Source organism: Hyperoodon ampullatus (genome assembly GCF_949752795.1).
Source record: "Hyperoodon ampullatus genome assembly, chromosome: 7".
NCBI classification, from domain to species: Eukaryota; Metazoa; Chordata; class Mammalia; order Artiodactyla; family Ziphiidae; genus Hyperoodon; species Hyperoodon ampullatus.
This window is the reverse complement of record NC_136920.1, coordinates 8,353,050-8,497,228: the sequence shown is the minus strand read 5'-3', so window position 1 is coordinate 8,497,228 and position 144,179 is coordinate 8,353,050. Positions and strand designations below refer to the sequence as shown.

The following is a 144,179-nucleotide window of genomic DNA, read 5'->3' as shown; positions in this document are numbered from 1 at the left end:
GAACTCAAAGCTAAACTCCGGGAATCCCAGCAGCCCCCTTACCTTGGTTGGGCTGTGATATCTTTGCCCAGGTCCCGCCTGCCTCTTTCTCCTCATTCTCCATCCCCACCCCAAGTCCAGGGCAAAGCAGGCTTCTGAGTGATGGCCTCAGACATCCCCCACTCCTTCCAGAACAGGGCTCTCTCAGCCGTGGTCTCGCCCAGGCAAGGGCTGGCACGTCCCACAGGCCAGCCAGGGGAACACAGCCCCGAGGGGAACATTCACGTGTTGGATCCTGAGGCACAGCTCTAGGCCCTGATCCAGATCATCCCCGCCCACACCGGCCCCTGGTCTTGGTTGGGGTGGCCTCCCTGATGCTGGGGAGGTGCTGACAATGGGCAGGAAACCTGGAGGGAGTGACCACCCCTCTTCCACCCAGGGCAAGTCGACTACGACCGCCTGCGGCCCCTGTTCTACCCTGACGCCAGCGTCCTGCTCCTCTGCTTTGACGTCACCAGCCCACACAGCTTTGACAACATCTCTAACCGGGTGGGTACAGCGGGTGGGGGGCAGAGAGGCACAGCCCCACAGCCGGGCCCCTCTGCTGCACCCCTCCCCTTGACCCAGCAGACTGTCACAGCTCGGCAGGCCCTGCATGGCATCGGGTCCAGTGCCTTTGGCATAAATAGGGGGAAACTGAGGCCTAGAGAGACTTAGCCAGGGTCCCACAGGGATTTGGTGGCAGGGTCTGGACTGGCCCTCTGACTCCCGGTCCAGTGCTCCTTGTCTGCCCCATACTGCAGACTCAGAACGCTGTGGCTCTTTCTACCGTGACCCTGCCTGAAGATGCTGGGTGACCCAGAGGCCTCTGCATCTCCCCAGCCTGGGCCTGCCCAAGGTCACACGAGCCATCAGTTTCCAGCAGCTCTCGGCCTCCATCAGTGTGACTGCTGGCTCCCAGCGGCCTCCCAGGATGTCCCCCAGTTATCTCAGAGGTTCCCGAGGCTGCACACAGGTGTCAGGGAAACAATCCCTTGAGTTTCTCTGCTCCTACCCAGCAGCCGCAGCCCCGCCCCCACTGCTGCCAGGGCCTCCATGCGCGTGTGAATGGCATGCTCCAGGGTTCCTCAGAGCACAGCCAGTGACATCATTAGTAACCAAAACCACAACGATGATGGCAGCATTTATCGCGGACTTACTGTGTGCCAGGTACTGTTCTAGGCACCAAGGACCAGGCAAGTGGTGGCTGGGACCAGGGTGCCAGCAGAGGCAGTGGTGAGAGGCCAGCAGATATTGAATCTGTTTGGAAGGCAGAACTGAACTGTCAGCGTTCGCAGATGGACTGGACACGGGTGGGAGAGAGACATTTGATCAGAGCACCTGGAAGGTGGACTTGCCATTTCCCAAGATGAGAAGGAGCAAGCTGGGGGCAGGGAGGTGGGCGATGGAGGCCCGTTGGGCATCCCAGTGGAGCGTCAGGCAGGCAGGCAGAAGTCTGAGGCTGCAGTTCCTGGGAGGGGGCAGGGCTGGGCAGATCCATTTAGGAGTTGCTGGTTGGGAAGAGCTGTGGACCGGGCGTGGCGGAGAGGGGGCCTGTCACCTGGAGACCTGGGGTCAACCAGGAGAGCGCGGCCCTGGGGTGAAGCACAGACCAGGTTTCAGAGGAGGGAGTGATCGCTGACGTCAGGGCTCAGGTAGGATGAGGTCTGAGGATTCCCTGTTGCGTTCAGCAAAGTGGAGTCAGGGAGAAGACCCTTTTCAAGGGCAGTTTTGTGGAGGGGAGGATTTGCTGGGACCGCACACTGGCCCCATCTGGCTCCAGAAGCCAGACGGTTTGATGTCAATTTTTCCTGAAACTGAGCAGGTGTGCGCAGCTGGAGATCTAAAGCCTGGATTCCAGGCTCCCAGGTTATAGTCCAGACTGAAATAACCAGGCCCTGCAGCCTCACATTCCAAAGAGCAGCTGACACGGGACAGGAGTGCCCCCTCCAACAGGCAAACAGCTGCTGCAACCATTTTGTGAGCTGCTTTAGTTTTAAAGCCTCACTGATTTCTTTATATATTTTACCCTGTTGGGGAGATGGTCATGGGACCCCTTACCTTGCAGAGGTAGGATTCTAGAGCAGGTGGGAAGCGGGCTCTGGGTTCAACTTCTGCCACTTCCAGTTGTGTGACCAAGGCCAAGTTATATAACGTCTCTGAGCCTCAGTTACTGCATCGGTACAATGGGATTGATGATAGAACTTGCTTCATAGGGACTTGGGGGGTTAATGTGTTCATTACATGTAAAGTCTTAGCCTGGCACAGAGCAGTTCTCCCTAAACTGGCTTTGCTGATTATTGTTGTGGGAGTCTACCTGGAGGGCAGGAGAGCGGCCCACTCCCCTGATGGCTCACACACACCCCCTCCCCACCTCCCTCCCCACAGTGGTACCCGGAGGTGAATCACTTCTGCAAGGAGGTGCCCATCATCGTCGTGGGCTGCAAGACTGACCTGCGCAAGGACAAGTTGCTGGTGAAGAAGCTGCGGAAAAATAGGTTGGAACCTGTGACCTACCACAGGGTAGGAAACCCAGCCCAGGGCACGGGGGTAGGGGTCAGGAGAGGAAACCCCTGGGGTAACGCTGCTCTGGCCCAGCCTCTCAGCAGCGCCAGACATCTGGCACCCGCAGGGTGTGGGTCAGGGTAGGGGTTGTTTTGGAGGCAGTCATGGTCAAGAACTGCCGGGCTTGGAAGTTTCCAGCTGTGGGATGGAGAGTGAGTGAGTGCGGTGCACATCAGATGGTCCTGCCTACCCGCTTCAACAGCCGGGGGGGGACCCCCAGGTCTTCAGTCCACAGGCCCCTCTCTGCAGCATGCCTGGGTCAGGCCGGGAAGTTAATGAGTTGATGCCTCGAGAGGCAGACACCCAGCCGGGAACTGAGGCAGGAAACCCGATGAAGCCATCGATGGGCTTGGTCAGGCCAGGGGACAGGAGCTATGGGTGTCCTAGGAAGAGGCACCTAGGATGGCCAAGGGGGCTGGGGGTTGGCTGGACATGAGGCCCCAGCGGCACCCACCTGACGGCGGCCCCGTCCGCTCTCCCTGTCAGGGCCAGGAGATGGCACGGGCCGTGGGCGCCGTGGCCTACCTCGAGTGCTCAGCTCTGCTCCAGGAGAACGTCCACACCATCTTCCAGGAGGCGGCCAGTGTGGCCCTCAGCAGCCGCCGTCGCAACTTCTGGAGGCGGATTACCCAGAGCTGTTGTTTGGTGACCTGATGGCCTGGGGCGCTCCTTTCCTGACCACACCAGCAGCACAGGGGGGAGCTGGGCGCTGACCTTCTGGCCAGTTGGCTGGGCTGGACCCAGTCCCCAGGCTGTGCCCACCGAACTGTACCTCAAACAGATGGGCACCACTGTGGCTGGGCCCCTGACCCTGGCGCTGGTATCCCTGGACTGGAGAGAAACCCCTCTGAGGCCTGAGGAAAGGGGTTCCCAGGCTCACCAGCCCTGTGGAGGGCTAGGCCTAGAGACCCCTGGAATCACTCCCAGCTCCCAGCCCTGGACTACACATCCTGGAGCGGCCTGTGCAGCCTGGCGCCACCTCGTGGCTCTTCCCGGGGCTGCACCTTCAGGACCCGGTGGTGCTAGGACCCTCCAGCCAGAACTCACACCCTGCCCCGTCCCCCTTCGCCCTGCCCATCCCAGTGGTAACTGTAACACTAAAATGACATCACTTGTCAGTTGCGTCATGCCTCTTGTTTCAAAATGCCTTTACACACACGTTCCGTGGTGGATAAGAGCACACCCCACGTAGGCACTGGATCCAGTGTAACTACCTGGATCCAAACCCGGCTTTATCACTTTAGAACCCTGGGCAGGTTACTGGAACTCTCTGGGCCTCTCGTCTGTGAAATGGGAGCAATCACAGATGACCTCATGGAGCTTTGGGATGAGTAAGAGCATCATGAGACACCTGCGAAGAGCTTAGCAAGTGCCTGGCACACAGTAGGTGCTCACAAAAGGTTCACAAGCGTCACTTTTATTTATGATAAATACAATACACAATATTCTATAGATGTATGTAATATGATTGATAAAATGGATAGTCAGGGTTCTCCAGAATAATAGAGCCAATAGGCTCTATATATACAGAGAGAGATTTTAAGGAATTGGTTCCCGCGATTGTGGAGGCTGGCAAGTCCGAAACCTGTAGGGCAGGCTGGAGGTCGATGTTGCAGTCTTTTTTTAAAAAATATTTATTTATATAGGCTGTGCCGGGTCTTAGTTGCGGCATGCGTGCGGGATCCAGTTTCCCGACCAGGGATCGAACCCGGGCCCCCTACATTGGGAGCACAGAGTCTTACCCACTGGACCACCAGGGAAGTCCCAATGTTGCAGTCTTGAGTCCGAATTCTGCAGGGCAGCAGGCTGGAAATTCAGACAGGGTTTCCGTGTTACTGACTTGAGGCAGAATTCCTTCTTCCTTGGGAAACCTCAGTCTTTTCCTTTAAGGCCTTCAACTGATTGGATGAGGTCCACCCACACAGAACCAGCCACTAACACCCACCCCCTCAGTTTCATTAGGAAACAGCTCCAGGGCTGGGACCACTTCCTCCAGGCGAGGGCTCATGGCTCAGGTTACAGAGCTGAGCTGAGGCAGAGGAAGTGGTGTTAGGGACCTGCTCAGAAAACCCCACCTGGATTACAGGCTCCACTCCAGGGTTTTAATATAAGCTGCTCAGGGGTGGGAAACAACTTCTCCTGGCCTAGATTTCTAGCCTGATTGCTCCTTCCCCAAGCACACCCCATGCCCAGAATGTTCTTCCCTCTTCTCCCCCTTCCTGCCCTCCCCAGCCCAGTGAGCTAAGCCCAGTTCACATATCTCCTCGAATTTCCCAAAATGTGAGTCCCTGGAACCCTTGATAGTTATTTGGCTAGGAAGCTTTTCACACTGACTTCTTGCACCAGACCTGCGCTTCCCTTGAAGTCAGGCTCTTCCTCTCCCTCATCTCTTTGCTCCCAGACCCTAGTTGGGGATGTGGCTTGGCCTCTTGGCATTGCAGAGAGGCAGAGTGTTCCATCTCTCGAGTCAGTAGCAGATCTGGGTTCGAATCCTAGTCCTGCCATTTTCCAGAGCCATGTGACTTTATGAGAGTTACACTCTTTGAGCCTCAACATGCCATCTGGCAAATGTAGGTAATCATGCCCGTCCTAGAGCGTTGCTGTGAGGGTAAAGTGACAAACTGCTTGTCAGGTGCCTAGCACAGTGCCAGGAATGAAGGAGGTGTGCAGGAAACACGGGCTGGATTGCATGGAGTAGAGTTGTACTGGACGGGGTATCCTATACGGGAGGGCAAGGTACTGAACCAGATGTCAGGAGACCCGGGCGCTGGCTCAGACTCCTTCCCTGAGACAACCAGGGACTCCGCCATCCGTGCCTTCAACAGCCTGGTGTCCAAGGAGCTCCCTGGTGTGCCCCAAACACCATGACAAGAACTAGGGGTATTATACAGGGAACCCCCAGTGTGTGCCCTCAAAGCCAGGTCTGTTTGCAATGCCACAGAGGAGGGGTCCTAACACCAGCATGCAGGGGTGGTTGGGGAGCTACCAGGAGAGAAAAGGCACTTCTCTGAAAAGAGAGACAGCCCAGTGAGCCTGGGGGGTAATGAGTGCCCCTGAGAGTCTGTCCAATGTTGTGTGAGGTTTTGCCAGGCAGGCAAGACAAGAGGCTCAGGCCAAGGAGGGCTGAGAGTATTAACTAGAAGGTGATGGAGTGATGGGCTTGGTCCTGGAGAGTGTCAGTCTACTCACCTGATAAACAGGAGGAACAAATTCTGCCTTGTTGCCTCTTATCTCTCAGCAGTGTTAAGAATATCAAGAATGAGATGATTAGATAGAGAAATAAATAGGTGTGATGGCCAGATTTAAATGTTGGGACTTCCCAGGAATTCCCTGGTGGTCCAGTGGTTAGGACCCAGTGCTTTCACTGCCTTGGCCCCAGGTTTACTGGTCAGGGAACTAAGATCCCACAAGCCGCGCAGCACAGCCAAAAAGAAAAAAAATTTAAATGTCAACTTGATGAGGCTACAGTGCCCAGTTGTTTGGTCAAATGCCAGTTGAGATGTTGTGAAGGTATTTTTTTGATATGATTACCTTTTTAAAAAGATATTTATTTATTTGGCTGCACCGGGTCTTAGTTGCAGCTTGCCAGCTCCTTAGTTGCAGCACGTGGCCTCCTTAGTTGTGGCATGTGAACTCTTAGTTGCAGCATGCACGTGGGATCTAGTTCCCTGACCACGGATTGAACCTGGGCCCCCTGCATTGGGAACGCAGAGTCTTATCCACTGTGCCACCCGGGAAGTCCCGATTACTTTTATTTTTATTTAGTTAAAATAAAATAAATATGGCTGCGTTGGGTCTTTGTTGCTGCACGTGGGCTTTCTCTAGTTGCTGGGAGTGGGGGCTACTCTTCTTTGCAGTACGTCGGCTTCTCCTTGCGGTGGCTCTCCCGCTGCGGAGCAGGGGCTCCAGGTGTGCAGGCCTCAGCAGTTGTGGCACACGGGATCCAGAGCGCAGGCTCAGCAGTTGTGGAGCACGGGCCCAGTTGCTCCGCAGCATGTGGGATCCTCCTGGACCAGGGCTCAAACCTGTGTCCCCTGCATTGGCAGGCGGACTCCTAACCACTGTGCCACCAGGGAAGCCCCCAATTACTTTTAAATTTGTAGCCTTTGAGTAAAGCAGATTACTTTGTATAATGTGTGTGGGCCTCATCCAATGAGGTGAATGCCTTCAAACACTGCACTGAGGTTTCCGGAAGAAGAGGGTCACGTGGCCAGAGGTAGGACTGAAGTTCAACTCTGGCCATCGCTGCACTTCACCCAGGACACAGTTTGGGAGGTCAAGGTCTGGGAACAACTGCTCTCTGTGAGCAGCGGGGAAGCAGGATGGGGGTCAAGGAGGTGGAAGGATCCACAGGTGTGAGAGGTGGAGAAGGGGGGTTTCTGGGGCCACTGCACAGAGGGGGAAGTGGGCAGGGGCCTGCTCTGATGGGGGCCACTGGAGGGGAGAGTGCCTGCAGGGGAGCAGTTGAGGCAGGAACTCACACCTTTACTTTCTCTCCAGCCACACCTCCCCCCACCCCCCACCCTTGGCTGCTCTCTTTTACATTCTTGGAGAGCTCATCAACTTTTTTTTTTTTGGTGGGGTGTGGGTACACGGGCCTCTCACTGCTGTGGCTTCTCCCGTTGCGGAGCACAGGCTCCGGACGCGCAGGCTCAGCAGCCATGGCTCACGGGCCCAGCCGCTCTGCGGCATGTGGGATCCTCCCGGACCGGGGCACGAAACCGCGTCCCCTGCACCGGCAGGTGGACTCTCAACCACTGCGCCACCAGGGAAGCCCGCTCATCAACTTTTGATGTGATCCTGTCTCCCACTGAATCGCCAGCTCCTTGAGAGCACGGACTGGGTTTGTTGGAATCCCCTGTGCCTCAAACAGTGCCTCGCATGGAAGAAGCACTAAAGAAATACGTGATGAACAAATGGACGAGTGCCGCGAGGCAATGCCCCACTTCAGGCTGTCAGCCGCTCCTGCCTGGACCACCTCAAAAGTCTCCCAGCCTCCAGGCTCTTGGCCTCCTTCATCCTCCTCACCATCAGCAGTCTTCCAAAGCACAGATCCGGTCACATCACCTTGAGCCTTCTGCAGCCCCCCTGTCCAGAGGAGGTCTAACTTCGCCAGGTGGAGACCTGGGAGGTCTCTCACATCTGGCTGAAGCCCACCTTATGCCTAAGACACCTGACACTCCAGCCACACCCAGGGTAGCTGGACCAGCCTCGAGGTCTCTGCTCTGCCTCTTTCCCCACCTCGGCCTGCCCTTCCACCCAGTCACCGCTTGTTCAAACCCCTCTCCACCCCCAGATCCTTCGGGGCCCAGCTCAGACACCACCTTGTCCAGGAAGCCTGTGGCTCTGCTGGCTTCCTCACTCCTACGTCACCACACACACACACGAACTCGCCTGCACACCAGAGCATTTACTGTCTTTGCGTGGGCCCCTTGGCTAAGGAACTGGACCTTTGTTCCCGTGCTGTGGGAAAGGCCAGTTTGGATTCCTTAAGATGACACGTCTGGTGACGAGACCAGGCAGGCTGGCTAGGAGGGCAGAGGAGGGAGCAGGAGACCAGTTGGGCAGCTGCAGACACCCAGACATGAGAAACAGGCCACCACAAGTCAAGGCCGGGTGACTTCTGGGCTGGGAAGCGGTGGCTGCAGAGAGGGTGGACTGCGTGTGGGAAGGGTGGGGACGCTGAGAGTGAGGGAAGAATGCAGGCCTCACCCCTGCGTGCGTGAGAAGGCGAACCCCTTCCCGAGACACCTGCTCTGGGTGGCTGGTTTCCAGCTTCAGGCCCCCAGCCATCCCGGTCACCACACAGCTGTCCCAGGTGTCACGGGAGGGTAGGGTGAGTGCCAGCACTTGGAGATGCCCAGCTGAGGAGCCAGGGCGGTTATTATGGGTTGTTGTTCTCCTCCTCACCCGCCAAGCCCCGCTTTCAGTTCCTCCCAACCGGCCTGGCAGGGCGGCATGGCCAGACGAGTGGGAGCCTGGGGAAGGTGCAGCCCGGAGGCCAGCTGGAGCCAAGAGCCACAAACCAGTGTCTTCATTTCTTCACACCGCCTCCGCGCAGCCTTGGGGGTGTCTGCCAGGAAGGCAAGGGGTAGGGGAGGGGACCCCAAGTCATCTTCCCCAGGACAGGCCACTCCCTGGCATCCTTGGGCAGGGAGGGTGGGGCACACTATCTGTGAGTCACGAAGCTTTCCTCTCCCCTCTGCACCCTGGGCAGACAGCACCCTGGGCCCCGCATCTGGGTGTGGGAAGGGGTGGGTGGCTGACGGATCACCCACTTCAGGCCACCCTGTTTGCTCTCTCCCGCCTTTTGCTCTTGGGGACCCTTCCTTTGGAGGATGAGAACTCACAGCTTCCAGGAAGTCATCCCGAAGCCACTAGCTAGGGATCCAACAGAGCCTGAGACCAGAGGGGCAGAGAGATCCAAAACAGAGTGGAATACCTGACCACCCACCCTACCCAGAGCTTGATCTCCAAGCTAAATGCTTCTGATACGTAGGCCAGATTATGGAAAGCAGGGGATTTTCCTAGTTTCAAATCCTGGTTCTGCAATTTACCAGCTCTGTGACTTTGGAGGAGTCACTAGGGTCCTCTTTGTGTCAGTTTCCTTATCTGTAAAATGAGGGAAAGAGTAGGACCTACCTCCCAGTGTTGGATTCAATGAGTTAATGCAAATAGGGCTTATTCAGTCCGTAGTCAGTGTTAACTAGAGTTATTAACTATGAAGTGAGGGTTATTTGCTATGCAACATTCTTGCAGGGGCTGCAAAGCAGAGGCAAGCGTGAAAGTGTTTCCCAGGTGTTGTTCCCCTCTTCCCAATCTGGATCCCAGGCCTGAGAGGGAGCATAGACCCTCCTGATGACAAGGATGGGCAGCCTCAGAGGGGCGTGGACATGGAGTACGAGGCGGATGGCTTTCTGCAAGGCTGGCTGAACCCTCTGAGGGGAGCTGGGAGGATAGGTTGGAATTTCCTCCAGGGCTCATGTTTGCTGAGGGGACACCAAGCCTGGTCCAGGGCGGAGCGCAGGGGTGGAGGAGTGAGCAAGGATGTGGTCCTTGCCTTCCCAGCCCCCACCCTGTGTGGGAGCTCCAATGTGGACACAACCAGTGGGGGAGGGCAGTGTCTGATGTTCACTAAGCAGCTCGCTACTGCCACTGAGATAAACGGGAAGGAACCTGGAGATTCCAGGGGGGTGGGGGAGTCAATGAACGAAAGACGCATCGAGCTCACCCCTCACACCCAGGCATCTGAGACAGAGTTGTTCTAGGACTCCCGCTCCTGTCTGCCCACCAGAGCAGCATCACAAAGTCCTGTCTGGCCACGCGCTGTACGTGACATTCTGCACATCCTACCCCATTCAGCCCTCACCATCCCCACACTTTACAGCTGAGGAAGCAGTTTCAGAAAGCCGAAGAGTGGGACCAAAAGCAGTGAGTGGCAGAGCCGGGCACTTGGACACGGGACAGGACAGGACGGGACTCCCAGCCCCAGCTCCTGACCGCCCCTGGGCACTGGCCAGGCGGCTGGACCTCGACCAGCAGAGGGCAGCAGGGCCCAAGGAGAGGAGACTTTCCCCAGCACGGGGAGGCTGGCCAGCTGTGGAGAGCGACCTCATCGCTCCTGCCTGGGGACACACTGCTCCCACCAGCCACCACCCACTGAGCCCGACCCATCCCAACATTTTACTGAAGAAAAGATAAGCTCAGAGTGGTCAAAGTGAGTCGACCATTTGGCCAGTCTGAGCAGACCTAGAATGAAAATTATGCTGTCCCGAGTCTGTCATGGTTCTAGGGTCAGAATCTAGGGTTCGAATCTCGATCCCGCACTCACCACCTCACAGGATCATAGTCGAGTGCGTGGTCCAGAGTGAGACCAAAGGAGACAGCTCGGCAAAGAGTTTTCCACGGGGCCATGTAACCAAGCCTCATCTAAGTTCCTCTGTGCTACACCTGGGGAGGCAGCTTGGGACTGAGGGGTCTCGGTCCCTGCCCTCCTCTCCCCTGATCCCAGCCCAGAATTTGTAACATAGTTCAGGAGATGATCAAAATACTTCAGAATGTCAAGGAACCCCAAGGTGGGGGGACTTCCCTGGTGGTCCAGGTGTTAAGACTCCACGCTCCCAACACAGGGGGCCCGTATTCGATCCCTGGTCAGGGAACTAGATCCCACATGCTGCAACTGAAAAAGATCCCACATGCTGCAACGAAGATCCAGCATGCGGCAATGAAGATCCCATACAGCCAAATAAATACATTAAAAAAATTAAAAAAAAAAAGGAACCCCAAGGGAGTGCTGCCAGAAAGTAAGGTGCTATGAGCCAGCACCTGGGGGCACACCCTGCAGGCTGTGGCCAGAACCTGGAGGGCTGGCAGGAGGAGGAGGGAAGGGAAGAAGTGGGGGCATCTGGAGAACCCTGGGGTCCTTCTTGCTGGAGAACCAGCCCACAAGGAGATCCAGACCCTGTGATGGGGGCGGGAGGGTGCTGGGAAAAGTTAGCGGAGTTGTGGACCCCCTTTTCCCTGTCCTGCCACAAGCTGAAGGCGCTGAGTCATGTGACAAAGGGCTGCTGCCACTGCACCAGGAGGTGACAGCCTTCAGGGCTTCTCTCTGGCCCAACCCTGCCACTTTAGACACCCAGGGCTCTCCAACTCTTTTCCTGCTTCCTGGCATCTCTTCCCAAATGAGCTCTACTGTTTGTTGCAGCTGTTGCATTTGTTCGGTTGCCCGTTCATACATTCAATAATTATTTATTGAGCAGTTACTATAAAATCCCCACTTTGCAGCTTAGTACCTGGACCCTCTCTGGTTTCTTGGTCTTCTGTGGAGCCTTGTGGGGAAGCAGCACCCCTTCCTCTATGGAAGCCGAACCGCCCACTGGACGCTCACTCTCTCCTGACTCTGGCAGGTAGGACATCATCAGTATCAAGTCACCTGCTAGCCCCCTCACTTAGGACTTTGAATCTGGGCAAGAGACAAAAAGCGATGTTTAAATTTGTTCCACTGACACTGGTGATATTTCTTTTTCTTTAACAAGTATATGGAGCTTACTACATGCCAGACCCATTCAATCCTTATAACCACCCTACAACGTAGGCATAGTTAGCAGAAGCCTCATTTTACAGATCAGGAAACTGAGGGGCAGAGAGATTAAGAAATTTGTCCAAGGTCTCAAGCTAGCAAATGACAAGTTTAATTTGAACCCAGGCTGGATGCCTGCATTTTGCAGGCAATGGGTAGGGGTGGTGGGCCCAGAGGCAGCAGCCAGTGGCTGTAATCTGAGTGGTGGAGACCTGCTCCCTGGCCCTCTTACTGACTCAGAGAGTGATCAGACAGCCTTTCCATAAGGCTCTTTCCTGCTGAAATTAACCAGTCCCTTCTGATGTTCCCAGCTTCTGAAAAGCTCTAAGTGGTTGAGATCCCATATTAAGGAAAAATTGGAAAACAAAAAAAAACTAGGATTTGAATAACTCTCAATTTCATAGTCACCCAACTATTTATTTATTTATTTATTTATTTTTGGCTGCGTTGGGTCTTCATTGCTGCACTCGGGTTTTCTCTAGTTGCGGCGAGCAGGGGCTACTCTTCGTTGCGGTACGCAGGCTTCTCATTGCAGTGGCTTCTCTTGTTGTAGAGCACGGGCTCTAGGCATGCTGGCTTCAGTAGTTGTGGGACGTGGGCTCAGCAGTCGTGTTCGCAGGCTCTAGAGCGCAGTCTCAGTAGGTGTGGCGCATGGGCTTAGTTGCTCCATGGCATGTGGGATCTTCCTGGACCAGGGCTTGAACCCGTGTCCACTGCATTGACAGGTGGATTCTTAACCACTGCACCCCAAGGAAGTCCCAATAATTGCGTATTTTCTTTTCCTCTTTTTTTCTATGAAAAATAATTTTGCGTAGCTGTAATCACACTGTCACACAATTTTGAATGCTGTCTTTTTCACTGAATGTTTTAGCCTAAACTATTCCTATATTCCAAACAACTTGTGAATGTCATTCAATTTTTTTGAATAATTTTAGATTTAAAGAAGAATTACAAAAATAGTACATAGAGTCCCCATATACCTTTCACCTGGCTTCCCCTAATGTTAACATTCATTTATCAAAACTAAGAAATTAACTTTAACACTATTAATTAAACTCCAGACTTTATTCAGGTTTTACCAGTTTTTTCACTAATGTCCTCTTTCCGTTCCAAGATCCAATCCAGGATACCACGGTGCATTTAAGTGACTATCATTCTGAGTGGCCACATATTATTTCATCTAGTGAATATTCTAAAGTTTTAAATCTTTATTTATTATGCCTGTTGTAAATTTATTTGCATTGTTTCTAGTTTTTCTGCAACTAAGAAAGCTTTCTTGACAACAAATGCTATTTAAGTAGTAGCCCTGCGGATCAGCAGTATCTATTAATCAATCAAAGGCACTGGATCACTCCCCACACACCCATGCACACATCCCAGTGCACTAATAAGGAAGCAGAGGTTAGCAGCCCCGCCCAAGGTCACAGGGTGCTGGCAGGACACAGGTCTTCCTGCAGGACTGGAGTGACTGTCCTCAAATTGAAATTCTGTTCCATCAAAGTGCTAGCGAGGCTTTTATTCAGAACTGTTAAAGGGCACCCAGGAATCAGTAAACTAGAGGAGAAAGGTTTTTGAGAAGGAAAAACTCGTTCTGGATTCTTCCATGACACTCTTGGCTTCAGATACATTGATTTATTGTCAGATCAAGATCAGTATACAGTGGCTAACTCAGTGAGTGGTGCCTGGGCTTCCTCTTCTGTAAGGGGGTAATGAGAATACCACTTCCCCGTGATGTACCATGCTCACAGGTTGGAAGGTCCAACCTGTGTATGGGACGACTTAACATAACTCCCGGCCTAGTGAGAGCCCAGCAGATGAGAGCCCAGTGGGTGTTCTAGGGAGGCCATTCTGTCATTAGTGACAGCCTGCAGCCCAAGGGTCAGCCCGGAGGACAGTTTTGCTGTACAGCTTATAGCAGCTACTGAAGGGTCTTTGAGGGCAAGGGGTTGCTGCCCCTCATCTCCCATCACTCCAGTCATGCAGGACTGTTTGGGCTCATCTCAAGCACCCCCTCTGATGGGGCCATAATCTACCAGCTCCCTAGTGCTCCACAACCCTAGCAAGTACCTAAGGGTGCTCTTAACAGAGAAGCAGGAAGTGCAAGGCTTCCTGGGATTCAAACCCCCAGGAAGTCCATGATCTCAAGCAGCAGATCTGCACCACGCAGACCACCTTCCCGCCCCCAGCAGCCTCCCTGAGGCTCTCCGAGCCCACTGAGCGCCCCGCCCCTCGACTTCTTAGCTCTGATGCCAGGCCCAGTGCTCACTACCCAACAGAGAGACAAAGGAAGCTCTCGGGGCCAGCAAAGCAGGTGCACCACAGAAGAAAAAGACAGACGGAAGGAAGGAAACAGGGAAGGAAGGGATGGAGGGAGAGAAAAGTAACAATTTTGGAAATAACTGTATTTTTATACCAAACATTAATCAAAGCACTTTACCTCTGTGATCTTCCTACCCAAAACCCGTTACCCCTACTTAATCATGAGAAAACCCACCATTGACAGATATTCTATAAGCTACCTGACAGGTCCTCCTCAAAACTGTCAAGGTCATCAAAAACGAGGAAAGTTTGAGAAACGGTAGCACAGAGGAGCCTAAGAAGATATGAAAACTGGGAATTCCCTGGCAGTCCAGTGGTTAGGAGTCGGCACTTTCACTGCTGAGAGCCCAGGTTCAATCCCTGGTCAGGGAACTAAGATCCCACAACAGGCCACATGGCGTGGAAAGAAAGAAAGAAAGGGAGGGAGGAAGGGAGGAAGGGAGGGAGGAAGGGAGGAAGGAAGGAAGGGAGGGAGGGAGGGAGGGAGGAAGGGAGGGAGGGAGGAAGGAAGGGAGGGAGGGAGGGAGGAAGGGCGGGAGGGAGGGAGGGAGGAAGGAAGGAAGGGGAGGGAGGGAGGGAGGAAGAAAGGGAGGGAGGGAGGGAGGAAGGGCGGGAGGGAGGGAGGGAGGAAGGAAGGAAGGGGAGGGAGGGAGGGAGGAAGAAAGGGAGGGAGGGAGGGAGGAAGGGAGGAAGGAAGGAAGGGAGGGAGGGAGGAAGGGAGGGAGGGAGGGAGGGAGGGAGGAAGGACGGAAGGGAGGGAGGAAGGGAGGAAGGGAGGAAGGGAGGGAGGAAGGAAGGAAGGAAGGGAGGGAGGAAGGGAGGAAGGGAGGGAGGAAGGGAGGAAGGAAGGAAGGGAGGGAGGGAGGAAGGAAGGGAGGGAGGGAGGAAGGGAGGAAGGGAGGGAGGGAGGGAGGGAGGGAGGGAGGAAGGAAGGGCGGGAGGGAGGGAGGGAGGAAGGAAGGAAGGGGAGGGAGGGAGGGAGGGAGGAAGGGAGGGAGGGAGGGAGGGAGGGAGGGAGGAAGGAAGGGAGGGAGGGAGGAAGGGAGGAAGGGAGGGAGGGAGGGAGGGAGGGAGGGAGGAAGGAAGGGCGGGAGGGAGGGAGGAAGGAAGGAAGGAAGGGGAGGGAGGGAGGAAGGGAGGGAGGGAGGGAGGGAGGGAGGGAGGGAGGGAGGAAGGGAGGGAGGGAGGGAGGAAGAAAGGAAGGAAGGAAGGAAGGGAGGGAGGGAGGGAGGAAGGAAGGGAAGAAAACCAAATGGGTGGTGTCCTGGATGGGACCCTGGGACAGAAAAGACATTAGGTAAAAACTAAGGAAATCTGCTGATACTAATATATCAATGTTGCTTCCTTACTTGTAAAAAATGTACCTTATTGTCCAGGCAAATATAAGGTGCTAATTGGGGAAAACTGGGTGCAGGGGTATATGAATTTCTCTGTACTATTTTCTCACTTTTTCTGTGTATCTAAAACTTCTAGGGAGGTTTTTTTGTTTTGGCCGCTCCGAGCGGCTTGCGGGATCTTAGTTCCCCGAGCCGGGATTGAACCCGGGCCCCAGCACTGGAAGCACCAAGTCCTTACAGCTGGACCACCAGGGAATTCCACGTAAATCTAAAACTTTTAAACTAAAAAGGTTATTTAACAATTAGTCAAAATAGTCACCCGGAGAAATCTTCTTTGGAGTTGGATGGCTGTCCTGCTAACTATGCCAGGGTGGGGCCCCAGGTTCTTTCAGCTGAGCGCCTCTAAAGACCCTAATTATCAGGGCCTGAGCAACAGCCTCACCAACCTCGACGGCAAAATGGCTGAGGGCAGGTCCCAGAGACTTAGTGACACCCCCTCGTGGGCTCCCTCGGTGCAGACAGTGTTCATTAAATGAATGTGGACTGCCTAAGGCCTGAACTGCTCTACTTCCAGGCAAGACAAATAAGATGGGTGCAATTCACACCTACTTGTGAAATTCAAGTTCTCACCTGGAGCAGAGACCCAAATGAAGCGGCAAGACCTCCTGAAGCTTAAACAAACAGAAGCTGGCGGCTGACAGTAGAGATGTTAACAGCCCCTGATGGGTTTGCTCACACGTTTTCACTCTCACTGTGTCCGTCCTGTCTGCCCTGCCAAGGCCAAGTTCCCTTAGCCCTGGAGCCGGGGGAAGTCACTTACCAACAGTCAATTATCCAAACACAGTTTCAAATCACATCTAAATACTTTGTCCTCACAAGGGGGGCACAGCCCCGCCCCTGGGCTGACAACCTGCCTGAGTGACCCTGGTTTTGAGGGTCCATAACACCCACCCACCACTCCCAGGGTCTCTGGGCTTCAGGCAGAGCTGCTCCCAGGGCCTCTCTCAGCTCACTGACCCCTCTTCCCACCCCACAACCAGCCTCATCAACAGAAAGGATTAGGCAGGTATTAAAAACCTGCCAGGGCAGTGCAGAAGTGGCAGGGCTCCTGTCAGGGAGGCCAGGGCACCTGCTGGGGCACAAGGCACAGCTGTCCACTGGCCAGAAGACGCCCTGGTCCCCTGAACCCACCTGGCCAGAGCCTCCCTATACCTCTGGCCAAAATTCTATCCAGTCCAGCCTTACAGGGCAGGGGTCTGCGGCCACCTGTGCATGAGGCCGGGCCCTGGAATGGAGGTCATGGTGGAGGTGAGAGTAGAATGTCAGGCTAAGCCAGGCAGAGTGGGGGGAACCCTGGAGAATTTCTGCAGCTGAGCTGAGGGTGGAGCAGGGCAAAGTGAGAACCAAAGGCGGGATGGGCCTGCAGACCCACCTAGACAGAGGATGCTCAAGCACGCGTTCAGGTTGACAGCTAGTCAGGCCAGGACAGAGAGCCTTCACCTAAGGGCAAAGGCCCAGTTTGTTCCCCCACCCCAGCTCCCTTCCCCCAAAGCTGCTCTGTCCAGTTCCCACCAAGTGCACACCTGACACCTAGGACATCAAGGTCACCCAGAGCTGTGGACAAGACCCAGGCCAAATCTCCCCTTTGGAGGGACCCTGTCCACACAGCCGTGTACCCCACTTTTTAGAAGAGTCTCCTGCTCCAGTCACAGAAGCTGCCGGAGGCTTGCAGACAAGCCTGCCTTCCTTGCCCCACCTCCTTCCTCTCCTCCCCGAGAAGACAGCTTCCGCCCCAGTCCCCCAACTGCAGGGGGAGGCTGCTGGAATCCAAGGGGGACTGGAGGCAGTGTGTCCGTGGGTTGGGTGTGGAGCAGCCTTCTCACGGCCGGGCCACCCTCTGCTACCTGCCCCTCAGCTGCAGCCCCTGCAAACCCAGGGCCCATCCGTGGCACAATCGCTGAAGAAGTTAAAGGCACCTAGGCCCCTGGCTGGGCTCTCACTCTCTCGCTCTCTCTCTCAGAAGGAAGCAGAACTTCAATCTAACAACCTTGCCTCATGCCTACCCTGGAGAACCTTGAGATGAAAGCAAGCTTGAGCTGGGTGGTCCAAAGTATCTCCAGAAGAGCATCCCGTGAGGTTCAGCTCTTTTTATCCGGTGCATCACCCCAGCACCCAAAGAGCCACAGCATCGCCCCAGGCACAGCTAAGCAGCCAAGGCCCAGGGCTTTGTCCCAGGGATTGATGTCCTCAGACTTGTCACAAGCCCATGAGCTCCCAGGCCCCGGCTGGGCCCCGGAGAGCACATTGCTGCCGGCCCGTTGCCCGAAACTCGACGTCCTCATGCCCAACATTGATCAAAGAGGACAGTAGACCTCTGGGTGGTGGGGCATGGGGCATTTTCCAACTGAAAACTGCAGCACACATGTGTTAACTGCAATCTGCTGAACCTTGCGCGGAGAGAGGAGTGGGCAGAGAGGTGTGCAGCTGTGACGGCTGGGCCTGGAGCAGGCAGGAGCCTTTAGCCTGGGCGCTGGGTGGACGGGAGCCGGCAGGCAGGAGGGAGGGGTGTGTGGAGGGGGAGGATGGGGGAGCAGGGCCTGCTCCCACAAAGGAGGATCCGGATCACACTGCCCTCCTACTTCCTAGGTCCTCCTCCACTCCCAGGCTGCTGTCACACCCTGCATGGTAGCTGTCACCTCCCTCTGCCACTTGTTGTGGCCTTTTTGATCTCCTCCACTGGACTGTGGTTCTGTTTGAGAAAAAGGGCAGGCAGGGTCTTCCACGGCCTTTGCAAACCTAGTGCCTGCTGGTGCCTGACAGTGACCCCAGGTTGGGTTTCTCAGCCATGTCATGTGACATGTCTCATCCCCCAGCCTGCAGCCATGCCCGGCACCCAGGGGAAACCCCTCACCCTACCTCTACACTCCACTCATGCCTGGCCATCCTTCTGCAGGCATCCAAGCAGCCACCTGCCCTCTGAGAACTGCATTTTATGTCACTTGTCATTCAACACACACAGCCCAACTGTGTGTTAACAGAGCAGGAACATGCTCAGTTGTATGTTTAAATAATCCTGCTGGGAACACAGGCCTTGGAACCAGGCTACCTGGGTTCAAACCCTAGCCACATGACCTTGGGTAAGACCCTTATCCTCCCAGTGCTTTTCCCTCAGTCTCTGAAGTGGGGTAATCATTACACCTCCTTATGGGGAGTTAAAGATCAGTGTGAAGAGCTGGGACAGGGTTGGGCCCTCAATAATAGTGAATGGGTTAGGGGCTTCCCTGGTGGTGCAGTGGTTAAGAATCCGCCTGCCAATGCAGGGGACGCAGGTTCAATCCCTGATCCGGGAAGATCCCACATGCCATGGAGCAGCTAAGCCCGTGAAGCACAACTACTGAGCCTGCACTCTAGAGCCTGCGAGCCACAACTATTGAGCCCGCGTGCCACAACTACCGAAGCCTGTGGGCCTAGAGCCCGTGCTCTGCAACAAGAGAAGCCACCGCAATGAGAAGCCCGTGCACCGCAACAAAGAGCAGCCCCCGCTCACAACTAGAGAAAGCCCACGCGCAGCAACGAAGACCCAACGCAGCCAAAAATAAATAAATTTAAAAAAGAAAAAGTGAATGGTTTAGAGGGTATCTCTGGCAGCTGGTGGCAGCGGGTGGCCCCTGGGAGCAGGGGGTCTGGGGAGATGCTGCCAGGCTCAGGCCTCCATTCACCCATCTCCTTCCTCTTGCCCAGCAGTCTGCCTCCAGCTAGGCTGGCTCCTCTTGGTGTGGGACCTTGGCACAGAAGGTTTTCTCCCCATATGACCTTCCTTTACCACGTCTGCAGATTCGAATTCAAAATCCATCATACCTAGAAAGCCTTAGAGAAGGACTTCGCTAAAGTCTGATGACACTTTCTTTCAGGAGTTGACAGCTCTCTTCTGGGGCCCACTGTCCCTGTCCTAGTTCTCTCAAAGAACCATAGAACTTTCTCTCCACTGCATTCTGCAGCCCTGGATGTGGTGGCCCACACATGGCCCCTCAGCAGTCCCCATTCTGTGCCTCTGCCCGAGGGCTTCTCACATGGCCCAGGCAGTGAAAGTGCCAGGGGGCCCAGGGCCTCTGGAGGCAGCCCTCAACCAATGGCAGATGGCAGCTGGTGGATAAATGACACTTTGAGGCCTGTGCTACATAGAGTCCCACAGGCCCCAGCCTGGCTGAGCTCAGTGGCCCTCTGCGGTAGTTCTGATGATGTGCCCTCTGTTGGCCTCCTTCCCTTCCTTGTCTTATTTCCCTGCTCCCCTATCTGTGCTTCCCAGACCACTTCCCAAATAAACTACTTACACTTGAATCTTTGTCTCGGGGTTTGCTTCCGGGTGAACTCAAACTAAGACACACTCACTTGCTTACATGAAGAGCAGGGCCTGCTGTGTTTGTCTTTCTATCCTCAGTATTCAGCACACAGCATCTGGCACTTAGGAGACTAAAGAGATGAACCAAACTGCAGTCCTTCCAAAATTTTCCACATCTGCGTAGGAACCGGACGGCATTCTCAACCTTTTATTAACAGGATTGAACTCTCCGCATTGTCAGAGTTCTTGGTTGCAAACAACAGAAACTGACTCCAGCTAACCAAAGCAGAGAGGAATTGAAGGAGAGCATGTACGTGCATGTGTGGAGGTGGAGGTGGTGGTAGAGACCGCGCCCAGAATTGACTGGGGACTGGGGGACCAGCTTTGGGTTGGTGGGAGGCCGGGGAGCTCTGTGGTCCCACTGCTAGTGACTTAGTAGGAACAGGCTGCCAGGTAGGAGTGATCTCCACTTTCCACCACATCCTAAGGTCTCCTGCTCGGCTGTCAACATTCTGCCAGGGAGGGTCTGCTGGGTCAAACCTATGTCACAAGCCAGCCCCAGCTGCACCCGGTGAGGGGAGGAGGGGCTGGCCCCTTCAGCTTCCACAGAAGGAAGATGCCAGCATTCTCTCTCAAGACCACCGAGGGGGGTTCTCCGAGAGAGAGACTGGTGTACGCGCAGGAACACCACCTTTGAATAGGGTTGGATGGAGATACCAGAAAATGCAGTGTTCATTACCTTTTCTTTATGCCTTCTCTCCCACTCACGGGGCGAAGCTTGGGCTATGGGAGTTCCGTCACCCTTCTCACACCATGCCCTCTGCCAAGCACTGGTCTTTCTCTGCCACGTTTTGAGTCCTCTTCCAATCTGTTGGTTACCTTCTCACTCTCGTCTCTGACCATCAGCCCTGCTCATTATCATCTCCTCCACTGCCCGGTGTCCGGCCTCCAGCAATGGATGGCCTGCCGGTCACCTAGTGCTGCTTCTTCCAGCTCTTGCCTGGAGCATATGATACACGTCTCTCTAGAGCCTTCTGTGGCTGTCAGTGACCAACCCATTCCCACCCAGGCTTAACTCGCCACCAGCTCCTTCTCCCCAGGCCCTCTTGCTTCCTCTTCCTCTTTCAACTACACCCACTGGCTGGGTCTTCCTGGCAAAGCGACTCAACATCCCCTGCCTCCCACCATTTCATCCCATTTGAATTACTTCTGATAGTTGATAGTTACTTTTACAAATTCCACCTCTTTCCTGGCAATCCCTCTCGTCGACCTGTGTCCTCAGCCACTACACGGTGGCCTGCTCTCCCACTATCTTCACAAGCATTTACTGAGTGAGAAAATGGCTATTCTCTTTTTTTTTTTTGCGGTACGTGGGCCTCTCACTGTTGTGGCCTCTCCCGTTGCGGAGCACAGGCTCCGGAAGCGCAGGCTCAGCGGCCATGGCTCACGGGCCTAGCCACTCCGCGGCATGTGGGATCCTCCCGGACCGGGGCACGAACCCGTGTCCCCTGCATTGGCAGGCGGACTCTCAACCACTGCGCCACCAGGGAAGCCCCGAAAATGGCTATTTTCAAGGCCTGATTCCAGACACAGTGGAGGAAACAAGCACACGTTAAGCCTTCAGGGGGCTTCCTCCACTGGAGGGAGAATAAGGCATACTAGAGGTTTTTAACTGCAAGAGGGCATGCAGTGAATGCCAAACTACAGGGCTTCCCTGGTGGCGCAGTGGTTAAGAATCCGCCTGCCAATGCAGGGGACATGGGTTCGAGCCCTGGTCCGGGAAGATCCCACATGCCGCGAAGCAGCTAAGCCCGTGTGCAACAACTACCGAGGCTGTGCTCTAGAGCCCGCGAGCCACAAGTACTGAAGCCCGTGTGCCTAGAGCCCGTGCTCTGCAACAAGAGAAGCCCCCGCTCGCCACAACTAGAGAAAGCCCGCGTGCAGCAACGAAGACCCAACGCCGCCAAAAATAAATAAATAAAATAAATAAATTTACTTTTAAAAATGCCAAACTAAGTGGGCGGGCACTGCGGGAATTCACAGGGGGCAGCAGGGAAGGCCTGGTGCACGGGCTTGGGGGCGGAGGAAGGCACAGGGAGGAGGGAGCACGGCCAAACCCTGTTTGGAGGGGAGGATCGGGTAGGAAACAGCGTTCCTCACAGGAGAGTCCCGGGGAAGCTCTAACGGTGAAGTTGCCGGCCAGGTGGTGCGGAAAGGTCAGGACAGAAACTCCTGTTTATCTGTCAGCTGGGGCCATCGTGTCCTTTGGACTCTCAGCTCTCCTTTCTGTGTAGCCCACCTGCCTGGGTCCTCAGCGACCTCTCGCATGACTAGTGGTCACAGGAAGTGGGCTTCCTGCTCTCACTGGCACAGCTTCTCCCTCCAAGGAAGTTAAGGGCAGTATGACATGGCTTCTGTCAGAGAGAAAGTGGTTGGAATTCAAAGCCCACATCAACTACACTGTCTGCTCCGCCCGAGACTACTCTTCCAAGGGTTTTCAAGTGTAAACTCCCTCGACCTCTCGCACCGCACCCTCCAAATGCTCTGCCTCACGACCTCTCTCCGGGGCCAGAGGAAGGCATGTCTTCTCTCAGCTGGAGCTAATCTCGGGACCAGTCTGCCACCCTGACTGTCGCACACTGAGCACCTTCTACTCTATCCCTTATCCCTTATTTCCAGGTTCCATTTTCAAGCCCTCTATCTCTCCTGACACCTTCTTGTAGGCCACACACAAACTTGTTTCTTTCCTTCTGCTCTTCGCTTCACAGCTGTGTTCCTTGAAAGAAGGGTGTAGGCACCCCATCTTTTCTTACTTCCCGATCATTTTATTCCAACCCCGCCACCCCCAACTCCACTGACACTGCTGGCAAAAGTTGCCAGTGATGTCATCGTGGCTCCCCATCCAGGGGTGGTCTTCCAGTTTCATCTCACCCCTCAACCCCTCCCTCCTGCTTGACACTGTCCTCCACTCTCCTCTACTCTGCTTTCATCCTCTGTGTCCTACCTCTCTGGTCTTTCCTTCTCAGTTATTTTCACAGGCTCCTCTTCCTCTGTGGGCCACTTCCTACATCCATTCATTCTTCAAGCAGTAAATGAGCGCCAAAAATGGGCCAGGCATGGTCCTACCCGATGGAGCCCTGTCCCTGGGATTCTGGACTCCTTCTACACTTTCCATGGGACATCTTGTTCCCCCCACCCCCATGGTTTTAAGCTGTCACTGCTGATTCTTGAATCTCCAAATTGGGTGCAGACTGCTCTCCACTGAAGTCCTTACAGAGCCTCTCAGCCTCAAGTGCCAATGTGAACCCATCTTTTGGCCCTGCCTCCCCTGCTTCTCCTGGATTTCCCACTTCAGAGTTCTTTCTGAAATATAAGTTTGACCTTGTCATTCCCCTGCTTCCACGACCACCATGGGTTACCCCCACCTTGGGAGTACATTCTCAGCTCACGGCAAGCTTTGTATGCCCGGCCTCGCCACCTTGGCCTCTCTGGTCTGCTGCTTTTTGAACACACCAATGCCCGTCCCACAGAGGGCTTTGGTCAAGTTGTTGCCTCTCCCTAGAATGTTCCTTTTTGTCATACAGTTGCAACTGTATGACAGCTTCAACTGTAAGAGAAGCTTTCCTATTTTCTTTCTTTTTTTCTTTCATAGTCTTTTTTTTTCCCCCCCAGTCACACCACACAGCATGTGGGATCTTAGTTCCCCAACCAGGGATCGAACCCATGCCCCCTGCAGTGGAAGTCTTAACCACTGGACCACCAGGGAAGTCCCGCTTTCCTATTTTCTTTATAGACTTTATGTAATAAATTTGCTGTGGTTCTTCCAACTAACTATAAGCTCAGTTTATTTCACAAACTTGTTTATGAGCATCTACTATGTTCCAGGCGCTGTTCTAACATTGTGAATGTTAAACTCATTCAGATCCTGCAACAGGGACCTATGAGGACGGATTCTTAACCCTTTTTTATAAATGAGGAAACCGAACCCCTGGAGCTGTGCAGCTTGAGCAAGGTGATGTGTTCACTGCAGCAGTCCCTGCTGGACAACTACGCTGTGTTCCCGCTCAGAGCAGGTATGTCTTGCCCACGGTATTCCCAGTGCCTACAGCAGCGCCTGCTACCTAGTAGATACTCAATAAATATTTGCTGCCTGGATAACCAAATAACCATCCCCTACAAAGGACAAAGCCCCTTCCACTTGCTGAATATGGTGGGAGAAGTCCTCTAGGCTAGGATTCTCTCTGTAGGCTCGGTCCTTGTCAGCTGTGCTGCTGTGTCTAGAGCACACCACGGATGGGAAGCACCCTTCCTCCACCAGCTTCTTGGTGAACACCAAAACCTCAGTAACTTTGGGCTTCCCTGGTGGCGCAGTGGTTAAGAATCTGCCTGCCAATGCAGGGGACACGGGTTCGAGCCCTGGTCTGGGAAGATCCCACATGCCGCGGAGCAACTAAGCCCGTGAGCCACAACTACTGAGCCTGCGCGTCTGGAGCCTGGGCTCCGCAACGGGAGAGGCTGTGACAGTGAGAGGCCGGCGCACCGCGATGAAGAGTGGCCCCCGCTCGCCGCAACTGGAGAAAGCCCTCGCACAGAAACGAAGACCCAACACAGCCAAAAATAAATTAAAACAAACAAACAGACAAAAAACCTCAGCAACTTCAAGCATCGCCTCCTCCATGAAACCTTCCCTGCCTGGACACCCCTCCCCCCCAGCAGACTTGGCCCCTCCCACCTTTGTGCCCCTCAGTATCCTGTACAAACCGTGTATATATCCTGCATAGACCTGGCATCCATCAGGGCACTTGTCTTGGATTACACCTGATGTGCATATAGTTATTATTAGACCCTTTCACTGTTTCAAGGGGTCTCAGCTTGGTGGTTAATTTATATGGTCACCTGACCCGCCCCGACGTGGTCTCATTCACACTCACCTTGCAACCCCAGTGCCAAACACACTGTCTCAAACAGGCAGGTGCTCTTTCTTAGGAAGGAACGAATAAACAGATATTTGATCTGATGGTGAAAACTGCCATCAATTTGAGGAGTAGCAGGAAAAGCAACTATCAGAAGACATGGTTTATGGTTCCAATGTCATTACTAAACTAGCTGCATGACCTTGGCCAAGCTACTTAACATCTTTGGTCCTCAGACTGCCAGTTTTTTAAAATGAGCAGGTTGGATTAAATGACCTATGAGCTCCATGCCAACTCTAAGATTCTGTAATGCAGTGTTAATATCCCCTTTAAATAGAGGAGGACCTAGTAGGCACCATAGGGAAAAAGTTAATGCAGCCCCTGAGTAAACACACCATGAAGTACTGGAGGAGAGAGAAGTACTGCTGCAGCTCCTGGGGCTGTGCAGGAACTCTCTTCACTCCTCCCTTTCTGAACTCTGCCATGCTGTTGCTTGTTGATGCAGGTTGGCATTTTCGAACTGGTCATTTTTTTTCTTCTCTAAACTGTAAGCTCCTTGAGGGCAGGGTCCAAGTCTTATATTTTAAATCTTGAAGACCCAGCAGGTAGTTAGAAACTGGCATGTATTTTGTGGTTGCTGATGATAATGGTCATATAGAGATCCAGTCAAGTGTGAGACACAGGGTGGCAGATTTAGTGAGTAATAAACCAGAGAATGAAGAGAAAGCCCTGGAAATTAGCGGCATTGTTCTACTATCAATAGCATTCAAATTGCATGCCTGTGTATTAAGGAGCAACTTAAATGCATATAGAAAGAAATATGGTCCCTTCAAGAGGAATAACGTGGATTCAGAACAAGGAAACCTCTGCCAATTCTATATTTATCTTCCAGCAAGCCAGAATTGAGAATTCAATTTGCCAACTTTTCTGAATTTGTTGACTATAAAAATGCATAAAATATAGGAAGTAGTAAATAAGTACTTAATAGTGAAATGAAATAGAAAATGCTAAAATATACTATAAAAATATTAACTTTTATACAAAACATAAACCTTCACCAGTATAAACATATGCATTAAAAACATTGATATGTAAATCTTGTAAACAGTTTCAATAATAAAGGACTAAGGTATAGATCTAGTATCTCCCACATTCCTTATACCAATAAAATTATACAGGAATAGAAATTTAACTAAGGATATACAGCTTACCAATAAGAAGAGAATTAGATCAACAGTAGCAGCAGATCTAGTAATTATGACCAAATCAAAACATGAACTCTAAGCTGTGGCAAATCAAGTATAGCCGCAAAAAATATAACATGGAAATCTCACCTTAAACGCGGTCAATAATTTCTTGCAGTCCCCCAGAGAGGGTAAAAATAGATTTAGCCAGAAAGAAAAAGAAGACTGAATACATTTCATAGTTTAAATATTTAGCGAGCATTTTGGGAAAAAAGGAGATTGTCATTTTAAACTTACATTCAAAGACAATGAACTGTAGTATAATTAAGAGACGTTTTGAAAAAAAGTTGGCTGGAGATATTAAGTTTATAATATTACATCAAAAGCTGTGGTCTGATATGGACTCTATAGAGGACACCCAGAAACTGGAGACGGAAGAGATAAGCAGAACAGAAAGACTAGATTACAAGAGAAGCTGGAATAAAGAGGGTGAAGTACTTGGCCTAAGATTTGCAAACTTACAATTCTGGCTCGGTTTGCAGTAGTAGGGGTTTTAGTTTCTATCATCTCTATTCCAGCTGAAGTGACAGCTGCAGGAACAGTTTACCTGGAACAATTGCTATTACACCAACTCTCTGCTCCAGAACATATGTGCCTCTCTTACTCTGTCAAAACCAAACTTTTCTGCAAGCGTTCAAAGCCCTGCAGCCTTCACACTCTTCTGTCCCTCAGAAGCATCACTGCTTTCTGCATTGATTCAATAATCACCAAAGAGTGAGTAAGTGCCGACTCTGCCTGGCACTGTTCTAGGCACTGGGCATGCATCAGTGAACATGAACAAAATGAACAAAACTTCCTGCCCCATGGGGCCTACAGCCAAGTGGAATTCTATACCGAGTTCTTATTGTCTACATTATCTTCCAGTGATTCACTGTAATGACCAACGTTCTCTTAGTATGTCATATCTTCATGGCATCTCCTCTATGATACAAAGCCTTCAAGGGTAAAAGCCAAGCTTTCTAAATTTTCAAATCTCCTTTTTCCATCTAAGCCCTTAATTTAGTGTTAAGCACAAGGTACTCAGTAACAAAACAAATCCTTCTTGTAGGAAAATAAATAAATAAAAAGAAATAGTAGAACCAGCAACCTTTTTTTTTTTTTTTTTTTTTGCGGTACGCAGGCCTCTCACTGTTGTGGCCTCTCCCATTGCGGAGAACAGGCTCCAGACGCGCAGGCCCAGCAGCCATGGCTCACGGGCCCAGCCGCTCCGCGGCATGTGGGATCTTCCCAGACCAGGGCACGAACCCGTGTCCCCTGCATTGGCAGGCGGACTCTCAACCACTGACCACTGTGCCACCAGGGAAGCCCCTTTTCTTTTACATATATATAATATATATATATATATATATATATATTATATATATATATATATATATAGTTTGTTTGTCTGCATTGTGTCTTCGTTGTTGCGCGTGGGCTTTCTCTAGTTGTGGCGAGTGGGGGCTACTCTTCGTTGCAGTACCCGGGCTTCTCGCTGCGGTGGCTTCTCTTGCTGCGGAGCACGGGCTCTAGATGTGCGGGCTTCAGCAGTTGTGGCATGCAGGCTCAATAGTTGTGGCTCGTGGGCTCTAGAGTACAGGCTCAGTAGTTGTGGCACATGGGCTTAGTTGCTCCACGGCATGTGGGATCTTCCCGGACCAGGGCTCAAACCCATATCCTCTGCACTGGCAGGCGGATTCTTAACCACTGCACCACTAGGGAAGTCCCAATCCTTTCTAAATATATTGTCTTCCAGCTTCCATAGGAAGCTGCTCATTAGTCCCTTTGACTCCACAATAATCCTAAGAGGAAACAGGGCAGGAGTCATGATCTCTGTTTTATTAAAGAAAGAAGTTCCTTATAGGTTAAGGGACTGGACTAATAACACACAGCTGGTAAGGCCCCTCACAAAGCAGCTGAAACAGTACCAGACTTAACCGAAGCTGACAAAAGGCAGTGAATGCCTTTGAAGAAGATGGGCAAAGATCAGACCCTCTGGGAGGATCTAGGAGCAGGCCTAAGTGTTTAGGCAACTAGCCCTTCGCGGATGTGGCTGGGGCACCCCACAGCTAACAGCCGTCACGAGATGCCAGCAAACAAGCACAGGGTTGCAAACACACCCTGGAACTCTAGGGTGACAGAAACGTCCCCCTACCAAATACAGGTGTCGTGAGGCACAGGGCTCAGCATCTTTCAGGCCCACTCTCGGAAAGGGCAGGAAGTCTCTCCCTTTTAGAAGTGGAAGTGAGGGTGGCTTGGCCCCAAGGCAAAGCTAAGGCTGCTAGAAGAGCGGGTGGATCCCAGATGCTGCTGCAGCTGCCCCACAGCCGGTCAACCCCATGACTCAGGAGAGGTGGGTCTGCACAAAAGCAGGCCAAATGCCTGGTGAAAATGGCAGCAAGGAGAGACTGGGCCAGGGAGGGCTTTTGTCCCATAGTCCCAAGGAAAGGGTCAACCGTGTTCCATGAAATTTAAGAGAATCTCACGTGCCATTGATGTTCAATGATACAAGAATCTGCCGGGCATTTCTGGCTTCCTTTCTTTTCTTGATCAATTCAGATTTTACTTTCAGACTCAAAATTTTCTATCCCTTAAAACTCACAATTACCCAACACCTAATTTTTATCCCTCCTAGGGTTGACACAGTAAGTATCTGATATTGATTTTGGAAGGTCTTTTGAGGGACTCAGATGTGGCCTGGCCCCTGCCTTCAAGGAACTTACAGTCCAGTGAAGGGGGGTGGAGGAAGATGTTCAGGAAATGATTAAGTTACAAAACTAGAGAGCACGTGATTAGGGTGCACCAAACATGGGTAAAGGGAAGTGGGCAAGCAAGGTCTACTCCGCTGATGACGTGGGCATGGCTGGAGAGAGCAATGAACACAGCAGGTGGGGAGCAGCAGAGTGATGGAGAGAATGATTTAAAGAAAGAGACCTCAGGATGATCAGGTGATGACCAGGGAGAGGCAGACAGAATCAGGGACGAGAGAAAACTGGAGATCAGAGACACCAGGGGTTGGAGAGGAGAGACTAGGATCCAGGAAAGGAAAGAGGAAAAGCTATGAATAAGTCACTCCTTACACTCTAAATTTGCTTAAACAGTGAAGCATCTGTACTTAAAACTTTCCTCAAAACTGGAGGTCACAAACACAGTAAATGCTCATAATCCATGGCTACTATGTGTCAGACACTGGGCTTTAAGACATTATTTACCTCATCCTGATAGTTAGGTATTTTTCCCACTGTATAGATGAAAAACCCAGGCTTTGAGGAGTTCATTAGGACTGACTAGCTGGTAGCCAGCAGAGTAGACCTTCTGTCTTTGATGCCAATACTTTTTTTTTTTTTTTTTTTTTTTGCGGTACACGGGCCTCTCACTGTTGTGGCCTCTCCCGTTGCGGAGCACAGGCTCCGGACGCGCAGCCTCCGCGGCCATGGCTCACGGGCCCAGCCGCTCCGCGGCATGTGGGATCTTCCCGGACCAGGGTATGAACCCGTGTCCCCTGCATCGGCAGGCGGACTCTCAACCACTGCGCCACCAGGGAAGCCTGCCAGTACTTTATAAATACTGGCTATGCTACCTCCCAGGGGCTCTTCAAGACCAACTCTTCTATTTCGGTTTAGACCTACACTGTTTGGGACATCCCTACTTCCTCCTGAACATTTAGGGAGTGCAGAGAAATCAGAAATAGCTTAACTTAATTGACCAGACTACAGGGTTCTCTTCTCTCACTAAAGTCTCTCCAAGGAAGTGGGTGGTCTGAATTTTGACTCTCAGCATTTGATGGGTCTTAGCTTTGCTCAAGAAAACAGAGGTTTGTTAATATCTTATTAAGGCACCAGCTTATTCCAGTCAGGGATTCTCTTCTCAATGCTTCTAGAAGGAATTTTTCTTTCCTTCTTTCCATCTACTACTCTCCCCCTCTCCCTGAAGCTGAAGGTGAAGTCATATAGCTGTTCACAGTTCTAGTGGGCTTCTTGGGGAATCCCCAATCTCTGTTCTCTTTGACAATGGCTCTTTTAGGGCAAAGCAGTGAGCCTCATGATATGCCCTTGCCAATCAGAGCCATTGTGATTTGGGGGCGGCGGGGGGCATCACTGGCCATCTGCCTATCTCTTATCTCACCCTGCACATCTGCTTTGGAATATTAACAAAGCCTGCCTGTGGAGAAACCACTGTGTATATGTTTAAACATCATGTCGCCCAGTGCAGACTAGTTAACAAATAGTTTTCAACTGGAAAAGAGCTGGCTGCAATCTGACAAACCTTTACTCGCAGTCCTGTTCAAAGTAAGTATTACTATTATTGTTCTTGGAGCCTTCTTAGGTTTCGTCCCAGCATACCCACCTGAGTTAAACCTGTAGGAGGCATCTGTTATCTGAAGGTGAGCAACTCAGTTCACTGAGTGTTAATTACTTTAAGGGGTCCTGGATCTTAAGACCAAGTTGAGTTTCTGCTAGAGACCTCCTTCTCTCTCTCTTTGCCCCCAAGTATCTCATGGGTTTACAGGGATGAGTGGGAAGGAAATAAAGCCGTTTATTTTGCAAATAGCAATGAGGCCTGACACTCAATCTGACAATGGCAGAAGTCTTTCTCTCCTTCTTAAACACAAAACAAACAAGCTGCTGCCTTTTTCTATACCTACAGAGAGGCAGATGCCTATGGGATCGCATCTGGTACTGCCAATGTTAAAGACTGCTGCCTTTTAAATATATTTTACTATAGTCTGAAAGGCTTAGGCTTTAGGCCTGATAATTTTGGGTGAAGCTCTTCATTTGCTCTGAAAATCTAAGAAGTCTGAACAAAACTAGTATTAGAATAAAGAATATTTCCCAGTGACTGGAATGCAAGAGGGTGATACCATGTTAACAAACCTTCTGTGTTGTTTGTGAGAAGTTGCAGTCTGGTGTGGCAAGGCACTAAACTCTTCTCTGTTAGAGTAGTCATGCAAGCTGTTTAGCTTTTCTGTACTTCAAGTGTCTGTCTTTTCTGTACTTCTGTACTTCAAGTGTCTATCTTTGAAATGAGTGTAATGCTACCTGCACTTTACCTTGTCCCCTAAGGATGTTGTGAGACAAAGCAGAGAATGTCTGTAAAGCTCCCCAAGTTTGCATGCAGAAAAACCTCATGTGCTAATAAATAATACCTTGGGTTTACATACTGCCTTTGCCCTATAGTCCAAACCTTGACAGAAATAGAAGATATCATTATTTCAATTATTGTCTTTCTCTAACGTCTTCCTAAAAGAGTTCCATGTTGTTCATGGAAGTTATATGATTCACTCCATGCCATTCCTCTCTCCTCCATCCCCGGATCCCAGGAATCAAGAGTTTAAAAGGTAGGAAACCAAGGCAGGGAGAAAAAAGATCTATGTGACACCTCTCAGCAAGAGTGTAGTGAAGCCAACAGAGCTGACCCCGGGGCATAACGCCCAAGCCACGGTCCTTTACGGGATTTATAATTTAAACGGGCCCCAAAGCACGAGATTGGCTGGGGAAATGCCCTGATCGCGGTTGGGCTGCTCGCATGGCGTTGCTCAGATACCTCTGGCCGGGCTCCGTCGACGACACCAGCCTGTTAGCCCGTCGGGCAGCTGTCGAGCCGCGGGAGCCCGTTCGTGGGCAGGGCTGGCGCGGCTCGGCGGCCGCTGCCCCGTCGCTGACCCTCGCGCGAAGCTGCGCGCACCGAGAGAAGACATCTTCCCGGCCGGGCCTCCAGCGCCCGCCGCGGCCCGGGGCGGCGGGGTCGGCCCGCGGGCTGGGGACAGCTCGCGCACCCCTCCGTGGGGGGCGCCCCGGCTCGCCGGGGGCGGGGTCACGTCCCACCCGGGCCGCCGGGGGCACGGGCGCTGCGGAAACCTGAGCGTGGCCGAGGAGCGGGGGCTTGCAGGGCTACCTCCCCGGGCGCCTCGGGCCCGCGGTGGGCGCGCCGGCCGCCACCGCCCCCGGGCCGTCGCGGCGACCACTCCCGCGCCTGGTACCTGTGGACGCCCTTGTCAAGCGCCCGGAGCTCCCCCGGGGGAGCCGAGCCCAGGACAGACATGCTACTCCCGTTTCCTGCCCCTTCGGAGCGGCGAGGAGTGGGTGAGGCGGGACCGGGCTGCTGCACCGAGGAGCCCCCCGAGCCGAGGGCGGACTGGCCCCGCGGCGAGGGCGCCAGGGCCTGCCCGGTGATGGCGGGCAGGCCGGCCTCGGCCCAACGGCGGGCGCGTGAGGGGAGGGAAACCGGCGGGAAGGCGCCTCTTCCCTGCGCCCCCTCGCCCTGGGCAGTCTGGCCGGCCGGGCCCAGCAGCCTGACCCCGGGAGACCCCGCTTTGAGGCGGGCAACGGCTGCCCTCGCCCAGGCCGCCCGGCCCTCAGGTTGTGCGACTGTGACGGGCTGACTCGCGCAGAGGGCGGTTGAAGGGGAAGGGGGCGCTTCTCCCCTCTGCTTGGGGGGGGGGTGTTGTGCTTTGTGGGGGGTCGGGGGTCACCACCCTCCCAGAAGAGGTGGGGGAGGGCCGCCGGCGCAGCTGGCCGGCGAGGGGCGGGGTCACAGAGGCGAAGTGTGTGTTCGAGCGAGGGCGTGTGGGGGGCAGGGCGCGCGCGGAGGAGGATCTGTGGCCTGCGCGCAGGCGCGAGCAGCGGGCCGGGCCCGAGCCCTGGAAGAAGGCCGACGGGGAGCGGGGGCGGTGGGCCGGCGGGAGGGCGGGCAGGCTGACGCGAGGGGGGGGCGGGGAGCCGCGTCGGCGTCGCGGGGGCGCGGGCGATTCGAGGCCGACGCATCCGCGCGTGCGCGCGCCGGCAGAGTGTCGGCGTTAGAGGGGAATGACGCGTGCGCGTTCACGTGCACCCCGGAGAGCGGTAAGCAGCGAGGAGAGGCTTGAAGGGGGGTGGGGGGTGGAGCGGCTAGCCGAAGGAGGGGAGGGGAGGCGGCGCCTGCGCAGTGCGCCGCGGAGGAGCTGTGTGTATGTGAGAGTCTGACGGGTTCAAAATGGCGGCGGCTGCTTCAGCGGCTCCTCCTGTGTGAGGGAAACAACACCCCTCCCCGGCAGCGGCGGCGGCGGCGGCGGCGGCTGCGGCTCGCAGAGCACCTTCGCAGCGGCTCGGCCTGTCGCCGCTCTGTCTATCCTGGGCAGGGGGCGCTCCGGGAGGAGGGGCAACGCCAGGGGGCCCATCCCCCGGAATCCCTCCTCTGCGACTGGGGAGTAGCCGGGGGCTCGTCCCGCAGCTCGGAGCCCGGGCTGAGGGGGAGACGCGAGGGGAGCCGGGGCCCCCAGCCCGGCGCGCCGCGCCGCTCCCGCCCTCTCCGCCCCCCGGGGCCGGGGCCCGCGTTCCGGGGGGCCGGGGCGGCGCGGGCAGCCTCGGGTCGGCCGGTCTCAGCTGATCGGCCGCCGCTCCCGGGCTCCGGAGGTGGCCGAGCGGCTGCTTGTCTAGGGCACGGCGGCCCCGCAGCCGGGGCTGGCCCGGGGCTCGGGCTCGGGCTGCTGACCGCTGGCCCGGGGGAGGCGGGGGCGCCCCGGGCTCGGCGCCGAGGGGTCGCGCTCCCCTCTCCTGACGCCTCAGACTCCCGGTCTCCAAAGCCAGAAGAGGAGGTTTGATTCAGCAACTGTTTCCTCTCTTTTCCGGGTCGCTGTGACCCTCTGGATACTGGGTTGATCCACGGAAAAAACCCGAAGACGACGCTTGGGATTTAATTTTTCCTCTCAGTTTTTGGAATCTTTTACTTCTCACTTGGACAAGAACTCACGAGCAAAATCCCCGGTGAGATTCCCCCTCTTGTCGCCCCCCCCCCCTGGAAGTTTTGGTTCGCTGTGTTATCTAAAGACTTAATGTAAAGTTTCTATTTCTTTTTCCGATGGGTGAACGAACCATTGAAACGCCTTTTCCTGGGGGAACCCGGCGAGATTTTCCATTTTTCTCTCCGGCCCTGGCTGCTCTGAAGCCCGGGCGGTCTTCGCCCAGGGGGTGCAAACACGGTTTCCCTCCCGACTTGGGGCGAGGGCTTCCTCCAGGAGGGCTCTGCCACGAACTGCTCTTGCAAACTGTGTCATCAGGTCCAGTGGTCTCGTAGCAGTTTTGAAAGGATGCTGTTAACGTGGCCTTAATGTAGTTACAAAAAAGAAAAAAAAAAATCTGCATTCTCTATGGAAGCCATTATCCCTGAGAATATTTAGGAAAAAGAAAAACCTTTCTTGGTATTAGGGATCGGCCGTCGCGCAAACCCGTCTTTAATGTTTGGAAAAGATAAATTTTACTTACGTCTCTAGGTAAAATCGTTCATTACTTTACACAGAAAGATCTGATAAATTTTTGTGTCTGATTTGCAACTCCCTTGAATTTGTTTCAGAGTTGTACACATCTTGTGTTGGGGTGGAGGGTTGGTTTGGGAATGAAAAGATCCGGGGAGTCTAGGAAGGAAGGCGACGATTGCATACGGATTTACTAGAGGTGTATGGGAAATTGTTTTAGAGTCTTTATTTAAATCCTAATTTCTTGTTCTCCTTATATAGTTTAGTCTGTCCTTTTCTTTAGTTTCTTATTACGGGTGAGAGAGAACTAATTTGGTTAGGATCTGGATTAGTTCAGTGGCTGCTTCACCTGGCCAGCTCTCTAAGAGAGAAAAGTCCTGTGTCCCCCCCACCCCCTTTCTTTTTTTTTTTCTTTTCTTTTCTTTTTTTTTTTTTTTTGCTAATGCTGCCATTGAAGGGGAGCCTTGCGTATTGTAATCCTGTGGGGAGAAACAAGTGGTATAGCCCGTCTGTAAGGAACTGAAACCAACATCTTCTTGCCTATAGGCCTCAGACAGTTGTAATGTGATTAATGTTGATCTTGACATGGAATCACTTGCCCCAGAGCCGAGAGGTCCCAAACTGATGAAGAGGAACCAGATTTCTCAGGAAGCCTTTAACTTACACATATCCTAAACACTTCATTCCGAGGAAAGAAAGGTTGAGTTCGAGGATGAGTTCTCATCTCTGCTCATATCATTATTCTTTAGTGTTGCAATCTGGTTCCTAAGGAGGAAGAGGAAGGCAGCCCTGGAGTGGTTTCTTTCTGTAATTTCAACAGAAGAGTGAGAGATGGAACCCGAAGAAGAAAGGATTCGTTACAGCCAGAGATTGGTTAGTATTTTCTTGTCTTTTTTTTTTTCTTTTCTTTTGTTTTTTTCCAATTTTGAAGCAGAATAACTATTTTGTTTCCATTTGTGAACGTACTGTGATTAAAACTTTTCAGGTGGCTTTTCTCTGCACCAGAGGAGGGAAGGTGTACTAGTATCTCATGTGAATTTTAGGCCAAGTAGTTAGAGTCTTAGTAGTCATCCTATTTGGAAATGGATTTATAGGTAGCTTTTAACTTCTGCTGAAACCGTTGTAAATCAAAGGATTTTGTGGATTACAGTGTGACAAGGATTCCTAATTTTGCAATACTGACATTGTAATACATCTAATTGATTAAGTTAGATTTGAATGTAAATTTGAGGGGCAAAACTGTTTGAGGAAGGATCGTTTTGTATAATTTTTTTAGATTATTGTGTACCAAGATTTTTGGCTTTGAGCTGGGGAGTGGAAATGTGGATTTTTTTTTTTTAACATAAATTAACACTGATAGGGTTGAAGGGGATTGATTGAGAGAAGGTAGAATACTGGATGCTGATAAAGTTCTGTATTTTGTATTTTGGGAGGGATGTATGTGATATATTTTATAGAAATAAATTTTTACTTAGTAATGATTTGGAAGGAATTAGCTTGTATGTGCATATGAATACTTTGTCCTTTAGGCTCCCGCTTTCCTCTCAAGGTTTCCCTACTGGAGTTTAAGAATTTGATTTTTGTTTTCCCTAGTCAAAGAGAGCTTTATTAATGTTCTCACCATATACTCGTTTCAGAAATTTGAATTTATTTGTAGAGTGGGGAATGAGGAAAGCCACAGAACTATATGCATTATGTAAAATTTGGTGAACTGAAAGACCTAGAAAATTACTAAAGGAATTTATGCTGGTTTTATTTGGCTCTGCATTTTAGACTGAATTTGGAGGAAAAAAGAGTGATTCTTTAATTCATTTTCTGATAATCTTCAGACTCTTTGAGAAAAGGCCGGTCTCCCCCGCGGCCCCCCCACGCCCCAGTGTGACTGTTGAAAAGGTGTGGTGTGTATTGGCAAGTGTATCCAGTAGGCAGTATGTTCTGGCAAAGTTTTATTTCAGAGGTTTGCTTCTTGTCTCCTAATCTGTGTGTTGAGATTATAATTCTTTATCTTTAACTTTTAGAAATAAAGTATATCATCAGTGGAATTTTGTACGTTTAGGATTCATTTTTGTTTTGACATTTCTTGAATTCAGGTTTTTGGGGGCAAAAGAAAGAAGATGCTGCAAAACTCTCTTCTCGGTTAGTTACTTCTATATGGATTTTCGTTTTTATCATGTCAGGCTGGTAGAATTGCTGAGCTGTTTCATAAATATCTGAGAGATCTGGGGATCCAGTCTTTCAAAGCAAGTTTTCATATTTGTTAACAAGATAGGGAGGTAGTGGTAAGGAGATCCAAGGAATCTGTGATTTTTGCCCTGGTGAGATTTTTTTTTTTTTAATTGTAAAATGATTGCTACCTGTTGCACACATTAACCTTTTCCTTATCTAGAATATTTTTTTTTCTTCTGGTTTATGTGCTTTTGTAGCAGTGTTGTGTAAGAGGGTACAGCAAATATTTTGGGAGAATCTTGCTCACTTAGAATTTTGGGTAATAATCTTGGAGTTTAGGGTGACTGATGTCTGTTTTCCTTTTTTAAATTACATGACAAAATTATATCCAAAGTGTAAATCCCTTCCATAACATAACTTTTGATATGAGAGCATATTGGTGGCTAATTTGAATGGCAGTCTGCCTACCAAACTTTTAAATTTATTTATTTATAAAATTTATTTATTTTATTTTTGGCTGCGTTGGGTCTTCATTGCTGAGTGTGGGCTTTCTCTAGTGGTGGCGAAAGGGGGCTACTCTTCATTGCGGAGCACAGACTTGAGACGCGCGGGCTTCAGTAGTTGAGGCGTGCAGGCTTCAGTAGCTGTGGCGTGCAGGCTTCAGTAGCTGTGGCACACGGGCTTAGTTCCTCCGCGGCATGTGGGATCTTCCCGGACCAGGGATCGAACCCATGTGCCCTGCATTGGCAGGAGGATTCTTAACCACTGTGCCACCAGGGAAGCCCTAAATTTATGTATTTTATTTAATTTATTTTTGGCTGTGTCGGGCCTTTGTTGCTGTGCGCGGGCTTTCTCCAGTTGTGGTGAGCATGGGCTACTCTTCGGTGCGGTGCGTGGGCTTCTCATTGCGGTGGCTTCTCTTGTTGCAGAGCACGGGCTCTAGGTGCGCGGGCTTCAGTAGTTGTGGTGTACGGCCTTAGTTGCTCTGCAGCATGTGGGATCTTCCTGGACCAGGGCTCAAACCCGTGTCCCCCGCATTGGCAGGCAGATTCCTAACCACTGCGCCACCAGGGAAGCCCTGCCTACCAAACTTTTAATGTCTCTGTGGCAAGTGCTTATATTACAGAATTCTCTATTGATGAAGTTAGATATTTGAGGAATTTTAAGACTGACATGAAGGCATTAAAGGCTAATTTTTACAGTAGCTATAACACTGTATCTCTTTAAAGTAAGTCAAAGTATAGAATTTAGTTTTGTTTTGCAGTTACTGGCCATGGAACATAAAGTTTGAAAGAGAGACAAAATGACAGGTGTTCTGGGCTTCACTGGTGGCGCAGTGGTTGAGAGTCCGCCTGCCGGTGCGGGGGATGCGGGTTAGTGCCCCGGTCCGGGGGGATCCCACATGCCGCGGAGCGGCTGGGCCCGTGAGCCATGGCCGCTGGGTCTGCGCGTCCGGGGCCTGTGCTCCGCAACGGGAGAGGCCACGGTGGTGAGAGCCCTGCGTACCACAAAAAAAAAAAAACGACAGGTGTGCTAATTTGGTTTGGTGATTAAACTTTGTGTGGTCTCATACCATGTTTGTCAAATTGAATTGAATTACCTAGTGCATTGATTATAGTGTTATTGGCTATCACTTCCATATTGTTTTAGAGGACAAAACCTAAATGGTTATCCCTCTGTGACATCCTTTCAAAATAGCCTCTTGGGTGAGAAAATGTAGTATACCAGTATTAACAGTCTGAGGCCAAACTCATTTCAGAATAAGAGTGACTTTAATATTGAGGACCTTTTACCTATCTTTAAAAAAAAAAAAAGTTGTATCCTTACTTATAAGAATATGTATTATTCATGATTGAATAGATCCTTTTTAATGCTTTTAACTGACGTAGCTATTTCAAGTTCACAGACTGGATTTGGTGAGATAAATTTTGATATGTTTGTATCATCTTTGTGACAAGCCATTTTTAAAAAAAATCAGACATAGCTAGTTTTTAAAAATTGGCTTGTCTTTTGTCAAACTAGTATTTATCTGTTACATGTAGAAGAGAATTACACCTTTGAATATGATATGTACGTGTAGATTTGGGGCATAAGCTCTTCTTTCTGGAACTAGAACATTTACTTATTTTGCAGTGTAGGGAATACAAGGGAGGGTAAATGCTGTTTTGACTTTTTTAAACAAGCCACTGTTTTGTTTTGTTTTTAAAGAAAAGATTAGTAGTTTTGCGTATAGATTCCTAGAAGAAAGCCAGATAGATCTCCATGGGAAGTTGACATAGTTGAGGAGGTATTCAAGTGAGAGGGATAGAAGCTTCAGTTTGGTGATGGGTGGATATTTGGTTATCCTGAGGTAATGATGATTTATTTCTGTATTTCTAGTAAATTAAGATGTAGGACCTTACTGAGAAGCATGGACAGGTGCTAATTTTAGAACTTTTTTTTCTTCATTTGGTTTCAGGAGCCAAAGTGTTGGAGTATTTTTGAATGTTTGTCACAGCCATGTATATTTAAGTGTTCGTTTATAGGGAATGTTCAACATAGTATCTTACAGTTTATCTTAATCTAAAATGTTAGTTAAATCCTCAGCAGTTGTAGTCAATATCTTTTAGGTTTTTGAAATCACACCAATTCTGAGTATTCCCTATTATTGCATAGAAAATCAAGGGCAAAATAATGTGCATCTGAAGTAAATGCTTAAGGTATAGTTACATTTAGTATGGAAAAAATTCACTAACCCCTGCCAAAGGCAATTGTAGAAACAAATGAACGCCTAAATCAATGTAAAAGAAGGTGAAGACAATATACTTCAGGGTAAAAGAAGTTATATGACCTGAATATTTTTTTCCCTTGACTTCACCTAAGCCTAGTGCTGTTATCTGAAGGGAGAGATGCTGATTTACTTGAGAACTCAGCTTGCTTGTCAATCTTGATGCTAAGATTAAGAGATTTTCTAAAGGATGTTATTATACTACTGGATGCTCAATCCTGTTAATGTGCCTTACATATGATTCTCTCTGAAATAGCTAAATCATTTATCTGTTGCAAGAAACTGAGGGCACTGAGTCCTTATGATATTCTCACCTTTCTTTGGGTCATCCTTAAAATTGTCTCCCCAGATTCAGGAGCAACGAACAAATTATCCCTTTTACAAACAGTCGCACTTTGGATGTCCCCGCTCTAAGGTCTTTCTGCCCAGGAATAGACCAGGCAAAATAAAAACCTAATTTTAAGCAATTTTTTCCATAGTTTATTAATAATTAAAAATAATTATAGATGGTCTAAATTGTTGAATTTGCTTATTTATCATTATTCCATTAGACTTAACTGTCAGTCTCTATTGGTGGAGGAGTACATTGTTCGGAGTGTTGCAGTCTCCTTCCTGGTGATGTAGGAAAAACTTGTTGCCCATTTTTGGCATTCAAAAGGCAGATGATGAGGGAGCTAATTCTTTATACTTATGCATCAGTCTTCCACAGTTACCCGTATTTTGGGGACCCAGAATACAGGGCTGTATTTAAGCCCCATTACTTTCTCTTGTTTATTTTGCTGAGCACTAATCGCTACCATACTTAAGTTTGTGCATATCTCTCCATTAGAGTACAAGCTCCTTGAGAGTTGGGCCTTTGTTTTTGTTCATGGTGTCTACTGGATGCTTCAAATAGTGCCTGACACATAGAAAGTGCTCAATAATTAGCCTCAAAAAGAGAGAAGAAAGTACTCTCAGTCTGCAATGTAGAAAATGCTCAATAAGTATTTGTTGATATTGTTGAAAGCCCTCATAAGTATTTACTTTTCTTTGCTATGAGTTTTCTTGACTGCTAGGAATAGATCACTAGAATGGAGGAGAGTTTGGTATACAGGGATGAACAAAATATCGGGTTATTGGGTTCTGTAGTATACGTAAGAACCAGAAGGCCTAAGCTCTAACAAATAAAAACTTATGCTTAGCACACATGCCACATGAACACATTTATAGTATTTAAGCCATTAGAACAAATAAGAAAATATTTAGTTAACTGTAAAAGTGCAATCTGAATTTTAAGTTTCCTATCTCAAATCCTGTCCTAAACCCTCCATGTTAAGGTTTTTGCTGACTTTAAGACAACCTTAAAGTTGTGAAGTTGCAAGCGATGGTGTTTGTGTTATTCTCAAGTCTTGGTTTTTGTAAACTGATACAGCCACTATGGAGAACAGTATGGAGGTTCCTTAAAAACTAAAAATAGAACTACCATACGACCCAGCAGTCCCACTACTGGGCATATACCCTGAGAAAACCATAATTCAAAAAGAGTCATGTACCACAATGTTCATTGCAGCTCTATTTACAGTAGCCAGGACACGGAAGCAACCTAAGTGTTCATCGACAGATGAATGGATAAAGAAGATGTGGCACATATATACAATGGAATATTACTCAGCCATAAAAAGAAACGAAATTGAGTTATTTGTAGTGAGGTGGGTGGACCTAGAGTCTGTCACACAGAGTGAAGTAAGTCAAAGAGAAAAACAAATACCATACGCTAACACATACGTATGGAATCTAAAAAAAAAAAAAGGGTTCTGAAGAACCTAGGGGCAGGACAGGAATAAAGACGCAGACGTAGAGAATCGACTTGAGGACCTGGGGAAGGGGAAGGGTAAGCTGGGACGAAGTGAGAGAGTGGCATGGACATATATACACTACCAAATGTAAAATAGGTAGCTAGTGGGAAGCAGCCACATAGCACAGGGAGATCAGCTCTGTGCTTTGTTACCACATAGAGGGGTGGGATAGGGAGTAGATACAGGGATATATGTATAGCTGGTTCACTTTGTTATAAAGCAGAAACTAACACACCATTATAAAGCAATTATACTCCAATAAAGATGTTAAAAAAAAAGAGTCTTGGTTTTGACCATTAAGTCAGGGAATGGATACATTTGCTATATACCATGTAGAGGGACATAACATTCTTATTTTCTGTTCCTTTTTATTTTTCTTCCTGGGGAATGGACATCCTTAGTCAGGTTTTATTAGTGTGCTCTCTTTATCTCATTTTTGGGATAATACGGTGTTTTTTCCTTGTGCTTTCACATCAACAGAGATTAAAATTCAATAAACATTTATCATGTGTCAAGTACTAGGCTAGGTTCTTTCAGATACGTTACCTTATTTAATCTTCAAAACAGCCCTGTAAGGTAGATGGTATAGTTTCCAACCTTAATTTTTTTTTATCATGGTAATGGAGGCTTAGGGAGCTGCCTTGACTTGACCAGGATCACAAAGTTGGTAAGAAGTGGAACCAGACTTTGAACCCTGTGTTTCTTCTTTCACACCTTATCATCTCTCTTGCAGTGTATTTCATACAGAAAACAAATGATAGGTACTCCTGCTGTAGGAAGTTGTAAACTGAGTACTTCATCTTTTTTTGAGGCTACTGTTACAGTTTCTTCCCTAACAGATATCTGCTTAATAGCCTAAATGAGATAGCTACAAATATTGGACAGCTAACATTTGATTATGTTTTTTAAAAATTGGCAGGTTGGGTTTCCCTGGTGGCGCAGTGGTTGAGAGTCCGCCTGCCGATGCAGGGGACGCCAGTTCGTGCCCTGGCCCGGGAAGATCCCACATGCTGCAGAGCGGCTGGGCCCGTGAGCCATGGCCGCTGAGCCTGCGCGTCCGGAGCCTGTGCTCCGCGACGGGAGAGGCCACAACAGTGAGAGGCCCGCGTACTGCAAAAACAAACAAGCAAACAAACAAAATTGGCAGGTTCTTTCTTTTTTGTGAACTTTGAACTTACTGCACTTGATCTATTAAAATAGCAATATTCATGCAGTTTGTGTATATGTCAAGCCTTTTATTTATGCATGTCACTCATATCATTGTTTTCTGTTTTAAATTTTAGGTTCTTGGGGGTTTTCTCTATCTGTGAGTACTTGGTAAAAACTTAAAGCATAAAGATAAAAGGCAGCAGATAGTGACCAAATGAGTGGTTTTGGCAAATACAGTGGTGAAGGCCTCCTTCAGGTAGGTAGAGAGGAGGAGGGAAGAGGGTGGTCTTGTAAGAGCTAAAGAGAGCATAAGCTTTACTATGGAGTGGGAAGCCTATAGGCTGTTAGATTAGTAGGACTAAAGTAGAAGATTTGTTTGGGAGGTAGTGTTGATAACGTAGGGAACACATTTTAAACAATTACGAAAGCCAGGTATGGAAAATAGAGAGCTGTTAGAAGCTGTGGTTTGTTTTTAATTGAACACTAATTTGATCAAAGTGTTTTTTTACGAGTAATGTTTTTGTAGTTTTAAGTCAGGGAGGTGTCTAGAAGAATACTGAAATAGATTACCTCTTGAGGTGATAGGTTACCTGAACTCTAGGGCAGTGGTTCTTGAAGTGTGGTCCACTTACCAGCAAGGTAAACATTACCTGGGTGTCTGGGAACTAGTTAGAAATGCATATTTTTGGGGCCCTGCCCCATACTTGCTGGATCAGAAACTCTGGGGTTGGGACCCAGTGATCTGTGTTTTAACAAGCCAGGTGATTCTGATGTGTGCAGAAGTTTGAGAACTACTGCTCTGGGGTATAGATAGTAGAAATGGAAAGGAAGAGATCGAAGCAAGACACTTTGGCAGTGAAGGACTGACAAAACTTGGTGAATGGTAGATACCAGCATGTTAGGATGGAAAAGAGTGCTTGATTGGGGATCATGAGCCCAGAGTCCTAGTACCAGTCCTATTACCAACTATAGTTTTGAGCAAGAGAACTGACCTCTTATTGAGGGAGTTGTACTAAGTGATTTCTGAGGATTTTGGAAGCAAAGACAAATAAGTTAAGGTGGACTCTGGGATTAAGTCTCGATTATCAGGAAGATCAGAGGGAGGGATTTTTGAAAGAGGGAGGAGTGAATGTGGGCGGATGTTTTAGACATTTGGAACAGATTTGTTTAAAGCAGAGGTTCTCAGCTGGGTGTAATTTTTGCCCCCCCTCAGGAGACATTTGGCAATATCTGGAGACATTTTTGATTGTCCGACTAGGAGAGCACTACTGGTATGTTAGTGAGTAGAGGCTAGGGGTGCTGTGAGAACATCCCATTAAGCATTCCCTACAACAGAACCTGCCGCATAGCGCAGGGAGCTCAGCTCGGTGCTCTGTGGTGACCTAGATGGGTGGGATGGGGTGGTGGTGGGAGGGAGGTCCAAGAGGGAGGGGATATATGTATACATATAGATGATTCACTTCGTTGTACAGCAGGAACTAACACAACATTGTAAAGCAACTATATCCCGAAAACAAAAACAAAAAACAAATTGCCCATAACAAAGAATTATCCCATGTTAATTGGGTGAGATTGAAAACTCTGATTTAAAGAGAGCTATCCAGTAGTTGGGTTCTAGGTTTCCATCCTGATTATCTGCTGTTAATCTTAGAGTTTTAAGTCCAACACAAAACATCTTGAAAGCATCTCAGATTGTGTTTCTCAGGGCTTTGCCCAAATAAGCATGAAGTGGTTTTTTTGTTGTTGAATTTTTGCAAAAGTAACTTCATGGTTATGGCAAATCCTCAACCTAGTTGCAGATTTCTTTATTATTCCTTTTAACTTATTCTAAGATCACTTGATTTGGGTAACCAAAGTAAGTACTCACTGCCTTGAGATGAATTGTTAAGCTATAACAATAAATCATCGTTTGGTATTCTCTTTGAAGGATAGCAAAAAATGAGCTGAAAGCTGTGGGTGTTGATATGAACAAATATTGAAATACTTTTGATTACCCTGTGGCTAAATAAACCCATGGCCATTCCTGAGAAACAACCTCATAAGCTGGTTGTGGCCCTCAGTGTGAATTTAAGGTAGCCCCAACCTTAATTTATCTCTTTATATCCCTGGATCACAGAAGTTACGAAGTCTTTTGTGTCAGGGCAGTAATCTAGCCAACCCTTTCTTGTTTCTGACAGTAACTTCAAGAGAATGTATATTCATAAATATGGTGATTGTATTATAGTACTTTAGTCATTTCCAAAGTACCTCTGTGTCTATTGTCTTTTGATCATCTTATTCTTTTGATCTTCACAATTGCAGGGGTTGCTAGGACATGGGGATGGTGCTACCATGTTGCACAATTCCTGAGGGACCCATTCACATTTCTTAATCTATGTGAAAGATGCTCTTGGAGTTGGGCAGTGTGCAAACAAACAAAAAAAAGGGACCCTTTCTGGGTGGATAAGATAAAGGAAGGGCTTCCCTCAAGGCGCAGTGGTTAAGAATCCGCCTGCCAATGCAGGGGACACAGGTTTGAACCCCGGTCCAGGAAGATCCCACATGCTGCAGAGCAACTAAGCCTGTGCGCCACAATTACTGAGCCTGCGCTCTAGAGCCCGCAAGCCACAACTACTGAGCCCGTGCGCCTAGAGCCCGTGCTCCGCAACAAGAGAAGCCACGGCAATGAGAAGCCTGAGTACTGCGATGAAGAGTAGCCCCTGCTCTCCTCAACTAGAAAAAAGCCCGTGCAGCAACGAAGACCTAATGCAGCCAAAAATAAATATAAATAAAATAAATTTCTTTCAAAAAAAAGGTAAAGGAAAAGCCACCTTGTATATTTGAAACAAAGGGAGAAAAGAGTCCAGTCTGATGAATAATAGCACACATTAATTGAGTGTGTACTATGTGCTTGGTACTGACCTTTTACATATATTAACTAATTTAATTTTCAGCAGCCCTTTGAGGTAGGTTCTGTGATTCCCACTTTCTGGTTTGGAAACTGAGGCATAGCACAGTTAAGTAACTTGTCCCAGGTTATTCAGCTAAGTCTGGAAAGAGCCAGGATTTATAGTAGGCAGTCTAAGATATACTGCCTCTTTTTCAACTTTGTTGGAACGCAGTTTGTAAATGTTCTGCTGTTGAATTTAGGGTGTTCCCCAAGTCATCTTTTCTCACTCAAGAGATTCACTCACTTAAATGTTTGCTGAGTGCTTACACCGTGTGAGGCACTTAACATATGCCTTGCTTTTTTAGAACTTCCAAATAACTGTGGTTTCAGGTAGTGCTGAATACTTTGAAGAAATTAAGAGGGGGATGAAATACTTGTAGGGTGGGGATCACTCCTTGAGTTGGGTCATCGGTAAAGGCTCCCTGAGAAGATGGTGTTTGTAACTGAGACCTGAGCGATGAGGAGCCAGTCTTGTGAAGGTCAAGGCCTTGGGGGACCAGATCTGGGTCAGCAGAGCTCTAGGTTGAGGGACCAGCTAATGCAAAGCCCTATGGTAGGAATGAAAAAATATTACAAGCACTTAACCACGTGTCAGACACCATGCAGGGCACTTGGGATACAGATACAGTGATGAGCAAGATAGGCATGGTCCCGCTATCATCAAGATCACGGTCTGTTAGGGAAGTCAGACATTAAATACTTATAATGTTAATTATAGTTATGCAAAGGACTACAAAGATAATGTAGGAGGCAATGAAAGTGTGTAATAGAGTGACCTGATCTAAACTTCAGGAGTGGGAAGAGGCATCAGGGAACGCTTCCAGAGAAAACCTTTAAAGCTGAGACCTGAAGGGTGAGTAAGAGGTAACCAGGCAAAAAGGAGAAGTGATTATCATATGCAAAACCTCCGAGGTTGGAAGGAATCTGACATGTTTGAGGAGCCTACCAGCCAAACAAAACCAAAAAGGGCAGTGTAACTGGAGAGAGGAAGTAAGTGGTGGAGACAGTTAAAATCCTGACAAGGTAATCAGGGTCAGGTCAAGTAGGGCTTTATTCTTTTCTTTTTAAATTAATTAATTAATTTATTTATTTTTGATTGTGTTGGGTCCTCGTTGCTGGACGCGGGCTTTCTCTAGTTGCAGCTAATGGGGGCTACTCTTTGTTGCGATGCGCGGGCTTCTCACCGCGGTGGCTTCTCTTGTTGCGGAGCACGGGCTCTAGGTGCACGGGCTTCAGTAGTTGCAGCACACGGGCTCAGTAGTTGTGGCTCGCGGGCTCTAGAGCACAGGCTCAGTAGTTGTGGCACACAGGGTTAGTTGCTCCATGGCATGTGGGATCTTCCTGGACCGAGGCTCAAAGGGTAGAGCTTTATTCTGAAGGCAGTGGGAATGCAAAGTTCAGCAGAGGAGTATAACATGCTTGGAGTAATATCAGTAGCTGCAGTGTAGAGAAGGGATCAGGGAGAGCTAAGAATGAATTTGGTGAGAACAATTAGGAGGCTACTGCGGTTCAGGTAAGATAAGACAGTAGTATGGTTGAGAGTGCTGGCAGTAGAATTATAGAGGTCTTCAGGAATATTTAGGAAATGGAATCAAAGGACTTTGGTTCATTGGTTGTGTGGAGGGTGAGGTTAAGGGGAACATATAAGCATGACTCCCACGTTTTTCTCATGTGAGTGGTTTGTGGTGCAGTCCTTTTATTGAGACACAGGGCACACTGAAGGAAGAGCAGGTTTGGAGATTGAGGGGAAGAGCTTACGTTCAGTTTTTTTTTTTTTTTTTTTTTTTTTTTTGCGGTACACAGGCCTCTCACTGTTGTGGCCTCTCCCGTTGCGGAGCACAGGCTCTGGACACGCAGGCTCAGGGGCCATGGCTCATGGGCCCAGCCACTCCGCGGCATGTGGGATCTTCCCGGACCAGGGCACGAACCCATGTCCCCTGCATCGGCAGGCGGACTCTCAACCACTGCGCCACCAGGGAAGCCCTTACGTTCAGTTTTGAGTTAAGTTTGGACAGGTTGAGTGTGAAGTGCCTGTGAGACATCCTGGTAGAACTGTTGAGTAGGTAACTGGCTGCAGTTCTGGGCTTCAGGAAGGGCTTATTGGCATATAGCTGGATCTTACTGGCATACGTGTGGTAGTTGAAGTTGGGTAGACAGGGAGTGACTTACAAAGTGGGTGAGAAGGAGGGACCAGAAGGATATGAGGAAAATCAGGAGTAGTGGTGCTGGGACTTCCCTGGTGGTCCAGTGGGTAAGACTCCTCACTCCCAATGCAGGGGTCCCGGGTTTAATCCCTGTTCGGGGCACTAGATCCCACATGCAGGCTGCAACTAAGAGTTTGCATGCCGCAACGAAGATCCTGCATGCCACAACTAAGGCCCGGTGTGGCCAAAATAAATAAATAAATAAATTCTTTAAAAAAAAAAAAAAAAAAAGAGTAGTGGTGCCTTGGGGACTTCTCTGGTGGTCCAGTGGTTAAGACTCCACGCTTCCAAGCAGGCGCATGGGTTCAGTCCCTGGTCGGGGAACTAAAATCCCACATGCCATGCAGTGGGGCCAAAAGATTTTTTTTTTTAAAAAAAGGATAAACAGTTTATCAGGCACTGTTCTAACCATCAGTGTATTTTTACTCATTTAGTGCTTGTAACTCTATGAAGTAGGTGCTGTTATTATCTCTATTTTATAGATCAGGAAAATGATACAAGAAGGGACCGTATAACTTGCTCAAGACCACTGGGTAGTAACTGGAGAAGTTGGTTTTCAAACCCAGGTTTGTCTGGCTCCAGTTTGCATTCTTTTTTTTTCTTTATAAATTTGTTTATTTAGGTTTTTTATTTTTTGGCTGCGTTGGGTCTTCATTGCTATGCGTGGGCTTTCTCTAGTTGCAGCGAGCGGGGGATACTTTTCGTTGCAGTGTGCGGGCTTCTCATTGCGGTGGCTTCTCTTGTTGTGGAGCACGGGCTCTAGGCACGCGGGCTTCAGTAGTTGTGGCACGTGGGCTCAGTAGTTGTGACTCGTGGGCTCTAGAGCTCAGGCTCATAGTTGTGGCTTAGTTCCTCTGTGGCATGTGGGATCTTCCCGGACCAGGGCTTGAACCCGTGTCCCCTGCATTGGCAGGCGGATTCTTAACCACTGCGCCACCAGGGAAGTCCACTTATTTTTATTAAACACCACTTTACACTAATAGTGTTTCAAAGAGGAGGGAGTGGTCAGCTGAGGTGGATGCTGCTCACGGGCTGAGTATACTGAAGACTGAGATTTCCATTGGATTTGGCAACATAGAGGTTATTGGTGACTTTAAACAGGAGTTTTGGTGGCATTTGGGGGCAAAAGACATTCTTCAAAATAAATGTGAGATTAAACAGAGACAGTGAATGAAGAGAAGTTTGGCTGTGAACAGAGAAGTGGAGCAAGTCGTTAGCTACAAGTGTAGGATCCAGAGAATGTTCTCTTCAATATTTATTTGTTTGCTGTGTTTTGTTTTAAGATAGAAGAGACCACTGCATTTTTTTGTTAATGGCGTTATCAACTATTACTCCTTCTGTTACTCTCCATATTTAATTAGTTGCTAAGGCCTGCTGGATTTCTGATATTCATCTCTTTGTAGTTCCCACTGCCACTTCTAGTTCTTACTCTTAGCCTGGACTATTGTAGTAGCCTCTTTCTTAGATTTTTTTTTTTTAGTATCTTTTTTTTTTTAAGTTTATTTATTTATTTTGGCTGCGTTGGGTCTTCATTGCTGCGTGCGGGTTTTCTCTAGTTGCGGCGAGCAGGGGCTACTCTTCATTATGGTGCATGGGCTTCTCATTGCGGTGGCTTCTCTTGTTGCGGAGCATGGGCTCTAGGCGCACGGGCTTCAGTAGTTGTGGCACGCAGGCTCAGTATTTGCAGCTCGCGGGCTCTAGAGCGCAGACTCAGTAGTTGTGGCGCATGGACTTAGTTACCCCGCAGCATGTGGGATCTTCCCAGACCAGGGCTCGAACATGTGTCCCCTGCATTGGCAGGTGGCTTCTTAACCACTGTGCCACCAGGGAAGTCCCTCCATTATTTCTTTCTTTTTTTTTTTTTTTTTTTTTGCGGTACACAGGCCTCTCACTGTTGTGGCCTCTCCCATTGCGGAGCACAGGCTCTGGACGCGCAGGCTCAGTGGCCATGGCTCACGGGCCCAGCTGCTCCGCGGCATGTGAGATCCTCCCGGACCGGGGCACGAACCCATGTCCCCTGCATTGGCAGGCGGACTCTCAACCACTGCGCCACCAGGGAAGCCCCCTCCATTATTTCTTATATTGTGCTTCTAAGGTTCTGATAATGTTATCCCCATCCTCTGTGACATTTCCATTCTATAAAGTCACTGGTGGCGTGGGACAGACACTGGACCTTGGTTCATGAAACTTGGCTTTGAATTTCAGCTTATAAACTGTGTAATCTTGAGCAAGTTATTTAACCTTGATGAACTTTCATTTTTCATGTGTGGAATAGTAAAAATAAAACTTACATTTTGGAAATAGCTTTTTAGTGCTTGGTTAACTTTAAAGGTTTGTCACTATAGGCGTGAACTCCTTAGCCTGGTATTCAGGCTTTCCTGCACACTTGTGATATCCTGTCCCCTGTCCCTACCCTAGTTCTCATCCTCTAAAACCCATTTGCAGTATTGTTTTCTTAATCCTGTATGTTGAAGGAAACCTCTTTTCTGAACACTCATAGTTTTTTCTCGCTATCTCTTGTGATATCTAACTGGATACAAAATAGAAAGTTTAATTATGTCTAGATTATGTGCTCCTTGAGGACAGAGCATGGCACACAGAAGCAGAGAACTATTTTCATCACTGAGACTCTAACATTATGAGTTGGTTAGCTTCGTCATGAACACAAGGTAGAATGTAATCAAATTAATTTACTGTATTCTCTTGTTAAGTGCTGACAGTACTGCTATAATTATCAGGTGGGTGGTGGTCAGACAAAAGAGAGGGGAGCCAAGGAACAAGAATTTGCCACGTCTGGTTGCCCCACTTGTTCTGGTCAGTAGAGAAAGGTGGAACAGACTGCTCATGTTCTTAAGACCATCCAGTTACCTTATTGCTTATACTGTGCTCACCAGGCTACTTTCATAATTACTTTGTTTCCCCTGTTCCTTGATATTGGGAAATGGGTTCCCTGGATAATGGGCATGATTATTCATAGTGCTAGGCATTGTGAAGAAGTTAACTGACAATCCTTTTATCTTGCAGAGTTGAGTACTAGCCTACCAAGATCTCTCCTCTGAACCTTAAAGGAGACAAAAATGTCCACTTAACAGTAGTAGTGTCTACACTCTTTTTACGTACAAAGGTTTGAACGGTGTGTAGAATGTTAAGGTACCATTGTACCTTAGCTCAGACCCTTTTCTCCGGGGAGCATTTCTTTGACTAGCTCACATCTTCCAGTTATTCTCATAGTATAGAATACCTCTTATGCCTAGCACTTCTCAAAATTGCCACTTTGCTTGGGTTATTATTTGATTATCTGTTTCCCTTTTAGAATATAAGCATCATTAAAGGCTGCTACAGTGCCTTTTCTCACCATTTTATCCCCGTGCTTGGTACAGGTCCTGGTCCACAGTAGGTTCTTGATGGATTTTTTTTCTGTGAATGTGCATATCTAAAATGCTTTCCCTCCCACCCCATTCTGTCTTCTTGGGTAAGCTCTTAGTAAGCTCTTAGTTGTCCTCTTAAGACCCCCAGATGTTGCTCTTCTCTTGAGTTCTCCTCAGTTACATTCCCAAGACACTTCTTATGCATTTTTGCTCTGGGACTAGTCACTTTGTGTTGTAATTTTTTGACCACGAGTCTCTTTTCACCCAGCTAGAGTAGACTCTTTTCCAGTTTTATTGAGAAATAATTGACATACATCACTGTATAAGTTTAAGGCATACAGCATGATGGTGTGATTTACATATATTGTGAAATGATTACCACAGTAGGTTCAGCTAATATCCATCTTACCATACAGATACAATAAAAAGAAGAGAAGGGGACTTCCCTGGCGGTCCAGTGGTTCAGACTCTGCGCTTCCAATGCAGGGGGCGCAGGCTCAGTCCCTGGTTAGGGAACTAAGATCCTATATGCTGTGTGGTGTGGCCAAAAAAAGAGAGAAGAAAGGAAAAGAAATTTTTTCTCCTTGTGATGAGAACTCTTAGGAATTTCTCTTCTAAGAACTTTTCTACATATCATACAGCAGTGTTAGCTGTAGACATCATGTTGCACATTACATCCCTAGTACTATTTTTTTTTTGTAACATCCCTAGCACTTATTAATCTTCTCACTGTAAGTTTGTACCTTTTGACCACCTTCCTCGTTTCCCCTCCCCCCGCACCTCATCTCTGGTAAGCACTAGAGTAAGACTTCTTTAAGGCAAGAACCATGTCTTTTTTAAGTGCTCAAGTGCATTCTATTGTGCTTAGCTTTATTGCGCTTAGCAAATATTGCAGGTTTTACAAATTGAAGGTTTGTGGCAACCCTGCATTGTCAGATGATGGTTAGCATTTTTTAGCAATAAAGTATTTTTTAATTAAGGTATATATATATGTTTGTTGTTTTTTTTTTTTTTTTTTTGCAGTACGCGGGCCTCTCACTGTTGTGGCCTCTCCCGTTGCGGAGCACAGGCTCCGGACGCGCAGGCTCAGCGGCCATGGCTCACGGGCCCAGCCGCTCCGCGGCATGAACCCGTGTCCCTTGCGTCGGCAGGCGGACACTCAACCACTACGCCACCAGGGAAGCCCTATATATATGTTTTTAGACAATACTTTTGCACACTTAATAGATTATAGTGTAGTATAAACATAACTTTCATATATCTCCAAGGTATGCTTGTATGTCTATTGAAATGAATGGAAATGTGTTGTGCACTTCCTTGAAAGTACATAGAGCATCATATATAACATAATAGCCCTAACAGTTAAAAAAACCTGGGCTTCCCTGGTGGCGCAGTGGTTGAGAGTCCGCCTGCCGATGCAGGGGACACAGGTTCGTGCCCCGGGCCGGGAAGATCCCACATGCCACGGAGCGGCTGGGCCCGTGAGCCGTGGCTGCTGAGCTTGCGCGTCCGGAGCCTGTGCTCCGCAATGGGAGAGGCCACAACAGTGAGAGGCCCACATACTGCAAAAACAAACGAACAAACAAAAACAAAAAACAACCAAACAAAAGACCTTAGCTTGGTAATCAGGAAGCCTGTATTAATTATCTCAGCTTCATTTTATTTACCTGCCAGTTTCTTCTCAGTTCTAATACTTTAAACCAGTTGTTTTCAAAGTGTGACCCAGACCACGTCATCTGGGAACTTGTTAGAAATGCAGATTCCCAGGTCCTACCCCAAACTTACTGAATCAGAAACTCTGGGAGCGGGACCTGGACTTGTTTCAGCAAGTCCACTAGGTGATTCTGATAGATGGTAAACAGAACCACTGAAATTATTTTAGCAGTTACTTTTTCTGTGCATTAAAAAAAAAAAATAGAGTTAACAACCTTAATTTAAACTTCATAGCTTAAAGTTATTTTTAAAACTTTTCTTTATATGTGTTTCGTACCAGTTGAATTTGAGGACATTTTTCTAAACTAGTTGTAGCTAAGCATCAAGGTATCTTTGAATCAGAGGCAGTAGATTCAGAAGTATTTGAAGACTGCTGCTTGCACAAAGTATGAGTGTGTGTATGTGCTTATATCTGTATATATGCATGTAGCATACATACATGTTTTTCTCTCTGTCACTGGAAAATTCTCCATGATGAGTGGTTAAAGGAAGGGAAGGATACAGTACAGGCCTCTATTAGGCAGACTTGAATGAGTGGTATGGCAGAATAAGAAGTATTAAAAAGTAGAAGTTGCTTTTTTACAGTAGCAGATCCACATATAGTCGGCCCTCTGTGTTCCTGTATCCTGCATCCATGGATTCAACCAACCATGGATTGAAAATATTCAGGGGAAAAATTCCAGAAAGTTTCAAAGAGCAAAACTTGAATTTGCTGCGGTGGCAACTACTTTCATAGCACTTACATTGTATTTACAGTCATTTATATAGTATTGTATTAGGTATTATAAGTAATCTAGAGATGGTTTAAAGCATACGGGAGGATGTGCATAGGTTATATGCAAATACCATACCATTTTATGTAAGGGGCTTGAGCATTTGTGGATTTTGGGGGGTGGGGGTTAAGGGGAGTTCCTGGAACAAATCCCATGTGGATGCTGAGGGACAACTAGATTTACCTCCTATACCAAGGAGCTCTCTTAGCAACAGATATTTACCTCTGTGCTACCTGCAACGGGTTGTTGTGGACTGAAAGGTACTGATTATTGTTGATGTTCATTTACTTCCTGTAGAGGGAGTTGCACACTTTACTATTGGAAACCATAATAATGGCATATCTGAGATGCATATTTTGTGTTTGGCACTATGCTAAGTGCTTTTATATGTGGCCCACTTCCACCACTGTTGTTTTGGCTTAATACCTTGAGTTTAAATTTACTCTCTGTTAAATAAAAGGGAACCTTTTGGAAATAGAGTTCCTAAAAAGAACTCCTTTTTTTTTTTTAATAGATTTATTTATTTTTATTTATTTATTTTTGGCTGTGTTGGGTTTTCGTTGCTGCGCGGGGGCTTTCTCTAGTTGCAGTGAGTGGGGGCTACTCTTCATTGCGGTGTGTGGGCTTCTCATTGCGGTGGCTTCTCTTCTTGCGGAGCATGGAACCTAGGCGTGCGGGCTTCAGTAGTTGTGGCACACGGGCTCAGTAGTTGTGGCGCACAGGCTTAGTTGCTCTGTGGCATGTGGGATCTTCCCGGACCAGGGCTCAAACCCATGTCCCCTGCGTTGGCAGGCAGATTCTTAACCACTGTGCCACCAGGGAAGCCCAAGAACTCCTTTTATGATACCTAGTTGAACAGTTTCAGGATTTAGTAAACAGTATCATGTTTGCTTCATTTACCTGTTGTACCTTTTGTGTGTGTATGTGATTCATTATTTTTATAGATTATACTCCATATAAAGTTATTACAGAACAGTAGCTATATTTCCCTGTGCTTTACAATATATCCTTGTTGCTTATTTATTTTATACATAGTAGCTTGTACCTTTAGTTAGTACCCATCTCATACTTTCTAAATTGAAGAAGCCTGTTTTCTTTCATCTTTCCTTACATGGAAGTTGCTTCTTCATTTTAATTTTTTTCTTTAATTACTGTAATGGCCTTTCTCCAAGTCTTTTCTACCTATTAACTATTTCTTAGCGTGGTTACCAAAACTATAAGAATTGTCATAGGTTCAGAAGTTTTGTTGTTTTTGGTTTTTTGCTCATTTATTTATTTATTCAGCAAACATTGTTGGATGTACTGTTGATGTTTAATGCATGTGCTGGGTATACAGAAATGAATATCTCTACCCTGTCTTCATAGTCTGATAAGAGCCATATAAACAAATAATTATGCTCTACTGTGATAAATGAAATTTAGGAGGTATAAAGTACAAGAGGCAAGAGGAAGGAGGGTATGACTAAGGAAAGAAAGTCTTCAAAGAGGAGGTAAACTATTTGCTGAGTTCGATATTGTAACATTAAGGGTTGTCCAAGAGGCCAGAGGGTGAGGGGGGAAATTCCAAGCAGAGGAACCAGCATGTCCAGAGGCAAAGAAAAATGAAGCAGCACTACAAGCTCAAAACAGCATTGCCAGTAGTTCGGTGTTACTAGCACATACAAATCGGAGAGGATCTGAGATCTGAAGAATCTGAGTCCTGTTAAGTTGTTTGTACCTTATGCAATAGGTAGTGAGGAGACATTATCGGAACTAGAAACATGGGGATACTTGATGGTATCTGTTTTAGAAAGATCGCCCTGGAAAGGTGTTGTGGTGGATAGACTAGTGAGGGAAGAATTGCAGCGGTAAGGAAATCAGATAAGCATTTATGATAATATTTTAGAAAGAAATGATAACCAAACCTTGGTACCAAGAATGGAGATGGAGAAGAGACTGAGTCGAGGTACTTTAAGACAGAGTTGATGGGACTTGATGATCCTGTTAGGTGCCCTCGGAGAGGAAGATGACTCCTGAGTTCCTGGCTTGTGTTCCCGGTTGATGGATGGTGTCACTTACTGAGAGAGAATACCATGGTTCTATGCAAAGGCAAGAATGTAATTTTGATATATTATATTGATCTTTATGTCTACATTAGCGTATTTATTTATTTCTTTAATTTATTTCTTTAAAAAAATTCTTTTCTGTGTTGGGTCTTCTTTGCTGCCCGTGGGCTTTCTCTAGTTGTGGCGAGCAGGAGGGGCTACGCGGGGGCTACTCTTTGTTGCAGTGTGCAGGCTTTTCCTTGCAGTGGCTTCTTTCTTTGTTGCAGAGCACGGGCTCTAGGCACGTGGGCTTCAGTAGTTGTGGCACGTGGGCTCAGTAATTGTGGCTCGCAGGCTGTAGAGCGCAGGCTCAGTAGTTGTGGCTCACGGGCTTAGTTGCTCCGCGGCATGTGGGATTGTCCCAGACCAGGGCTCAAACCCGTGTTCCCTGCATTGGCAGGCAGATTCTTAACCACTGCGCCACCAGGGAAGCCCTACGTTAGCATATTTAAATCACCAATTATTTATTGGGTCTGCTCTATGAGAAACTTACTAGAGATTCTGGGCTAATGTCATGAGGTATCAACATAGATTTGGATGACTTTTTATTAGGTAAAACTAGTTCAGAAACCATTGTATTTTTTAATTAATTAATTAATTTTTTATTTAGTTATTTATTTTGGCTGCTCTGGGTCTTAGCTGCAACACTTGGGATCTTTAGTTGCGGCATGCCTGCAGGATCTAGTTCCCTGACCAGGGATCAAACCTGGGCCCCCTGCACTGGGAGCGCAGAGTCTTACCCATTGGACCACCAGGGAAGTCCCAGAAACTATTGTATTTTAATTACTACATGGATTAATTATATTTTCTCTAGGCCTTTTACTTTAAACTTGCCCACATCAAAGGCTAATAATATAATACTGATTCATGTGGCTTTTTAAGCCCTTTCTCAGTTCATCTCCCTCTGTTTGGAATATTATTCCATGTTGTCTGCTATATCATTTATGAAAATATTAGGAACTGTCCCAAACATTATATTGTGGGAAACGCAAACATCTGGAAACATCCATTTACTTCTGTTCCTCCTTTTTAAGTTTTTTTTTTACCAGGTCTTCATATATGATACAAAATTCTTCCAGATTCTGTTTTAAAAATTCTATAGGGAAACTTTGTTTGTTAAGAATTTTTATAATTCTAAATAAATTATATTTCTCTTGAGTTTCTCCCTTCATGAAATCCATGTGGCCATTCTCACAGCACATTTGGGAAAGCCCCTGTTGATACTTTGCCATCCTAAGTCAAGTTGGAACTGTGAGGAACTCTCAGTTACCAGCCATGAGCCAACGAACTCTACTTTCACTGGGTAAAAGTAGAATAGGAGTTTATAGTGCTATGGTCAAGTGTCAGATGGGTGGTGGTGGTAGTTTTAGATCTGGGAATGCATCACATCTCTAGGCCTCTCAGCCTTTCCTGTGTGAGAACAGGCTTCTCTCTCATTTTTTATAGATTGAGAGTTTTCTAATCACCTGAGTACAGCTCCTTAATTTGATGACTTTTTTGATGGGTTTTTAAGACCCATTTGAAAACCGAAAACTGTTGGCTAAAATTTCTCAATCTTGTTCTATGGTAATCATCATTTGAATGACTTATGTATGCCCACCCATATTAATCAAATTCACTGGCTTCTGCTAAAGCTCTAATGGGAATAGAATGGCAAGCTGACACATGTCCATTTGAATCAAAACCTGTCTTCATTTCACAGGCGTCAGATAGGTTCATTACCACAGGACTTTAAACTAGGCACACTGGCTTACGTGTGAAATAGGCTCTATTCGGTTTCTGAAAAGGAGAAGTTCCTTTGGGTATAATGCTTCTTTATATGCTATTAAATCCTAAAAATAGTGTATTGGTTAGTTGTACTATGGGATTAATATGACTCCTATTGAAATTGTAATTAAATACAGGAATAATACAAAGGAATGGAGAAAAATTCAAATAGGATTTTCCCATGGGTAAAATTTTGTTTACCTTTTCCCATACTGATCTGTCTTTTGGAATGTAATACTGGTGACTCTTCCACAATTTATTAGTGTTTTTGCTTTCTTCCCTCAACTTTGATAGAATTGATATTTTGGGTGAGTGAATGAGGAAGAAGTTTAAAGGATTTTACCCCGTCTAGTGATAAAAGTTACACATGCTGGTTGTGAAAAATACAAGACAATCACTCATAATCTTAAACTTAACCATCATTAGCACTTTAGCATATCTCCTTCCAGTTTTTTTTCCCATGCATAAAAGTATTTTTATGTAGCTGGGATAATGCTTGATATCATTTTATATCTTGCTTTCTAAATTTATCATAATCATTTTCCAGTCACTAAAAAATCTTACAAGAGTTTTTAGTGACTAAAGATATGCTGTGATTTCCTGTAGTTTATTTGCCCATTTCTGTTATCGAACATTAGGTTGTATCTACTTTTGGGGAGCATTAAAAATAAAAATACAGTGAACTTATGTATTTTTTTATGTTTCTGAGTATATTCTTCTGATTCCTACAAGTACAGTAATTAAGGTTATGAACATTAAAAAAACTTACTGTGGAAAAATTTAAACATACACAAAATAAATAATAGTGTAATGAGCTCCATCACCAGCTGCAACGATTATCAACATATGGAACTCTTTCATCTGTATCCTCCACTCCCTCTCAATTATTTTAAATTAAATCACAGATACTTTTATTTAAGTAATTTATTTCATCTGTAACATCTTCAGTTATGTATATCTGAGTTTTTAGTAAAACTTACTGTTTGTGAAATATAAAGCACATACAGAAAAGAATGTAAAACATAAATTTCTAGTTCAGTGCATGATCACAGAAAATACCCTTGTAACTACCACTCATCAAGATTTGGAATTGCCGCTACCTCAGGAGCTTCTTCATACCTCTCCCAGTCACTAGTTTGTTTTTCTTTCCCAATGGAGACTTCTAGCGTTATAAGTTAGTTTTAGTTGATTTTGACCTTTTAAAATTGGAATAATACAGTGCGTATTTTGTGTCTGGCTTGTTTTACCCAACATTTTGAGATTTACCCATGTTGCTCTGTAATATAGACTTTTAAAAAGCATAGCAGCATTACTGGCATTCCCTGGTGGCATAGTGGTTAAGAATCCACCTGCCAATGCAGGGGACACAGGTTTGACTAAATTTGCCAGTTTTCTTCCCTGGTCCGGGAAGATCCCACATGCCGTGGAGCAACTGAGCCGGTGAGCCACAACCACTGAGCCCACACGCCAGAACTACTGAAGCCCGCATGCCTAGAGCCTGTGCTCTGCAACAAGAGAAGCCACCGCAATGAGAAGCCCGTGCACCGCAATGAAGAGTAGCCCCCACTCGCCGCAACTGGAGAAAGCCCGCGCGCAGTAACGAAGACCCAGCACAGCCAAAAAAAAAAATGGATGAGAAACAACATTACTAGTATCACAGTAAATGAATAACTTCTTAATACCTTCATTGTTCAAATTTCCCTAATGGTTTTTCTTTTTTTTTTCCTCTTGTTTTTGGCCACGCGGCTTGTGGGATCTTAGTTCCCCGACCAGGGATAGAACCCAGGCCCTCAGCAGTGAGAGTGCAGAGTCTTAACCACTGGACCGTCAGGGAATTCCCTTTTTTTTTTTTTTTTTTAATGATTGGTTTGTTTGAATCATGAGTCAGACAAGGTCCATCCACATGTTATGTATGGTTGATATGTGTCTGAAAACTCTCTTAACCTATAAGTCACTATTCCCCCCGTTTCTTTTTTTTGTCTTGTGGAAAGATCTGGTCACTTGTCCTGTAGAATTTCCCACTTTCTGGATTTTGCTGATTGTATATCCATGTTGTTGTTGTTTTTTTTTAATTGAGATATATGTAACATAATGAAATATACAGGTCTTGTGTTCAGTTTGGTGAGTTTTGTTTTTTTTTTTGGCCGCGCCATGTGGCAAGCGGGATCTTAGTTCCCTGACCAGGGATGGAACCCATGCCCCCTGCATTGGGAGCACGGAGTCTTAACCACTGGACTGCCAGGGAAGTCCCCTTACCAACATTTTTGACATTAGCGATTCTAGTGAGTGTGAAATAGTATCTCATGATTATAATTTGTATTTCTCTGAGAACTAATAATGTTGAGCACCTTTTCATGTGCTTACTGAGCATTTGTATATCTTTGATGAAGTATCTGTTCAAGTCTTTTGCCCCCTTTTTTATTGGTTTGTTCATCTTTTAATTGTTGATTTGTAGTTCTTTATATATTTGGATACAAGTCCTTTGTTAGACTTATGTGCTGCAAATATTTTTGTCCAGTCTGTGACTTATTTTATTTTATTGTGTATTTTGGTGAACAGAACTTTTAAAATAATTTTTTTGTTTGTTTTATGGTTTGTTACATGCTTTTTAAAACTTGATCTTTGAGATAACCCTTTGAGGGGAAATATGGTAGTGTCCTCATTTTGCTCATTAGGAAATAGAGGCCCAGAGAGGTAAAAAGACTTGTCCTAAAGTTATACAACTAATAAGTGGTAGAGCAAAGCTTGGAAACCAGGTCTTTTTACTTCGGGTTGAATTTCTTTCCATTACACCTTATTCTCCCTTTCTCTTTTCCCATTACCTGAAAATGATACTGTACTCAGCTACTTTCTTTTTCTTGAAGTTCTCTGTCCTATTTTACTTTGGGGCCTTTGCGTATGCAGTTCTGAGTTGAACACTTTCCTTCCTCTCTCGAATTTGATTTATCCTTCAGATTTCAGCTTAGATGTTACATCCTTTGGGAAAATTTTGACATCTCTTTCTTTTCCTGCTAGATAAGGTACCTCTTCTCCCTGTTTCTTTAACATTAGATTTTTCTGCTGTCATAACAAATAATACCCTGATTGTCTTTCTACTTACTCTCTATAGATTCTGAGGGCAGAAACCATTACCGTCTTATTTACCAGAAAATTGACAATGTCTGGCACATGGGAGATGATTAAAATATAATGAATTCGATTGAATATAATTCTCTTTATCTACTAGTGACAGATTTTTTTTTGTACCGTATACTTAAACCCTACTGTGTATTTAATTTAGCATTTTTGTGTAGTGTCATGATGTTTCACTTGTGATTGCTGAATTCCTGAAAGGATTGTAACATATTTTAAAGTGAAGATTATAAAAATTTATTTTTTATTCCCTATATACCTAAGGAGTATTAAAACTTATTGAATATTTGACTAGCTTTAGGAAGTTTTCTTTATCCATTTACTTTATTTTTATTCATTTACTTTTACTATTGACAATGTCTTAAACTGCAAATTTAAACTACATAATTGCCTGAAAGATATTACATCTGAAAAACTAATTTATACATTTCACAGCTGCTATCTTTGACATTGAACAGCAGGCATAGACTCCATCTTTTATTCCTAAAGAGTAGATAGGTTCTTAAAAAGTAACTTACAGAATTTACTGACACCTGGTCTGTGGTGTGGTTAAAAAAAAAATCCTTATTCTTAGGAAATGCACACTTAAGTATTTAGGAGTAAAGGGCCATCGTATATACAACTTACTCTCAGATGGTTTGGGAGTAAGTGGGGAAAAAAATACACAGCTGTGGAGTGTAAATTGGTGCAGCCACTGTGGAAAACAGTATGGCGGTTCCTTAAAAAACTAAAAATAGAGTTGCCATGTGATCCAGCAGTCTCACTACTGGGCATATATCTGGATAAAACTATAATTAGAAAAGATAAACGCACCCCAGTGTTCATAGCAGCACTATTACAATAGCCAAGACATGGAAGCAACGTAAATGTCCATTGACAGATGAATGGCTAAAGAAGATTTGGTGTATAGGCACAGTGGAATATTACTCAGCCATAATAAAGAATGAACTAATGGGGAGTTCTCTGACGGCCTAGTCTGAGGATTCACCCCTTTCACTGCCATGGCCTGGGTTCAATCCCTGGTCGGGGAACTGAGGTCCTGCAAGCTGCATGGCGTGCCCCCCCAAAAAAGAATGAAATAATGCCATTTGCAGCAACGTGGATGGACCTAGAGATTATCATATTAAGTGAAGTAAGTTAGAAAGAGAAAGACAAATACCATATGATATCACTTATATGTGGAATCTAAAGAATGACACAAATGAACTTATCTATGAAACAGAAACAGACTCATGGACACAGAAAACAAACTTATGGTTACCAAAAGGGAAAGAAGGTGGGGAAGGGATAAATTAGGCAGATACAAACTGTTATATATAAAAGAGATAAACAACAAGGTCCTACTGTATAGCATTGGGAGCTATATTCAATATCCTGTAATAACACCATAATGGAAAAGAATATGAAAAAGAATATGTATATATATGTATAAGTGAATCACCTGGCTATATACCAGAAACTACCACATTGTAAATCAACCATACTTCAATAAAGAAATAAACAAAAATTCCACACCTGTATACACACACACACACTCTTGTATATATCCACAAGCAGCCCCCACTTTGCTTGGTAGTGTAGGACTATAAAAACGACCATGAAGACTAAGGCCATGCACGATGACCAATGGGAAAAGTTATGATGTGCCCTTCAAAATTTTTGTCAGAATATTAAAAATGATTTCATTGTTGGTATGAGGAAGTGAAAAAGTAAAACTAGTATTTATTTGATACACTGTAATCTAAAGCATTAGCAACATTGACTATTAAAGTGTTCTATATCTTTGTTAAAATTTATCGAGTAGTTTGAGCGGTGTTTGCCTGCTTCTTGTCCTATGACTTAAGATATGGAGCAAACGTCTTTTGGATGCCTTGGCTTCCAGCATTTTATCCTTTGTACTTTCTTTTTTTTTTTCCTTTTTAATAAATTTATTTTATTTATTTTTGGCTGTGTTGGGTCTTCGTTGCAGCGTGTGGGCTCTCTCTAGTTGTGGCGAGCGGGGGCTACTCTTCGTTGTGGTGCGCGGGCTTCTCATTGTGGTGGCTTCTCTTGTTGCAGAGCACGGGCTCTAGGCACACGGGCTTCAGTAGTTGTGGCTCACGGGCTCTAGAGCTGCAGGCTCAGTAGTTGTGGCGCACGGGCTTAGTTGCTCCGCGGCATGTGGGATTTCCTGGACCAGGGATTGAACCTGCGTCCCCTGCATTGGCAGGCGGAGTCTCAACCACTGCGCCACCAGGGAAGCCCCTATCCTTTGTTGTTGTTTTTTTAAAATTTAATTTATTTTTTTATACAGCAGGTTCTTATTAATTATCTATTTTATACATATAAGTGTACATATGTCAATCCCAGTCTCCCAATTCATCACACCACCACCACACACACACACCCCGCCACTTTCCCCCGTTGGTGTCCATACATTTGTGCCCCCTGTCCTTTGTACTTTCAATGTCATGAAATATCATTGAGAGTTCCTTTTATTTTTGCTGGTGTCAGTTCCTCTGGGACATCCTCATCCTTTTCATCATCATCATCATCATCATCACTTTCCTTATGTGTATGTTGATAAGTTTGCCTGTACTAAGCTCCTCTGATGCATGTTAACTGTTTATTTTCTATTCAGATTTTACTTTCAGCATTACCACTTTTTACCTCTTTGCTTCATTTTTATCTCTGTAGGCCAGTTCCCTTTTTTGATTATCCATTTTTATAAAATGTCACATGGGTTTATTACTGGAGACTAGGAGTCAACACAGCTACACGCTGTGCTGTTTGTGTGTGAACTGAATAGCATGCCCAGTGACTCATCACTAACAGACTTTGAAAGAAGTGATGTGATTGGTCACTGGTCACAATGCACATCTTCACTTACATAGCCATTTCTGGAGTGAAGAACTAGCAGTAAAATTTATACTTGAACCTAGGGGCAGGACAGGAATAAAGACGCAGATGTAGAGAATGGACTTGAGGACACAGGGAGGGGGAAGGGTAAGCTGGGACGAAGTGAGAGAGTGGCCTGGACATATATACACTACCAAATGTAAAATAGATAGGTAGTGGGAAGCAGCCACATAGCGAAGGGAGATCAGCTCTGTGCTTTGTGACCAACTAAAGGGGTGGGATAGGGAGGGTGGGAGGAAGACGCAAGAGGGAGGAGATATGGGGATATATGTATATGTATAGCTGATTCATTTTGTTATAAAGCAGAAACTAACACACCATTGTAAAGCAATTATACGCCAATAAAGATGTTTAAAAAAATTTGTACTTTATGCAGCTACTTGTGGTTCATATACCATGGTAACTGAAGTTTGAACTATGTTGTTGGGAGACTGATGTTATTTAACTAAAGTGTGGCTACTGAAATTTGGACATATGGGGTTGTGGAAAACAAGTACTGCCAGTAAAAAGAGCATGTGTGGGGGCTTCCCTGTTGGTGCAGTGGTTGAGTGTCCGCCTGCCGACGCAGGGGACACGGGTTCGTGCCCCGGTCCGGGAAGATCCCACATGCCATGGAGCCGCTGGGCCCATGAGCCATGGCCGCTGAGCCTGCGTATCCGGAGCCTGTGCTCCGCAACGGGAGAGGCCACAACAGTGAGAAGCCCGCGTACCGCAAAAAAAAACACATCTTAGAACTTAGTTGTCTTGAAATTTCAGTGAATTTACTGAGACCCAGAGAGAGAGTACCTTGATAATGGGGGTAGGATGAAAGAGGCAAGGGTTGGCCCAACATCGTGGGGAAGAAAAACTATAATTGCTAGGTTTTAAAGTTTTTTTTTTTTTTTTTTTTTTTTTTTTTTTTTTTTTGCGGTACGCGGGCCTCTCACTGTTGTGGCCTCTCCCGTTGCGGAGCACAGGCTCCGGACGCGCAGGCTCAGCGGCCATGGCTCACGGGCCCAGCCGCTCCGCGGCATATGGGATCCTCCCGGATCGGGGCACGAACCCGTATCCCCTGCATCGGCAGGCGGACTCTCAACCACTGCGCCACCAGGGAGGCCCTAGGTTTTAAAGTTTTGATGTTCTTTATAAAGTAAGTCACGAGGTCATCATTTGTAAGGAAAGGTGGTAGAACTGGGAACAGAGTTTAGGAAAGGAACTTGAAACAGCATGTGTAATATAAACCAAAGCCACTGAATACAGAATGAGCAATATTGAAATGGTGGATGGAAAATAACCATTTATTCTCCCTCCCCCCTTTTTTTTTTTTTGCTGTAGAAAACTCTTCAGTTTAATATTGGTTATAAAAATATTGGTTATAAACTATAATGCCATGCTTTCCCCCCTCATTTTAGTGGGTTTTATTTATTGATTTCTTAACTTGAGTATAAAAATGTTTTATAAAAGCTTTTAAAGGTACATAGCTTTTTTATTTCATTTGGAATTAGGTTAATATGTTTGAAACTCCCTCAGAATCTGGCCCAGGACTAAAGTTAATTTGTAGTTTTTACTGGCAGTAAAAATTTCCTGAACCAGATACGGAACTTGAAATAGAACTAAGATTTGTTAAAGTGTCTGACGTATAAGTCCAGAGTATGTAATCACCTTAAAAAACAATGCTGTAAGGAAGACTTGGCATATGAGAGTAGAGATAAATCTTGTTTATATTTCATCCAGGCTTAAGCACAGCTCTTGTTCCATCCTGGGAAAGGTCAGATTAAAAGAGATGCCCTTCACTGGATTTCAGGAGTCAGTGAACCTAGCTAAACTTGATTAAAGTAAGAAGGAAAGAGAATTTCAAGGATCATGAGCTTCGGAGACACTGTATATATTTCCCTTACATTAGAGATTCTTGTAGCAAGACTTCTAGCTGATCTTCTAGTGGTAATGTAAATTGACTGAATACACACATATCAATTGATTAACTTAATTTTTACTAGATCAGTTATAGTTGGTACAAATACTTGTCACTGTTGCTGTCCTTTAAGAAAATTATGGGGTTTTTGGTAGTTAAAACTCAAATCATAGGGTTTTTCCTTTGTCAGAAACAAATAATCCACACCCTAAAGTGCAATCCAGCTGAATTTATCTGCTGTACTTTGCTTAGAATTAACCAAAAGAGCTGAGGTGGGGGCTGGTGGTACATGGCTTGTCACTACAGCTCTACTTAAATCTCTCAAGCTTTCAGTAGGTCCGGGACGCTGCAGCCACGTTCAGTGGAGTTAGTAAGCCGGTCAAGAAATACCACAAAGTGGTCTTATGGCTCCTTTTACTGAGTCTGGCAGATAAATAGCAAATTTTTTTCTTTAACAATAGCAAAAGTTAAAAAGTGTTTTCTCTTTACTCCTGAATTAACTGAATATTCCCTTAGCAAGGCTATAACTAATCTGTCAGATTCCCTGCGGATTTGCTTTAGTGTGGTTTTGGGGTCCCTTCCAGGCCCTGACATTTGTGTGACCTTAAACAGGGTACTTCTTAACCTCTCTGAGTCTCAATTTACTCATTTCTAAATTGGGGGTAATAATGATACTTGCCTTTTTAGAGTTGTTTGAGGATTTAATGGGATAATGAATATAGACTGCAAACAATGAACTTTGAATAAATGGTATCTGTTATAATTTTCAGAACTTAAGTTATATAACCAGCTAGTTCTACATATTTCAAATCTGACTTTTTTTTTTCTTTTTAAAATTTATTTTGTTTTATTTTTGGCTGTGTTGGGTCTTTGTTGCTGCACACGGGCTTTCTCTAGTTGCGGCGAGTGGGAGCTACTCTTGGTTGCAGTGCGCGGGCTTCTCATTGTGGTGGCTTCTCTTGTTGCGGAGCATGGGCTCTAGGCACACGGGCTTCAGTAGTTGTGGTACGTGGGCTCGGTAGTTGTGGCGCATGGGCTTAGTTGCTCCGAGGCATGTGGGATCTTCCCGGACCAGGGCTCAAACCCGTGTCCCTTGCATTGGCAGGCGGATTCTTAACCACTGCGCCATCAGGGAAGCCCCTTGTCCGGTTTTTAATTATACAAATAGAATAGGAACACATTATTATATAAAGTATTATAGATAAGGCTAAAGAGCCCCTTAAACAGCTCTAGTCCCAATCCCTTCCCCAGAAGTAACTATTTTATCAAGTCATGTATCCTTCCATGTCGTCTTCTTTGCCTTTAAACACACATACACATGCACAGGTGCACACATGTACACAAATAATACACAGGTATATATATTTTCTACTTCATAGATCTATAAAAAGATAGTGAGTTAGTAATTTTGTATATATTACAAGTACTGGTTATTAGAATCTGTATTTTATAAGCTCAGTAAACAAAGGAGAGCAGAATTCAACAATTTTTAATGTAGTGTCAGATCTTAGGCTAAATTATAGAATTCTTTATTATTATTATTATTATTTATTAGTTAATCTTTTGTCTGCATTGGGTCTTCGTTGCTGCACACGTGCTTTCTCTAGTTGCAACGAGCGGGGACTACTCTTCGTTGCGGTGCGCGGGCTTCTCATTGTGGTGGCTTCTCTTGTTGCGGAGCACGGGCTCTAGGCTCACAGGCTTCAGTAGTTGTGGCGCATGGGCTTAGTTGCTCCGCGGCATGTGGGATCTTCCTGGACCGGGGCTCAAACCCGTGTCCCCTGTATTGGCAGGCAGATTCTTAACCACTGCGCCACCAGGGAAGTCCTAGAATTCTTATAACCCTGGAAAGGTTTATTCAAAGGGAAGAAGCTGGAAGAAATAAGAAATATAGTTTCAGTCATTTAGCTCAAAAATACACATTTGCTAAAAGACCAATAAAAGATCAGAACTTACGAAATTCACTGTCTGTCCGTTTACCTGAAGTTCTACAGTTGGGGGTCAAAGATACCGTTTGTTAGTCTGACAAGTAAGAAATGATGTTTCCTTTTTTCAAAAATGTGAAAAATTTGCTCTCATCTTTGTGGGGCAAGGGAGACATTTGAGGGAGGATAGTAGGGAAGAGTAATTGAAACTACTATTTGTATATCATTGATCCTAAGTATATTTAAATTATTTTTTTGTTACCTATGGTATTTTTGAAATAGATAGACATTGGGAAGTGGATTCCAGGCCACTTACGGAAGGAGATTGATCGTGAAGTGATGTTAGTCGCTCTCCTAAAGCCACTTTCTGGCAGAATTTTCTTTTTAAGTAAGGGAATGTCAAGAGGAAGAGGCCACAGTTACTTTGGCAGCAGGAATCTAAGAGTTGGAGAATATTGATTTGACGTGATCTCTCTTCTCTGGGGAACTGGAGGTCAGTTGGACAAAACAGTGGGGGAAGGGGTTAGTAGACAAAGACAAATGCCAAGGTGAAATGGTGCTAATTCTAACCATTAGCAACTTTTTCTTTTTTCATCCTAGTCTTCAGACTGAACCTAGTAATGAAAGCCAAAGGACAGAACTCCCAGGCCCACCCGGTATGTGTGTAGAGGATGTGGAGTAAAGCCTCCCCTGCCCACATAGAGATGTGATAACCCCCTTTGCTTAGAGGATATCGTGGAGGGTACCAGAGCAGGGACTGAGTTTAGTTTGTAAATTAAACCTTGGTAAATGGTTGTGTGGCTGATTATCATATGTAAATATAGAACAATTCCAGCATTTGTTGCTTTTGGAGATTCATATACATACATTAAATCCCTTTCTTGGTAGCTCACTTTCTAAGCTTTGCTTCTGTCGCTTCTTCTAAGAGCTAGATTGTTTTGTTCAGCATAGTAAGCCACTGGCCACATGTGGCTATTGAGCACATGAAATGTGGCTAGTGTAATTTGAGATGTGAGTGTAAAATACACAATGAGCCCTGAAGACTTAATATGAAAAAATAAAGATCTCAATAATTTTTATAATGATAACAGTGAAATGATATTATTGATTACATATGAAATGATTTATCGGATTAAATAAAATATATTATTAAAATTAATTTCACCTTAAAAATATGGCTACTAGAAAAAAATTACATATGTGGCTCACATTACTTTCTGTTGGAGCCTGCTGGTCTAGAACAACCTGCACCAGGGATGAGTACTTGCTGTAGAATTTCATGTGGGTCATTCCATAGACATTGAGTGATTTTAGTTCAGTAAGAACATTTAAGCCACCATTTAACTTTTATAGTCAGGTTTTTTTCCCTTGGCTGGGGAAACAGCATTTGAAATTTAATTTTGTAAGTCAATGAGAATATAGGATTGCAGTGCCAAATTTTTTGTGTGTGTGTGTGTTACATGCATGCACGTGTGCATGTGTTATTTTTCAGGAATTCCTCTTGCAGTGCTTATGGTGCATCTTATACCCGTGTCCACAAGGAATGGGTCCTACCAATCTTCCTACCTGATTAAGCCTGTCCTTGGAAAAGCGATGCTTTTCTGTCCCAGAAAAGAATCCTGGAACCAGGTATATTCCTCAGTGCAGTTCTCTTAAGCCCTTACTCCCAAGGAATTTGGGACATTAGGCTTAATATGTTGTCAACCTTTGTATTCAGCTGTCTAGAGCCAGTTTTCTACCTTCACAAAATAAAGTTGCTCCCAAACTTTTTTAGTTTGAAAAAGCTCTAATACAGAAAAGTTGAAAGAGTAGTATAATGAACATCTGTATATTCTTCCCCTAGAGTCCCCAAATGCTTTTTGAAAATTGCCACGTTGTTTCTATATATAGTTTTTTGAGGCTGAATTATTTGAAAGTAATTTGCACATCATGACCCATATTTTTTACCCCTAAATATTTCAGCATGTCTTTCCTAAGAATAAGGGTATGACCTTATCACAAATCTATTGTCATAACCTAAGAAAATAACAGTAGTTCCCTGATATCTAATATTCACATTTTCCTAAATAGCTTTTTTCTGACTTTTTAAAACTCTGGAGTCCAAGTTTATGATTTGCGTTTAATTATGACTCTTTAGTCTCTTTTAATCTAGGATAGAGGTTGACATACTACAACCCTTGTGTCAAGCCTGGGTAGCCACCTGTTTTTGTACAGCCCACTAGGTAAGAATAGATTTTACATTTTTTTCCCATATCATTTTTTTTTAATTGAGGTAAATTCTCATAACATAAAATTAACCATTAACCATTTTAAAGTATGCACTGCATTGACGTTTAGTACATTCAGTACATTCTATCTAGTTCCAAGACATTTTAAACATCCAAAAAGGAAACCCCATACTGTTAAGCAGTGTCCCCATCAACCCCTCCTTTCAGCTCCTGGTAAGTACTAGTTCACTGTCTGTTCCTGTAGATTAACCTATTCTGGATGTTTCATATGGACGGAATAATATAATACGTGACCTATAGTGTCAGGCTTCTACTCAGCATGTTTTTTGTTTTTTGTTTTTTTTTTTGGCTGCGTTGAGTCTTCGTTGCTGGGGCTTTCTCTAGTTGCGGCGAGCAGGGGCTATTCTTCGTTGAGGTGCGTAGGCTTCTCATTGCTGTGACTTCTCTTGTTGCAGAGTATGAGCTCTAGGCTCTCAGGCTTCAGTAGTTGCAGCATGCAAGCGCTGTAGCTGTGGCACGTGGGCCCTAGAGCACGTGGGCTTCAGTAGTTGTGGCGTGTGAGCTCAGTAGCTGCGGTGAGTGGGCTTCTCAGTGCAGTGGCTTCTCTTGTTGCAGAGCATGGGCTCTAGGCGTGTGGGCTCAGTAGTTGTGGCATGCGGGCTCTAGGGCATGCGGGGTCAGTAGTTGCAGTGCTCAGGCTTAGTTGCTCCGCGGCATGTGGGATCTTCCCAGACCAGGGCTCGAACCTGTGTCCCCTGCATTGGCAGGCAGATTCTTAACCACTGCGCCACCAGGGAAGTCCCCATCATTGTGTTACATTTGTTACAGTTGATGAATCTACACTGACGCATTATCACCCAAAGTCCATAGTTTATATTAGGGTTCACCCTTTGTGTTTATAGTTCCGTGGGTTTTGACAAATTCATAATGTCATGTGTCCACCATTACAGTATCATACAGAATGGTTTTCACTGCCCTGAAAATCTACTGTGCTCCACTTAGTCATCTCTCCTCCTCCCTGTCACACCAGCAGCTACTGATGTTTTTATTATCTCCATAGTTTTGCCTTTTCTAGAATGTCATGTAGTTGGAATCCAAATACAGTATTGCAGCCTTTTCAGACTGGCTTCTCTCACTTAGTAATAAGCATTTAAGTTTCCTCCATGTCTCTGTGTCTTGATAGTTCTTTTTATTGCTGAATAATACTCCATTGTATGGCTATACCATAATTAATTTATCCATTCACCTGTTGAAGGACATCTTAGTTGCTTCCAGGTTTTGACAGTTCTGAGTAAAACTGCTGTAAATGTTTGTGTGCAGGTTTTTCTGTGTGGACATAAGTCTTCAACTCTTTTTGTGGTTGTTATTTCCCAGTCTGTGATTTCTCTTTTCATTCTCTTAAAAGAGTATCTTTCACAGAGCAGAAGTTTTTTATTTTAATGCAGCCCAACATAACAAATTTTTATTTCATGGATTTTGCTTTTGGTACTGTATCTAAAAACTCATTGCCAAACCCAAGGTCACCTCGGTGTTTTCATATTATCTTTTAGAAGTTTTATAGTTTTGTGTTTTACATTTAGGTCTGTGATCCATTTTGAGTTTATTTTTGTGAAAGGTGTAAGGTCCGTGATTGTATTTTTTTTTTGTACCTTGACTGTCTAGTTGTTTTAGCCCCAATTATTGAAAAGACTGTCTGTTCCACAGGAAAACGTTGAATTGCCCTTGGTCCTTTGTCAAAGATCAGTTGACTGTACTCATGTGAGTGACATTGTCTTTTAAAAAGCCCTACATTCTGGATTTGTCTCTTTCCTCATTGTATACTTTAATTTGTTTTCCTAAACTGTATTCCTCATCAACTAGAACGTGAGTCTAGAGGATTAGATTCATGTTAAACATTTTGGCAAGGATGCTTCCTGGATGATTGAGCACTTCAAATTGTATCAAGTCAGAAGGTGCACAGTGCTAGGTTGTCCCACTGGTAGTGATGGTTAAGACTGGTTAAGGTGGTAACCAGCAGATCTTTCCATTGTAAAGGTATATTTTTCTCTTTGCAATTAGTAAGTACTCTAGGGATAACTTTGGCCATGTAACAGATGAATATTTGAATCTATATTTGTCAGGCATGTTCTAGGTTCTTGGGAGGCAGCAGTAAAAAGAAAGATTTCTGCTCTCACAGAAGTTGCCTTTTCCCCTCCAAGTTTGAAGACAGTAGTGGGACTGGGTCTGTTCTTGGACGGGGTGCACTTGGAACTTAGGATAGGCTGATATCAGAAAAATAGGATCATTGAAAAAGTATATGCCAGTAAGTATAGAGTTGCAGTATGGGATGATGTAAAACTTCTGGCTGGAGAAGGATAGTGGTGTTGGTTTCATAATAACGTGAATGTACTTAATGCCACTGAACTGTACATTTAAAAATGGTTAAAATGATAAATCTTGCATTATGTGTATGTTACTACAATTTTTTAAAAGTATATGCCATTATGATGCATCACTGAACTCAGCCCTGCCTCACTGCCTTTTCTCTGATAATTTTCATCAGGCTTTTGTTAGTCTGTTTGGAGTAATTGAGAGGGAAACTGTTTCTGAGATAAAATTCTGCAGTTCAGTTCTGGTAGAGAGGAAGAGGCAGTGATGTTATGTTTCATTCACTGCGTCCAGTAGAGTTTGTCTTTGTAGCCTCTCAGGGAGATCATTGTTGAGATCTCTGGGTGTCCTGGATTGTGCCCAGGCTGTGGGTGGAGCTTCAGCTGTTGGTGCAGACAGGCTCTGCCTTTCACTATCTGCTGTTTCCATTTGTTGCAGTTCGCCAGATGCAGACCTGCCTTTGCCAGGATACAGAGAGAGATCTGCAACTTGAACCGTTGTCTGAATGCTGCTGTTTTGAACCAGGAAATCCTATAGATTCAGGATGAGAGCAGTAACCATAATGCCAGCAGCAAAGTGATTGTTGACCAGTTTGCTGTGAAGGCAGGCCCTTCATTTAGGAAGTCAACCTGTGATTAAGAGCAAGAGCTCTGTTTAGAGGGAAGGGAAGAGCACCTTTATTTGTGGCTGATGGGGCTTGGATAACTCTTGCTTTCCTATTTACCTGAACTGACTGTGGAAGCAAAGGTGGTAGGAAAGCTTTAGTGGTGACTGTGGCAACAGCGTGATAACGTGGTGAGGTGACCTGTGACTTTATTCAATTTATAGAAATTGTATCCACCTGAAACCTTTATTTGCCTTCATGTTGGAGAATATCTGGCTTATCACAAATTCTCAGTTTTTAGTATACAGATTGTAGGTTATGTGTGTATAGCTTCTGCTTTGGCAGTAGTATAGGGAAATTAGTATGTTGTACAGTGTTTTTCAGGTTTTGACTGAGCTGCGGTAGGAAATACATTTTCTTTTTTTTAAAATTTAATTTATTTTATTTTTGGCTGCGTTGGGTCTTTGTTGCTGCACGCGGGCTTTTTCTAGTTGCGGCGAGCAGGGGCCACTCTTCGTTGTGGTGCACGGCCTTCTCATTGCGGCGGCTTCTCTCGTTGAGCACGGGCTCTAGGTACACGGGCTTCAGTAGTTGTGACACACGGGCTCAGTAGTTGTGGCTCGTGGGCTCTAGAGCGCAGACTCAGTAGTTGTGGCTCACGGGCTTCCTTGCTCCGCGGCATTTGGGAACTTCCTGGACCAGGGCTCGAACCCATGTCCCCTGCTTTAGTAGGTGGATTCTTAACCACTGCGCCACCAGGGAAGTCCAGGAAATACATTTTCTGTTAGGATCTAGTACACTCATACACATGGGTGTACATAATTTTAACAGCAGTTTCAGGAAATGGTACTTAGCCATACTGTGTTTTCTTATACTCTCCGTTTCATTCTATTCTATTATTTCATTAAAAAATGCATATCTGATCTACATTGATTTTTATGACCCATTATTTAAAGAAGGTTGGTGTGGAACAGTGGTTCCCACAGTATGATATATACTCAGGGTTCTTTTATGTATAGGGATCTGTGAAGTCAAAACTATCTTAATAGTAATACTAAGATGTTATTTGACTTTTTCTGTCTCATTCACTAATAAGTGGAGATTTTCCAGAAATACAGTGGAGTTTTCCAGAACTTACATGATGTGTGATGACATCACTCTCAGGGTTAATAGAGTGTGTATTTGTGTATTCTTCTGTTTTCTAAAATTTTGTAAAGTAGTAGGATTTAAATGTGTTTTTTCAGAGATTAACTCAGTTTTCAGTACTCATATTGTGCTCTTACTAGCTACTTTTTGATTATACCTGCTGTAATCTCTGTAACTTCATTGTGGTCCAGTGAAATCCTGAAGTTTTCCTTGAGCCTTTTTGGAAATACAAGACATTGTCTTGTTTTGCAATTATATATTTAGAAAATTCTTCTGTTTTAATTTGTAATCACTAAATATTGACCTATGTAACCAACATATACAAAAGCTATTTGGGGCCCTCAGTAATTTTTAAGAGTGTAAGGGATTCCTGAAACCAAAAAGTTCGAGAACTTCTGGCATAAGGGTAAAAATGTAGGCTTGTTTTTTTTTGTTTCGTTTTATTTTTTGTCTGTGTTTTTTTTTTTGCAGAAGGGGAGTCACACTTTTTTTGTGTGGTTAAGAAATATATATATATATATAACCTGAGATCTGTACTCAACAAGTTTTTATTTTTTAATTGTTATTTATTTATTTAATTTATGACTGCGTTGGGTCTTTGTTGCTGCCGTGCGGGCTTTCTCTAGTTGCAGCGAGCGGGGACTACTCTTCCTTGCGGTGCATGGGCTTCTCATTGCGGTGGCTTCTCTTGTTGCAGAGCATGGGCTCTAAGCAAATGGGCTTCAGTGGTTGCGGCACGTGGGCTCAGTAGTTGTGGCGCATGGGCTTAGTTGCTCCACGGCATGTGAGATCTTCCCGGACCAGGGCTTGAACTTGTGTCTCCTGCATTGGCAGGCATATTCTTAACCACTGTGCCACCAGGGAAGCCCTCTCAACAAGTTTTTAAATGTGCAATATTGTTAATTATAAGCACAGTGTTGTGCAACAGATCATCTTGCATAACTGAAACTTTATACACACTGAACAGCAACTCCCTGTTTCTTCCTTCCCCCAATCCCTAGCAACCACCATTTTACTTTCTGCTTCTGTGAGTTTGACTTAGAATATAGGCTTTTTTTTAATAATAGTTGGCTGTATTTGAGTCCCAGCTTAGCTACATGTTGAGTAATCCTGGCTTGTTACCCAACCTTTTTGATTCTTTCTTCATAACTAAAATTGGCATTTTACTGTCTTCATCAGGTTGTTGTGAGGATTATAAATGAGCTAGAAAAATGGGCTCGAAAATGCTTAGCACAAGGAAGCATTCATATGTTACCTGTTATTATGATAGAAAATGTAGTAACATCTAGTCACATTGATATTTAGCTGTAGCATTTCATAGCAACACGCACCTGTGTGAAATTGGATTGTCTAAACCTACTCTTAAGTTCTCGTTCTCATTCTGCTCTTGCCTATGCCTCTAGTCTTTTCTTAATTAAGTGGGTTCTGTTTTCCAAACAAATTATGAGCTTCTTGAAAATAGCTGCTCTCTTCTATTTATTTCTATTCTGTCTTGGACAGAACTCAGCCTATAGTAAGTACTCAGGACATGTAAGTCCTGTAAGTCCTAGTACACAGGCTGTGGGACACACAGGCTTAGAATCTCTATGAGGATGATGGTGGGAAAAGAGCTTTTTAGGTCCCTGTTCTGATTCTTTACTCTGTCTCTCTCAGGAACTTCCTTCCACTACTAAACAAGCTTCCTAAAAAGTATAGTGAAGGATGAATTACAGTTTATTAAATCATTTCAGTTTATTTGGTTATTCCCCTTTCCCTTGGCAGTATAAAATTCTAACATAATTGTATACTTTTCACCAGGGTTTTCTTTCATTACATCCCAACAATACAAGAGAATCATAGCAATAGGTGATTTAATTCTTCTTTTCTGTAAATGTACGTGATTACTTCTATAGCACTTTCTGAGATTTTAGAGCAACACAGGCAGGCAGGTGTGAAATTTATTTTATGTCAATAATTGAACTGTGTTCTAAACCTTCTAGTTTTGTTGGTCAGTTCTCTTTTCTCCTTTAGTCTGTCTTCAGGCTTCTGTCTGTCTTAATGTCCAAAAACTTGTTCTTGTATAAGCACATAGCCCCTCTATCTTCTGGCTCCGCACTTCCCCTGTTCACATATGACTATTCCTTTAAGTTCCCGCTACCCAGAAATCAACAACAGTAGAGCCAGCTCTACCACTTAGGCTTTTAGGCTTCTCCCAAATAACACCTTCCAGAAATGACCACTTCATATTAAATTGCTGACAGTGTGGGGATGGAGAGGGTACAGTTGCTGCATTTCCCGAAATTTCATCCCGAGGATTAGATATTTGATGTAAGGAGGTAGAGATGGTGAAACCATAAAAGAGCTCGTGAAATGGATAGACTTAGGAAGCTTATTAGAAGCTTTGCCACTTGGGATGATAAGGGAGGAAAAAATCTTATCTGATGTTTAATGCTGTTTGAGAAAAGGCGTGTGAGGTATGACTTGTCTCTAGCCACATAAACCGCTCTTTTAGGGAAAGATAGTTTGTTTCCCAGTCCAGTGTTGACTCCTGTTCAAAACCATAATTGCTAATATTTTTGGGACATGTGCTGGCTACTTCACGTCATTTTTTTTTTTTTTTTTTTTTTTTGCGGTACGCGGGCCTCTCACTGTTGTGGCCTCTCCCGTTGCGGAGCACGGGCTCCAGGCGGGCAGGCTCAGCGGCCATGGCTCACTAGCCGCTCCGCAGTATGTGGGATCTTTCCGGACCGGGGCACGAACCCGTGTCCCCTGCATCCGCAGGCGGACTCTCAACCACTGCGCCACCAGGGAAGCCCCACTTCACATCTTTTATCTCACTTGATCCTCATGCAGTCCTGTGTGATGGCTTCTATTTTAATTATTAAAGTAGCTCATGTACAGTGAGAAGCAGAACCATTATTTGAACCCTAGACTCTGCCACTACTACATTCAGCCTTTTTTTATGTATGGGACGCTTTACAGTTTGCAGAGTACTTGTGCATATGTTCTCATTTAAACCTCACCACAATCCTGTGCATTAAGTGAAATTCTTGACATTTTCACACAAGAAAATGGAAGGTTTGGGAATTTGAAGCTCAAAGTACCGGTAACTAGACCAGGCCCACACCCACTCTGACTCCAGTTCCTTTGTTCTCATTATGTAGTTTTGCTAAAAATAATAAGTAATAAATAAGTAGGGTCATATCTGAAGGTGAATTTTCTAAGATTGTTCACTTGGTTGAAGGTGATTGGTAATGTTTTAGATGTCTGGAGAAGTTAGCAAATATGTGGTCATTAACTTGCATTATTGGTTTCTCTCATAGCTTGAGTATAACTGCTTTATCTAAGTATTCCTTTTGCTCTTGGGCTTCTCAGTGCTATGGGTCAGTTTACCACTCTTATACTAACATTTCTAGGTAAATTCAGAAGTGAAGACATAGTTTTCTGTGCTTTAACCTTCCTTAGTTGGCACAAATGAGTGACTGAAAGATGAGAAGGAAAAAGGTCTTGCCAGGATTATAATATAATCATGGTAGTGGGAAAGGGGAGGAGTATATGTGTTTGTGGGGGACAGTTTAAAATACCAGCTCTTCATCTTTTGCCAGTTCCTTCCAGAGCTTCTGTTCCTAAACATGAAATTTCATGACTCCTCTAAATCTCAAGTTTGGCAGTTTGAAAGAGGTCATGTGTTGGTGAAGAGATTGATCTTTGTGAATCAAAACATTAATCATAGCTCCAGAGAGGAGGGCCATAGAGAAAAGCATCCTGATCAGAGGAATATAGCAAGGCTGGAGATAGGTACATTTATGTAATATCATCTGGCTTCAAGTGACTGCTTGCTGTCTCCCCGAACTCACCTAAAATTTAGGAGAAGCAGCATGTGGGACACATTTAATGGTTCATATCATTTACTGAGTAAATGTCTAGAGTTAGTGTTTTCCAGAACAAGCTGTCCTTTTAGGTTTGCAGTACCTTTCTCAGTGAGTGGCAGAAAGGTCACACTCTTATTACTTCCCCATTAGATTTAAGGTAAACTTCTAGGGGCTTTTTCTTTTTCTACAAATTGTTTTGCCTAACAAATACACTAGTCTTTACCTTCTAGGAACTGAAATGGCATGGCTTGTGCCACGTATCATACTAATGACTTACAGTTGCATCAGTTACAGAAGATGGTGAAAAAACTAGGCATTATCTTTGTTTCTGGATTCTGGGTGTCTGTTGCTATAGAAACTAACCAGGCAGTAAACATGAGTGTTTAGGGAGTATTTGAATCTCAATGGATGTTCATTGGCTAATGAAAATGAGGTTAAGAAATTTGTTGAGTTGAGGGAGAAACTGAATATTTCTGAGTTCATTATTGTTTCCATTTTTGGTGGGTGGTATTATCCATTTTGGTTGTGTGCAGGTCATTTGAAGATTATTTCCTAGTGATTAGGCCTTCCAAAATTCCCTTTTCTGCTCTAGGAGGTGAACAATTAGAAAAAGCAAACATTTTATATTCCTGTTGGGTAATGATTTCACTTAATTCAGATTAATTTGGGGGGGGGTTTGGCAATGAGTAGATTAATTTTTGAGTGTCATATAGTAAGAGTGCTGAGTTTAAAAATCATTCTATGGTTACTAAAAGGAGGTGAAGATTTGAAAGCAGGATAGAAGGTAGAGTGGGGAATTACCCATCTTTATTTCCCAGTTATTTAAGAAATAAATCCCCCTTGGGACTTCCCTGGTGGCGCAGTGGTTAAGAATCTGCTTGCCAGTGCAGTGGACATGGGTTCGATCCCTGGTCCGGGAAGATCGCACATGCTGCAGAGCAACTAAGCCTGTGCGCCACAACTACTGAGCCCACTTGCTGCAACTACTGAAGCCCGCGCGCCTAGAGCCTGTGCTCCAAAACGAGAAGCCACCGCAATGAGAAGCCCGTGTGCCAAACAGAGAGTAGCCACTGCTCGCTGCAAGTACAGAAAGCCCATGGGCAGCAACGAAGACCCAACGCAGCCAAAAATAAATAAATAAATAGATAAATTTTAAAAAGAAGTAAAACCCCCAACATGACTTGGACATTGACAAATGTTGTACTTATTTCCAGTTTCTCTGATGGCTTGACTAGGCTACTTTGGGAAGATAAACGGATTGAACATTTGCATGTTGATAGTGTAATATTACTGAGTACTACTTTTGCCAGTATCCAAGAAGAAGAATGTATGTATATTCTAGTAAAAACCTTTAGGGGAATAGAAATGTGCCTTTTCTATAATGTCTGAACTCAGATTATTTCTCTTAAAGATGGTGTTGAGATGCCTGTCTTCATCCTGAATTTCAGAGAATGATTTTGCTACTTGTAGCCACAGTTTTTTTCTTTACAGAATTGTGGTGATATCATGGTTACTTGTGCAGCAAGCACACTGAACAGTTGATTATATCACATAGTATGCAGAAAAGCAGGGAGTGTTGGTGGAAGAGATCCAGCACTTTAACTCATTTCTCAGCCAGTTGGTTTTTTGGAGGACATGTTTGTGGTTGAGTAACTGTATCCTGACTCAGAATTTTAGGATCATTCTGTATATAGTAGGTATTTGATATTAGTTCTGAGGGAACTTTTAGGGGAAAAGTTCACTTTGTGTTATGTATCCCTCTTCTTCGGAGCATTGTGCCTTCTCAGCTATCTTTTTTTTTTTTTTAAATCGAAGAGACTTAGGTGTGAATAAGCTTCTTGCCAAATTCTATTTAGGGATTACTCTGCCTTGTTGGAATTACTGAGATCTGCTAACGTTTTTCATATATAGAAAGTTCTGTGTACTGTTGATCTCTGCAGAAGGTGATCTTCAGTTAGCCCAGAAAATATTTGAAGGCTGAACTGTCAGCAAAAGAAATGCAAGCTTTTCAGCCATGTCAGTTGATCAGTACACATTCTTTGTAATACATTAAAGCAGTCGTGTTAAAACTAAGCATCTGCCTCCCTTTATCGTTGTGGTCAGGCCTCTTATTTTAAGGCCAGTAAGTGTTAAATCAAAAGGTAAAAACTTGGGCCCAAGGTTCAGTCACTGTAAGGCAGTGGTTCCTACTGTTTTTGTACTACCTTAGGGTGTTCCCATTAAAATCCCTCATGAGGTGTAATGAAATTATCACATTTTCTAAACAAAGATTATAAGCTTTTATTTTTGAAAAATGTTATCCACACCCTCTCAATTAATAAGGAGGTCCTGAGTAATCCAGTAGGGTGAGGGGGAAACCCAAAAATGTTTGAAGAAGTCACTGCCATAGAGGAGCAATATAGAGTCTGTATAAGTCCTTGGCACTTAGTAGGTGTTCAGTAAAGTTATTATGAATGAACAGACATTTCTTCTCTTATGTGGAGCCTTCACCAACCATTCTGTTACTTCTTCCTCTTGGACTTTAATAACATTTGTATCTACCTATCTTAATACGCTACATATCACATTGAATTGTAATACTGTAATTTATTTACATATCTGTCTCCCCCTACTGGCCAGCAGTCTCCTTCAGGGCTAGGACTGTGCCTTTTATCTTTGTAGGCAGAGCATCTGGCTGTTACTCCATGTTCAGTGTCCTGTTTTATGAATGAGTAAGTGTTCAAATAAATTTTTTTTAAGAACTTATTTTTCTCATTCTTCTTTTAATATATATATATATTTTTGATGGGGACCATTTTTAAAGTCTTTATTGATTTGTTCTTTTTTTTTTTTATGTTTTGGTTTTCTGGCCACGAGGCTTGTAGGATCTTAGCTCCCTGACCAAGGATCGAACCCCCAACCCCTGCATTGGGAGGTGAAGTCTTAACCACTGGGCCACCAGGGAAGTCCCCTCAAATAATTTTTGTAGCACAAACCACACATACACACATAGGAAGGTGGTTGGCAACGATCCATCTACATATGTACCTGTCCCAGTGTGTGATCTTACAGTAATGATGGGTTTTCAAAAATATAGAAAGAAAGAAAATGAGAACAACACTTTAAAGTTCAGTTGATTTTTAGGATATGTATATGTTCATACTTTTGTGATAGAGGCTAGTTGAGAACCTCAGCTTCTTTCTTTAAAGATGTATAAGAGCTTATTAAGCACTTATCAAATAGGGGATTTGGTATATGTTGGAAAGATTCAGATTTAATCCACATAGCTTTATAAATTTATAAAAAGATGCCCCCAAACTTTTTTTTAAAGCAGTATCATGATGTGGACATGAAAATCGAGTTATTACTTGGCTTCTTATACCATCACCAGCAAAGAGGCTGTGTAATTAAAAACTTTTCTATCAGGTAGTGGGGTAGATCTATCTCAGATAGCTCAGAATCTTAGAGAAAATAGGAGACATAGAAATGAATCTTGGTAAAAAAAAATGTTGGCAATTTCATCTTAACAGAAGGTGTGTAATAAATGTCACTGACTACAAATACAGAGAATGAGAACAAATTTTAATACCATACACAATAAATATACTAAGTTCAAAGCACTCTGATATAAAACAAAATGGTCTCTGGTTAGGAATAGCAATATTTTTATTTCAGCCAGAATAGCTGAATGTCCAGTAAGATAATTTGTCAAGTAAAAGCTAGAATTAGAAGTCAGGAATGGTGGAATGTTAAATAAATAGTGGCATAGCTAGAAATGTAGTATCCCTTAGGAAATATCAGAAACCTCCAACCTTAGGTAAGGTCTTTTGCTAATCTTCTTTCTACCGAGCATCATTTTCTGATTTATAGATAGTCTCCTTTGTTGCCAGTAGGTCCCACCACTTTACCTCCTCTCGCTGACGGAGTCATTTCAGCTGTCTGGGTGTCTCCTTCCTTTGACAGTTACTTCCAGCTGTCTCAAGCTACTGGTCTGGCTGAAGTTTCATTCCAAAATGATTTCAGTAGTATAGGGTGGTTAGACCATTGGTTCTAAAACCAAAGTGCCTGGGTTCCAATCTCAGCTGTACCAATTACTAACTTTGTAACTTGGGCAAGTTACTTCTATCCTACATTTGCCTTTTTTATTTTTATAAGGTAGAGAGGATAATATTCTTGTATGTGTTAATACATGCATAGTGCTTATTACAGTACTTGGTACATGGTAAGCACTCAAATGTTAACTGCTATTACTACTGTAATTTTGCCCTGGCATCATAGTTCACCTTCGGAGCAGTAGCCCTTGTGGGTGTCATTAATAAAAAACTAACTGCCTTTTCATACTTTATACAATTTCTTCATTCTCTGACTCCTTTGTATCCCTAGGGGAATGGGAATTGCCTAAGCTCTCCAGAAAGAGCTGCCTCTAACACCTGGTTGATTGAGATACACGGAGGTTTGTTTAATGTGGGGGGGTAGGCGGACAGCAGGACGATGTGGAAGTCCCTAGGAGGGCTACCCTGCCAACCCACCACTGGTCTCTCTCAGTGTCCCTGATCAGGACAGAGAGGACTAGGTCTGGAATTTAGATAGTCTATGAATAAGGGCAGACAGACCTGGGGGACCAGTATGTAGCAAAATTTCAACATGGTATAATGTAAAAGGGAGCAAGGCTGATATCTTAGATGGAATCAGATTGTTGAGGACTTTATTTTAGAACACAAAGGGACCTTGAATTATTTACCTCCAGGGGAAAACTAGGATCTGGAGAGGTTAAATGATTTACTTCAGTGCCTAAGATCACACAGCAAAGCAGCAATAGTAGAACTGACACTAGATAAGTTCTCCCTTTAGACACTTTTGCTTTCTTGTTTTTCTGCTGTTTTCTAAGAGGGTTAACTTAGGTCAGTTTTACCTTTCTTTTTCTTTGTAAAATAATACTGTCATATTTCCTGATTCTCACAGGTTGATTATCTTAGCAAGAAAAACTATTTGATATAAAATGATAGAATTGTACAGTGATTCTTTTTTTTTTTTTTATTGGCTGCGTTGGATCTTCGTTGCTGTGCATGGGCTTTCCCTAGTTGCGGCAAGCGGGGGCTTCTCTTGTTGTGGAGCATGGGCTCTAGGCGCGCAGGCTTCAGTAGTTGTGGCACGCAGGCTCAGTAGTTGTGGTTTGCAGGCTCAGTAGTTGTGGCGCACGGGCTTAGTTGCTCCGCAGCACGTGGGATCTTCCCGGACCAGGGATAGAACCCGTGTCGCCTGCATTGGCAGGCGGATTCTCAAGCAGTGCACCACCAGGGAAGTTCCTGTACAGTGATTCTCAAATGGAGATTTTTGATATATTACATTACTAATTTTTAGAAATTGTAAAATATTTATAACAAAACTTGCCATTCTAACCATTTTTAAGTGTATTAATTCAGTGTACTACCATCGTTACTGTTTCCAAAACTTTTTTTCATTACCCCAAATAGAAATTCTGTAATCATAAAGCAGTAACTTCCCATTCCTCCTCCACCCAGCCCCTGGTAACCTCTAATCTACTTTCTCTATGAATTTGTCTACTCTAGGTACTTCATAAGTGGAATCATACAATATTTTATCTTTTTATGTCTGACCTATTTCACTTAGCATGATTTCTTCCAGGTTTATCCATGTTGCTGCATGTATCAGACCTCCATTTCATTTTATAGCTGAATAATATTTCATTGTATATATGAACACCACATTTTGTTTATCTGTCAATGGAAATTTGGGACTATTTCCACCTTTTTTTTTTTTGACCATTGTGGATAATGCTATTACGAACGTTGGTGTCAAGGTGTCTGAGTCCCTGCTTTCAGTTCTTTTGGGTATATACCTAGAAGTGGAATTATTGGATCATATGGCAATTCTGTGTTTACTTTTTTGAGGAATTGCTAGACTGTTTTTTTACACAGGCTGCAAACAGCAATGCATAAGGGTTCCAATTTCCCTACTTCCTGACTAACACTTGTTATTTTGTGTTTTTTTGATGATAGGAATCTTAATGGATGTGAAGTGGTATCTCATTGTGGGTTTGATTTCTAGTGATGTTAGACATCTTTTCAAGTGCATATTGGCCATTTGTGTATCTTCTTTGGAGGAATTTCTGTTTAAGTCCTTTGCCCATTTTTGAAGTGGGTTTATTATGTTGTTGAGTTGTAAGAGTTCTTTATATATTCTAGATTCTAATCCCATATCAGATATATGATTTGCAAATATTTTCTCCCTATGGTTTCTTTTCACTCTGTCATTAGTGTCCTTTGCACAAATTTTTTTTTTTTAAATTATTTATTTATTTAATTTATTTGGCGGGGCCGGGTCTTAGTTGTGCGCGCGGGATCTTCTTTGCCACGTGCAGGATCTTTAGTTGCGGCATGTGGGATCTAGTTCCCTAACCAGGGATCAAACGCGGGCCCCCTGCATTGGGAGCACAGAGTCTTAACCGCTGGATCACCAGGGAAGTCCCCAAATTTTTAAAATTTTGATGAAGTCCATTTTGTCTGTTTTTTTTTGCTTTTGCTTTTGATGTCGTTTAAGAAATCCTCGTTAAAGCCAATGCTGTGAAGATTTTCCCATGTTTTCTTCTAAGAATTTTATTATAGTTTTACCAGTTATGTTTACGTCTTTGATCTATTTTGAGTTAATTTTTGTACTGTATGGTGTCAGTAAGGGTCCAACTTCATTCTCCTGCATGCAGATACCCAGTTTTCCCTGCATCATTTGTTGAAAATGTATTTAATCTTAATTAAAGTTTCATAGTCACATGTAGCTAACATTTTGGACAGCTCAGATCTAGCTGATCATGTAATTTTTCTCCTTTAATCTGTTAATGTGGTGAATTATATCAGTAGATGGAGTGGAAATTCTCAGAACTAACAAACTGCTTCTGCATTTTTGGCACATCATGGTAGTTCATTAAATACTTAATAACTTTTTTTAGTCACTTGTCTGTGTGTCCTTTCATATGAAATCAACTGAAATGTCTATGGAAATTGTTTAGAAAAAGATTTTGCTTTCTCAAAAAAATGATATCAGGCAATGTGTCTTCTATTGGTCTACATCAAACTTTTTTCTTATATCATAAATATACATTGCTTTACTTAAACATGTACGTTGTATTACCTTTATTCTTTTACAGATTGCCCATCATTATTTTGTATTGAGATAGAATTCATATGCTAGGCAATTCACACTTTTAAAGTGTGCAATTCAGTAGTTTTTAGTAAATCCACAAAGTTATGAAAACATTACCAGTATCTAATGCTAGAACATTTTCATTACCCCAGAGAAACCCAATACACATTAGCAGTTATTCCCCATCTCTCTTCCTTCCAGCCCCTGGCAACCACTAATGTGTTTTCTGTCTTTATAGATTTGCCTATTCTGTACATTTCAGATAAAGGTAATCATAAAATATGTAGTCCTTTGTGATTGGCTTTTTTCACTTAGTGTGTTTTTCAAAGTTCATCTGTGTTAGTAGCTTTTATCAGTACTTCATTCCCTTTTCTTGTATTCCATTGTATGGATATATACTATATTTTATTAGCCATTTGTCACTTGATGGACCCTCGGGGTGTCCGTCTACTCTGGTTATAATGAATAATATTGCTATGAATGTTGGTGTACATGTTTTTGTGTGGCGTGTTTTCATTCTCTTGGGTAACTACCTAGGAATGGAATTTCTGGGTCATATGGTAACTCTAACCAATTTGAGGAACTGCCAGACTGTTTTCCAAAAGAGTTGCTCTGTTCTACATTCCCACTAACTGTGTATGAGGGTTTTGCTTTTTCACATCCTCACCAGCACTTATTACCTAGTAGTTGTGAAGTAGTATCTCGTGGTTTTGATTTGCATTTCCTTAATGACTGATGAGCTAAAGACTAATGATGTTTCATGTGCTTACTGGCCAGTTATATATCTTTGAAAAATACTCTTTCAAACCTTTGCCCACTTTAATTTTATATTTTTGTCTTTTCATTTTTAAGTTGTAAGAGTTCTTTATATATCCTAGATATTAGACCCTTATGAGATATATAATTTGCAAATATTTTCTCTCATTTTATAAATTGCCTTTTACCTTTCTTGATAGTGTTTTTGAAGCACAAAAAGTTTCAATTTTGAAGAAATCTAGTTAATCTATTTTGTTGTTGTTACTTGTACTTTTAGTGTCTTATCTAAGAAACTGTTGCCCAATCCACAGTCATGAATATTTACACCACAGTTTCTTCTAAGAATTGCATAGTCTTAGACTTTACATTTAAGTCTGATCCATTTTAAGTTAGTTTTTTTGTATAAGGTGTGAGGTAGAGGTCCAGCTTCATTCTTTTACATGTGGATATCCAGTTGTGCCAGCACCATTTAAAAATTTTTTTTAATTTTTAAAATTTTTTTATAGTTTTAAAGGTTGCTTTCCATTTACACATGTTTAGAAAAGAGAATGCCAGATGTTTCTGTGTAATAGTGGATACCTGTTTGCATCTACTCTTGCACCATTGTCTTTTTTTTTTTTTTTTTTGGCCACGCTGCAGCTTGTGGGATCTTAGTTCCTCGACCAGGGATTGAACCGGAACCCTCAGAAGTGAAAGCGTGGAGTCCTAACCACTGGACCGCCAAGGAATTCCCACCATTGTCTTTTCTACAGCTAACCATCTAGGAGAGTACAGTAGAGTAGAGTAGAATATCTTTAGCCCTTCATCTTATCTGTCAGTACTTGAGTTAATCTAAATATTCCATTTATGTGGCTGTTTTTACCATTTAATGTAGTTAATTACCACCTGACCAGGAGTGGTAAATATTTTTTTAAGGCAGTTTAAAAATTTTTTTTTTTCCGGCTGTGTTGGGTTTTTGTTGCTGCGCGCGGGGTTTCTCTAGTTGTGGCGAGCAGGGGCTACTCTTCGTTGCAGTGTGTGGGCCTCTCATTGCGGTGGCTTCTCTTGTTGTGGAGCATGGGCTCTAGGCGTGCGGGCTTCAGTAGTTGCAGCACGCAGGCTCGGTAGTTGTGGCTCACGGGCTCTAGAGTGCAGGCTTAGTAGTTGTGGCACACGGGCTTAGTTGCTCTGTGGCATGTGGGATCCTCCCGGACCAGGGCTCGAACCCATGTCCCCTGCATTGGCCGGCGGATTCTTAACCACTGCGCCACCATGAGTTTGCTCATGGTGAGTTGGAAAACATGAGTTTGCTATATAGTTTGGTAATCTAAATAGAATAAATGATAATTGGTTATTCAGGAGTAAAACTCACTGTTAACCCTGGAAAGTACAAATTGCTTTTGAGTGAAAATGTGTTTGGAATAGATTTCATAGTTCAGTTTGTGCCTGCTATTTACTGTGACACTGGGTTCAGCAAGGGCTGGTGTCTATGGGAGGCCAGAAACATCCTTTAGGTTGCCAAAAAGCACCTAGAATTTAAAAAAGCACAGCATGCTAGTTAAACCATTTAAAATTATTTGGTAATGTTGGTAGGCTGGAGGAGATTGGTGGCTGCTTTCCTTAGTGTTAAAGTGGCATTGCCTTTTGAGTTTCACCTGTAGCAGGTTGTGTCATTGACTACTTATTTCCAGGGTTATTTTGAGGATTGAATATGTTTTTTAATCACTTAGAGATTTGCCGTAGATGTTTACTTTCACCAGGGTTTACATACAGATAGGAGAATGGAGCGGGGGGAACCCTTATCCTTGACAGTGTTAAAACCAGCACAAATAATTTCACATTACTGTTGACCTCCCAATTGCAACAATCAAAAGAAAACAAGGATTTAATTTTTCTGTAGTCCTTAAGAAATGGGCATAGCTTGGCTGGGGCAGGAGTTTTCCTTATATCCTTACACTTTCCATATTGAAAGTACAAATGGAAGAATAATTCTTCTCTTTTAAATTGAGGTATAATTGACATACAATATTATATTAGTTTCAGGTGTACAACATTCAACATTTGTATACATTGCAAAATGGTTACCACAATGGTTCCTTACCATCTGTCACCTTACAAAGCTAATACAGTATTATTGACTATATTCCCCCATGCTGTACATTACATCCCCATGACTTGTTTATTTTGTAGCTGGAAGTTTGTACTTCATAATCCCATTCACCTGTTTCACACCACACCCACCCCTCTGGCAACCACCAATCTATTCTGTGTATGACTGGATTTTGTTTTGTTTGTTTTGTTTTTTAGATTCCACATACATGCAGTGTATGTCTTTCTCTGCCTGATTTATTTCACTTAGCGTCATACTCTCAACCCTCATGTTGCTGCAGATGGCAAGATGTCATTCCTTTTTATGGCTGAGTAGTATTCCATCGTGTGTGTGTGTGTGTGTGTGTGTGTGTGTGTGTGTGTGTGTGTACACATATACCACATCTTTCTTCATTCATCCATCAATCAAATCAACACTTAGATTGCTTCCATATCTTGGCTATTATAAATAATGCTGCAGGGAGCATAAGGATGCATATATCTTTTCTTTTTTTTTTTTTTTTTTTTTTGCGGTACGCGGGCCTCTCACTGTTGTGGCCTCTCCCGTTGCGGAGCACAGGCTCCGGATGCGCAGGCTCGGCGGCCATGGCTCACGGGCCCAGCCGCTCCGCGGCATGTGGGATCTTCCCGGACCGGGGCACGAACCCGTGTCCCCTGCATCGGCAGGCGGACTCTCAACCACTGCGCCACCAGGGAAGCCCTATCTTTTCTTTTTAAAAAATATTTATTTATTATTTATTTTTGGCTGCACCAGGTCTTCCTTGCGGCGTGTGGGAAATTTAGTTGCAGCATGTGGACTTCTTAATTGTGTCATGCAGACTCTTAGTTGCGTATGCGGGCTTCTTAGTTGCAGCATGCATGCAGGATCTAGTTCCCTGACCAGGGATCGAACCCGGGCCCCTTACATTGCGAATGCGGAGTCTTACCCACTGGACCACCAGGGGAGTCCCGCATATATCTTTTCAAATTCATATTTTCGTTTTCTTTGGTTAGATACCCAGTAGTAGAATTGCTAGATGATATGGTAGCTTTATTGATTGACTGATTGATTGATTGCTGCATTGAGTCTTCATTGCTGCGCGTGGGCTTTCAGGGGCTACTCTTCATTGTGGTGCACGGGCTTCTCATTGCACTGGCTTCTCTTGTTATGGATCATGGGCTCTAGGCACGCAGGCTTCAGTAGTTGTGGTACGCGGGCTCAGTAGTTGTGGCACACAGGCTTAGTTGCTCCGCGCCATGTGGCATCTTCCCGGACCAGGGCTCAAACCTGTGTCCCCTGCATTGGCAGGCGGATTCTTAACTGCTGCACCACCAGGGAAGTCCCAATTATTATTATTATTTTTTGCCATGCTGTGTGGAATGAGGGATCTTAATTCTGCACCCAGGGATCAAACCCACAACTCCTGCAGTGGAAGCATGGAGTCTTAACCACTGGACGGCCAGGGAAGTCCCTGTTATCTTTTTGATAATAGCCATTCTGACAGGTGTAAGATGATACCTTACTGTGGTTTTGGTTTGCATTTCCCTGATGATTAGTGTTATTGAGCATCTTTTTATGTGCCTCTTGCCACCTGTGTGTCTTTTTTGGAAAAATGTTTATTCACATCCTCTGTCCATTTTTTAATCAGTTTGCGGTACGTGGGCCTCTCACTGTTGTGGCCTCTCCCACTGCGGAGCACAGGCTCCGGACGCGCAGGCTCCGCGGCCATGGCTCACGAGCCCAGCCGCTCCACGGCATGTGGGATCCTCCCAGACCGGGGCACGAACCCGTGCCCCCTGCATCGGCAGGCGGACTCTCAACCACTGCGCCACCAGGGAAGCCCTGTATGAGTTTTTTATATATGTTGAATGTTAACCCCTTATCAGATAAATTATTTACAAATAGCTTCTCCCATTCAGTAGGTTTCCTTTTTATTTTGGTGGTAGTTTCCTTTTCTGTGCAGAAGCTTTTTAGTTTGATGTAGCCTCATTTGTTTATTTTTGTTTTTGTTTTCCCTTGCCTTTGGAGTCAGATCCAAAAAAAATTGCTAAGACCAATGTCAAGGAGCTTATTGCCTATGTTTTCTTCTAGGAGTTTTATGGTTTTAGGTCTTACATTTAAGTCTTTAACCCATTTTGAGTTAATTTTTATATATGGTATAAGACGATGCTCCAGTTTCATTCTTTTGCATGTAGCTGTCCAGTTTTCCCAACACCATTTGTTAAAGAGACTAACTATCCTTTCCCCGTTGTATATTCTTGCCTCCTTTGTCATAAATTAATTGACCATGTATGTGTGGGTTTATTTCTGGGCACAAATGAATGCTTTCTAAAAGTGATTATTGTGGGAAACTACATTTATTCCAATGGTGTTGTTCATGCTTTTTGACATACTTGGAACTCATCTTTTGGAGTTCTCTTCAAAGACACATATATGAAATAAGGTGAGGAAGAGAACGGAGTGGTGTCTTCTAAAAAACAAACCCATTTAAGAAATTGTCAGTGAAAATACCACCCCCCCCTTTCAAATATAAAGGTAACTAAAAATATTTTGAGCAGTGATGGCATTTTCAGAGTGAGAGGTCTACTAAAATTAGGTCTTTTGGCCTTTGAGCTGTGATTTATGGCAACAAAGTGCTAGGTAAGAGTGTTACAAAGTTTTTTGTGTTTTTTTAAAATATTTATTTTATTTATTTATTCTTTTTGGCTGTGTTGGGTCTTCGTTGCTGCACGTGGGCTTGCTCTAGTCGCCCCGAGCGGGGGCTACTCTTCGTTGCAGTGCGCGGGCTTCTCATTGCAGTGGCTTCTCTTGTTGCAGAGCACAGGCTCTAGGTGTGCAGGCTTCAGTAGTTGTGGCGCACGGGCTCTAAAGTACAGGCTCGGTAGTTGTGGCACACGGGCTTAGTCACTCCACGGCATGTGGGATCTTCCCGGACCAGGGCTTGAACCGTGTCCCCTGCATTGGCAGGCGGATTCTTAAGCACTGTGCCACCAGGGAAGCCCAAGAGTGTTCTAAAGTTTTTTACCAAATATGGAAAAGATATCAGGTATCTGTCAGTGTTTCTACCTAAAACTGGTAAATTGAATCTTGCTCTCCTCTGGTGTGTAACAGTCAATTTTATTTCCTGTAGTTTTTATTTCTTATGACTTATTTCTGCCCTTTCCCTGATCCCATTCCCTAAGAGACCTTTCTACAGGGTCTCATTTTCTTATGTGTTTATATAAATTCAGGTGCCATGTAATCAATTCTAGATCATCAGTATCTAACTTTAAATTCCAGGTTTGGTTGTTCTTAGCACATACTGGAGTAGGGCTACTTTACCATTCATTGCCTCCCACATGAATTGTCCTATGTGTATGTATTCAAGAAACTTCGACAAATTTTAACACTGGCTAAAGTAGAATATACCAAAAGGTAAATTTGCAGCATAAGCAACGTGTTATCTTAAAAAAAAAAAAAAAGCTTACAAGATTATTCACATACCATAAAATTCACCTGTTTAAAGTGTACAACTCAGTGGTTTTTAGTATATTCACAGAGTTGTGCAGACATCACCACTATCTAATTCTAGTACATTTTTAATTTCTCCCCAAAGAAACCCATACTGTTAACAGTTACTTTCTATCTCTCCCTCTCCCCAGCCCGTTGCAACCATTAATCTACTTTCTATCTCTGTGGATTTGCCTCTTCTGGACATTTCATGTAAATAAAATTATGACTTTTTGAGGGCAGTGACCGAGTCTGAAGCTGCCCCAGGAGCTGGATCTGTCGTATCCTCTCTCTTCCACTTCCTGTTGCAAACGATAAAGGCCGTTCATACAGTATAAAAATAAAAATGCAATTATGGTCTTTTGTGTTTGGCATCTTTCACTTAGTATGTTTTTAAGATTCTTCCATATTGTAGCACATATCAGTACTTCATTCTTTTTTATGGCCAGATACTATTCCATTGTGTAAATATACCACATTTTGTTAATCCATTCATCAGTTGATTGACATTTGGGTTGTTGCTGCCTTTTGGCTATTATAAGTAATGTTGTGCTATGAACATCTGTGTACAAGTTTTTGTATGGACGTGCATTTTTAATTCTTTTGGATATATACCTAAGATTAAAATTGCTGGGTCATAGGATAACTTACTCTGTGTTTAACTTTTTGAGGAACTGCCAAACTGTTTTCCAAAATGGCTGCAACATTTTACATTCCCATCAGCACTGTATAATGGTTCCAGTTTCTCCACATGCCCTCCAACACTTGTTATCGTCTACCTTTTTGATAATAGCCATCCTAGTGGATGTGAAGTGGTGTATCGTTGTGGTGTTAATTTGTATTTCCTCTAATGACTAATGATCCTGAGCATTTTTCATGTGCTTTTTGGCCATTTGATCCCAAGCATTTTTCATGTGCTTTTTGGCCATTCGTATATCTTTCTTTGGCAAGACATTATCCTTATGCTAAGTATTGATGGTCTGCTGTTTGGAATACTGTTGTTTAGATTAACTGTCTTTATCTGCTGTAAAAGAGTTTCTATTTCATTAATTCAAATGTTTTAGTCTATTCTTGAAGGTTGTTTTAGAAAGCTAATCTAGAAAGGGCCTTCTCCATGAAAAAATTATGTTTTGTATCCTGGCCTGTAATGTCTATGAAGACAGTTTAAGCAATGATAGACAAATAAAATGTTTAGTAGACCCGATTTGGTCATATTTTCGTTATAAATTTATATCTCTAGGCTCAAAGAGTCAGCAGTGGTAAAATTTACAAGTAGGAAACCTAGTGACTCATTTAAAATTTTGTACATTCTGAGAATATTAGCTGACCTTTAGTTGAGAAAAAGATAAGGCAAGGAAAATTGATGCTTTAGTTGAGAAATTGATGCTTTAGTTGAGAAAAAGATAAGGCAAGGAAAATTGATGCTTAACATAGCAACTGAAAGGCATGAAAAAGTACATGATTTCATCCTTATGTCCCTCTCTCCCCAGCGTGGTACCATGCGACGACGCTATGAAGATGATGGCATTTCAGATGATGAAATTGAAGGAAAAAGAACTTTTGACTTGGAAGAGAAACTCCACACCAACAAATATAATGCAAATTTTGTTACTTTTATGGAAGGAAGAGGTCAGTATCATTAGGGTTCAGACCTGCAGCCCCTTGATGTAGGAAGTTGTAGACTCTGGGAGCTGTGGGCTCAGCACCTCTGCAGCCAAAGTACTGCCTGTTGATGCTGTGGTGCTATTTATCTGTATTTTCTCTTACTACTCAGTGCCACTCATGCACACACCCCCGCCCCAGTCCTCCCACCCTGTGAGTCATTCTCTGCTATATTGGAAAAAGCAAGCGTTTATTAGGGCAAGAATGTTGGAATTTTCCCCTAAAGGTCTCTTCCTTCTTCTTCTCCCATCCCTTGGTTTGGGTTTAATTAAGAATAGTATAATAAAAATCCTTTTATGCATGTACGTGCCCCACCAAAATTGAGCTCTGTGTGTATCATGCAGCTTTGTTCCTTGGCAAACTGACAAGAATGTGATGGTATGTACTGTAGTGGACAGAGTTACATATTTAGGCTATTAAGTGACAGGGTGATGATTTCTGCTTAGGATTTATGAGATGACTCAATAGTACTATCCCCTGTTGGTTAAATTCTGAATTATTGTGGAAGTATAGATTTAGCAAACCCCTTGAGCCCTGCTTCTCAGTGTGCTCTCCCTATACCTTAAGAGATGCTTCTTAATAACAATCATGTATTATCTAACAGCAAAACTGTATACACAGAAATAGCAAATACTATCTCTACTTTATTACTTAGGATCCTTTTTATGGTCCTTTTGTCTTTTTCCAGCTAACCCTTTTTGCCTTTCTAACAATTGTTTTCCTATGGTGACAGATTTTAATGTAGAGTATATCCAGCGGGGTGGCTTAAGAGACCCTCTGATTTTCAAGAACTCCGATGGACTTGGAATAAAGTAAGTGTTTGCTGTTTGATTGGATGTGGTTGCAAAATGGCCACGTTACACCCAGGGCTATAGACAATGTATTGATAATCCAAAGCATAGATCATTGAAAATATCTAAAACTGTGTTGTTATAGGTAAGTGAGAAAATATAGATGAGCTATAAAGAAAATAAATTTAAATCTCCTAAAATCTACCTCCCTGAGATAATCCCTATTAACCTTTTCTCATATATTCTTTTTTCCTATGTATATATGTACATATATACATTTATATTTAAAATATATTTTAATCCTCAATATGAAGATTGATATGTCTTGACTGGGGAGTTCTTAGTTCTTTAAGAAAAAACTCACCTGACTAGAGTAGTTGTGCTTCCCATTATACTTACTAGTGTTTGTTTCATAGGATGCCAGATCCAGACTTCACTGTGAATGATGTCAAAATGTGTGTGGGTAAGTATTAAAGTTGAGGCCTTTGAGTGTCTTTGAGGCAAAGATCTAAGATTTACAACTGAGTCTTAAATCCCATACTGAGATTTAAGGCTTAGGAACATTGAACTATATATTTGATTGAGTATATACTACTTGAAATAGTTTCTTGATTAGAAACTACTGTTTAGCAACTGAGGATTTTCTCAAAGGCAGTTATAGAAGTTGCTTCATTTATTACTACTCATTAGACATACAACATCTGAACATCTCCTTCTTTCCTACCTACTATTTTTATCACTGTGCATCCTTCCTTCTCTCCATGAAGAGCCTACCTTCCAGGGCAAAATTTCAAAAGTGAAATTTTATATCTCTGAGCCAAGAATGAAACTTCATTTATAATTCTCTTCCTTTCCCTAAAAGCCATGGAGAAATTTCCAGGAAATTTTCACCAATGCTACATTTGGTAACTTGGCTAAGGTTTGAAACTTTGTAAGCTGAGAGGTAGATTCATTAAAATTTCTCTTCATCAGTGATTGGTTAACTTGAGTCTTAATCAGAATTGTATTTCTTTTCTTTCTTCTTCTTTTTTTTTTTGGCTGCACTGGGTCTTCATTGCGGCGTGCAGGCTTCTCTAGCTGTGGCACGTGGGCTCTGTAGTTGCAGTGCGCAGGCTTAGTTGCCCCATGGCATGTGGGATCCTAGTTCCCCGACCAGGGATTGAACCTTCATCCCCTGCATTGGAAGGCAGATTCTTAACCACCGGACCACCAGGGAAGTCCCAGATTTGTATTTCATTATATTGAAAGTTTAGAGGGAAAAAGCAAATTAGAACAGTCTAATTAAAGAAGAAAACTTCCTGGGGTCAGTGAGGGTTTGGTCAATTTTCTGCAGATCATTGGTGTTCAGTGCGGCCCTGAGATGTGTCAGGATCCTTAGGAATTCAGAGATAGTTATTCTCCTATACATGATAAGGCAGTAAAGTGGATTAAAATATTTTAGAAATGTTTCTGACAGGACACGAAACAAAAGAAGTTTTCAGATGCTTTCCGCCTAACACTACAACTCCTATTATGTTTTGTCCTCTATGCTGAAGCTCCAGTGCAGTCTCTCTCTTTGAAATTAAGTATTGCAGTACTGTCTCTTGGCCACTTGAGGGCTCTTTTTAGACAGCTGGATAACTTCCGTTTATCCAAGAGATAAATGTCCTAGGTAGAGGAAGTTTCTCTAATTCCCTGTATTTTTCACTCCCCTACCTGTTTCTATGTTAGATTCCAGCTATCTGCCTGTCACTATGTATTTCCTATTACTTAGCACAGTCTCTGGAGTATAGTAGATACTCAGTAAATCTGTTTAGTAATTAAAATGCTTTCCTACTCTTCACAAGGCAGGGTTCTCAGGGGGCCTCGGAAAACCTAGTACTTGAGTACTTATTGGTCCATCGCTTGACTTTTTTTTCCTAATGGACCTCCAGGAAGTAATTCCCTGGATCCACAAGTTAATGGACCACCACAGCTTTTCTCTATTGGTCAGGCATTCTTAGGGGTTTGTGGTCCACAGATGACCTGCATCAGAATCATCTGTGATACTTGTTAAAAATGTAGACTTCTAGGGCTTCCCTGGTGGTGCAGTGGTTGAGAGTCCGCTTGCCGAGGCAGGGGATACGGGTTCGTGCCCCGGTCCGGGAAGATCCCCCATGCTGCAGAGCGGCTGGGCCCGTGGGCCATGGCCACTGAGCCTGCATGTCTGGAGCCTGTGCTCCGCAACAGGAGAGGCCACAACAGTGAGAGGCTCACGTACCGCAAAAAAAAAAAAAATATATATATATATATAGACTTCTAGATCCTGTCATAGACTTACAGTATCCAAATTTCTGAGCTATACAGATATAAGGACTGATTCACTCACTAGCCTTCTTTTGCATTCCTTCTCACTTATCACTTTCTCACGTCCTCAATATGTTTTCTGCTAATAATGGTCTTTAGAGCCCTTCCTAACCTTATATTTTCCAAATAGACCTGTGGATGGTCACAGATATCTTTGTTGTGATTTAAAATAAAGCAGTGATTATATTTAAACTGACAGACTTATCACAAATTTCAAATGATGATTGTTAAAATGCAGTGAACAATATATTGGTGATTACAATAACCGATTATTACTAAATGTACTTTGGGTGATCCATTCTTCTTTTCTACCTAAAGTAGAATGTTACATCTCCAGTGTCAGTTCATGTCCCCAAAAGATAGTACACATGTTCTATTGTGTAAACTTTATATAATGGGATATATTGATTTTAAAGTGTGGACTCAAACAAAACTGGCTGGTTTCAAATCCCAGCTCGACTAATCACTACCTGTGTAACCTTGGGCAAGTTACTTAAATGTGAAGAACAGTGTCTGGCACATAGTATGTGCTCAGTAAAAGTTAGCTATTACTATGACTGTCATTGTTTTATCTGAGTGCTCTGGTAGCATTGGCAGAGTGGAACTGTGTTTGCCTTATCTATATTCCTAAAGGAAAGCATTCACTTTTTAAATTTTTTTTAATTATGGTAAAATACAGATAACCTAAAATTTATCATTGTAATAATTTTAAAGTATCCAACTCAGTGGCATTAAGTATATTCACAGTGTGCAACCATCACTAATACTTAACTTCCAGAACTTTTTCATCACCCCTAACAGAAACTCCATACCCATTAAGTAGTCATTCCCTGTTCTCTCCTTCCCTCAGGCCCTGGCAACCACTAATCTACTTTCTGTCTCTGTAGATTTGCCTATTTTGGATATTTCATGTAAATGGAATGATAAAATATGCAGCCTTTTGTGTATGGCTTCTTTCACTTAGCATAATGTTTTTGAGGTTTATCTACGTTGTAGCATATAACAGTACTTCATTCCTTTTTATGGTTGAATAATCCATTCATTGTATGAGTTTACCACACTTTGTTTTTGGTTTTGTTTTTAATTTCTTAGTTTTTCATTTATTTATTTGGTTGCGCCAGGTCTTAGTTGCAGCATGCAGGCTTCTTAGTTGTGGCATGCACATGGGATCTAGTTCCCTGACCAGGGATCAAACCCGGGCCCCCTGCAGTGGGAGCACAGAGTCTTAACCACTGCTCCTCCAGGGCAGTCCCACCACACTTTGTTAATCGATTCATCTGTTGATGGACATTTGGGTTATTTCCACCTTATTGCTGTTGTGATTTAGAGCAGCTAAGAACATTCATGTGTAAGTTTTTGTTTGAACACTTGCATTAGATTCTTTTGCGTAATTTATGGAGGAGCTACCAAAGTGTTCCCATAGCACCTGCACCATTGTACATTCCTGCCAGCACAGTCTGATTTCTCTGCACCCTTGCCAGCCCTTGTTATTTTCCCTTTTTTTAAAAATGTAAATTGTGTCCATCCTAGTGGGTGTGAGTGGTATTTCAAGGCAGTTTTGATTTAGTGTTTGCCTTTTCTTCCAAATAATGAAGAGTAGGTTCAGTCCATTGTCTTACATTATCAGTTATCTTTTTATGTGTGTTCTGCCATGTCTGCTTCATTATGGCCATATTCTTGTCCTCTTGCCTATTATGTCTTATCTCTAAGTAGACTATAAACTCCTTGAGGCAGGGGACCAGGTCCTAACATTGCTTGGTATATCCACCAAGCCAGGTGGATATATAGGTGTTCATTAGTTTCTTACAATCTTAATATTTCGGTGGCAACTTTTTATTCTCTCTCTCCCCTCCTTGACCACCATTTTCTTAACTTTTTAGGTGCACTGCCTCTCCATATCTTCTCTTACGTTGTTGCCTCTGCTTGAGTTGAATCTTGTTGAAATTCTGTTTATTCCTCCAGGCTCAACTCAAATGTTTCTTCTTCCCCTTCCTTTTTTTCTTTTTTTAAATTTATTTATTTGGCTGCATCGGGTCTTAGTTGCAGCATGCGGGATCTTCATTGCAGCGTGCAGGCTCTTCGTTACAGAGCGCGGGCTTCTCTCTGGTTGTGGCGCGTGGGCTCTAGAGTGCGCAGGCTCAGTAGTTGCGGCGCGCGGGCTTAGTTGCCCTGTGGCATGTGGGATCTTACTTCTCCGACCAGGGATCGAACCTGTGTCCCCTGCATTGGAAGGCGGATTCTTAACCACTGGACCACCAGGGAAGCACCCCACCCGCCCTTTTTCTAAAATCCTTCTCTGGTCAGTCTAGTTTAAAAAAAATTTTTTTTTAATTTTTCTTTTATTTTTACTGCTGTTTAACTGAGCACCTATTTTGTGTCAGACATTTTACCTCATTGAGTAAGTCCTCACAATGGCCCACAAGGTGATATTATTCCCAAGTTACAGAAGAAGATATTAAGGTTCAGAGAAGTTAAATAACTTGCCTAAGTAATATTAGAGCTGAGGTTTAAACTTGGGTCTCTGGCTCTGAGGCTGTTGTTTTCTCCCCTCTGCTATTTTATGCTGCCTCTGTGACATTCTGCTTTTTGTTGTGGTTGTTATAGTAGGTTGAGAATCTGATGTACATCTGTGTATCCATTAAGATGTCTTTACCATTCAGTAAATATTTATGGAATGAATGAAATTTCTCATCTATGAACGGTACTTAGTATTTAAAATTGTTAGGATTGAGTGAGATGTTGAATATAAGATTCAATGCCTGACCATATAGTAAACATGCCATAGGGAGTGACTGTTGTTTTTAATATTAACCATTGTCTTTGTCATTCTTTATGATTTGATTTTCTGTCGATTACCTTGAAGGTGACAGCTATAGCCTATCTATTAGTGAATACTGTAAAAAAGAAAGGATAGTTTGTTTACTTTCACTTGTGTCTTATATTCTTAATATATTTAAGGATATTAGTGGCTCAGTAGAGATGATCAATGCATCTTTCATGGCAGGGAGTCGTCGGATGGTGGATGTCATGGATGTGAACACACAGAAAGGCATTGAAATGACCATGGCTCAGTGGACACGCTACTATGAGACCCCAGAGGAGGAGCGAGAAAAACTCTATAATGTCATCAGCCTAGAGTTTAGCCACACCAGGCTGGAGAACATGGTGCAGCGGCCCTCCACGGTTAGTCTAATCATTTTCTCCACGTTGTCTTTGTCACCAAGAGGGTTGATTATACACTGGGAGAATTTATAACTTCTTAAACATACCAGTATAAGGATGAACAAGACAATTTGATAAGAATAACTTGTATTTTTAGAAGGTTCATCATTTTCCAACATCACTTCATTTTTGATAGGGAGAGGCCATTCTGATAATTTAAGAACATTGGCCTTTGCATGTAATGGAGAAAAGTCTTAAAATTCATTCTGATAAGAACTGTGAATAGGAAGTTTGCCTAATAAATTTCTATCCTCTAGGTTTATACTTGCAGAGATGCTTGGGAGAAAACTAATTTAGAGCCAGATGATTGTATGAGATGGTTTCTTGAGTAGATTCTGTTGGATGACTAGTAGCACTAAATTGACAACCCATCCTGAGGGGAAGTTAGTTTTTGATGCTTAACCTTCTTGAGGTAGATACTGATTTAACCCATCTCTTATGAAAGTGGCTGTCTACAGGATGCTGAGAACACTCATTTCCCTAAGTGGGATTGGTTTCACTTTTAAAATATACCTAGTCATTTTTCGACCACTTTTATTCCTGTCTCAGAACTCACTTGAGTCAAGTATTCCACCTGGAACGGTGGAATTTGGAATGTACTAATGGAAAAAATGTACATTTTTTCGAAGTCAAGTTCTCAGTGTTTTATCCTATCTCCATTTAAATTATCCTAATTGTACCCTTTGACTTTCAAAGTTGAAATGTGGTATTAATTGGTTATAATACTGTTTTATATATACATACATACCTTCAACTTACTAGCTAGTTGCATTGTTTTTATCACTAACACATTGGTATGTACAGACCAAAGGGAAAATGTTGTCAGTGTTATGTGAAGAGACTATAATTTTTGTCATTGTTTCTTGTTATTGGAGATGCTACAACAAATACAGAATTTCTCAAGAAAACTTTTCCCCCCTAAAATGACAAAAATCCTTTTTATATTGTCATTTGTTTGGTCATATGGAAATACAGGAAGACAGGTGGTTAGAATTTAGCCTTGTTATTAACCTAACAAGGTGCACTTAATAAATAAAGAATTCAATAAGAGAGATAGTAAGAATCACAATAACATTGTTTATAAATGTGTTCCTTAATATTTTTAGAATTTCAATTTAAGAGTAGTAAGATTGTAGCTGTAAAAGTAAAACTTGGCCTGGATCATACTTTTCCATTCTTAAAATTTAGAAATGTGTTATTCACACATGAAGCCTTCTTTGTAACATCCTTAATTTATTCATTTTGCCCCTAGTTTTAATGATAAAAACGCTACATCATTTTATAAAAATTAGAAAAGTACTCCACCATTAAATGGAGGAATAGAACCCATGGAAGAGCTCAGAAATAGAAAATTTTCTAGAGGGCAGAGAACAGTGCACCAGTATCTTCTAGAGACCTAAAATAAGGTCAGAAAGATTGAGTGAGCTATTATTACCAAAGTCACCTCCTAAAAGGAAGCAAGCTTTTTACGACCGTGCTATATAAGCAGCAACATTCTTATTCTACTAGGGTGTTATTTATTTACTGGGGTATTTTCCCCCAAGGTATATCCCTCCATTTATCTAGTCTTTTCTAATATATCTCAATAATGCTTAATAAAAAACCAACTTTATTGAGGTACAATTGATATACAATAAAGTGTACCCTTTTTAAGGGTACATTTCAGTGAGTTTTGACAAATGTATTCATTCATGTAGTAATCTTTTACATAAACTACATAATTTATTGTTCACTATGATCTTCACACCTTCAGAGTGAGCTTATTGGTTTAAGTGCCCGCTGCATGCCAAGTGCTGTGCTTAGGTGCTAGAGGTACAGTGGAAAACAAGATCATTCTTGTCCTCAAAATGCTTAGAGTCTCATGGGGAAGAAAGACCAGAGAATTGGCATTTATAGAAACTACAATGTGGTAAGTGCTTCAAAAGTGAATAAGTACGGAATGTTGTGGGATCCAGTAGGAAGGACCCACCTAACCTAAACCGGAGGAGAATTGGGCGAAGTTTTTTGGAGGAAGAGGTACCTAGGCTTGACATGAAAGAAAAAATGAGGCAAAGAGAAGGAAGACCAGAATCCCAGTCAGGAAGAAGAATACGTGCAAAAGTAGGTGCAGGGAAAGTAAGGTGGGCAACTTTTTTAAAAATAAATTTATTTATTTCATTTATTTATTTTTGGCTGTGTTGGGTCTTTGTTGCTGTGCACAGGCTTTCTCTAATTGCGGCGAGTGGGGGCTACTCTTCCTTGTGGCGCGTGGGCTTCTCATTGTGGTGACTTCTCTTGTTGCGGAGCATGGGCTCTAGGCACATGGGCTTCAGAGGTTGCAGCATGCCATCTCAGTAGTTGTGGCTCGCGGGCTCTAGAGCACAGGATCAGTAGTTGTGGCACATGCGCTTAGTTGCTCCGTGGCATGTGGGATCTTCCTGGACCAGGGCTCGAACCCATGTCCCCTGCATTGGCAGGCAGATTCTCAACCACTGCACCACCAGGGGAGCGCAAGGTGGGCAACTTTTAAGTGCCCATTGTGGGTGGTAGCGTAAAGTGGGATTCTCTAGTGAAGAGAGAGAGGTGATTTCTGCTGTCATCCCAGCAGTAACTGAGAAGTAGATGAAAAATAGCAGCAGATGTAATGTGCAGATTTGTTTGGTGATGGGGAAATTAGTTTGTGGAAGGCCATGAGCTGTTTTTGCACAAGTGTATGAATAGATTATGTCTTAGTTATTGCACTTCTTGCCAGTTTGGCCCTGTATTGGTACGGGACAGGTAGAAACTGTGATTATCCCTGCTGGAGACTTGCTGTCATATGGATGAGGCCATTTAGCAAAAGGCCTATCCAGAGCCTAAAGATTAACCTAAGAAAAAAGTATGAACACTTTACCATTTAATATTCTCTTGATAGTCAGATAATACCCAATAATATCAAATAAAGGGAGGCCAAAGAGTGACTTATTGCTGCAGGTGAGAAATTCTAGCCAGAGAAGTTCATCTATCTCTGAGTGAACACTTGACAAAAAATACTCATGTGTTCCTAACTTTTCCTCTCCCTATCCAGATATAAGAACTTATAGTGAGTATATTGAGTGACTCACAGTTTGTCTGTGTTCTGTTAAAGGCTTTCCAAAGGACAATACCAGGAGATGGGAGAAAACTGGCCACTACATTAAGAGAGCAGAAAGTAGATTTTGTTTGATAGAAAGAAGAATCTGGGGCTCATTCAGTGTTCTTAGGCCCAGTGGATGCTTGGTTAAAACTGTTGGATCCCTGAGTGGAAATTCTTTGAAATGGGGCAGCAAGTTAACCTTCATAGTTGTTCCTCATCTTGCTTATTTAAACTTGCATATCGGGACTTCCCTGGTGGTCCAGCGGTCAAGACACCGTGCTCCCTGTGCAGGGGGCCTGGGTTTGATCCCTGGTCAGGAAACTAGATCCCACATGCTGCAACTAAAGATCCTACATGCTGCGACTAAGACCCAGCGCAGCCAAATAAATAAATAAATATTTTTAAAAAAACCAAAAAACCTTGCATATCATTGGTGACCCCTTCCAAACACTCTCCCACAGTTTACATCTGAGTGTCCACTGGACATTTGCCTCATATCATTACGTACAGATTGTATGCATTTATCTAGATCTATGTTGTAAGGAAATAAATGATGAAATATATACATACATAAGTTATAAAGCTTACCAGGTACATGTTTTTTATAGCCATAAGTTAGATACTTGGAACACCAGTGCTATGGTGAATCCATGGTTATTTGACTCACACTTTATCTACCTAAGACTGTTTCTTGGAGTTCAGTGGTTGGGTGCAGTCATTTGAAGGTACAGGGCACGTTAAAATTCAGTGTGAAGTGTTTAAATAAGTTCATACTGTTTTCATTTCTCATTTCTTTCAGCACATATTGGGTTGGCCAAAAAGTTCGTTCGGGGTTTTCTGTACGATGTTACGGAAAACCTAAACGGACTTTTTGGCCAGCCCAATATTTAAAACAGATTCCTGGACTTCCCTTGGAGGTCCAGTGGTTAAGACTCCGCACTTCTACTGCAGGAGGCACGGGTTCAATCCCTGGTCAGGGAAGTTCCCCATGCCGCATGGTGCGGCCAAACAAACGGATTCCTAAACTCTGATGACATTATTTCAAAAAATTTTTAACATGTATTTACATGTAATCCTCACAGTATTCCTTTGCGGTAATGATCCTTATTTTACAGATGAGTTCCAGAGGCTCACATATGATCTTCAGGAAACTAGACCTGGAACTTCTGATTCCTAACCCAGTAGATTCTATAGCACATTGCTCATGCAAGCTACAAACCCCTACTGGAATTCTTTTCTCCTCCCCTCTCCCCTCCCCTCCCCTCCCCTCCCTTTTTCTTTCTTTTTCTTTTAAATTTATTATCTTAACCATTTTTTTAATGATTTTATTTTTTTAGATTTATTTATTTATTTTTGGCTGCATCAGGTCTTCGTTGAGGAACGCAGGATCATTCGTTACAGCATGTGGGCTTTTCGTCGTGGTGCACGGGCTTCTCTCTAGTTGTAGTGTGCGAGTTTTCTCTTTCTAGTTGTGGCACGTGGCCTCCAGAGCGTGTGGGCTCTGTTGTTTGCGGCACGTGGGCCCTCTAGTTGAGGCGCAGGAGCTCAGTAGTTGTGGCACACGGGCTTAGTTGCCCCACGGCATGTGGGATCTTAGTTCCCTGACCAGGGATCGAACCTGCATCCCCTGCATTGTAAGGCGGATTCAAAAAGTACAGCTGATTATACTTCTCTCCTCTTCTTTTTTCTTTTCTCTTCTCTTCTCTTTCTTTCTTAAATGGTATCTTAGCTGCTCTAACAGTATTTATATCTTTTGGTAAGTTTATAGGTACCTTCTACACAGTGCCTTTTATTGGACCAAAAAAAAAAAAAAAAAAACATTACAGCTGATTATACCAGTACTGACACAGAAGAGAGGGTTTGGTTGGATACTACTGCATCATTTAATGACTTTGTTTTGATTAGGTCTAATTTTATGATCATGCTGATGGAACCATTAGTCTTTATTTTCACTTAATAATTATTTCTAGAATGTTTGCCTATTGATCCTAAGGTTCACCAACATATAATTTGTTTGCTTAAAATTAAATCGTAGTCTTTCAGTGTGTGTTTTGAGAACTTCTATTTTTCTTGACTTTAGAATTCTCTTTAATCCCAACCCTTCCTTTGAAGCCTAAATGTTCCTCCTCCTTTTTAAAGGTGGATTTCATTGACTGGGTAGACAATATGTGGCCAAGGCATTTGAAAGAAAGTCAGACTGAGTCAACAAATGCCATCTTGGAGATGCAGTACCCGAAAGTGCAGAAGTAAGTGGTTTACCCTGCATTTTCCTAGGTGTGCTGTGGGACACCAAAGTGATAGCAAGAAATGGTTCCTCCCTTTGGAATCTTTCTTGCTCTGGGTCCCAAGTGGTCAAAAAGGTGAATTATTTAAAGAGTAGACTTTAGTTCCAAAGGGAAGAGTGTATGTAAGAGTACCATAGCCCATGATGACATAAAGACAAAAAAAAGTATCTTCTGATAATATGATGGCTTGAGATTGCATTCCTCTCACCGACTGGGAGTTTATTAGGTGTAAAATAGAGGGAGTGGAGTACACAAGGGGAGAGTGTGGCATTGTGGTGAGAAAAGTCCTCTTTTTCTCGTCAGTGCACTAATGCTACTGCTTTTTTTGGGTCAGGTACTGTCTGATGAGTGTTCGAGGCTGCTATACTGACTTCCATGTGGACTTTGGTGGTACCTCTGTTTGGTATCACATCCATCAAGGGGGAAAGGTACGGTCATAGTTGTGATGGGGGTTGAAATCTGAAGCTGGTTATATGAGTTTCCTTCAGTTCATGCATGCTTCATATACCCTGGAAACGAGTCTGTTAGGGGATTGTCCCCACTCGTATCTGGAGAGAATTGTAGATTAAGTTGGCCTCTTGGCTAGAGTCCAGTAGGAATTACTATTCATCGGGTCCATTCTCATTTTACCAGTATTGGCACCACTACTTAGTAAATCTCACTGGTCCTGTTTCTAGATTCCCAAAACAGAATTCTCCAAATGAAGGCAAGGAACTGGTTTTAGGAGGACAAGATAATTTCTCTACGTGGAAGTATAATAAAGTAGTAGAAGGAAACACAAATTGTGGATAGATTCACAATGAAATCAACAAATTGAGATCCAAACCACTTTTCCCTATATAGAGGCATTGGTCTGAAATGTAGCCATAAGAAGCCTTTAAGTCCTGTCAGAGGATATAAATAGATTTTGAAAGATTATCCTCATTCATAAAGACCTTTGTTCCAGCTTCTCAGAGTGCTTCTGAATGCTGTGTAAGAATGGAAATGTAGAATTAATATCAGAGGTTTATGGTATTACACTCTTACCGTTACCCTTTTTTCTCGTAAGAAGTGAAAGCATTTGTGAGAGAAAAGTAGAACTGAAATGAAAACAGATGATGCTTTTAAAATGTGAGGGTCGAATCTAGAACAGCTGTACCTCCAAATCCAGAGTCATTTTGTTTACTTTGGATCCATTTAAGTGGTATCTTAAGTTCTGTCCTTTCAGTCTTGGTTACTACCTTGGAATAAAGCAACTCAGGCCTGTGTTTTGAAGGTATTGTACCTAACTTACTGTGCTTCTTAGGACCATTTGCCAGCCAGGGGCAAATAAGGGACTGCCTAGGTGACAAGCTAAATGCCCTCCTTCTCTCTGAGTCCTGTATAGGTTCCGGGTTCTACAATCAAACCCCAGGGAAGCCCTAATGCTGTTTGATCAAGTGGAGGACAAAAAAGGTTCACTTCCTTGAGGCCTCTAGAATTTCCCAAATGGTCAAGTTCTGTAGGCTGGGAGGATTGCTTATTTCTTTTCTACCTGTTGGTCTTAAGTTTGTACCTGTTTATCAGTTGAGGGAGACGACTGGGTCATGTCAATGGCTGTTAACAGACTGAAGTTTTTTAACTCACAGGTCTTCTGGCTCATCCCCCCTACAGCCCACAACCTGGAGCTGTACGAGAATTGGCTGCTGTCAGGGAAACAGGGAGACATCTTTCTGGGTGACCGGGTGTCAGATTGCCAGCGCATTGAGCTCAAGCAGGGCTATACCTTCGTCATTCCCTCAGGTAAGCAAGATGCAAAAAAGTGGGTTGTCCACTCTAGCCACTTTCTTTTCTTAAAGAAAAATAAATTGATAGATTACCACCAACACCAAGAATGGTTATGATGCTGGAGTGGGCAGAAAACAATGGCGTGTTCTTTCTTATCATTACTGAGTAGATGCCAAGAATTTATCTTCTTTTTTAAAGTCTATGATTTTCCACTAAGAGTATGTATCAGAATTGCCAGTGGCGGCTTTTCAGATCTACATGTTTGAGCCCCACATTAGCCCTAGCTCTTCAGAATCCTAGGGATAAGACCTGTTTTGCAGGTGATAAACAGCCCCCTATTAAGAGCTACCTACTCTGCTAAGGGTTAGCTGTGAAGGCTAGAGTGCTAAATCAGTAATAGTTTTTATCAGGTAACTAAGTTCCAAAATAAGTACTTAGAGGGAGCATAGACTTTGGAGTCACAGACCTGGCATCAGAACTCTGACTGTGCCTTTACCTGCTAACACTACTTTGGTCAAATATTTAAATCCCTATCTCACTTTGTTGTGAGGAGTAAATGACAGTACATGTAAATTCTCTTGTACTAAGCCTGGTTCATATTAGGTGCTCCAAAAAATGCAAGCACCATTTATTGAAAGTTTGTTATAAACACTTTACATGTACTTTCTCAGTGCTTACCAACCACACATATAAAGTATAATTTATCCTGGTTTTATAGAGGATATTGGGGCTGCAAGAGATTAAGTAACTTGACCAGCCAAAAAGAGGCAGAATTAGAGTAAAAAGTGTGATCCCAGAAGTCTTGTACTAATGCTCTGAGAGAGCCATGTTACAACGTGTGCTTACAGCCACTGCCCTCCATCCCCTTTCTTCTAGGCTGGATTCATGCTGTGTATACTCCTACAGACACATTAGTGTTTGGAGGCAATTTTTTGCATAGCTTCAATATCCCCATGCAGTTAAAAATATACAACATTGAAGATCGGACACGGGTAAGTAACTCTATGTATAATTGGATTTGAAGAGGTTTCTTACATCTTTCTTTACTCTGCTTACTATGTAACACTCAAACTGTTGTACTTTAATATATAAATGTGTATACTGCCTTTCTCAACTGGGGTTGTGTGAGAGAATTAAGCCCTATAGAAAATGATTTGTGTGTCTTGTTTTGTCAGTTTTCCATAGGATGTTACATAGCTGGTAAACCATTCTGGATATATAGGGGAAAAGTTACATGCATTGGATACCTTAAGGCAAGAATTGGCAAACTTTTTTTGTAAAGGATCAGATAGTAAATATTTTAGGCTTTGTGGGCCATACAGTATCTGTCACAAGCACTTAACTCTGCCTTGTAGAATGAAATACTTAAATAAGTGAGGATGGCTCAAATAAAATAACATTTTATTTATGGACACTGAAATTTGATTTCATATAAGTTTCTCATGTCACAAAACCCTCTCTTAGTTAGGTTTTCTTCCCACCCCAACCTCAGCCATTGAGAATGTGATGTTAACAACTGGTGAATCTTGGAGATGCTGTGGAAGTCTTAGTGGTACTGCTCTTTATACCTTTTGGTGGATTTGAAAGTTTTCAAAATCAAAAATCAAAAAATAACCATTAATGAAGAATTCACAACTTTTAGAAGGAGTAGTCACTGACCAATCTACTGTGAACATGATCAGTTAACCGTTTTGGTGCCTATTTTGAAACATTTATTCTGGTTGGAGCTATTATATTATACGTAAGATATATACGTAAGATATAAGATTGGTATTGTTGGAGTTACAGGGATTGCCCTGTTAGAACTGAGAGGATGCAGTGCTTTTAAAATGAATTTTATAGAAGTGAACTTCTGCTTGTTTGTTAAAAGTAATGAAACTACAGAAAACAGTAAGTAGTTTAGTAAGTTTTAAGTTATAGTAACAGTAAAAGTAGTTAAAATGTTTCAAAAGAGAAAAATTACATTATTTCATAGTAAAATACTCTTATTTAACTCAAAATCATTCTAAGAGGTAATACCACCTACACTGCTGTAAGATTCAATCTGAAAATGTTTTTAAAAAGCATTCCCTTTTTTGACTAAAAATAGCTATTATACCCATAGCTTAATTGTTTGCTCAGTTTGAGGGAAGAAAGAGAGAATATATATTCAATGGCATAGGTAAAATGAGCACCTTATCTCTGCATGAAAAATTTCCTTCAGACGGTTAAACTGGTAATAACTGATGTTGATTTATCTATCTAATTTTCCTGGACTTTGTTTATCAGAAAATGTCAAATTTCAGTATCTAACTGCTATATTATTCCATTTTTCCTAAGAACGGCTTAATTCTTTCATTCCAAATAGGAACCCTTCCGTGTTTCTATAACATTTCATTGGGTCCTCTACCTATGTACACACAGAGCTTTTTTTTTTTTTTTTTTTTTACTTTCTACACCAAGCTTTTACATTGCCAATACCAACCTGACATATGTTTATTATGTTACTAACTTCTATAAACTTACAGAATTTAACTTAAAAGAGAATGTATAGAGAATGCTTTAGGAAAGAAATATAAAGTGTTGTAAATTTAAGACAATGTTTTGGTTACTTTTGCCATGCCAGTGTAGAAATATACTATTTGAACTTGATTGTTGGTAATTATTCTATTGATAGCTCTTAAAGGCTCAGTAATTTTATAATGAGTATTAAAATTTTTCCTTCCAAAAACATTCTAACCCAGTCTTAGAAATTGCTGTGCTCTGTGGTGTCTAGCAGCATAGGTAAAATGTAATGGCACAGTTTGGGTGTGTGATGTCTTGGCTATTATTAGTACAGTCTCTTGAGTTCCAAGTGAAAAATCAAAAGTTTAATGCCCATTTTATATTTTATTTATTTATTTATTTTCTGTCAGTATTACTCTGCTCTCAACAGAGTCCCAGAGGTTTTAGAATTTTGGGTTGTCCTGAACTTTTAATAAAGACCTTTCAGAAAAGTGTTAATAAAACTTAAAAGGTGAGCAGAGAAGCCCAGTATATTATGTTTAATTTGGGGAGGATCAAGTATCTGTTAATTCTTGTGTTCCCTCCTACTGTACCAGAAGTAAATTAATTTGATTTTCAAATAAGGGTGGATAAACCTCTTCTAGTTGTTAAAGATGTAGTGACAATAAGAGACCGAGATTCAGAGCCTGAAGCCACTGCGTTTTAAAGCTAATGAAAAGTACATGTGTCTCCTGCCTTGCAATGAGGAAAGTGATCTCCTCATTCCACAGTGATGCCCTGTGACCTAGTGAAGGGTTTTGAAAAAGGGACTCCCATCTGGGTCTCCTTGATTGGGGAAGACTACCTGACATGGAGCTTTGAAAGGAGATGGGAACATTTTCAGGAGTTACATATTCAAAACAATCCTAAAAGTATTGTTTGCCTTATCCTTTTGAGAGATGGCCTCTCTAAAAGAAGACGGGCAGAATATACAGGCATACCTCAGAGATATGGCAGATTTGGTTCCAGACCACTGCGATAAAGCGAATATTGCAGTAAACTGAGTCACATGAATTTTTTTGGTTTCCCAGTGCATATAAAAGTTATGTTTACATTATATGTAGTCTGTTAGTGTACAGTAGCATTATGTCTTAAAAAATATAGATACCTTAATTAAAGTATACTTTATTGCTAAAAAAATGCTAACCTTCATTTGACAGTGCAGGGTTGCTACAAACCTTCAATTTGTAAAACTCAGTAAAGCAAAAGCACAATAAAATGAGTTATGCCTGTATTTAGGATAGTCCCCATGGTTGATCTTTCTCATTCGTTGATCCATGCTGATTTGCCATTTCCTTGACTATGGTAGATCTAAAGGGCAATTATTTTTATTATAATTCAGCTGGAATAATTTCATGCTACTTTTGGGGAGAATTGGAAAGAAGACTAAAGATAACAACTGATTAGGCCACGTGGAGCAGTAACCTGATTTGTGGACATACCATCTTGGTAGACTACAATGTATGAGACAGGCAAGCTGAGAGTTAATGGTGGGGGAAGTACTCAGTCTCATGTCCTAGACTAGATATAGCTTGAGAATGCATCTCTAATCATACTTTCATATATGTAAGGACATAATAAAGACATATAACTTTATCTCATGTCCTGATTTCCTATTATATTCTGTGTTTCATGGCCTTCTGGTTCAGGGTAAAACCATAGTAAGGGCAAGAGTGGTTGGTATGCCTTTGTATCCTAAGAACCCTAAAATAATTTTCTCAATTAAGTATATTGTGTCTTACTAACATTTTACTCTCTGTCTCGAAACTTGTTTTTGATGCTCTCCCACTCAACAAGACAGCTTCTTGATAGTTCTAAATGGTCTTTCCAAGTACCTTTTATCTTTAGTGATTATTTCCCAAGACCAACATTTTCTACGTTGACAGGTCCACTTAAGTTCTTGCTCCACATGACAACTTAGGTTTGCAGGTTACTTAGAGAGTGTTTTTCCTGGGCTAATTATTGCAGTGATTGTTTGTTACTCTCTTTCCTTGAAAATTGTTATCAGCTTGATTTTTTTCATCATTTTTTTCCTGTGTAGGTTCCAAATAAGTTCCGCTATCCATTCTACTATGAGATGTGTTGGTACGTGTTGGAGCGCTATGTGTACTGCATAACCAACCGTTCCCACTTAACTAAGGAATTTCAGAAAGAATCCCTTAGCATGGGTAAGTGTTCCACCTACATGAACTTTCAAGATACTCTGCAGGACTGAGGGTGAGACTGGGACTATTCCGTAGGCTGTTGCTCAGTAGTTTTGTTTTGTTTTTAATTAATTAATTAATTAACTTATTTATGGCTGCGTGTGGGCTTTCCCTGATTGCGGCGAGCAGGGGCTACTCTTCGCACGGGTTTCTCATTGCGGTGGCTTCTCTTGTTGCAGAGCACGGGTTGTAGGCACTCAGGCTTCAGTAGTTGTGGCACGTGGGCTCAGTAGTTGTGGCTTGCAGGCTCTAGAGCGCAGGCTCAGTAGTTGTGGTGCACAGGCTTAGTTGCTCCACAGCATGTGGGATCTTCCCAGACCAGGGCTCGAACCCCTGTCCCCTGCATTGGCACGCAGATTCTTAACCACTGCGCCACCAGGGAAGTCCAGTAGTTCTGTTTTTATAGTTTGTCTTTTTTTACTTATCTACTCAGAAGTACCAAATCCATTCACTGAAGTTGAACACCGGTTACAGCCGATCCTCCTACCCAGATGTAAAAATTACTAGGGCTAAATGAAATATTCTGGATCTCATCTTTGTCTGAGTTGTTAGTACTTAGCTCCTCACGAAAGTAATCAGTTGGAAATTCCCTGGTGGTCCAGTGGTTAGGACTCCACACATTCACTGCCATGGCCCGGGTTCAGTCCCTGGTGGGGGATCTAAGATCCCACAAGCCACACAGCGCAGCCAAAAAAAAGAGAAGGGTAATCAGTTGTCTAAAATGTTTTATTGTGTAAAGAATGGTCTTTGGCACAATAAAAGCTAGGATCGTATCATCATAATTACTCTTACTATAGTCCAGGCACCAAACTAAGCAGCTTATATACATTAAGTTGTTATTATTACCTGTGAGGTGTAGGTATTATTATGCATATTTTACAAATGGGGACATTAAGGTTCAAGGAGATTAAGAAACTTGTTCATGATCTAAGAGTTAGTAAGTGGGAAAAGCTACAGCTTAAACCATGTTGGTAAGATTCTAAAATGTATTTTCTTAACCTCTGTGCTTTAATGTTTCCCCAACTTCTATCAAGAGAAATATTTTATTGGATGTCAAGATAGTTTCAGTTATACATTTTTAGGCTATTCCGTGCCTTAAAAATAAAGAGGAGCCAACACTGTAGTATCCTGTGGTCATATATTTAATGGAGAGTCTTCAATCCAAGCAAGACACTTTTTGCCTTAGCATTTCCGAAACATGCTCACCAATACATGAAAGCAAGATACAGAATTGTACATACAGCATGATCCTAATTTTGTTTAAAAATACATCAAGTCGGGCTTCCCTGGTGGCACAGTGGTTAAGAATCCACCTGCCAATGCAGGGGACATGGGTTCGAGCCCTGGTCCGGGAAGATCCCACATGCCACAGAGCAACTAAGCCCGTGTGCCACAACTACTGAGCCTGCGCTGTAGAGCCCACGAGCCACAACTACTGAGCCCATGTGCCACAACTACTGAAGCCTGCGCCCCTAGAGCCGTGCTCTGCAACAAGAGAAGCCACTGCAATGAGACGCCCACGCACCGCAACGAAGAGCAGCCCCCGCTCGCTGCAACTAGAGAAAAGCCCACACGCAGCGATGAAGACCCAACGCAGCCAAAAATAAATTAATAAATTAATTAAATAAATTATAAGGTTTACAAAAAAAAATACATCAAGTCATAGTGATACACATATGTATAGGAAAAGATGGAAAGAAGATACATCACACTGAGTTGTTATCCAAGGGTGGAGAGATATGGGATGACTTATTTACTTCTTTGCACCTTCCTGTATTTTCTAAATTACTAATAGTCAACATGTGTTACTTTCATAATAAAAGATCAGTTAACATTTTAAAATTCTTCTTTCATTAAAACTTCTATTTTCACTTTGTTTTGATTATCAAAATCTTTCTTTTAAAAAATATTCACTTTGTTTTATTAGCCATGTTGCTAAGATTTCAATTCCAAAGCTTAATTTTATGGTGAAAACTTTGAACAAAACTACTTTTTAAATATATGTGCTTCATACTGTTTTTTTAAAAGATGATGAAATCCCATAATACCCAAATTAAGTTTGAACTTGAAACTAATTTACAGCTATTAAATAAGTTTACAGCTATGAAACAAGTTTCATAGGTAACTTATTTCTAGCACACAGTTTAAAGACTGCACCCTTCCCAATCTTTAAAAAATCCAGTTGACTGTTACCTCAGTTGTCCTGCTAGCTCAGGATCCTATTTTTACCTGTAAATGGTTTTCAACAGTGGACAAATGGGTTGGAATAGGGAAGACCATTTTTAAAATGTGACAGCTTTGTCATTTATAACCTCAAGACCCCTCCCATACTACCTATTTCTCTTGTCGATCACATGGCCATATGTCATGTTCTTACTGCATTTTCTCTTCATACTGGCAGATTTGGAGTTAAATGGGTTGGAGTCTGGAAATGGGGATGAGGAAGCAGTAGATCGAGAACCCCGGCGCTTGAGCAGCAGGCGTTCTGTCCTCACTAGCCCTGTAGCCAATGGGGTTAACCTGGATTATGATGGACTGGGCAAAACCTGCCGAAGTCTTCCAAGTCTGAAGAAAACTTTGTCTGGGGACTCATCCTCTGACTCTAGCAGGGGCTCCCACAATGGCCAAGTATGGGATCCCCAGTGTAGCCCCAGAAAGGACCGACAGGTGCATCTGACCCATTTTGAGCTTGAAGGCCTTCGTTGCCTTGTAGATAAATTGGAGTCTCTGCCACTGCACAAGAAATGTGTCCCTACAGGGATAGAAGACGAAGATGCTCTCATTGCTGATGTAAAGGTAAGGGTTGGTTATTTTGCATGATGGCTATTGATCTGGCTAGAGCATTTAGTTTCTGGATTCTGAGAGAAAATTTGGGAGGTTTGGGTAATCTTGGTTCAGCGAGAAAGAAGTTAAGTGTGTGTGTGTGTGTGTGTGTGTGTGTGTGTTTGGGCTGTACAGTGTTTCAATTCCTAGAATGAGGTTAGGTCCCTGTTATGAAAATACTAACATTTGTACATTCAGTTAGGACTTAAATCTAGTCCTAAAAATGCTGATTTCAGGCTGACCCTAAAAAAAGGAAGAGCCCGAGAAAATGTTTGTATTAAGAAATGTTACTTTGAACTTAAGTTACACTAAGATAAAGAGGCCTATTTCAGAACAAAAGTGGCCAATAACAATCTCTAGCAGTCTTACCCCAAGCAGATTTAGAGGAAAGAAATGGAAATGTTGGGTTATGTTGAGCATGTTTAACATATTTAGCTTCAAATTTATGTAGTATTAAGACTTAAATACATTGGGGCAACTTTTGAGAAAAGTGTCATTTTAAACAATTCATCCTATTGCTGTATCAAGTTTCTTCTTTCTCAATAAGTCTCCAAGCATTAGTATCTTCAAAGTCCAGCCCACCCCTCATATATTGGTCTCAAAGAAATGAGTTTGTTTTTAAGGAATCCAGATTTGAGCTGTCTGAACTGGAGAGAGTTCTATTAAATCTTTCCTTATACATAAACATTGGGGACTTCCCTGGTGGTCTAGTGGTTAAGACTCTGTGCTGCCACTGCAGGGGGACATGGGTTCGATCCCTGGTCAAAGAACTGAGATCCCACATGCCACCTGGCGCAGACACACACACACACACACACACACACACACACACACACACACACACACACACACACACACACTCTCTCTCTCTCTCTCTCTCTCTCTCTCTCTCTCTCTCTCTCTCTCTCTCTCTCTAATATGAACACCAAAAAGACTGTTTGGAATTATGTCTTGGATGCAGGGCATGGGTATGTGTATTAGAAAGCTAGTTCACCATTTGTAGTAAGTGTTATTTTTCAGACCTGCCATATAGATTGTTTTAAGCCACAGAAGAATTTACAAGGAATAATTTTAGTGACCTTAAAGAAGATGGGCGAAATATCTCATAGTCCATCTTTTCCATTCCTGATTCCTGATTCAAGTTTTCCCTTGGCCACCACTAAGCAACCAGCTGAGGTGCTCCCTACCTTCTGCCAGGTACCTCAGGAAAGAATTCCAAAGACTGGGATAGGACCTAGACTTTTAATTTTTTTAATTTTTTCTTTCTTCGATTGACATTTTAATTATATCTTACTGTTTATGCATCAGTGAAATGGTAAAAACTTTAAGAGACTAAAAGGGGTGCTACCCTAGTGAGGTTGGTCCTCTCCATAGTGATAGAAGCTGGACAGTTGGTTTTGTAGTTTGGTTTTATAAAGCTGTTCTAGACAAGGCAGGTGGTTATCATTGTGGCTTGTATTTATGGGAGGAAATAACAAAGTTCCAGGTGGGTGTGGTCCTATATCTGTAATGATTAATGTGCAGCAAAACAAACTTAGCCTACTTTTCCAGACTCACAAACCAGTTCCCAAACTCACTTCCCATCCCTGAGTGAACAAAGGGCACTTACATTTTTTCTTTTCCATTGTGATGGGACGTGTATAATTATGTTTTCCTGAGAGTTTGAGTGTAACATCATCCTTTTTTCTACAGAAGTTTCTCCTTTTTTTGGCCGCGCTGTGAGGCTTTCACGATCTCAGTTCCCTGACCAGTGATTGACCCCAGGTCACGGCAGTGGAAGCCTGGAATCCTAACCACTAGGCCACTAGGGAACTCCCCAGAAGTTTCTTTTTTTGTGTAGCTATTCCATCATGGATGCATGTAGGAAACATTAAATAGTGACTTTGGCGACTTATTAACTTGTATAATTGCCTTTAGGAACCCTAAGAAGAAAGATTTGTAAGTTTATCTCTCACTAACGTTCTTGTGGCCTGGGGAATCTGTATTTCTAATTCATGAAAAAGAAAAATATCTTTTTAATCCTAAAGGATGTCTATAGATGGATTTGATTTCATTGAATCCAGTTGTAGGAAGTCATATTATAATTCACTAGCCAGTTGTACAGGTCAAATGTCATGATAGAAATACACAAACTCCCTTAACTAATGTAGTTAAATAAGGATATTTGCAGAGGCAGAGTGGTAGGGGGAAATGTAGAAAGATTTGTGTCAAATGTTAAGCAGAGTAAAAGGAGGCAGCAAGAAAGGGAATGAGTTAAGAAGAGCCATCTAAAGAGAACTCTTAACACTGTGAAAAGTGTCTAGAGAGAGCTTCCTGTTTATCAGGAATCATGGAGAATCAGCTGCCATTGCTCACTAAGACAGGGTGGCATAGAGACCAGAGCATGAGGAACGAGTGGCCCAGTAGGATGACTGCATAGACTGACAGCGTTTGAATTCTCCCTTCTCTTGTTTACCCAATACCATAGTCAAAATGTAGCTGATAACAGAAGACAGAAGATTTAGAACCCAGTTCTGCAGGTAGTTTCACTTGAGATCCAGTGGATTATTCCTACATTTGACCAGTTATATTTAATCTGAGCTTTAGATAACACTGAGTTTATGGCTTAAATACTTCGAGAATCTAAGCATCACCAAAAAGGAAAAAAAAACATTGGATTGGGTGGGTGCCGAATCACTGCACAGCTGGAGACTGCAGTGCTAGAGAACTTGGTGCTGTGGTAGCACAGAAGGCTACACTGCAGCAAAGGACAAAAGCAAGCCCTCTTCCTGCAGAGAGAGGGATTGTTTCTTGTTGTAGCCTATATGACTCTCACAAATAACTAGGAGAAGAGATGAGAGGAAAATTGGTGGATATCTCGAGACATCCATAATTACCTATTCCCTGAGAGAAAAGTCAATTTTACTGATGTGGTAAAAGGGCTTTGAAGATTCTAAAATGTTCTACAGTGTTGAAGAAAGATCATAGAGTATAGAGTTTGAAGGGAATTAGATGAAAAATGAGGCATTAAAAAGTTTTGATTTATTGGCAGAGTTCAGGGGAAAGTAATGAGCATGTGTAAAGTCCTATTTGGGAGGGGTGTGAGTAACCTTGGCTCCTAATCTAAAATTGAGAGGCCATGTCCTTGAGAAATGTTGAATAAAGAGGCAGGACTTGGAGCAGTATGTATAGTGCAGTCCCATTAATGTAAGAAAAAGTGTCTTTGTTTGTATGTGCATTACAGCAGGGCTGGAGGGGGGCATATCAACTGCTGACAGTGCGTCATAGCAAAAGATGGTGGGAGTCGGCTGGAAGACTGAATTTTTAATCAGACTTTACTGTTCTGTTTGTGTTTAATTTGGTAATAAAGGAGCTCTTTATGTGTGTGTGTGTGTGTGTGTGTGTATTATATAAAGAAGCTTTTAATATATCAATACATTTGGCTGCCCAGCTCACTTAATGAAACAATTTCAGTGTTATTGAATATTTTTCTACTTTCCTATTTTCTCTAAAACATTTTGATAAGCTTGGCAAACATGTGACTTTTGGGCAGGATACTAGATCTATAAAAGCATGTTTTCTCCTCTGTAAAATAACATCTACCTCAGTGGGGATGTTGTGAAAATTAATGATAATGTTAGTAAAGTACTTAATAAACAGTATCATTATTACAGAAAAAAATTAACTGTTACAAATCTATGAAATTCACTTATTCCACTAATGTGAATAATGCCTGCCTACTCTCTGCCAGGAACCAGGCTTAGAGTTGGTATAAATATGCGAACATACTATGGACCAAACCCTCAGGGGGCTTACAGTCCAGTGGTGGAGCAGGCTTTTTAAGTGGGCTAAGAAAGTAAGTGCCTTCTAGGTTTACAGATGCTGGGCATGACACTGAGGGGCGGGTGGTCGATTCTGTTCTAAGGGAAGGAGGTGCCAGTCTTTTTAATTTACCAGTTAATAAACTTTCCTATTAGATGATACAGATTGATTACTACAACATTATCTAAATGATGAAAGCTCTCAATTTATAAATTTGAAATTTTTTCTTTGTGGTACAATTGGCTACTGCTGCTCTGATCTAAGATTCTAACATTTTATTTTGTAACTGTGATGTAAAAATTTACACTAAGCTCCATCCCAGGAGTATGATGGGACTGAAGCAGAGTTACGGTTGTGAATAAATACAGAAACACTAATCAGAAATTTCCTTCATCTGACACTTTGGGAGTGATTCTGACACTAATAAAGAGAAGAGCTGATAGAGGACCCAGTGTAATTAGAACTTAGTCCATTAAGCCAGATGAGGAGGAAAAAAAAGAACTTGTATAAATAAAACTTCATTTGCAATTTTTACTGACAAGATATTTTTTAATAATTCACATATTCTTACTGACTAAAAAGTTTTAAATAACTCAGCTCCAAGGCATATAGATTAGGTTAAAATAGATAGTTATTTTAAAATATTTTCATTATATTCCTGTATTATATAATGTTATATTCTTATTCTCATCTTTGTTGCCTATCTTTTATTCTGAATTAATAAGAGAAAAAAATTAAGTCTTGTTTAATGTGTGATTTGAAAACTTACCTGGAGTGAGTTTCCTAGTGCCCTGTCTGGTTTTTGTCCTTTTCCGGTGGCCTTTAGAATTTCTGCTTGCTACAACTTGAACTTGTGTTTTGTTTTGTTTTGGAGTAACTTGTTTCTCAAGTATTTGTGCATACTTCATCATCCCTCTAGGTTAGATAACACTAAGACCAAAACAAGCATTTTCCAAGAAGACCTCTCACACCTGTTAAGGAAGGTTTTTCTAACATAATAGGCTAGGGACTTCCCAGGCAGTCCAGTGATTAAGACTAATTACACAGGGTCTCTAAGTCTTAAGATAAAGTGCAAATGAGGTTTAGGATTAGAATGACCGTTCAGACATTTCCAGGAAGAGCTCCACAGAAGAGCACGAAAGGCCCTCCTTTTCCTTGGTAAACTACTGTAAAAATTAAAATATGCAGAGCCAGGCATCCAAAGCCCCAGGCCCCAGAGAGCCTATTAGGCCATTGACTGCACCAGAAACTCACTGAAACAACTGTCCTGGAATAAGCTAGAACAAATAAGCATGTTTCCAGTGGTTACGAGCTAGGTTCTCAGTGGCCTGAGATGTTTATTTCAAAGCAGCTTCTGTCATTTCCCAAAAAGCCAAGTTACATTTATTAGAGTCTAAAAATTACATAAATCTGGCCCCAATGTATGGGACACTGTAGCCTGAGAGAGTGCTCATTCTGTCTGAGCTTAACGGTGACCGTGGATTGGTGTGTGGAGACTGGGTGACACGTGTCACTCGAGTGGCCGTCAGAAGTGGCATGAAGGTGGCTGACAGGATGTGAGGCTGGCTGCTTCATCCAGGGAATATCAAGAAAGAGGCAGGCAGAACAGACAACTGGCATAGGCATAGGAGATGTGCGGGAGTGCTGGTGTCCTGAGGGCGGGGTAGCCCAAGGGGCAGGGTCCCAGGAGGCTGGCAGGTGTGGAGTTGGCAGCTGCACTTCCCCTGGTTCCCTGTGCCTGGTTCCGAGGTAGGAGAGTAAAGCTCCTTGACCTGAGATTGTGCCTCAGCTGGTCTGACTTGGTCACGAGGGAACTGCCAGCAGAGCTGCCCAGGCGGTTCTCTCACTGTGGGAGGCTCCCCGGGTGGTGAGCAGAGGCCAGGATCTGTTGTGGAAGTAGCTGATATTAAACAGACGTATTGTATTGAATACCTCAGTATTGGTTGAAATGTGTCATTCTGAAGGTTTTTCTGGGAACGTGGGCTGGTTCTGGATTCTGGGCTGGGGGAGGGGCAAGTGAAGCAGGCCGGTTGTTCAGGGAGTGAAGGTAACTCCAGAGGAGCTCAGCTCCGGGGCCTGGCTCAGCTGCAGAGGCTGAACTTCGGGCGACTCGCTGTCTGCCTGAGACTGGGGAGAGATCGGTGTGTGCAGCCAGTGAGAGCAGCGGCCGTGACCACAAGAGGTGACCCTGAGGGGAAGGGTGTGGACCGAGGCAAGGACAAACTCGGGACCAGACTTGGAATGGGTTAAAGCCTTGCCTTTGCTGGCGCCTTCCGAAGTCAGCCAGCGAGAGCCCTGGGGGCCGGCCCTGGGTTCTCCTCTTGCGGTGACGGTGGGAGGGAGAAGGCGGGGCGTGGCCGGCTCACCTCCCCGGCGGGCTCTCCTCCAATCGCTGGGCAGAGAGCGCCTACCCAGCACACCCCCTCCTGACTCTGCCGCAGGACGCTGGGCCCTCTGCTGGCTCGCTCACTCGAGCTCGGCTCCCCTCCTGCCATCTTCCGTTGCAAAGCATTTCTGGGAGCTGCATGTGGGTGACGCAGCAGCATTGTTCGCAGTCACAGGAAGCCGCGGCTGAGCTGAAGGGCTCGAGAAGGAGCTTAGAGCACTGCACGCCGCTCCCTCTGGGTAACCTGAAGGGGTTAGCCCGACTGTCCTGCCTTAGCTGCTCTGGGAGATTTCAGAATTTTCAAGTAAATTGGGATTTTTCCTAGAGGCAGAAAACCTAAGTCCTTCAGCACAACTTCCAATAAGAAAGCAAAACAAAGACGCTGGGGAAACTTCAACCAAGAGCCTCGGCAGCTCCAGAGCGACGAGAAACGCAAGGTCAGGCAGGCGGGCGGCAAACCCTTTCTGGTTCGGGGTGTATGTAACTGTAGGGACTTTGTCTTGGTGAAGAGGCAGGAGAACTGCCTGCCGAGCGAGTCCGGGACAATGCTGAGGTGCTGGTTGTGCCGTCACTGCACTTGTTCCCTCTCCTGGTGGGATGTGCTTTCAAATTGGGTCGTTTGGCTTTTGGGAATCTTTTCCCCTTCTCTACTCAGGCGCCCGCGGTTCTCTTCCCCTTCCTGGGCTGTGTCGGGTGTGGGCTTGTGCTTGAACATTCTCTCGAATGCCAGGAGCCTAGATAGGCGTCAGCCTTTCCGCACTCCACCCCCGCTCCCTGTCCCAAACCCCCTCTGGTGAAGGGTGGTGGCTTCTTTATATGGTTTCTTGAAGGGCCTCAGCTGGAGTCTGCCTTTTTTGATGAAGGCAGGACGTGCTTGGTCGTATGGCCCCGGTGAAATAAGGCTTGGAAGGAAATCTGCATTTCCCTCCACACCCACACAGACCCTAGTAACTGAGTCGTGTATGTGTGAATAGCTGCCCCCCTCCACCCGCCCCGCACCCCAACACAGACACAGTTTCTCCACCTACCCTTCCTTGTCCCCCACAGAAGTCTTGCAGGTAGACTGCTTTTGGTGAATAGTTAGGTTCCTTTTCTACTGTTAAACAATTGCGGATCTTTCTGTGTAGTCTGTTTTGCTGAAAGTGGAAAGTCCCTGTTTGTGGACAGCTCAGTGCTCGCAGGCAGAGGAAATGGGCAGAGTCCTACTCCTCGGCAGTGCGAAGTGGGGGAGGGGAGCCGAGCCGTGCACTCCCTAGCACACATTTTGAATGGACCTGAATTTTTCACCCTGGGGAGATTAGGAGCCCGTACCAGAGCCTAGTCCCACGTGGCACTGCACCCCGCCTCTTCACCCCCACGCAGTGTGGTGCTAAGAGGAGGCTCCAGAATAGGGTGCCATAGCAACTCGAAGTAAATAAAACGTCTGCAAATGAAATGAGTTTGGGGGAGTGTGAGAGGCATCTGGAGATTTGGCAAAGGGGATCATCATGGAGGAGCTTCATGGGTATGAGTTAAAGGGTCTTTCTGAGTCCCAACTCTGAATTTGGGGCATGATCCTTAGGTTAAGGATGAAAAAACTTGGTAGAGAAATGCCTCATGCTTCAAAAAGTCCTGGTCTCTAGGCACAGACCCCACAGGATTATGAGAATTATTATTAAAAATGGCCCAGGCATGCTGGCCTGTCCAGGATCAAAGTTTACTTTTCCCTGAAACAGTTAATATCCTGTATACACCTAAAGCAACCAGAAGGAAATTGTGTAACTTGTCTTCTGGATTTGTGTTTTTTTGCAGTTGCCATTGCTTTAGGTCTCATGAGGTCAGATGAGGAGGGATTTCGTTCTGCTATAGAAGGTTTGGGACTCAGAAATTTCTGTCTAAAACGTAAAAGATTTGTTTCAAAATAACACTCAACCAGTGTGACTCACTTGAGTGGCAGTTTCTTACTGTAGAACTGTACCTGAAGTCGTCTCAAACTAGACTGACTAAAGTCATGGGAACTATTGCCCCTAAGGTAGTTCCTGCCCCCCTTTATGGGAATAAAGGCAAATAACTCTGTGTGTGTCTGTGTGTCTGTGTGTGTGTCTGTGTGTGTGAGAGAGAGAAAGAGATTTGAGATTGAGATTTCTGTAATCAGCCTTAGAAGAACACAGCCCGGGGTTGAATCAAGACATTGAGACCCTGCTGTGCATATTATTAATTCAGTATTAGCCAATCCTTTTTTTTTTTTGCCACTTTGCCAATAACATCTGCAAAATGAAGGCAATATTTAAATACATGATAATACTTGTTAACTTGTGTAGAAGAGTAATGGGGTGAGGTAAAGTTTTACTGGCATATATAGAACTGTGTGACAACACTTGTCACAGTGGTAGCATAAGTGGTTACAGTAAGTACACAAGTACGGGGTTGGAAGCAAAGGTAAATTTGAAGTCTTGATAGTACTGCACTCGTTTGAGTTCTTTTCCATCTTCGATTTGTTTTGCAGTGAGCCTCTCTCTATATGAAGGGAAATTGTAGACAGTTGCCAGCCTGCCCTTCACCTTGGTGCTTAGGGGGACTGAGGCTAAGTCTGGATGCTGTTAGGAGTGGTTGGCTCTCTGTTCACTATGTCCTTTTTTCCCCTCTTCTCTCCTATCTTACCCTTAGATTTTGCTGGAGGAGCTTGCCAACAGTGATCCCAAGTTAGCCCTCACTGGAGTCCCTATTGTACAGTGGCCGAAAAGGGATAAGGTAAGAAATTATTCTTCAGGCTGCTGAAACATTTTGCTGGCTGACCATTACTGTTCCTGAAAGAAAAAGAACAACTAGAGGCAGACAGCTTTGGTTGCATTAGTGTAAACTGACAGAAAATCATTACTCAGTTCTGTTTTGCTTCTTAAGTCAGGATAGTTGGCTATCTTTGGAGGTGGACTCTCTTAACAGAACTGTCAAACAGAGGGCGGTTTGCCCTCTGGCCATAGTTTGCCCAGCCGTGTAATGTTCTACCCCCTCCAGTCCTTAAAACTACCTGATATGTTTGACCTCACTGCTTTCTCTTTCTAGCTTAAATTCCCAACCCGGCCAAAGGTGCGGGTTCCGACCATCCCCATCACAAAGCCTCACACTATGAAACCAGCTCCACGGTTAACACCTGTGAGGCCAGCTGCTGCCTCCCCCATAGTGTCAGGAGCCAGGCGGAGACGAGTGCGATGTCGAAAATGCAAAGCCTGTGTGCAAGGAGAGTGTGGTGTCTGCCACTACTGCAGGGACATGAAGAAGTTTGGGGGCCCTGGTCGCATGAAGCAGTCCTGTGTTCTCCGGCAGTGCTTGGCAGTGAGTGATCTGCTGGGTAAAGAATATGGGGGAGGGGGGGTGGTACCAGGGGACCGAAATACACATAGTGTAGACTTCAGAGTTGGGAAGACAAGGTTTTGCTCTCTTTATGGCTTTCTTCATTTTGTCCCTTTTTTCTCTGGGTTTAGAAAGAAGGTACCTAATATTTAAAATAATCGAATTTAATCTTTCAGCCTTAGCCAACTTTCAAATGAGGGACCAGCATTTGAAGGGCAAATCACTGCTCTCTGTCCCCTCTTTTTAAGTGGATTAGAAAGGAAGGACCTGAGAGGCCAAGGACAGGCCAACTGAAAATAAACTGATCTCTTTTGGTCTCTTGTCCTCAGCTAGTTGACTCTCCCCATTTTCTTCCTTAGCCATTTTTCCTGCCAAAACCTCTCTTCTCACCACACAGTCTCTGTGCTCTCTAAGTGTTTACTAGAGAATTACAGAAACCAAATCGTCCATCTTCGGTTAAAGGGAAGCTGAAATGATAAGGATCTAAGCCTGCTCTTTTCTTGGTTTCTGTCTTTGTCCTCTTGTAGCCCAGACTGCCTCACTCAGTCACGTGTTCCCTCTGTGGAGAGGTGGATCAAAATGAGGAGACACAGGACTTTGAGAAGAAACTCATGGAATGCTGTGTCTGCAACGAGATTGTTCATCCTGGCTGCCTCCAGGTGAGGAGAGGCCTAAGGGGCCCATGAGGCCTCGGCTTATAGAATGTCTAGAGATACTGAGTGGAGCAGAGGAAAGTGGAACATCTGTCATGAGAGGCTGCTGGCATCCCTACTGTGGGCCATCAGCTGTGGGTCATGTAGTGGTCTAACATCTGCTCTTGATTCAGTGTCTGTATTCAATGTCAGGCACTGTGCTAGACCCTGAGGATAAACCGGTACCCAAAATAGTCCTGGTTCCTACCCTCATGGAGCTTACAGTCTGGCCTCTGGTGGGTAAGTTTGGAGTCCCCAGGCCATCGTGGCATAGTCTAGTCTGTTTTGGAATGCCTCATGCCTTTAAGTGCCTCTGTTACATACTTCATTGTATCTCTGGATATTAGTTGCTGAAAGATGGTGAGAGTAATACTGTCAGCTAACATTTAATGTGTGTTCAGTCTGTATCAGGCTCGGTGCACACCTGGAGAGCTTTAAAAAAAAAAAAAAATAGTAACAGGAATTCCCTGGCGGTCCAGTGGTTAAGACTCCGCACTTTCACTGCCGAGGGTCTGGGTTCAATCCCTGGTCAGGGAACTAACTAAGATCCCGCAAGCCACACAGCACAGCCAAAAAATGTAGTTAGAAGGTTAGAAAGTTAGAAAAAAGTTAGAAAAGTTAGAAAGTTAGGAAAAAAAAAAAGAAGGTTCAGACCTCAACCTCAGAGGTTGAGTCAACTCTTCTTTCATGGACTCTGGGCCCAGACGTGTTCAAAAGCTCTCCGAGTGATTCTGATGTGCAGCCGGAGTGAAGAAGCACTCTTTTACATGCATTCCCTTGTTTAATCTTTAAGACAACCCTGTGAAGTTGGGTCTGACCTGTTTCTTCTTTAAGATTTCTTTAAATCTAAAGTGCATTGGTGCTGGTACTTTCTTGGTCTTCCTGAAGGTGTCAACTATGTCATGACTGCCACCTGGCTGACAGTGATTATAAGACACAGTTAATTGTGAGAAGCAGCCCAGTTTCAGAAGATTCAAATGTGAAAATATGCATCTTAGATTTGATAAAATAAGGTATTATCTTCATGGTGATGACAATGGTTAATACAAAGTGTTTACTACATGCCAGGCATTTTTCTAAACATTTTACATAGTATGTAATTCATTTAATCGTTACCACTACCCTGCAAAATGGGTACTGTTATTTATCCTCACTTAACAGTTGAGTCACAGAGACCCCAAACCATAACTAAGTCATAACCATTATGCCCCACTGTCAAGATCACACTGGCACTGTTCCTGTGTGTCCAGTTCATTTTACAAGTGGCATGAGACCCTCAGGAGAATGTATGTGTCAGGGGAAGAGACCCCAGATTGACCCAGACTCTTGGGAATCTTCTTTTGGAGTCTAAACTTGATCAGGTAACCAAGAGTGAGGATGGCCAGTTTCCCACTGTCTGGGAGTGAGGCCAGATGGTTCTCTATCTTTCTCCCCTGTGGACCGGTGTGTTTAAGAGTGGGTAACTCTTCCCAACCATGTGGCTGTATTATTGTTTGATAAAGGAAGCTTAAGAGACAGGTTGGGTTTTGTCTGTTTCTTAAATGAGACAGATTTTTAACATCGTTATCTGCCTACAGATGGATGGAGAGGGTTTGCTTAACGAGGAATTGCCAAATTGCTGGGAGTGTCCAAAGTGCTACCAGGAGGACAGCTCAGAGAAAACCCAGGTAAGGGAACTTTCTCCAAACTTGCACTGTGAGAAGGAAGGAAGCATCAAGCTCAGGATAACGTTTGCCTTTGCATCTTTATTTGCAGGATTATTTTTTATTCTGTTTTATTTGCTATCTTTTTTTTCCCTTTGATTAATTATATTTCTTTTGAGTTTTAAATTTTGTATTTTTTTATTATTGAATATTGTCCCCCTTGGGGGTCTGCAAATTCCTGAGGTTCTTTTACACTTTGGGGCCCTTGAAAAAGAGGAGCCACAGCTGGGCTGTTTGAGGAGGGAAATGAGGTGAGCTTGGGCTGCTCATGAGGAATGAAACTTGAGGGGAGGCAGTGACCTGAGTCAGCTGGTAAATACGGTGGTATACTGGAGTTTCCAGTTAGGCAGGTTTACATTTTTGTCATCTTCACCTTTGTGGCAGAAAGCCCTGCCCTCGTGCCCAATTGTGTCCTACAGAGACCGTCCCTCCTCTAGAGGGGATCAGTGCCATGACCTTGGCCCCAGGCTACTACTGTTGCTGGTCCAGTGGTCACCAGTAATGTCAAAGGGCCAAAAAGACGCTGGTTACTCCAGCCAGGAAGGCAAGACCTGTTAAGGGCACATACAGAGGAGGCCGTTGGCCTCGTGTCAGTCATCCATGCCCTGGTGGATGATTCCAGGTTCCCTGCGCAGGAGTAGGGACACGTTTCCTTGTTTTCTTTCTATTTCTTCCCACTTAGGCAGTGAGGTCATTGAATTTTCAGTCTAAATATCTTTGAGGGCAAGGATTTCTGGAGTTGACTAGTGCTAAAGTTCTCCTTATTCCAAGTTCTTATACTAGCAGCAAGTTTTTAGTAATAGCTTTTACATGTGTCTTCACTGGTGGTGGTGGTGGTGTTGGTGGTGGGCGCTCGCTGTAGCAGATGGATTGGCAGATACTGTTTAGTATTACCTTCTAATGCATTGTAAAAGCCAGCACCCAAAAGTTGGTCATTCTCTTCCAACCATAGTGATCTAAGAATATAAGGAGAAAAGGGAGCAGAATTGTTGCATAGGGACACAAAATGTCTCCTTAAGGGAAATCTGAACTACTGCTGTGATACCTAGTGGAACACATTGGTTAGGCTTCATTGCAGCATAGCCAAGGTGGGCTCCAGGAAGGGAAAAGTGACCAGTGAGCACAAGTGGCAGAGGGTGAGGTTGTGCTTTTTTTGTGAGATGTTGGCTTCACCAAACTTGAATTCCTCATTTTCATCTGGAGGAGATTCCTCTGGGAGCAGTGCAGTTTCTCGTTCTCGGCTTAATCTCTCACCTGTGGTTGGTCTCCCGGGACAGCGTGGGGCGCTGAGTGGAAGAAGCCTGGTAGGGTCGAGCTTAGACCCTGGTAGAGCTAAAAGTCAGTAGTGTTTACTGCTATCACGATCAGCATCCTAGCTCAAATATATAGGTAGGCTGCTTTTCTTCCAACAGAAGCATCTCTTGGGTGTTTAAAATGGTCAGATGGCATAGGGGTAGAGTTGTGGCCTCTTTAAAGGATTTCTTTACCAGGGAATTATAACCAAAAAATTGGGACAAGAGATGAATAGGGCAGGCTATGGAATCATGCAGCCCAAATATGGATCCCACTCGTCTGTACTTGGACACAGACCTTTCTGTCACAGGTAGATTTCCCAAGGGACCTATTTCGAGGGTTTTGCTCTGTAATCAGCTTTCTCCAGCACAGATGTGAGCTCAGTTGCTGATCCTGGCAGTCTAGATTGCAGACGGAGGAGATGACCACCCTGCAGCACGCAGAGATCCCTTTCCCCGTAGAAAAGCAGTGGCCTGCCCTCTCGCTAGTCCTCTGAGAGCAACAGTGAGGTTGACCCTGTAAGTGTAGAGGGTTTTGAAGAAATGAGGCACTGATGTGGCGTTTGGGGGCCTGTTTTGCAGAAGCGGAAAATGGAAGAGAGCGATGAAGAAGCCGTGCAAGCCAAAGTCCTGCGGCCCCTGCGGAGCTGCGACGAGCCCCTCACGCCCCCACCTCACTCGCCCACCTCCATGCTGCAGCTCATCCACGACCCGGCCTCCCCCCGGGGCGTGGTGACTCGTTCATCCCCTGGGGCCGGCCCCAGCGACCACCACAGTGCCAGCCGCGATGAGCGCTTCAAACGGCGGCAGTTGCTGCGGCTGCAGGCCACAGAGCGCACCATGGTACGGGAAAAGGAGAACAATCCCAGCGGCAAAAAGGAGCTGTCTGAAGTTGAGAAAGCCAAGATCCGGGGATCGTACCTCACTGTCACGCTACAGAGGCCCACCAAAGAGCTCCACGGGACATCCATTGTGCCCAAGCTGCAGGCCATCACGGCCTCCTCTGCCAACCTTCGCCATTCCCCCCGTGTGCTAGTGCAGCACTGCCCAGCCCGAACCCCCCAGCGTGGGGATGAGGAGGGGCTGGGGGGAGAGGAGGAGGAAGAGGAGGAGGAGGAGGAGGAAGATGACAGTGCAGAGGAGGGGGGTGCAGCCAGGCTGAATGGCCGGGGCAGTTGGGCTCAGGATGGAGACGAAAGCTGGATGCAGCGGGAGGTCTGGATGTCTGTCTTCCGCTACCTCAGCCGCAGAGAACTTTGTGAATGTATGCGAGTGTGCAAGACGTGGTATAAATGGTGAGCAGGGATACAGGGATCAGGAATAGGGGTACGGGAGTAGGTGGCAGGTTTCCATATGAGAACAGCATGTGTCTTGGCATCTGGAGGCTTGTCGTGTCCTAAAGGATTAAATCAACCCAGTCTATTCCCCACACGGTGGGTCCTGTTAAATATGTGGCCAGTTGTGCCCGCAGGTGTCATCAGGGAAATTTGGCCCTTTGCCTCCTCTCCCTGCTACTTTCCCATCTCTCTTTACTGGACTTAAGGATGGATTTGTACATTTGGGCCTGGGGGATGGATTTGTAGTTTGTGCTAAAACTTCAGAGTCATAATCCCCCTACCCCCCAGTCAACTGAACTTGTTATACATTTGTTGAGAGCCTGTGATATGCCAGTCACTCTCCTGGTGCTGGTGACACAGATGACTGCTGTTAAGCCCCTGCCTCAGTTATGTCTCCATCTAACGAGAGAGGTATACATGCTTTTAAAAAACTTTGAAGGTGCTCACAGGCTCACAATTTTCCATAGTTTTAATTCTCATCCTCTAAACCTGGATCGGAATTCCTTTCTCCAGCAAGCAGTTCAGTGTTGAAGCTTCCTGAGACTTAGTTGTCCTTCTTAATGAGACCTGCCATTTCTTCTCAACTTAAACGTTAAGACAAGGGAGGGGGGGGAATCCCTAGAGGTGATAAAGATTTCCACTGGGCATTGTTTTCCCTTAAGCTCCTGGACCCTAGGACATATCCTTTATATCTGGGTCAAATCCCATTACAGTAGTTTTCAAAGTGTGATGCCTGGACCAGTGACATCACCTGGGACCTTGTTAGAAGTGCAGGTTTTCAGGGCCAATCTCAGACCTACTGAATCAGAACCTCGGGGGCGGGGCCAGGCAATCTGTTTTTAATAAATTCTCCACCAGGGGATTCTGATACACATTAAAGTTTGAGATCCCCTGCTCTATTGTAAGCAGCCTGTTTCTGCCATAGAAGTTTCAGTGCCATTGGTGAAGTTTTTTCAGTCTTTAAATAAAGACTCCATTCTTTGCAAACTTGAGTTTATTTCCCAAATCTGAATTAATATGTGATCTACCCAAATTCTCCTAATATTTCTCTTCGTAGGGCTAGTGGGCCTGCCTGGCTCTGTCCCTCAGTTTCCAGGCCAAGCCACATAAGACTCGCATTATGTGCCGTCTCCTCTTCCCCTGCCAGCCAGACTCTGAGCCAGGCTGGGGAGCAGGAACTATAAAATATTAAACAGAAGCCTGCATGTTGCAGTGCTATTTGTGGCCTATGGACTTGTAGATTGCAGTGGAAGGGCAGGACTCTCCCTTTCAGTTCTGGTCTGGACTGGCTAGAAAATGTAAAGATAGCACTGAAACCCAAGGGTGGTAGAGGACTCTCCAGGCCTGATTTTAATAAAGAGCCTCTTTCGACCTGATACAGTAATGGCTCTTTGTGGAGCTCAAGGCAGAATGAACTGTGGATGTGCCACGTAGCGCCCTGCATCTCAGGCAGCTGGGAGAGACTGTGATGAGGGAGAGAGTAGAGGGAAGCCTAGTAGCTTCCAGCAGTAAGAAGTCAAGAAATTTTTTGATGTTCCCTTATATATACTTTGATGGGAGCCATACCATTTTAATGCAAATGAGGGGTTATAATATATTGTTTTACTGTGTGTCCCTAACAATTGTGCTGTGTTCTCAGCCCATCCAGAGTAAATCAGGGTGAACTGGTCAAGTAATCCCTATTCCCTGAGGCAACAAAATGACAGGGCATGATCCTTGTGTGCATGTAGAAGAATCTAGGGAAAGTGAATCCTCCAGGTCCTCTGCTTTTCCCAGAAGCCTCCAGCAGCCTGTGGTGAAGTTCCTCTGACAAGGGACATCAGGTATTGACAGCTAGTTCTCTTTCCTTCTGTCACAGGTGCTGCGACAAGAGACTTTGGACAAAAATTGACTTGAGTAGGTGTAAGGCTATTGTACCCCAGGCTCTCAGTGGCATCATCAAGAGGCAGCCAGTTAGCCTCGACCTCAGTTGGACCAACATCTCCAAAAAACAACTGACGTGGCTCGTCAATAGGCTGCCAGGTGAGCAGCCCTGCGCTGTCCTTCCAAGGGCAGGCAGGGAAAGCTGCGTTGTTGGCAGCGCTTCTTAGAATTGCTTTAGGGCAATTCAGGGCAGCAGTCTGTGCCATTGTTGCCTTTCTGCTTAGCAAGAGGCTTCGCCTGGGCCACCTTAACTGCCAGTCCCCACGGTGCCACTCTGGACTGGCAGGCCAATCACTGCAGTAGACAGTGAAGAGAATGGGATCAGGTGCTGCTGCCAGCCCTGCAGGTCTGCTCAGCATAGCCACTGAAGAGGAAATTTGAGTAAGATGTTGCCTTGATCAGCCCCTGGTAAGGCCTTGTTCCCTTAAGCATTTTGAGGTCTTGGATAAAGAGGAAGTCACTCACACTTACATGACTCTGGTAGGAACTAAGCAATCCATTTTACCACCAGAGTTAGATGTAATTTAGGAAAGCATAGGAGTCTTTGAGCTGGATTACTAGAGTAAGATTAGGACATGGTCCCTCTCTCCATTAGACTGGGCATCTGTTTACCTTGGTCTGATTGGCTGGTAGTTGAGGCTTTGGATGGGCCGGTAGAGTGTATTATTGCCTGTCTGTTTCCTTCCATTGCAGGACTGAAAGACCTCCTCCTGGCAGGCTGCTCCTGGTCTGCAGTCTCTGCCCTCAGCACCTCCAGCTGCCCCCTTCTCAGGACCCTTGATCTTCGGTGGGCAGTAGGAATCAAGGACCCTCAAATTCGGGACTTGCTGACTCCACCGGCTGATAAACCAGGTATGCTCTGGGCCTGACTTCTCTGTGCTCCTCTTGGGGTAGCTTTGTCTTTCAGCTGAACTTCATTCCCAGAAGCTAAGGTTCTGATGCTGTTGAAGAGTAGAAAAATGCAAATTGAAAACAGAATGATGGACTGCGTACAAGTACAGGTTACCTGTTTATAGATAACTACCAACAAAGAAAGGAGTAAGTCCATTTTGTGGGTTAGTGGAGCTTGGGGCTTAGAGAGTATAAGCCCGAGGAAGTTCAGGAAGGCTTCATGGTTGAGGTGGAACATTGAAAGCTGTTTCCATGATAGTCTAGAAAAGTGCGGGAGTGTGGGAAGGAGAGGAGCATTCCACACATACCCCTTGGCTGTGTAAGTGAGGCACAGTCCAGCAGCTGGGAAGAAAGAAAACGTGTCTGGTTTCCTAGAAACGGCCCCCACGCACTGCTCACTCCCTGAAGGGAAGCGTGTGGGCAGTTCTGCTTATTAACCCCTGCAGGGGGGCCTGGCCAGCAAGTAGCTGAAGCTGCCTGCAGCTTTGGAGCTGGACTAGAGTTGAGAATTTTGATCTAGGCCCTTCTCTTGCCTGTGCAGGTCAGGACAATCGCAGCAAGCTCCGGAACATGACCGACTTCCGGCTGGCGGGCCTTGACATCACAGATGCCACGCTCCGCCTCATCATTCGCCACATGCCCCTCCTGTCTCGACTCGACCTCAGTCACTGCAGCCACCTGACAGATCAGTCCTCCAATCTACTCACCGCTGTTGGGTCTTCCACTCGTTACTCCCTCACAGAGCTCAACATGGCAGGTATGGCGCTGTGATGTTTTGTGACAAGCTGCCCCCTGCCTCCCAGAAGCCCAGCCCTCCTTGGAGCTTGACCAGTAGAACAGAAAGAACATGGTCTGCTGACTAAACGTGTTAACTTGTTTCCTGACATCTGGACAAGGACATGGAACTTCGTCCCTTTTGTAACTGATGGGAACTAAGGCCTCAAGCAGTTGTCAGGTACCTAAGAGCACGGCCACCACCCAGCTGCAGTTTGGTGAGCCTTGCAGTGCAGGGAGTGCGGTGGCAGGGGGCCTTCAGAGGCCGCCGTGCTGATGGCACTTCTGGTCTCTGAGCCAGGTAGTTATGGGCAAAAGGGGACTTTTGTTTAGCATTCTGAGGGAAAGCTGGGAAATTGAGGCTCCTGTGGCTGTGTGTACATAGCATTGTCCTTGTGGTCACTTTCCCCAGGTTGCAATAAATTGACAGACCAGACCCTGATCTACCTACGGCGCATCGCCAACGTCACCTTGATCGACCTTCGAGGATGCAAGCAGATCACCCGAAAAGCCTGCGAGCACTTCATCTCAGACTTGTCCATCAACAGTCTCTACTGCCTGTCTGACGAGAAGCTGATACAGAAGATCAGCTAAGACACACCCAGCCCAGACTGAACAGGAAACTGATCTTCCCCTGACTCCCCAGCCAGGAGAGCCTCTCTCCCCGACCCTGCACGGGCTCTGAGGCCAGCGTCACACTCCCTCTCTGCTCTCCTGTCCCTTGAGCCCTTCCCTTACAGCCGGGGCAGAGAGGGTGGTGGACACCAGGCTTACCTGCCTGCTTCTCTCCCTCCTAAGGAGAAGGGGGTAGCAAATTGATCTGAGGGGAAAGCACAGGCTGTGTGCTGTCACAGTGCCTGCTCGCTTGCTCACCCACTCGCTCACTCGCCTGCCAGGAGGCTGGGCTCTCAGTTTGGGGTGTCTGTGCAACCATCATCTGCACTGGGCCCTGGGGTCCTCCTCCCCATCCATGGTCCCCAGCAGTGCCTGGTTCTGAGCAAACTCCCAGGGAAGAAAGTGGCCCTGTCTCCGTGGCCAGGTTCTCCTTATGGTGTCCAGTGCGTGTCTCTCCTCCATCACACTCTCCCAGCTTATGCAGGAGGGGCCAGCAGCCCCAGGAATGCCAGCCCCATGCAGATCACACTGGTGCTGTTGAGGTGTCTAAAACCTCTTGTTGTGTCTGTGCTCTCCCTCCTCGCCTCTCCTTTAGCTTGATCCTGTCCGATGCTCGTGGTAGTTCACATAATGAGGTTCCCCCAGCCCAGACTTGCCTGCTAGTTTCTGTGAAGTCCTTGTTGCACTTATTGGGGTTGAGGCTCTTCAGAGGAGCTGGAACTGTCTACCCCAGGGACACCCCCATTTTATTGCTTCCCAGGCAGATTCTGAGACAGGCACCATCTCCCCGTTCCCCTCCTTCTTCGGCCTGCCCTGCCCTTTTCCACACTTACCTTATCCCCACCTGAATAGGGCTTTCCCAGGATGCGTGTCCTCAGAGGGAGCAGCCTATCTCCCCCAGCTGGGGGGGATCAGAGAACTAGGCCAAGTCCCCACCTGCCTCCCAGCAGGCTCCGGGCCTCAGGTGTCCCGTAGCCACCAGAGCCCAGGCCTGTGTCTAGCCCCAGTGGCTCACTGATCTGGCACCTTTGGAGGGGTGGGAGAGGTCCTGCTTAGAAGCCAGTCACCTGCCCTCTGCCTGCAGCCATGGAAGGGGGTGTGCATGTGCCTCTGTGTGTGTGGCTGAGTGTGTTAAGCGTGTGTGTGGAGGGAAGGAGGGGAGCGTGGTGTCTCCCACTCCACCGCCCTGTGTCGAGCCCCATCCGCTGCCCCCTCTTACTTTGCATTGAACGGCCTGTCCAAAGATCCTCTCTCTAGGGCAGCAGAGAGCTTTTTGCACTTTAAAAAAAAAAAAAAAAAAAATGGAAAGAAAGGTCGGAATTGCTTTTGGGTCAATATTTAAGTGTGTGAGGAGATGCTCAGTAGCAGCAGCCCGTGGCAAGAGCTTGTAAATGATAGACGCGGATTTGCACTCTGCTCCCCATCTGTAAGGATAGCGAGATAGCACAACCTTGCCCCACCTTCTCGTCCTCCAGCCCATCCCTTCCTGGCCCCTTTCCTGCAGCCCAGTCTCAGGCTCTCCTCCTCCTGAAGCCCTTTGGGGGAGGGGAAGGAGCCCAGGCACCAGGGGTCTGAAGTGTGAGCCACCCCAAGGAGAGACGCCACGTGCACCCTTGCCACTTCCAAAGCAATAGAGGCAGAGGGGCTCCCTCTTTGCCACCTAGCCCAGCTTTGACCCTGGCATTGACTGGCCTCCTAAGAGAAAACTGGGTCTTGGGAGGGGGTGGCATTGTGTCTGTTTCTTCCAATCTGCTGATTCTCTTGGCTGCACCTTACAAGCAGCAGTCTGCTCCCGTGACCCTCTGCCCCTCCCACTGGTCTCCAGGCCCCAGCCAACTGGGGCTGAAACTTTGAAGAAATGCCAGTGACTTATTCCAGAGTGCCTCAGTTAGGGGAACTTCTCTGTAAAGAACCCTGGGTATTGAGCAAAAACCTTATTAATATTATTGTTAATGACCTATAATTGGAAGCTTCCTGCCTTTTTTTGGTTGCTCCTGTGGAAAATACTGAAAAGATTACTTTGTTTTGTTTTCTTGTCTTTTTATAAAAGGGGAGGTGGAGAGACCCCTTCAGAGCAGGGATTGTGCCGGGAGAGTGCCTCTGACTTTGGGACGTTTCATCTACAGAAATTTCCAAGCTGATGGTTTGTTTTGGGTTTTGGTTTCTATTTTTTTGTTTGTTTTTGGTTTGGAAAAACAAGCATTTTTACCGCGCACGTAAATTGGTCAGCAGAAAAGGGAGCTCAGGAGTGGCAGCCAATGGACCTGTGCCCTTGCTGGGTTTTCCTTTTCTCTGGGACTGTGAGGGGGAAAATGGTTTTTAGAGGTGAGGGTTGGTCCATGTGGAGGAAAGAAATGTCTGTCTTTGGGGACAAAGGAACCTGAGAGTTCTGCCGAATTTCCTGCAATCTGCTCTTAGACACGGCCTTGCCAGGAGAGCTTGCCTTCCTCAGACCGCGGGACCAGACACCCTGCCTCCATCTTTCCGAGCACCGGGGCGAAAGACCACAAGGAAAGGAAGAAAATTTATATATATATATAATATAAAATCACTTGGTGATTAAAAAATAACTGCTCCATAAATAAAACTCCTAAAGTCACTATGTTTAAAGGGTTTGGTTGTGTTTTTGTTTTCGGAGAAATATTGTAAATATATATTTTTTGTTGCTGATTTAGAGTCAATCTCCAATGTTGTGCTAAAAAATTAAATTAAATGTAAGCATTAAGGGGACAAGTCATGCTATCTCAGTTGACACATTGGGGTTATTTTGGGCCAGGGAAGGAGGGAAGCTAGTTGGACTTTTGTTTTCTAAACGTTCTCCACTATTGGTCTTAGAAAGAGCAAGGACATCTTTCCTCTGACATGTGGGAATGGGAGATATTTGTGTAATAAAATTTTTAAAAGACAAAAAAAGAAATAGCCTCCAATGGGAAATATTTTGATTTGGTTGTTTTTTTTTTTTTTTTAAATAAAAAGGTTTTAAAAACAACAACAACAACAACAAAACCTTTTCTGCCTTGGTGTGTGTGTGTGCGCCCATGTGAAAGAGGAAGAGTCAGAAGGTCCTGCAGGCTCTCGCCTCCCACTCCTTCCCTGCTCCCCCCGCCCCAGGCCCGCAGTTCCTGCTTCATCCCTGAGTTAGCAGCAGAACTGCTATGTGCCTCTACTACTTGTCTTGCCTTCTTTTTTTGAATGTCAAAAAGCAGCACTTGCTTATGGAAACGCCAAGACATTTTACTTCATGAAGGGGAACTTTTTAATACATGTGAAAATTTAAGTATGAGGTTACTGGACCCCCACCCCTTCCTCACAAAGCAGTGCTTGGAGTGGCCCTACAGAGTCCTCAAGGAGAGCTGGGAAGGACCCCTGTGATGCTCTCCTGAGAGCGGGCCTGGGGATTTCTAATCTTGCCATCCTGGACAGCCATTAGCCAAGGCCGGCCTCCAACCACTGCAGCTGTAGAACAGGCCTCTCAAGGACAATGCTGTTCAAGGTCACTGCACAAGGTGTGTGTCAGGCTCCATTCGGCATTTGTCCCCCAGTGTCCTGCTTATTGGGTACAGGCTTCCAGCCTTTAGACGACTGTCCGACGTGCTGCCCTGAGCCCTGACTGCACCATCTCAGGAGAGCTGAAATCCCACCCGGGAGGTCTTGAGGAGGCTCTCATCACTACCTTCAGGGCATCTGGGGATCCCTGCCCATCCTACTCACCAAGCTGTTAAGGACCATCTCCAATTCTGCTGCACATTCTGGAAAAGCACGGGGTCCTGGACGGTGAGCTGGTTCCCAGTCCACTTCCTGAGGTTGGATGTGATGTGGCCATGTTCCATGTTGCAGGGGAAGGCGGAGTGTCAATTTTGCCATCTAAATATCACAAGAGCCCATCGTCCACCTCTCGATGGCCTCACGCCTACCACCCTAGGTGAAGCCAGCACTGTCCAGAACCTTGACCCCAGCAGGAGCCCTGAGGCTTCCCAGCCTCTAGGCCAGCCCCCTGTCCTCCATGTTGGCAGCCAGAACATTTCTCTTAGATTTGACTACTTCTCTATGTAAAACCCATTAGTGTGTTTGTCTCAGGATGAAGTCCAAGCTTCCTCACTCACCATCTGCCCCTCCTACCCCCCTCCACCCTCACAGCTAACTTCAGTGCCACCATCTCTGGGCCTTTGCTGTTCCCTTTGTCGGTACACCTTCCATAGTTTACATGTTACTTCCTCTGGGAAGCCATCTCCCACCCTGCCCAAGACTGGATCATATGCTGCCATAGCACCCTACCGGTTTTTAGGACTCCTTTAAAATCAGTCTCCCCAGCTAGCTGGGAAGCTCCACCAGGACAGGGATCAGACTGTGTTGCTCACCATGTCATCCCCAGCAGCTGGCACAGAGCTTGGCACATAATAGATGCCCAAGCAACAGTGTTGAGTGTTCCCAGTAGCTTGGATACCCAGAGGCCTGTGCCTCCCCAGTACAGCCAGTTTGTTGCCATGTTCTCCAAATTCACTACCTCATACGTCGTTCCCCTCCTTTCTTGTGTTAATGCTACCAGCTTTTTTTTGGGGGGAGGGCTGTTTCCAATCTAACCTGTATTCAGCTATGAATCTTCCTAAAGCACACACAAAAATCTTCAGTCTTCATGTGTAACACTCCAGAGTCATGTGTAAACTCATCCTGCCACTGGCATCTGTAAAATGAGAAGCACCAGGTTGGTGGTAGGTGCTTCTAAGAGGCCTCAAACTGGACACCTCCGTAGTCACCAGGCTTGCTATGTTCAGGGTCTGTCACCCTCACAACTATGAAAATCTATCCTTCTTTCAAACACCTCTTCCTCCAGAAGCCCTTCCTGTTTCCCCACCAACCAGAAGGGATTAACCTGGACATACTGTACCTTTCACAGGCAACAATATAGTAAAAACAGCTGGCATCTACTGAGCCTTACTATGTGTTGACCACGGTTCTAAGCACCTACATGAAGTAACTCCGAATCCTCACAGCAACTCTACTTTTTTTTTTTTAAGGATAGTTGATTTACAATGTTGTGTTAGTTTCTGGTGTACAGCAAAGTGATTCAGTTATACATGTATATATACATCTTCTTTTTCATATTGCTTTCCGTTATGGTTTATTACAAGATATTGAATATAGTTCCCCATACTATACAGTAGGACGTGTTGTTTTATATATAGTAGTTTCTGTCTGCTAACCAAGCTCCTAATTTATCCCTCCCCCGCCTCCTTTCCCCTTTGGTAACCATAAGTTTGTTTTCTATGTGAGTCTGTTTCTGTTTCATAAATAAGTTCATGTCATATTTTATTTATTTGTTTGTTTGTTTATTTATTTATTTAGGCTGTGTTGTGTGGCTTGTGGGGTCTTAGTTCACTGACCAGGGATTGAACCCGGGACCATGGCAATGAAAGCACCAAGCCTTAACCACTGGACCACCAGGGAAGTCCCTTTTGTTATATTTTAGATTCCACATATAAGTGATATCATATAGTATTTGTCTTTCTCTTTCTGACTTACTTCACTTAGTATGATCATCTCTAGGTCCATCCATGTTGCTGCAAGTGGCATTATTTCATTCTTTCTTACGGCTGAGTAGTATTCCATTGTGTATGTATGTACCACATCTTCTTTACTCATTCATCTGTCGATGGACATTTAGGTTGCTTCCATGTCTTGGCTACTGTAAATACATAGCAAGTCTATTATTATCTTCATTTTAAAGATGAGCAACTGAGTTATAGACATTTGCCTAAAGTGTCTTTGCTAGTAAAACCTGGAGACTGGCTGCAGAGTTGGTCCTATCCGCCCTGCTCCCTAGCCTCTGTGTATAAGCAATGGCATTTCACACCCATACCCCACCCGGGGCAGAGGGTGGTGGGCAGTTGCCTTCATTCTATAAAGCCAAGGCTCAGAGAGGTAAAGTGAAGGGTCAGTGGCAGGGCTGGGACATACATGAATTCTGGGCCTGGGACTCTGGAGCTTGAGCCTTTACCCCAGCTCCCTCGTGCCTGCTGAGCAACCAGGCTGGGTGTTTGTCCACACTCCCTCCCATGGCTTTTTTTTTTTTTTTAATTTATTTATTTTTGGCTCTGTTGGGTCTTCGTTGCTGTGCGCTGGCCCTCTCCAGTTGCGGTGAGTAGGGGCTACTCTTTGTTGAGGTGCACGTGCTTCTCATTGCAGTGGCTTCTCTTGTTGCGGAGCACGGGCTCTAGGCGCACAGGCTTCAGTAACTGTGACACGTGGGTTCAGTAGTTGTGGCTCACGGGCTCTAGAGCACAGGCCCGGTAGCTGTGGCGCACGGGCTTAGTTGCTCCGTGGCATGTGGGATCTTCCTGGACCAGGGCTTGAACCCGTGTCCCCTGCATTGGCAGGCGGATTCTTAACCACTGCGCTACCAGGGAAGCCCTCCCATGGCACTTTGAACTTCTTAAGGGTGGGGCTAGACTTAGCTAGTTCTGCTTCCCCCCTTCATCTGCCCTGGGAGTCGAGGGATAAGGAAATTTACTGAGCATAATGAAAAGTGGATTTATAGGAGAGGGAAGCAGGACCAATTTCATGGGTGAGTGACCCACGCAGTCACACAGGGCCCTGCCCTCAGATGGACCCCACACTTAGTTTAATGCACTGTTGTCACCATCTTGAAATTCTTAATTTTTGAGCAAGAGGACGTGCATTTTATTTGCAGTGGACCCCACAAATGATGTAGCTAGACCTGGGGAGAGGGCCAGTACCAGCTCCCCCCACCCTCCCAGGCCACCTCTGTGCTAAGTGCCATTTGGGTGGCCAGCAGCAGAGCAGGCCTGGCACTTGCTGGCTGGGGAGACTCGCCCTACCACCACCTTTCCAGGTGCCAGGCCGGAAAGGAAACCTCAGCGCTGACGCCCATGTACGGGCAGGAAACAGTGAGAGCAGACACCCAACGTCGGGGAGGACCTGTTTTGCCCTCAGCCTGGCGCTTCTGCCTCCCCACCCGCCCCCCTCCAGAGAGCTACAAGGGGGGCAGGAAGTCCAGCTGCTATGCCCCCAGACTGTGCCATGACAGTGCTAGGATGGCAAGACAGAGGGAGAGAAGCAGAAAGAGACCCAGACCCAGAGAGAAACACCCTGAAAGACCCAGAAAAGGAAAGGCAGAGAAAGAGGTAGAGAAAGGAGGAGGGGAGAAGAGAAATGAGAGAAAAGAGACCATGGAGGACGCTGAGAGAGAGGCACAAGTGAGGCCCAAGGTACTCAGGACAGTGGCCACTCAGCAAGCCATCTCCCTCGGCTCAACACTGCACAGACATCATCTCCGTTTATCCTCAAAACAATCCAGTGAGGCCAGGAGGGAGGCGCCCCGGGTACAGATGAGAAAGGCAGTGCTCAGAGAGGTTCAGTAACTTGCCTAAGGCACCCAGAGAGGCAGCAGGAAGTGGCACTAGCATTTGACCCCAGGTCTTTTCCGCACACATCCTCCCTCCCCCTGACACGGCAAGTACCAGTCGCCACAGTGGGGCCGGTGGGGGCTACGAGACCGTGACTGGGACACTCGCAGGCGGGCTGAGAGGGTCAAGGCACAGACACCCACGGTGGGAACGCAGCAAGGACCTAACGCCAGGCTGAGCGGCGGACGTCGAGGCGCATGCGCACTGGGAACGGCCCCGGGAGGGCGCCGGGGGCTGGGGCGGGGCCGGATTCAGGGGCGGGGCCACGTCGCGCTGAAGCTCCGAGGCGGAAAAGGAGACTGGGGTCGGGGCAGCCCTGGGGCTAGTGACCTTACGGAGGGTTCCGAGGAGAGCCGCTGCTCTAGGGAAGTGGGTCAGGCGGAGCCAGCAGTCTGGAAGCCTGGCCCAGAGTTGTGGGCCATCAAAGGCCCTTGGATTGTGCGGGAGGGAGCAAAGAGCCTGTCTCCTGGAGATGTAGGAACCTCCTGGATAACCAGGCTCTTTCCTCCCTCGGGGCCTGTGCACTTGCTGTTCCACATGCTTGGAAAGCTCTTTTCCCTGCCCCTAACAAAGCTGCTTCCCTCCTAGCCTAGCTCTGGCAAAAGTGCCAGTCCGCAGAGGTTTCCCCGACTTCACCTGGGGAGGCTGCTGGCTCTTACAATAACTTGTCACTTGCCTCATAAGGATGTTTTGAGCATTAAATGAGATCATCTGGGTTCTAGGAACAGTGACCTGCAAGTGGGGAGAACCCAGTAAGTGTCAGTGTTTATTATTATGTATGGTTTGCCCATAGATTCACTGTCTTTCTCTATGTTGGATCCCCAAGGCCAAGCACCAGTGCCTGGCATGTAGTAGGAGCTCAACAAATATTGTTGGATAAGTGAATGAGTAAATGAGGTGAAGTCCCAGCAGCCTAGCCAGAGTCTGGCACAGTCTGTGCCCTGGGACATCAAAGAGGTGGCTGTCCACTTTAGGCAGGAGTTTCTCCTGGTCAATCTGCACACTCCTGGTGAGGTGTACAGATTGGGAAGCCCTCAAGCTCATCCTCCAGGATCTTCAAACCCCAGGATGGAGACAAAGGGGTGAAACACCAGCAGGAGGAAACTTGCACCCCTGGGCCTTGGCACATGCCAGTCCTCACCCCCAAACTCACTCATGCTCACGTGCATACAATGTCAAGTTCAAGACCTTCCCCAACTCTTCCCCTGACTCTCTTCTCCTGAGCGCCCCATCTCCTCACATTATAGCTCTTGCCAGGTTAATTAGAGGCATTCATTTAGGGGTCTTCTTCCTCACCAGACTGGGCCACCACTGAATCCTGTTTCTCCTTGTGGCCCTAACTTTGTGCCCAGCGCCATGGTGGGGGTTAAAGAGTGCCCCAGTGACCACAACAAACGGGGGCACCCGGGGAGAGCCCCCTGAACAGGAACTTTTTTTTTTTTTCACTAAAAATGAACAGGGTACCGCAAAAAAAAAAAAAAAAAAAAAAAAGAACAGGAAGTTTTCAGCCCTCGGGATGCAGAGTGAGCAGGAGTCTTTCTTGCCGGAAAGGAGGGAAAGGAAGGTCATTCCAGGCAAGGGGAATTATAAAGTCAACACCCAGAGGTGGAAATGAACTTGGCTTGTTGTAGGGACAGAAGGAAGACCAGAGAGACTGGAGAATAAAGGGCACAGGGACGGGCGAGTGGACTGAGTTAGACAGATGGGCAGGGGCCAGACTGCAGGGCTCACAGGCCACAGAGAGGGGTGGGTTTTCTCCTAAGTGCAGGGGTGGTCATTGGAGATGGGGTTAGATTTAGGGCTGTAAAAATTCTGGCTAGGGACTTCCCTGGTGGTCCAGGGGTTAAGACTCCACACTCCCACTTCAGGGGGCCCGGGTTCGATCCCTGGTCAGGGAACTAGTTCCCGCATGCAACTAAAGATCCCCACGTGCCGCAGCTAAGACCCGCCGCAGCTAAGACCCCTCGCAGTCTAAATAAATAAATAAATAAGGACTTCCCTGGTGGCGCAGTGGTTAAGAATCCACCTGCCAATGGGCTTCCCTGGTGGCGCAGTGGTTGAAAGTCCGCCTGCTGATGCAGGGGACATGGGTTCGTGCCCCGGTCCGGGAAGATCCCACGTGCCGCGGAGCGGCTGGGCCCGTGAGCCATGGCCACTGAGCCTGCGCGTCCGGAGCCTGTGCTCTGCAACGGGAGAGGCCACAACAGTGAGAGGCCTGCGTACCGCAAAAAAAAAAAATAATAATAATCCACCTGCCAATTCAGGAGACATAGGTTCAAGCCCTGGTCCAGGAAAATCCCACATGCCACAGCGCAACTACTGAGCCTGTGCTCTAGAGCCCCCGAGCCACAACTCCTGAGCCCACGCTCCTAGAGCCTGTGCTCTGCGACAAGAGAAGCCACGGCAGTGAGAAGCCCGCGCACCACAACGAAGAGTAGCCCCTGCCCGCCTCAACTAGAGAAAGCCCACAGGCAGCAATGAAGACCCAGTGCAGCCAAAAATAAATAAATAAGTAAATTTATTTATTTAATAATAAATAAATAAATAAACAAAAAAACTCTGGCTAGAGGAGAGGCAGGGAGGAGGCTGGTGCAGGCATCAGCGCCAGGCAGCGCCAGGTGATGGGACTCAGGTTGGGTTTAGCAGGGCACAGTGGAAGGATTTGTGGTGACACAGCAGGGTAGTCGACAGGACAGGCTGGATGAGAGCATGTGTATGTGGGGGTGGGAGGGAGGGGCGGCAGAGGCAAGTGAGGGAAGAGAGGAATGGAGGATGACTCCTGGGTTTTTTCGGTGGACGAAGGAGCCACTACTGAGATGGGGAGGCGGGAGAGGAGCAGGTGGGACCGGGCTGGGTGCGGAGCCAGAGCTCTCAGTGTGGGACGCGTTAAATTTGCAACACCTATTAGTCATCTGGGCAAGATGCCAGGTAATGATGTATCTGCAGTCCTGCCAGCTAGGCAGAGACGGGGTTCCACTCCTCATTCACTCCCAGCATTCCAGCCAGAGGCTGGCACGGTCTAGGCACCAAAGTTGGTTGAAAACGACTGAAGCCAGCCTGAAAAGGCAGGTTGACAATCGACCTTCCCTCAACCACCAGAGGGCAGCACTACCCAAAAAAAGCCTCCCTAGGCCCGCGCTGGGACCAACCTCTCCCCAGCCCAGGGCTTCCAAGAGCTGCTTTCCAGGGTCCCAGGAATCAGTGAGGGGTGCCCTGGAGACTCTCTCCCTCCCTCTCTCTCTCCCTCTCTCTCTCTCTCCTTCAACCCCAGCTTCAGGCCTGCCTGGGTTGCGGGTTGGGCAGTGGCTGGGAAGGGCCTTCTGGGCTTTCAGGTGGTGTCGGGGAGGTAGGGCCACCTCGGGGAGCAGGATGGCTGGCTTTTCAGAATTCACGGGGACTCTGGTCTGATGAGTTCTTTGGACAGGATTTTTCAATAGGTGTGGCTCCAGAAACCCCAGGTGGCCGTAGTTAGAGTCCCGAAGAGTTGGGGAGAGGCGTGAGGAGAGGAAGTTAGATGCCTTCTGGCGCATCCTCCTGTGCCTCTGGCCGTCTTCTACCCCAAACTCCATGTGCCACCTTGGGCTGTGGAGCTCATTCACTCAATCACTCATTCATTCATCAAACATTGACTATACCTTTCTGTGCCAGGTCCCACGGTGGGCACTGGGGGCAAGAGGTGAACTGGGAGCTTCAGTTACAGTGGGAGGAGGTATGAACCCTTTTTTTTTTTTTTTTTTTTTTGCAGTACTTTGGCCTCTCACTGTTGTGGCCTCTCCCATTGCAGAGCACAGGCTCTGGATGCGCAGGCTCAGTGGCCATGGCTCACGGGCCCAGCCACTCCACGGCATGTGGGATCTTCCCGGACCGGGGCACGAACCCATGTCCCCTGCATCAGCAGGCGGACTCTCAACCACTGCGCCACCAGGGAAGCCCTGAACCCCTTTTTTTATACGTTAGCATTTCTAACATCGGGATGCATTTTCCAATGGATACAAACATTTAATAAAGCTTCACACACACACACATCCCACCCCTCTGTCAAAAACTTGAAATGATGAATCTTGCAATTGACGATGCTTTCAAATCAAGGAAATAGCCAGTTAGTGCAGAACTGGAGATGAACAGAATTGGAGGCAGGGGATTGGGGAAGGCTACCTGGAGGAGGTGGGTCTTAATGGATGAGCAAGAGTTAGCCAGGGAAGAGGGCACACAGAGTGCTTCCAGACACAGGGCGGAAGAACAAAGGCACAGAGGTAAAAACTGATGGGCAGGCTGGTGGGGGGACCCCAGGCATAGGGGATGGTGGCAACACAGGCCTGAGAGAGGAGCAGGACCCAGTCATCCAAGACCTTGACTTGCAGGTTAGGGAACTTGCTCACCTGATCTGCTTTGGGCAGAGTGGGCCCCCCTCTGATTTCCCACTCTCAGCAGCCCCAGAAGGTTGGGAGCACTGCTCCTCAGTGCTAAGCAGGCAGTAACCCTATCAGATCTAGATTTGGGAGAGGCATCTCTGGTCAGGGCCTGCATCAGGGCAGCAGCTGTGGGGATCCTCAGAAGCAGACAGGTTTAAGAAGATTCTTATCTGGAGGCCAGATAAGAGGGTGTGGTGACAGATTAGGGAAGGGGAGATGGAGAGCCAAGGATGATGCCTGGAGTTCTGGCTTGAGTATCTGGGTGGATGGTGGTGTCGCCCACTGACGAGGAGACCTCACTATCCTGATGTGCTCCGGTTCCAGGCTCTGCGGAGGCTGATCTCAGAAGGTAGCCTGAGAAGTGCAAAGAGCGGGGGCGGGGCGTGGGGATCCTATGCTTTGCAAAGGGGTTCTGATTACTGGGCCACCAACTGGCATGAGGCTTTGGCTCCACGTGCCCAGGACTGGGAGGGGATCTTGTCACCTTGGAAAGCAGAGAGAGGCTCTCGAGGGCGTGTTGAGTAAGGGGTGCCGCTTTGAGAAACATGGATTTCCCCCTCCGCACTGTGGGCTCTCAGCAGAGTAAGTTTCCCTTGCCAGGCAGTACAGTGACCCGGGTGCCCTCCCAGGCTGAGAGAGGTTTGACCCCACTTT

At 44.8% G+C, this 144,179-nt stretch overlaps 2 protein-coding genes across 4 annotated transcripts in view; both read left to right on the top strand.

The window, feature by feature from the left end:
- The window catches only part of RHOD (ras homolog family member D), a gene marked incomplete at its 5' end in the record, with an annotated part of 7,598 nt that extends 3,911 nt beyond the window's left edge, over positions 1-3,687 (top strand). For 2 of the 3 annotated variants that reach the window (XM_079709528.1, XM_079709530.1), the window contains 3 exons: positions 419-528; positions 2,407-2,541; positions 3,070-3,687. In XM_079709528.1, coding sequence (XP_079565654.1) covers positions 419-528; positions 2,407-2,541; positions 3,070-3,237 — 413 coding nt within the window. In that variant the 3' untranslated portion in view covers positions 3,238-3,687. The remainder of the gene's footprint in view (positions 1-418; positions 529-2,406; positions 2,542-3,069) is intronic. The other variant, XM_079709529.1, reaches the window with a different exon arrangement.
- A 29,779-nt stretch (positions 3,688-33,466) lies between these two features.
- Positions 33,467-131,668, top strand: KDM2A (lysine demethylase 2A; the record flags this gene model as incomplete). The annotated part of the gene is made up of 21 exons (XM_079708959.1): positions 33,467-33,535; positions 34,773-34,896; positions 91,761-91,899; positions 92,666-92,744; positions 93,140-93,186; positions 98,053-98,231; positions 103,504-103,610; positions 103,984-104,077; positions 105,257-105,410; positions 106,272-106,387; positions 109,960-110,086; positions 112,524-112,918; positions 121,779-121,862; positions 122,175-122,444; positions 122,990-123,121; positions 124,732-124,821; positions 126,732-127,444; positions 129,345-129,508; positions 130,103-130,261; positions 130,842-131,057; positions 131,487-131,668. The coding sequence occupies exons 2-21, from the start codon at positions 34,855-34,857 to the stop codon at positions 131,666-131,668; spliced, it is 3,489 nt and encodes a 1,162-aa protein (XP_079565085.1). The 5' UTR covers positions 33,467-33,535; positions 34,773-34,854.
- Positions 131,669-144,179: the final 12,511 nt, after the last annotated feature.